Below are 144,179 nucleotides of genomic sequence, written 5' to 3'. Positions count from 1 at the left end.
AGCATTAATGTTCTTTGACATTGCATTGTGCCTCTCAGCTCTATTTTATGGAAACTCCAGTTTCTGAGCATAAAAAAACCTGATGATTATGAGATGCTTGAAGCTTTTCAAACAACAAAGGAAGCACTTTAAATAGATTCTGCATTGTGTTCTTAACACTAGTTGTGTGAGTTTGCATCAACACAGCCATCAGTGCACAATGCTCCACGTGGCTGTGGCTGCTGGCACTCAAAGAAGGCCCACAGGTTTTAAAGATTGTGCCACATGCCGCAGCCTGGTCAAAGAGTGATAAAACGTCAATAGAAAAATGAGGTTGAATCTCAAGACTGACTCAGGGCTGATACCAAGTCCATTGAGTCAATAGAAAAATTCCCATTAACTTCAGATCAGGCCTTCAGTGTCACATAGTCCTCTCCCTAGGTAAAATCCACTGCAGGAAAACTGTGTGGGGATCCCTTCACAGAGTTCATCTTCAATGGTTTCGTCAGGTGGACAGGATTTGCCCCTCTTGAAGAATAAGCCACAGAGCTGATCCCAAACTTTCCGAGTCCTCTATTTCTAGATGCAGGTAGCCATCCATTATGCAGGGTGTGGGGCTCAGACCTTTGCCCCAACCTAACTAGCTGCTGCCAACTAGGAAAACACAGGGCACTAGGCACCCAGATTCGGATTTGCTAGTGTGAATATTCTGCTTCGGTCCTGCGCAGGGCTACAAGAGTGGGAGAAGAGGCTACATGTGTGTTTCTTCCAGATACATGTACAGAGGCGAAGCCAGAATTTTCACTAGTTGCATTTTGGAAGGGGTGTAGAATCTCACAGGTCCTCAATTAAGCATTTCCCTTCATGGAAATGCTCGCTAAGGCTCCCTGTCAAAGACACACACGAGCAGATCTGAGTTGCTAAATCCAGAAGCAATTTAAAAAATATCTATAATCCCCTTTCTCTCCCAGCCCCTTGCCGTCACCACATCTGATGCTTTTAAAATTGTGTATGTTAAAGAAAATTCCTGGGGATAAATCAAGCTCTAATCAGGCCAGCTGACCTTTGTGCTCCCCTGATTCCCTGGAGTTTGGTCTCCAGCATAGTTGACAGCGGCCTTGGGACTGCTCCGGTTCCTGTGTGGTTGTAAAGGCCCATTACAGTGGCAAGGGATTGCTGGATGACCATACATGCCAGCCACGCCTCCTTCTAGGTCTGGCACGCTCCCTTGGGCAGCTTTAAGGAGCTTGGCATTGCCAGTATGGGGCTAAAAGGCTGTTGTGTGGTGTCAGAGGCTTTTTGTTGGCACTGGTAACTTCCAAAGAGGTTTCTGGTTCCAAGTGTACTTTTACAGCCCATTGGTCTAGCAAGTGGACGTTCTGTCAGTTTCTTACACAGATGATAAAGCGATGGGCAATTATAACCTGCACTCCCATTAGTAGAACGGTTCTCCATTGCCTGGGTAAAACACCCCCCAGTATGACGTGGTAGCATTTTTCACACCCACTCAGGACGACCACATAGTCAAAACCTTTGAATATTTTTCCCCCAATGCCATTGGAAGGCCCGGTAGTTTCTTGCCATCTACTTGTAAGAGAGGTTCAGGTTACTGTAACGTGTGATTGCTATTGATGTGGACACAGCGGCAAAATGAGAACAGATACATGCATGGAATTCAGCTGCAGGCCATAACTTTTATTAGCACTCCTCCCCTGGGTTAAAGTTTATCCATCCAACATCCATATTCTCCTACACCAGGCATTTAACTGGTTCTAGTGCGGGGGTTACTAGGCGCCTTAGCATAGAACCCATAACTCGGGATAGTCTCTCCTTAGCCTCCCCCACCCTCCCAGGACTCCGGTCTCTCTTTGCACCCTCCGCCCCGGCAAGGGGGACAGAGGGTGCAGCAGGGTGGGGACGTTGGCCTGCAAGGGCCGCAAGGTTTGATCTCAGCCCACAAAGGCCACAAGATCTCACCCTATCACATGAGCCCGATGCCCAACACCGAAATTCCAGGTCTTACACCTCTGGGACCTGTTCATTTTATTCTCTTAACCTCATGGGAAGCCGGCTGCAAGTTGCGATGAATAAACAGCTCCACCGCAGTACCTCAGTTTGGTAGCACGTTCCTACTTAGCCCACTGTGGCTTGAAACTGCTGGGAGGAAGGCAAAAAACTCCTTGGTCCTTAACCCATGGAAGAAAAAATTCCCTCCTGACCCGCCCAAACAGGTGATCAGCTAGACCCGCAGCTTCTGTCAGACCAGGTTCCCATTCGTAGCTCGGGTGAGTAGGGTGGGCTGCTGGAATGAAGCCAAAAGAGGCTCCACATGGCCTCTGTGCTGGGCTAAATTCTGGGAACTGGGGAATGCTGGCCAATCATCAATCCTTTCCCCTAGCTGTCCAGTGGATGACAGAGACTCCCAGGGGGAGGAGCTACCTATTGTCCCTTGGCGAGTGTCTCCCTCCTTGCTAGTGGGACTGTGCCCCATTCACCGCCCCATCAAGTTCCACCACCCGTTGATGCATATGGGTGGCATATGTAACAGAGAAATGGTCTTCACCTTTCATGTAGAATATTCTTTTTTGGGTGCTACCCAAACTACGGTTTGATGTTGTCCATCATACAATTTGTCAGGCATGCCAGAGAATAGCACGGGAAGACACAGATATTTGCCATTAAAAAAAAAAGTGTATAGTGACCTGATGTTACCATTGCAAAACAGTGGCTCATATATTACCAACAGACACAGAGGAAATAATCAGATGAAAGCTCTAAATGGCCTTTCAGAAGTGACTTTCAGGCATTGTGTATTATACAAACATTGGGTGGGGCTGCCACTTAGGACATGATTCACTTTTAAGACCTTCAAACAGTCAGCTGCTGCTGATCCACAGTGAATACAAATGAAAAACTGCTTACAAATTGTTGCATGGCACATCTGCCTGGAGAGGTATTTGCAATCTTAAAAGAGTTGAATACACTCACTGACAGTTTGTCAGCCTTATTGTCCCGCATTTTGGACCTCCTCCTGCACAGCCTCACTCAGGGTAATAGTCCCTCTGCCCCCGTTAGATTTCACCCAGAAGTAATACTCATGTGAGGAAGGTTTTAGGAGAGGGGCCCTATGTTAGAATCATGTCAATAACACAAGAAGTGCTTCGATGTGTCTTTTTGGAACATTCATTCTATAGGGTAGAACATTAGGGTAGGCCCTGACCTTGAGTTACATATGCATCTCCATATGTATTGCCCTAAGTGGAAGTAGAATTTCTATTCAGGAAGTATTTATTCCCCTTCAGTTTTGGTTTGTGGGTGTGGGGAGCTTCACAATCTTCCTTCCTCTCAGCAATGTGTATCTCATGAGAAATTAGAATCATTATCACCTATTAAAATGTAGACAGGATAATTACCAATAAAAAGTCAATGTTGTGGCATGACCTATGCTTAAAAACGTGTCTGTAGCAAGTACCACATACCAGAACACCCAGACTTTTCAGTCAGATAATAGTTGTCTTTGTTTAAATAATGGGACTAAGTCATGGAGATCTATAGTAGCTGGTTAGAAGAATATTATACCCATCTATCCTTCCTAGAGAATAGAGAAACACTGAATTATAATAACTAATAATACTTTGCACTCACTACCCCCCACTAGGTGCTCATCACCTCACAGTGTATTCTAAGGGTACGACTGCACTAGAAACGCTATGGTGGCGCACCATAGACCAGCCTTGAGACTCTCCCCATGCTGGTAGTGGATCAATATTTCAATGGCACTGTCTTTTCCATGATCCACAGTTTAAAACATGCAGCTGTATTTTCATTAGCTTAAGCCACTAATAACTGATTCATGACAAAGGCACTATGCACTGCAGTCCTTCATTTCTGTTTCAAGGTCAAATCCAGGAAATGGACGAAGTCCACATTAAAGGCCAGGTCCTGTTCCCATTGAATTGAGTAGCAAAACTTAACTTGACTTCAGTGGAAGCAGGACCAGATGCTAAGGACTAGACTCACAAAGGGACTTAGGGGTTGCAACACTCAGTGTTGCAATATGTAACGTTTAGGTGCCTCGCCACCAAACCACAAACCCTGAGTTAGGTCCCGTGCCATGCATGGGGAGAGATTGGAGACTAAGAACAGGATCCAGAAAAGCCAGCACACTGAGTGGGGCGCTTCCTAAGTTAGCCAATGGGAGATGCCAAGGAGGGTGTGGGCCCTAAAGCCACCTCTTAAAGGGAGTTGGATGCCTACGTCTGGGCTGAAGGGAGGCTCCTATCTCCACTTGGGATAGAGTTGGGAACCCTCTCCTAGAGTCAGGCACCTAAGCTGTTTCTTGCTCAGAGCACGCCTACTGCACTGGGCCCCACAGGCAAGACAGGCAGGGGCCAGCCACTACTTAGTTTGAGGATCCTGCTGGGGCTTTGGCATGACAGAGGTGCCAAGCTGCTGGGCGGGTCAGGACTGAGGCATCTGTGGCCATGCACAGGTGCTTAGGAGACAGTTATGGTGAAAATGTCAGTGCTGAGGGAGTTGTTAGGTGCCTGCCGGGTCAGGCGGCAGCTGAGCAGGGGTTCTGTGAACGTCAGTGGCACCTAAATGTTGGACTCAGGAGTATAAAGAGGCAATAAGACCCCTAAGGTCTACACTGCAATTAGACACCTGTAGCTGGCCAGTGCCAGGTGACTCAGGCTCACGGGCTTCGGGTTGTTTAATTGCAGGGTCGATGTTCAGCCTTGGGCTGCAGCCTGAACTCTGGGACCCTCCCACCGCACAGGGTCCTAGAGTCCGGGCTCCAGTGTGAGCCAGCTGGCATGGGCCAGCCGCGGGTTCTGAACTGCAGTCTAGATGTACCCTAAGTCCCTTTGGGACTCCAGTGAGCAGGGACAAACCATGACAGGCATTCTTTCTGTCCAGACAGGTATTATAGGTAGGTCACTTATCCCACACTCATCACACAGGGTCTGAATGGTATTCTGCGCCTCACATGAAGTGCCGCACATTAACTCGCGGACAGCATCTTCCATCATCCCATGAGAATCAGGGCTTTATTAGGGATTTCATCCCTCGTATCTCAGGCACATTTCAATGGATTTTACAACTCGTCTGCAATAATCAGGATGACGCCTTTGGCGCCGACACAAAGCGCACTGGCAAGCAGGAGCTAAAGCAGCCCATATAGACTGGCTTTTAAAACACCCAGGAAGCACCTTCGGTGTGAAGTAGGGATGAGTGAAACTCATGTAACTTGAATTACTGGGGAATCTCTTCAACTATCTTCAGGGTTCACAAACCTAAATGGAGCTCATAAACTCCGCTGCCTCCCCCCCCCTGCAGATTGAATTATGGCTTTTCAATGCTGACTTGCTTTAAAAACAAACATAGTGCTTCTTCCAGCTAAAGAGAAGCCCAAGGCTGTGTGCAGGTCTAGAAAAAACACCCAGAGCCCAAAAGCTAACACGAAAGGGTCCCCAGTGCATGGTGCAGGGTATACGTATTTAGGGCTAGATTGTGCCGTGCTTTGATGCGGCTAGGCAGGGAGCCAGGAAGGAGTCAGGATTACCCTCTTCCCCCTCGCTAGTCCTGCATAAGGCAAGGATGCAATGCCAACCTTTTGGCTAGGGGCAGCACATGGAATGTTCTCCCCACCTGCTCAAGGCCATCAGAGGCTTGCATCTTTTACCTGGCTGTGGGACATTGCTCCCCTGCCACTGCAAGCAGGGTGTGCTAGAAGCACTGGGCCCGCATGTGGTGCAGCGCCTCCTGCTGCTCACCGGGGATGTGTGCCTCCACTCTGTTCCGTACTATGAGCTACGTGCTAAAAGCACCGTCTACTCAGGAGTAGCCAGTTATTTTTGTCAAGGTCGACAATTCTAACTCAGGGGATAGTCAAGATCTAGACGCCAGAGAAAATAATAACCAGAATGATAAGAGTAAATAAATAGAAAGATTTCGGGGTCTGTTCCAAAGCATCTGGTGGTCTGGAATTGGCCTGTGGTCTGTCTATTGACTACCCCTGAGAGAACCTTGATTCGATAGATTCTTCCTCTTAAAATCATCTCTTGTTCACACACTTTCTCTATTGGTTTTTCAGCCTTCTTTGGCTCTGCTTTCCACTGTGTTTGTCTTGCTCTGTCCCCTTTCTCTAGTCTCCCCTAGCAGGAACACACTCCACAACCTTCAAGTTGGATTTCAACTTCCGAACCCACCACATTTGTGTGGGTTTGAAATTTGGCAAAACAAGTTTCCCCCATCCCTAGTTTAATTAGACTCACAGCCCTTACAGTATAAAGAGTGTCTTTAGATTTCAGTACCTTTTCCTTAACAACCTTTCTGCTCATCGTTTAGCTATTTCTTAGTTTCCTGTACAATTCACTGCCACATTACTATTTTTAAACATTATCTGCTGGCAGGGGTGCTGGGGCAATTTGTATAGTGGGGGTGCAGAGAGCCCTTGAACCAAACCGTAATCCTTGTATATGATGGGAAATACTTCAAGCCAGGGGGTGCAGTGGCACCCCTATTTCTAGCACCTCTGTCTGCTGGAAACCTCAAACCATGCCTTGCAATCCACATAAAGTCAATCTGAATGGAGAAAACTTTGGTAAATTGTTTGAGCATTTTTCCATATTGAAGATACTTATTAGAGTTCATAAACCTCTTTTATAACGGAGTGCATCTTCCAGAGACACAGAACACATGTAAGAGCTGAAAATGCTGACTGAATTGCAATGATAACAGCTGAATGAGGGCTTTCCCCCCCCTTTTATGATTTTTCTAGTTTGCTTGCCACCTCTATTAGCTCTGTCATTTTGTGAAATTAAACTAAGACGTATGCATAAGCAGCCTTGACAGCAATTAGCTCCTGCAAAATCTTCATGGTAATGAATTTCAATGAAGCAGTTTTTTTCCAGCCTTGAACACTTCATTAGCAGTCTAAGTATCTTACTGATGCAGCTCAGAAATCCCATTATAATAAAATACATTCTACTTCAAGGCAGCATCCAGTATGATAAATAGGAGGAATAATATCACATTCTACTCAAAATCATGTCTGTATATTAATGCTCTGGAATTTCAGTAAAGAGATCAAAATATTATTTGAGAGCTTCTGATGTGTTCTACTGTATTACTCTGTTGCTCAGGCATTTCTGAGTATTTCTTTTTAATTTATTGTTCAAAGAGCTGTTCCATCTAATTACATTTGACAATTAAATGTTTAAGTATGAATAAGTTGATATTTTAATAAGAAAAATAAACTGTGGCTTAGGAAGGTATACATTTTCAATGAAAAAAGAGAAATGGCTTATTTGTTAATCAGAAATCATGGGGAATCCTAGCTCCTTTCTATAATCCAAAAGATTTACATGGAATAATCTATTTTTTAAAGCATCATAATCTGTGGTTTTAAAAAATCTCTTTATAAGGCACAATTGAGTTCAGTTTTGTTAAGCTCTCACGCTTCCTTCTTTGGTTTTATATTTTTTTGCTTTATGAACCAAAGATCATATTATTATTATCTGTCTTACAGCAATGAAATGTTTCCACAGTGATTCTTATAAATCAAACCTCTCAAAAAGTTTGTTTTCTGATGTTTCTTCTGAACTTTTTCCTTTCTTTTAAAGGTGCTGCTATGACTTACTTGCAACACCCTTATCCCTTCCTGGCCAGGATTCTGTGGACTTGTCTCTCAGATAAGGAGCTTGGCTCATTCCCTGTTTTAGTGGGTTACTGCACTCCTAGGAGACGATATCCTTCAGAAGAAATCTCACATGGAAGTTTCTTCCCTGCGTCACCGATTACTGCCACACTGGGAAGTTAAAGATCCCATGGCAGCTCTTGAAAGGCCTCACAGATAACCTGGGTCCTAGCCAACTTCCCACTTCCAGTAGAATAGAATCTAACATCCGCCAGGCTGGTTGTGAGCGGCTGTTCAGATCACAGGGCTGCTCTGCTTGCCTACAAACTCAAGGTCTGTTTGATTTGAGCTTGGCACAGGATCCTGGGGGAAAGCCAGAGGCAGGACACTCTCTCACTCTCCAGGGCTGTCAGGGAGAGAGGGGGCTGGCTGGGTCCCCAGTGTAAGCCAAAACAGCCTCAGGCCTACTGTAAATTACCCTGGTTCTCAGGGGGGCTATTACACCAGACAGAGATCCCCACAGCACAGCAGCGCTCTGCCCATGACCTAACATACCTGGCCTTAAAGTTGAACCATAGTATTTTTTCCCATGCAGGTCTCCTGTGGGCGGGTGTCATAGGCTGAGCTCCTCTGCATGGCTGAGGAACTTGGAGAGGCATTGTGCCTAGCTGAATGCCTCCTGTGTGTCTGCTGGGTGGGGACCTGCAGCTCTGCACTGCCCCTTGCTAAATGGCCCCTCTGAGGAAAGGCCTCACGGTTGATCAAGATGGTTTCATCCCATCTTCTCAATGTTTTGCTGAAAGGTTTCAAAGGAAAATAACCCACCGCAGCATCTGGATAATCCAGTATGTGCCTTCCATGAGCATATTAGACTACTCACCTTTTATTGCTGACAGCTGTTCAGAGAGGAAAGCCCCCTGTGATGAGGGCAGGATTCTCTGAATTCCCTGTGGGTCTTCAGGAACTGCTACAGTCACAGGCCAGGCCCCCATCTTCATCCAGCCACACTGCTCTTCACTTAAGGGGTCAATTGGAAGAGAACGCCATGAATTCAAATTCGGTGTTCTGAATTCCCATGGGTTTATATGCGGGGAAGCAGCTACCATGCAGCTCCCATGTCTTAGAGTCTGTGTTCATCTTCACTCTTTTTCTGTCTCAGAAGCTCAGCAAATGATTTGCAATAATTTCCAATTACCCTACTATTCCTCAACTGCACCTGCCAGCTGTTACGTTGTCTGTCCAGTTTTTCTGGCCCTAGCTATTTCTTAGGCTTGGACTCCCATCTGCTGCATGCTGCTCGGGAAACTTACTGCTATTGAAGAGCAGTTGGTGTGGTTCCTATCTCTTTCTCCCACTTCTTATCCTCTAATATTTAGTCCATGTAAGTGACCAGTCTCAATTTCTATTTGATTCTTACTTAGCAATAACTCTTGTTGAGTTCAATGGAAGCTTTGTCTGAGTAAGGACGGCAGGGCAGAGCCTAGAACGAAGGTGATATTTCTGGCATGCTTCAAGCTTTGCATTGACATTGAAAAAAGGCCAACTTTTGCATCCAGTGGAAGATGCCTTAATAACTCTGAATTGTGTAATTACTATTCATCGTTATGGGCCAGGTTGTTCTATTGGGTATGTGAACACAACAACCACTGAAGGCAGATTTTGGTCTTAGACTAAGGAGATTTGCCCAATGTTCTAGTAGAAAGTCCACAGTATGTTATAGGTTTCATTTCCCGAATTCTTAATGGATTTTAGGAGGTCTCCGTGGCAATTAAAATAGCTGCTCCCTCAAAGTTATCCATTTTACATCAAAGTTTTACGCAAATGTATTATTTCTGTTTTTAATATAATTTATTTATGATTTTATCTGTAAGCCAATAGATTTTAGTTTGCTAATAATAAAAAAAAAAATGTAAAGGTAACATGGAAAAACTTCCTAATTGTAAGAACAGGCTGACTAGGGAGGTTTTCAAAAGGAGGCTGGATGGCCATCTGTCTCGGATGGTTTAGACGCTACAAATCCTGCATCTTGGCAGGGGATTAGACTAGATGATCCTTGACATCCCTTCTAACTCTATAATTTTATGATTCTATGTTGATATAAAGGTGAAATGTCATAGACTCTCTATACCCCCTAGTGGATCTCTGGAAACCCTATGTGCATTTCTATTTTAAGTGACTGAGTACTTAGCCCAGCAAAATACCCTATTTGTTTCTCTAGGATTTAAATCTAACAAACAAGCATTCCCCAGCCACCCCACAGATTCATAATCAAATGGATGAAGTAAAACGAATGTGGCTTTTTTTCACTTTTGGTGTGATTCGCTGTTCTCTATGGGAAAGATTCTACCACCCTAACTTATGATTTGTAATGTCTTAGAAATACACTGGGATACCTCAGTTTCCCCATCTGTAAATTGGGGGCCCTTCTTTTTAAAGCATTGTGAGATCTATGGAGGAGACACACTAAAAAGGAAAAAGTATTATTATTGTTATCAGTTATTCACCACAGTGTTCTTCACTGGCATCAGATTGGACAGGAGAATTGTTTGGGAGTTGCTATCGAAACATCCTAAAAACTAGTATCGCTTCAAAATTATAAATAAGAGACCATCTAGTTGTTTAGCAGCAAAAGCAGTGAGCTAAAATGGAAATCAAACGACTTAGATGCTAGTTTACACAGTTGGGGTTATTTTTAAAAAGAAACAGAAGGATAAGATGCCATAACATAGATGAGCTTTCTGTTTAGATATTAGGCAATTTCTTCTAGCCAATTAAAATGTTCAGACTTCCTCAGATACAGACATTGGATTACTCCTGTTTCATATCATGTGCTTTAAGTCTTCCTCAGCTTACCTCTGTCTGTAGCACTCATTCTTGTGGTATGATTGATGGAAATAATTGTAATGATAGGATGACACAAGACAGTCCCATGTTTCTCTTCTGTTGTGGGCCACTGGTAAACAGTGACTCTGAAGTTCTGTGTGTACTTTATTTTCTTTGGCATTTAAGGGCAGATTTTCAAAAGGACCTGACTCTCTTAGACGCTTTTGAAAATCCCACCCTTAAAATATATATTTAAAATATTATTGATAAATAGAAAGCAGTAGATAGATGTCGTAGATATGGCTAACCTTTACTTCTGACTTTTTGGATTTTGTGGACGGAAAAATGTTAGGGAAAGAAAATATTCAACAACTCTTTATGTGGGTGACTGTGGGCTGCTAGGTAGGGTGGACATTTCTTGGCCTTATTAAGGCAGCAGTACTTTTAGCGCCATCGCCCGGTTTCAAGAGATAAGTAACCAGGGCAGATCTTTAAGAGCAGTACAAATGTACAGGCTAATAAGTGGAGGGGTTTCATTTCAATGGCTTCCTCTAATTTGTAGACTAGATTCTCCTTTCAACCAGTGTAATCAGGGCCCATGTATAATTTTTTCAGGCCCAGTACAAACTTGTAACACAGGCCCCCTCCCACACACATACCACAACCCCTCATCCCATACATACAATCTCAGGAGCCATGAACATTTTTTTCTAATGGTAATGGGGGTTGCAGCCTGGGCCGGGCCCCCCAGGGCCTCTGGGCCCCGGTAAAGTATACCCTTCCTTCCCCCCACCACCATGTGCAGGCCCTGAGTGTAATTCTACTGACTGGAATGGAGTTACTCCTGCTTGACATCAGTGTATGTGTCAGTGCAGTCAGGCCTTACACCTCTAAATGCAGCTTTGCAATAATAATGAATTAGGCTAAAACACTATCTAACTATTCAATTATTCATACCGATGAATATGGTGTGGAAATCCACAGAGGGCCACCTTCTGATTATTCAGGTTTGGTAGTCTGCTATGCACCTACAAATCCTCCTAGACTCTTCATTATGTGTTCGTCATGGAGAGAGAAAACACTGCCTCTGTGATGTCATCTCGGAATCGTCACACAATTCCCAGGGCTGTGTGTTTGCTAGAGCATAAACACAGCAAGGGAAAGCTGAACATGTGGCCATGAAGAGCTCTTGACTGATTTTCCCTTTATGGATGTAGGTTGGAGGCTGAGTTTATAAACATAATAATTTGTGATTGTTTAAAGAAATAAAAACAGGACCTTTGATTCTCAGAGATTTCTTCTGACTTGTGAGATATCCTCTTTCTTCGGTCCTGGGACTCGCCTGAGTAGGCAGAGCTTAGTCGTGTGCAATAAGTTGAGGGGTTTGTGCCACATTGTGGGAAATATTTGTAGGATAACCTGAAGATGCCTACAGAAGCCCTTGGAGAATAATCCTTTGCTAGCAAAAGAGAGCTGAAGAAAGCCCATTAAGAGTTGGTGTGGATGGAGAATTATAAGAAAACGACAGTGTATCAAACGTACCTAAGAGGAAAAAAGTTACCGGCCACTTCTATAAAGACCGTAGGTGTATTAATATTCTTTGCAATGTTTTTAGTGGTGAAATACTCTTGCATGTCTTTATTTATAATAGTAATATGGTAGCTTGGTTGTATGTAGCTCCGAAGAGTAGCGATGAACCTAATTAGTCTGTTTTTCAAATGTAAGCAAAAGTGCAAACTAGAGTTGGGCCAAAAAAAAGCCTCAAATCCAAATTACTTCATGTCCCTGAATCCCAGGTTTTAGTTCCAGATAAGATTCAAAACCAGAATGGCTTTTTTTTCCCCTAGTGGTTTTGCAGATTCAGCCCAAATCTCAAAATACCAAAGTTTGCAGAACTCTCACAAGAATTACTGATTTGGTATGATTTCCAAGATATCAGAAATCTCACTAAATCTGGTCTTACGAATGTTCCCATCATTTTGGGCTGGAATCTCACAATGGCAGCTGAGGATATACTGGGCTGTATTTGAACTCAAACCCATATCCTAACCTAAAACATAACCCATCTCTTCAGCCCATCCCTCTGGTACAAAGCAGTCCAGAAGTATGAAAACATTGGCAGTCAAGATGGGGGTGAGATTGCTGCTTTCTGAAGCTCATCTGCCAGTGCTCCTCAAATGCTCAAACGTTACAGAGAAACATCACATTTCCTATCTTGCACCACTAAGCAGTGCCTGAGAAGCAGCTGAGCTGATTTGGAATGTAAACTTAATTCAAAAGCTAAATGGGAAGCTGTTTGAGGACTTTAAATCCAGTTCCTTATGTAGGTGGAAAAGTTTAAAATAACCTGGGGGGAAAGCTGCAAGTTTTAGCTGTCCTTGCAATTAAAGTCTTTAGTATTTTTTGTTATTAAAAAAAACCTGTCAGTTTAAAATAGGTGATTTTTCACTCTTATTCTTTTATCACTTTTTCCTTCACCTATTTAATATAAGGGGCACACAGATGTCATTTTTTCCCCTGGTGATAAGATTCTAGTTCATGTATTGTTGGAAACTGAGCCAGATCTGAGATGTCTCCAGAAGGGCTCAATTAGCCAAACCAAATATGGTTTTGGACAAGACTGTCAAAAAGTCAGGGCCAGACTTTCAAAAAAGCAGAAAGGTGTGTCCAGTTGCATGCTGAATTCACAAATGAAATCACTGCAGCTGCACATGCAGTTCATATAAGTACACACACAGGTACACTTATACATCGAAGTGATCATTTTCAAGCACAAATATCAGAGCTGTGCATGTAGTTGTGGTACCTGTGCATACAGGTTAAGCATACAGTGGTTTGCATATCTCAGGGTGCAAGTGCACATGTACATATCTGAAAGTCAGGCCCTCTTTGTCCAAATCCATAGTCTAATATGAAATGATTCACACTCTCTGTGCATTTTGCTGATCTTCTTGTTTCACTCTACAGTTGCAGGAAATAGAAAACGAGGAGGAATTGGATGGAGAACTAAGTCAGGGTGTGAACAAAGCCAAGCTACTGAAAAAACATCCTGCTTGTGATTGTGGGCAAGAAAAGAATGGGATTCTACCATGGAATAATGCAGTGGAGACAGGGAAATGGTCAAGAAAAAATGAGGTACTATGTACCATGCTTCTTATTTTAGAAGTGTGATTCCCCTCCAGTCCATCCAGCATACAGCAGTTAGGACACTATTCCTCACCCAACAATCAGACCGCATTACTCCACTGGCTTTCCTTCTATCAAGTTTAATATGCAAGGTCCTGCACAACTTTGCCCCTCTTTGGTTTTCAGCCATGTCCTCCTTACCCTTTTTGTTGCCAGCTTCAGCCTCCAATGTTGTTTCCTTCTCCCATTCCCCTTTAGTTATCTTCTTTCATGCTTTCCATATGCATGGAATGACTTCCCAATCTTAGTGAACCAATTCCAATCCTATCTTCATTCAGATCTCTTTTAAAGACATATTTCTCCCATGAGGCCCATAAACACTAGCCACATCAGTTCAATCATTCAAACACTAGCCAATCAGTTCAAAAAATCCCTGTTCAACTTCATTATCTCAGTTGCGGTGTGTGGAGTGGCTCACAGATAAAAGAGCCAAACTCAGGTCAGATTGTCAGAAACCAGAGCAAGCACCCCAGGCTGGTGGTATGTTCTATTATTAGTTTTCACCAAGCCAGCAACCAAACAAAACATTATTTTTTTTCCCATTTTCATCACAGTTTTTCATGGAAAATTCTGACTTTTTGATGAATGATAGAAAACTTAAAATACATTGGGTTTCAGACCCAAAAATGTTGTGTTTTAGGTGTTCCATTTTTTCAACGAACTATCCACACTTCCATGGAAAGCAGACACATTCCAAAAAAAAAATGTCCCCTAGTCAAATCCAGTTTTGATGGAAGTTTTTCAATCACCTCCAGACTGACAATCTCATGCTTTCTGTGACTCGTAGATTTGAACACTCCGAGCAGAGAACATGGGTTTCTGATACTCAGCCAAACCCTGACTCCCCGTAGACTCCTGGGAGAGTCATGCCAGTCTAAGGATCTGGTCTCTATCTATATCTACGATCGATGATGCATGAGGCCATACAAAGATATCTGTAGATCAGGGGTGGGCAGAATATGGCCTGTGAGTCAGATCTGGCCCATTTAACTTTTCTGTCTGGCTCGCCATGCAGGAGCGCTACACTGCAGCGTCCGACAGCTTTCAGCCAGTCCCTACCCAAACTTCCTGCTTCCAGTCATGTGGCCAGGAAGCAACCAGCCGAGAGTCACTAAGCGGCCCGATGCTCCAGTTGCCAAGGTAAATGGCATGTTGGGCAGTTCAGTTTCTTGGCCTGGTCGCGACCTGAACCTTCTGCTTCCAGTCATGTGACCGGAAGCTGGACATTGGGGTGGTGATTGGCCAAAAGCTGCCTGACGCTCCCGCTCAGGTGGCCCGCAAGACTTACCAGAATTTGTGAAGTGGCCCCTCTGCAAAAACGATTGCCCACCCCTGCTAAAGATGCTACGTACAAATGGTAGATGGTGCCAGCTGTAACTAACAAGGGTCTCACCCGTGCTTACAAACCTTTCCATTTATTGACCATACACATATTTCTTTCAGTCTGGTCAGCAAAGTTTGGAGGTGGAGCATGAAACCATTTTACCGTTTTACCGTTCAGAAGCTTCCCGCTCATTTCTGTTAATTGAAGATAGTGATGAGGACGTGGAGACTGAGCTCTCCCTTTTCAATGAACCATCAATCTCCAGTGACTTGGTTTCCTCTCCTAAATATTTACCCTATTATAGAACATACGAGGAATTTTTTATCAAGCCAGTTTCACTGGATTCATTCCTTATCCAAGCAGAAGTGGAAGAAGGCGACATAGGAAGAGAAAAAAAGAGAAGGAGGCCGTGGCTGCACAGTTAACACTATAAGAGAAGATGAGACTCTGAGCAATTTAGTTATTTCCACCGGATATTTCCCATATTATAGGTCATATGAGGAGCACTTTGGCCGTCCAGCTCTACATGATGGCTTAAGCGTGACTGCAGTGGGAAAAGAGGCTAATACAGAGAGCAATGAAAAAAAAGGAGATATCTGTGAGGTAGCTGTTGGTTGCAGTGATAAAGTAAGTTGCAAGTGAAATTGTGCTCCCATTGACTTCCATAACTCAGGAGCAGACCTGTGAGTCATGGTTGCGGTAGGAAGGGGTGCCGAGGGTATATCCTTGAATCACTGCTCGTGAGGCCAGGACAATGGCTTCAGGAGTGCCAGGGAAGACCAGCTGGGGAAGTGCCATCTCTTCACAAGGGACCACCTCTGTTTGTCTGTGTGGTGTCGTCTTATTATTAATTAGGTTTATTACGATAGTACCTATGGGCCAACAAAGAAGGGGGTCCCTTTGTGCTAGGGGCTGTACAGAGTAGTAGACAGTCCCAGAAGAATTTACAATCTATATAGAGAAGACAAAGCCAGGGTAGGGAAAGGGGCATAACATGTAAACAGAGTGAACATTGTGACTATGGCAAACGTCATGTTAGGTCCACAACTTTTCTGGGTGGGTTTACTTAGGTGTGGATAAGCTAACTGGAAAGAAAAGTGAAGGGTAGGGACATGAGGGGAACAGGGCAGAGGAGAAGATGATAAGAGGGTCAGGTGTTGGGCAAAGCTGAGGTGATTCCAGCTGGTAAGAACAAAAGGAGTCAAAGCAGGGCCTGCTGTACAGGAGAAAAAGGAGTAAAATGGGACCCAGCCAGGGTCACCCCTCACCCACCTGGGCCTAGAAATATGCAGAGAGACCACCCCCATCACAGACACAATCGCATTCTGAGGGCAGTAAGATCCCAGGGGTGCCAGAGATGGGGACATGGTCTCGCATTCCCTCTGGCGACTCTCACATAGTAATGGTGCTAGACTCAGTTTGTGTCTCCTGAGTCCAAGGACTGTTATTGTACCTGGTCCCTGCACAGTGACATGCAATGGTGGAAGGCTCCCGGTGACCTTTCCCTTATTTTCACCCTCAGTCAGATCTGAGCACAATCAAACCCAGAATATTCAGATTCATGCTTCCCTCCAAACACACAGAGACATTTTTTTAGAGACAGAACTGGTGAAAACAAGGGTTGAGTCTTCAGAAGGGGGGGCAGCGTTTAGTAGGCCGCATTCCCCACCTTTTCCTAAAGGTAGCAGGTCTCCTTCAGTGCCAGTACTTTAAAGAATGGGGCTCTGCAAGTGTGCGTGGGATGGAAAGTAGCAATCCATTAGGGGAAGATCCTGGGGATACAGCTCTTGTGAGGCATGCCCCCCCTCCAGGCAAAGAAATCCCATCCACTCCTGCTCTGTCCCTCCAGCACTCTGTGAGTTGGAAATTGCCCAGTCATGGGATGAGGACCAGTGGCAGCACAGAGTCCTGTGGAGTTCCTCCCAGTGGCTGTCTCCAGGTATGCAGAATTTCCCCACAGATCTCAGGATGTACATGCAGTTGGATGTCTCCACCCCCCGAGAGCTCCACTTTGAGCCACACGATTTCCCCCTCCTAATATCCTGGGGCTTTCTAATTTGCCAACAATAAATAATGGACCAAATTCACCCCGAGTGTAAGCAGGCACAATGCCAAGGATGAAATCATCCCAAAGCTCCCGTTCCTGTTTCATAGTTACCAACTGTAGATCTTGATCTTTCAGGGCATCCCACAAAGTTTGGAGACAGAGAAGGAAGCAATTTCTTCCATGCCCAGTGTTGAGCTTTCCGGCTCCCTTCTATTAACCAACAGCGTTGCTGAAAACTGTGGTTCTGAGATCTCTCTCCTCAATGGACTATCAATCCTGAATCAACCTTTTTCTTCCACTGGATACTTTCCATATTACAGAACATATGGAGAGCTCCTTATCAGCCCAGCCTCTACCAGCACTGAAGCTGGGGACGATGTTGGCTCTGAATCAGCAGGAAAAGGAAAAAGTAGGTGGGATTTCAGTGGTAGCTGTGCAGTGTGCTGAAAACAAAAGATAAACGTCTGCCATTGTCAGCAGCAGAAAGTGATCCAATTCAGGGCAGAAGTCCAAGCAGAAGCTCTTAAAAGCTGTGTCAAAGAAGCCAGCTCAGTGAAAATCAACATTAATACAACCCCCTCCCCCCCAAACTATAGATGAGAAACTATTATTTTTAAAGATCTGTAGAGGAGGCAGAGGGAGAGAAATTGTAACTAACCAGGCCTGCATTTTGAAAAATCAGAGGAATTTGATCAAGCACTAGGAAATATGGAGAAGGAGGAGGAGGATGAAGATTAAAGCTATGCTCTCTCTGCTGCTAATCCCAAAAAACTGAAGATCAACTCAGAACCTCAGACTGCTAAGAAGAAAGTCTTGGGTCAGTTTTGGGGCAAGCTTTGACTCTAAGAGCTATCAAGCCACCACTTAGAACAAACCTACATTGCTACCAGTATTTGAGACAGAGTTCCTGATCCTCTATTAAGCACTCAGTTCCTGAGAAGCAGAGTGGACAGTTATTTACAAAGGAAAAGTGACAATTTAGCACCAAGGGAGATGGACAACAATAGAATTTGTCAGTGGGTGCAGAACAAGCCTCCCGAGTCTCTAATTTCAAAAGTGGAAATAGAATGAATCCACCAATAGAACTTTGGTTTTCTCAAGTCAGTCAACAGCTCACTTGGAAGATACTGTTTCATCTCTCATCAACGTACTGACCCACCATGTCCCTTGTGATTTGAGCTTTATGTGTTTAGTATCCCTGTTCAAGGAGGGGCTTTCGTCCACCTGAGTTTTCTCCTTTCCAGACCTAGTGGAGATCTGGCATGTTATGGATGTGACATGCTTGTTCATTGGTCAAGATGCTTTACATCCAGCCAGTCAATTTGATGAGTGATGTTAGCAGTGGCAAAGGAGACCATGATAATAATCAATGCCAGGAGAAGAGTGATAAGATGTGGGCACACTGGAGATAGTGAAATGGAAAGAATAACCTTCTAACCCAGGATATGTGAAGGATTTAATTTGCACTAGGAATAGAAACATAATTACCAGTAATGACAGTTAAATAGACTTTCCGTGTCCACGATGGAGCCTCTCCTTGTATAAACGGCATCTGTCATGTTTTGTTCTCTTGCACATGCCAAAGAAAGCATTTCACACTAAAATCTTTGTAAATAAAACTTCATTTGAACATTATCAGTCAGTTTTGTAGCCCTGTTCACTTGATTAATCTATCACTAAATAATTCTTGATTACCTTAGTATGTGTAAGCACAGACATTTATGAGAAATTGTGTATCTGGAAGGTATAGATGTGGTTCAGGTGAAATAACTCAAACAAAGTAATAGAGACTCAGAGCAACTGAGTTCAGTGGAGATTCATTGATTTACATCAGATGAGGATCTGGAGGCATTTTCCCATTTCCCTGTAATCATGAATCTAGAAGTGTTGCAACATATATTCCTCACTGCCAAATATATCACCTCTTCTAGGCTCCTCACACAGCTGGTGAACTCTGTCTTTTTTCCATTGTTGCTATACCAGTGACTCCTCTGTTTTCAAAATAGGTTTGTGTTTGTTCCCGCAATTGACTACATCTTTTAAGCTTTTATCCTCTCAAAGATCACATCATTAATATTGAGATCCACAAATAACTCTCTTGAAATGTCTGGAGTTAAATGAACCAAACTATTAGTAGTAGTAGTAGTATTTATTATTAACATCGAGCCTAGAAACCAGCATCATAGACCAGCAACCCATTGTGCTAGGTGCTGTACTTTTATTTCCTCCTGATGATCAAAGAAAGACACATCTTCCATTTTAGGTTTTATGTATCCATATTTGCAGTAATCATGAGGTTTCCTACTGTTCTGGTGAGCATGAAACAGAATGCTGAGAGGCTGAAACCTTCTAAGTTACCTGATGGATTGGTAATATTTCCTTCTTGCACCAGTGTCAGGAGTGTTTTGGGTAAGAAATGAGTAGCCTTGGTGTTGTTCCTTTTTTTTTGCTATTATGAGGAGAAGTGTATGAGGGGTCGATTAAAGTTCAATGCAAGACAGCTGGCCATCAGGCAGGATCTTTGGCCCCTGACATGGTTACTTTGAATCACTCAGATGGCACAAATGGACTAAATATTGCCCTAAAGGCGAAGAGGGTTCCCTGCAGCATGGGTAAATTAAGTTCAGATGACTAACTTTTTGTATGAGGAACACCTACAGCACATATTATTCACCAGCCCTTCAGCAGAGTAGTTTGTTGACAACCATATATGGTTGTCAATCTGTTTTTTGTTCATTTCCATTTTATCCGAGTAGAGTAGAGGCATTTGTTTTTGGACACTGCTTAGCCATCTTGTCCAATTTTTTTCACTTTCTTTCGCACTAATAAATCAAGAAGTAGAAACCCTTTTGCTCTATAGTTGAACTGAGTCAGGCCCTCTCAGGTAACCCCCATTGCTTTAAACAATGAGCTCTGTGCGCTACGGGAGAGTTCTGTAGAAAAGATGGTCTAAATGAGATTGTCTAAATACCAGCAAAAGTGGCACAACATGGAGAGAAAGCTGGCTTGCAAACAGGCATAACATTTTAGACTTTTTTCTAAAAATATAAAGGTTAATTTTTGCATTTCAATAAATGCAGCAGATTAAATAAAGTTAGACTACATAACATCAGCTGAACAAATCCCTCTTCCCTTCTAGTAGATATGCCCAAAATTAGCTACTGCACATTCGCAGCACAGTATGATGTATGTGAACAATGAACATTAGAAATCAAGGATTTGGGAGATTAGTATATTACAGGCTTTTCCTTTCTGGATCAGAAAAATCTAATTTAAAGAAAATCACCAAATAAATCGTGTATCACATATTCCCACACGTACAATGGAGCCTATCTAAACTCATGACTTTCATATATTTCCCATACAGCTTTGCACAGAGGTAAAAGGGAAAGGATGGATGTCAGTGCTCAAAGTTTTCATCTGATTTACAATCTCTAAGACATATATTATTGTATTACTTTTTCATGGAGTTAACATCCTGTACTCAGCCAGCGAAATGACTTTCTTCAAACTGTTCCATGTATCAGATTGCTACACTGGAGTAACTTCTTATTGTAGGAAATGTCCTATTCCACTGGGAATGATAAACATTTCACTGCAGCCTAGAGTAGTGGTAGTATACTTTCATCTTTTCACTGGAAAAAATCATAATTGTTGCTCTATGCTCTCAGTATTTCAATATTACTAGTCCTTTAACGTTTGCAAAACAAGCAAATGTCATTTTCATTGATTTCATTTAAGCCTTTAATCTCAGGAATCCACAAAGTTAATTCTTAAAACAAGCCAAACAAGCCTGAACAAAATACACCCTTTAATAACAAAACTGGGGATGAACATTGTTGTGTCTTCAGGGATTTGTTGTGGTGCTGCTTCTCTCTCAATAGATCATGTTAGGCTTCATTTATAGGGAAGAAAGGCCACTCTCACAATTTTTGCCAGTCTACATACTTCTCAGAGGAACCGTCGGCCCTGATCCAATGCACATTGAAGTCAATGGAAAGGCTCCCATTAACTTCAAAAAGCACTGTTTAAGAATGGGATTCAGAAAGCTTGTCTCTAAAACAGCATTTCAGGCCATCAGGCCTGATCCAAAGTATACTGAAGTCAGTAAAAAGGTTCCCATTGAGTTCAATGGGCTTTGACTAAGGCCCCATATTTCTATGTCAGGTGAAAAAGAGAATGCTGAAATGTACATTCTGTATAAAACTGAACTCCATCTGTTTACAGCAGTAGGTTAGCTAACTAAATAGTTCTATTTAACTGGGGGGGGGGGGGTGGTGAGCAATGTCCCGGGACCATGATTAGTAAAGCTCTCTCCCCTCCCTGAAATCCTGATTACGTTGATGTCTATGACTTAATAACTTTACTTTGAACTCCGTTAGAAACTAAGATTTTGGCAAGTAGTACTTATCACTGAGGAACAGAACTCAGCATTAAATAAAGAGGCTTAAACAGGTTTCTTTTCTCCACAGTAATATGGGGGAATGGAAATGATTCATTAATATGAAATGACTTGGCTTTCATTCAGAATTTTATTTATACTGAAGTGGTACAGAAAATGTGCAGATTGACGAAGTAGCATCAAGTCCATTTCAGTAGTTCATTAGTGTTTAAATGGATTATGCAATTTGAATACTCTGCTCATATTTATGTATATCAGAATGTACACCTGGTCTGAGTAAACCTACTGATATGAGGATTTAAAAAATAACCTTCCTGCTAAGCAAGATAGTCTCATTTAATATTTTTATTCTTCAGTTTCCCTTGACTGGCAGCTTAGACCCAGATTCAGCACATGCTTCAGTGCTTTGCTGAATGGACATGGAGTTCAGGATGTGCTTGAGTATTGTGCAGAATTTGGGATTTTGATGAGGATCAGAGGGAAAAGATAAACATGAAAAATAAGGAAGCAAGACATCCAAGCTGTGGCTATCTGAACGGAAGCCTCTTCCAAACCAGGTTAAAAAAAGCAGTGGGAAACTTGGGATAGATTCGTTGTTAGTTATACTAGTGCAAGTTCAGAATCTGGCCACTTGTGTATACATTTGATTAATCCACAGTTGGTATGCAGTTCTCTGATTTTTTCACACGAAACAATCCTGAGGGAAAGACATCTGGAGTTATGCTTCCTCAAAGCAAGTATGGAAGATTGTTAGATTGGGGGTTCCAGGTCAGGCCTGTCTCTCATTTTGTCCTGGTTAGTGATATGTATGGTAATGGACAAAAAAAGAAAATATAGCCCAATGGCTAAATTAATCCTCCATAAATATATTGGTTCCTAAAATCGTGCTAATCCTTCTCTTTAACCTCCCCACTCCCTTCTAATTCCCATGTCACTGTTGGATTCATTATCATTCTTCAGGAACACAAAGTGATAAACTTTGCAATCATGGAGAAGGCATAAATTATAGCATCTGATACAAGTTCTTCTGCTCTTGTCTTGGCTTTTACAGCAACCTTATGAACTGTTCTTTAAAAGCCCACCAAGGGAAGAAAGAACAAGCCCTAAGCCATCTTTTAACCCTGCTGATGTCCTCAGGTTAGTTTCTACTATTGGCATATTTTAATAAAGGCATAATTTCCACAGGGCATCTCTGTAAATAAGATGTCTCATTTTTCCAGGAATCTTAGGGTTGCCAATTTTGGTTGGGCATATTATTGGAGGTTTGATCACATGACATAATCTTTAATTAAAGATTAATCTTTAATTTCTGTTTTGCATCCCCTGGCATGGGTGCAAGGACTCTGAGAGTTGAAAGTCTGTCTGGAAAGTGTCATTGCAGATAACACTTGATGGCTACGGGCTGATGCCACAAATATAGGACTGTGACTTGACTGCAGGATGAAGCAGAAGGAAAAGAATCTCTGCTGTGCAGGAGAAAGTTCCTATTAAGTAGTCGTACCTTCCTAGCAGAGGGATCTGGAAAATACTAACAATGGCTCTGGACCAAACCCACTAATATCAGTGGCTTTGGGACAGTCCCAAAGTAAATCTCATTTTGCATGAATATGCTTAGCCCTCCCTTTGAAGACCTCAGTTTCTTACAGCAGCCTCATTAATTGTGCTATAGTCAAGGTGACAATGTCTCATTCAAAACAGCTGCCTCGCTAGCACCTGATGTTGTATAATAATAATGACTAATGAATCTTAATCTTTTCTTTCACAGTTCCCTTTCATTAATATTTATATCTGGCAGATGTACCCCTATGGGACTCTTTCGATTGCTAAGTATTAGTATGCTGCGTACAGCTGATATTGTATGCAGCATCTTTCAGGACCCTCTGCTAACCAGCCTGCATATTATGTGCCATTGCATTTTCAAGTGAATGCTAATGTTGCCATGTGTTCTGTCATAGAAGAATATCTATTTCAGACATGATCATCTGGCAGGGTAAAAAACCCCAACAAAATATATTTTTAGAAATAAAGACTCTGATGGAGATGAAAGATTAAATGCTTTAACAAAAGGCAACTATGAGAGGTCCAGGTCAGCTATGGGTATATCATTGAGTCTAGTAATTACAGCAGGGTATAATTTAAGAGTTGATTTGAGGCTATGGATTTTACATGTGTACCATTTTCCAGTTAGGTGTATGCTTTTCACTTGATAAAAAACCTTCCACTGAGCTGTTCAGAGAATAAACATTCATTTCAATGATCTAATTGAGCCCTTATAATTGGGTTGAAGTCTAGTTATGACTAATTCATAATACTGCATCTTTAGACAAATGATTAATTGGTAATTACTCTAAGAAAACAAATTAATCATTGTGTTTTGACAACCATGATCCTCTATCTACAGTGTAACAATCCAGTTGGCTCTGGTCTGATTTTCTTAATTTATTCCCACTGAAGACTCTGAGTCCCATTTATTTAGGTTGGAGAGATCGCCTTCTATGTCAGGATAATACTTTATGAACTTCTGCAATAGGAAAACCGAAAAGCATATTCTCCTTATTTGACAAAAAGATTAAAAAACAACCTGGAAGTATGGCTATATTTTGCTCCTTTGATTTATGCTGCCAATTAAAATTGTGTTCTCAAAGCCACGCAGATGAATTGGAATGTTGCAATGACGCTGGTGTTATCTTGTAATAAAGTCAGTAGGTGATCATGGAACATACATTCTGTTGTTTGTATGTGAACTACTAATTTGTAAACACGGGAGTTATGTGGTCAGTCTTTCAACGGTAGGTCACTAAATTGCACCTGCAAAATGTGTGTATGTGTGGTGTCTGGGCAACCAGATGTGCAAATGTGTATTTGCTACTGCAGTATTTGTGCATATGTAGTGGTGGAACTATTTTTGAAAAATTGGCAAGTAATGTCCAGCTCAGGTGAGCATGATCTCGCATGGTATTTTATCTGCAAATGGGGCCTGATCCAAAGTTTGTTGTAGTGAATGGAAAGGCTGCTATTGGCTAAAGTGGGCATTGGTACAGATTCAAGCCGCTTACTACAAAAAAATAATATTAAGTCTCCAAACTAGCGTTATTTCCTTCGTTTCTGATTGTTCTAGGAATCATACAAGAGTAGGGCTGGAAGGAACCTTGAGAAGTCATCTTCTCAAGGACCAAATATATCTAGACCATCCCTGACAGGTGTTTTGTCTAACCTATTCTTAAAAATCTCCAGTGACGGGGATTCCACAACATCCCTTGGTAACCTATTACAGAGCTTAACTACCCTTGTAGTTAAAGTATAGTAACTAAAGTATCTGACTTAAATCTCTCAGATTAAGCCTATAACTTCTTCTCTTACCTTCAGTGGACATGGAGAAGGATTGGTCACTGTCCTCTTTATAACAGCACTTAACATATTTGAAGACTGTTATCAGTCTTCTTTTCTCAATATTAAACCTGCCCCGTTTTTTTAAACCTGGAAATGAAGGGGAAAGGGAGAAAGAACAGAACCTCCCGTGGGGGAGGAGAGAAAGGAAGTAGAGGACTAGGGGGACTGAGTAGCAAGACCAGTTGGAGAGCAGGCAAGGAGACACCTGAGGGGAGCTGCTTGCTGGCTGACATGCTGCATACTGGCAGTAATCCATTAGTGGCCAGGAACAGAAGAAACCTTAACTGTTAACAGTGGGGCGGAAGGAGAACTAAGGAGAGCAAAGGGCAACCTGCAGGGAGAGAAGTGCAGGTGTCTTTTCTTAAGACTAACCATGCCCCATTTTTTTACCCTTTCCTCATAAATCAGGTTTTCTAAACCTTTTATCATTTTCGTTGCTCTCCTCTGAAATCTCTCCAATTTCTCCACAACTTTCTTAAAGTGTGGTACCCCAAACTGGACACAGCTGAGGTTTCACCACTGCTGAGTACATACAACACTCCTGTTCATACACCCCTGAATGATGTTAGCCTTTTTCAAAACTGCTTCAAACCGTTGGCTCATACTCCATTTCCATTATGCTGAGCATCACAAGGCCTGAATCTCTTTGTGGAGCCCCCCCCCCCCAATCACAATTAACCTTTTTTGGTGAAAACTGAAGCAAAATAGGCATGGAACACCTCAGTCTTCTCAGTGTTGTGTGTTATTAGCTTTCCACCCCCACCAAGTAGTGGACCTACACTTTGTCTTTGTCTTTCTCTTGCTCCTAATGTATTTATAAAACTTCTTATTGCCTTTCATGTCCCTTGCTGGGTGTAACCGATCTTATGCCTTAGCTTTCCAGGTGTTGTCCCTACGTACTTCTGATATTCTCTTGTGCTCATTCTTATATATTTGTCCAATGAGCTTCCCTGCAAAGTTACTGACTGAAGGAAGGAGTGGCTAATTATTGAATCAGGCTGGGCTGGGGAAAGCTAAGGAGTTAAGTAGTATGTTAACTGCAAAAGCAGAAAAGGAGCACAGGAGGGAGAGAAAGAGAGAGATTGTAGGAGAGGCTAGCAGGGCCACAGGAAAAGGAGCTCTCTGGATGGAATGGTCTCTTCTCTCTGGCAAAAGGGGATGGTTGTATGTCCCTGTGAATGCAATTGCTGTATGGGAGTGTAAAGGGTGGTGGCTGATATAACAAATAAACCACAGGTGTTACAGCCCTTTGTGCACAGGAAGACAGGAGCAGTGAGCCTCAGAATGCCACAACTGTCTCTGAGTTACACTCTATCTGGGTGGTAAAACAGTAATATAACAGCCTCTGATGTTACAAAGGAGATTGCCAGATTAAGTGTTATCGACATTCTGGCTTCTTTCATACTATTAGTGAGGATTCAAAACAGCTTTGGTTTTCTTAACAGAAAAAGTAGGGTCACTGATGTGTTAGAAATGAAGACTCAAACCTGTTTATAAACTCTGAAACCCCAGGGAGTCTGTGTCGGTTGCCAGATCACTTCCTAAAGGACAGTGAGGCTCTCCCATCAGGCATTTTTGTACTCTTTGTATTCAGCTTTACGTACCTAATAATATTCCTGATGGGGCGCAGATGTTTTTCAAATTCTGTTATCATAGAGAATAGACAGGAAAGAAGAATGCTGGAAATTCCAAAGGAGTTTAAAACAAAAACCCAACAACAGCAATGAGCCTGAGCCCAAAGGAACTGAGTTTGGAAGAAAATAACAAAGCAGAAAATCTGACCAGCTCTTCTTGAACAATCACTGTTGTAATGTGGTGGGATAAGAAGAGCTAAGATCAAATTCCTTAAGGAGAGTCGATAGACTATAAAGGCATAGAAAACATTATTTAGGGATACCAAAAATAAATAAAATGTAAAGTGTAGAGTCTGGCTGTATGTAGTATTAGCTGCGTGCAGCCTCGGATGGGCTACAAAAGAACTGATTGCAGCTCCTTGATTCTGAGGTTGGTTCTATGCCAGCCCTAGACCTGGTATAGATAAAAGCAGCCAACTGGTTATGGCTAAGCAACCTTTTAGCCATAGCACAGTAGCACCGTAGCCATTTCCCCTCCTGATCCAACTCATATCCCTTGTCTAGCACGGTTCCTACACTGAAGCTGGGGAGATCTAGGGGTTTTTTTCCAGTCCATTTGTGCCATTAAAATGGTGCAAAGGGGCCAGATCACACTCCAGACTCTTTAGTGCCTGGGAAAGTCACTTGTAGTTGCCAGCCATCCAGTCTTCAGACAAACAAATTTAAATGCAGCTTCCAGTGTCTGCCCGAAGTTGTAAAAATATTGTCTGCTTAAACAGACAGCATATTAGTAAACAGCTTGTGTGTATCCCTAATAAAACAAGAAGCTAGCATTTCTAGTTGTCATTCCATGTAATAGACCATACAATTTTATTCCTTGATGTGAATTTTGGAAGTTGTGTCCAACATTTTCATTGACCAGGAAGCGGTGACCTGCAATGGATGGAGTGTATTGAACCATGCCTGGAGAGGATATGGGCACTGATTTTTTTTTAAGCACAAATGGTTTCATGTAGAAGAAATGTAGCTCAAAAGACAGACAAGGACGGATTTTGGAAGGTTCTCAAATTACCACTAACGAAGAACCGTCATCTAAGATGGTCTAGAAATAGGGGAGCTTTGGATTTTTCCCCAATCGCTTACATCTAGGATAATATTTCATGACCTGTTTCCCTCTGTTAGGTGACAGCTATTGCAGTGCATTTCCTCTGTCTTCGCTGAGATCTTTTCCAGTGTAACTCTCACAAATCACCTCTCAGATTGCCCTTACTGAGAAACTGGCTCTCAACAATCTTCCCTCAGCCCCGCTCCACCTCAGAGCCAATGTAAAGCACCAACTCTGAACCCCTCTGAACACTAGCAGCCCAGGGTATGATCATTCAAACAGGTGTGACGCCATGGTAGTCCACCCAGACCAGTCGGCGGTTGTGTCACCGCCTGCTCTGTAACCCTGGCTGCTTCTGTGCTGGGCAGCTTCGGCTCAGAGCCCTGTCACCAGTAGCATGTTCACAGCACTATGGCCTCACCCTGGCTGCCCAGAGCCTGGTTTCTCCTTGCAGGGGGAAGCCAACAGTCCTTCCAGAATCTCCCCAAAACTGTCTCCCCTGCCCCTCTCACTGGACCCTCAGAGAAGTTATCGAGTTTGCTGTTTGCTGCCCCCAAAGAGACAGAATGCACCCCTGCCTGCTAGCTTAGCTGAGGATTTTACCCCTCCATTTAGGAGAGAGCACTGAGATGGTCTTTTAGAAGTATAACAAGTTTATTAACAGTAAAACCTAGATGTAAGTGATGCCCAGTAGAAGGAATAGGGAGAGAAATGGTTACAAACAGCTACAAGTACAAATATGCTTCCAATCGAAAATCCAATTTAACAAAGCAGAGTCTTTTGTTCAAAGTCGTTTTCTCACCATAGTCATTCTTCCAGGATAGCTGGCCAGTCTTCAGCCAGGAGCCAATACCGAGCCCAGAGTGCTCGGTTTCTTTGGCTTCTCAGGTGAAGGATAACCCAAAGTCTTTTTTTCCAGTTTCATACATTGCCCCAAAGTTCATTGCCCTAGTATCAAGAACCAGGAAGGTGTCCTGGGAGACTCAGTCTCCTGTCTCTTCTGGGTGACCCCATCTCGATCGAAGTTTCCCCTCCCGGTGAGTTCTCATGTGATGTTTCATGCTGTAATTTTACAATGCAAAGGCAGTCTTCCCCTCTGCCTGCCAGTTGATTGCTTTGTTTACTGCTGCTGTATCCCTATTGTCCAGGGCTGGCAAGGGAGGCAGGGAATTCACAACCCTTTGTCTAAGAAAAATCCGATTATCAACTTTTCCTGACCTGCCTAGTTGAAACACGTTTTAGTCACATATTTCCAGCACATCTGTATAGCTCTTTGCATATTAACTGTACATACCTCACACAGGACTGTGAATGGTCAGTGACTTACTAGTTTTCCAGTGAGGTATTACAAGACTCCTTTTAAATAATTATCATGACAGCAGTGTGTGGGGTGCACTGAGCTGGTCAGGCAGCTGAGACTCAGTGCTACGTACCAGTAAGCCCTTTGCCTTCTGGCACTGGTGTGCTCTTAAGGTCACAAAAGGATACTCTCTTACCTGCATCCGACGAAGTGAGCTTTCTGATGAAAGCTTATGCCCAAATAAATTTAAGGTGCCACAGAACTCTCGCTGTTTTGCTAAAAACAGACTGACATGGCTACCCCTCTAGATCCCATACCTGGGGATCCCAACTAGCAGAATGGGGCACCATTGCAGAGAAAGATGGAACAAAACTGCAGACTTTTGTCTCACCCACCCAGAACTTTGGATAAATTGGAAGGCAGATCCAAATCCACCTGTCTTTGGGTCTCCGAAAACCAAAACCTGAGGAGGTTTTGCAAAACCAAACCAAGGGCTCCTTTGTTGTTTTCTCTAGCAAAGCCTATGAAAGGGAACATTCTTTTCCCCCTGACCCTTCTTCTTTGCCAACTAAAATGCCTTGATTGTGGAAACAAGAACCTTGAGTGTAGTTTTGCTGAGTGGATCCTGCACACCTTGTATGATTGTACTATTTGCACAGCGCAATTTAGGTTGAAAATCTTAAGCTTTGTCCTATCTTCCCTTCTCTCCTGCCTCAACCACACATACACAGCCCAGAGCCTCTCCTGGGGAAGCTTCTCATTGTAAAGTCTCTACTTTAACCCAACTCCTCATATAGCAGCAATAAACTGAAATTCATTCAGCTTTGGATTTACTTACCAGACATTATTCTTCCTGACAGGCATAAGCAGAAAGCCGGAGAAGTGATGATTGAAATATAACATTGGGATTTTTTTATCCTGAAAAGATAATGCATTTCTTCCTATAATATTTTCACTGTCAAAAATAGTGAGGGTTTACAGCACCTTGTGGCCATTTAAAACAAGTCCACCAGTTGCGTCTGCTAGCTGTCACCTGAATGCACATAAATTGGACATCAGATAATAGCACACATATCAAGCCAAATGCAAAGAAGCTCAGACCTCCCTGTTATTCCTAGAGGAAGCCCATGCCAGAGACACAGACTCTGTACAATATATATGCAGGATTACAGCAATCCAATAGCAACCAGGAGCAAAACCATGAAGGGATTTATAAGGAAGCAAAACATATTTTAAAATCATTGAAGAATTATGAGGAGACAGGGAGGAGTGTTTAATACTGAAATGAAATGGATTTACCACAGAAATGATCTTAGCAGCTGAGTTCTATAAAAGCTATCGTCAGTATAGGAAATCAGAGCAGAGATCAGAGAGAGGAAAAAAGGAAAATATTCACCTGCACTTGTTGTTCTCAGAAGACAGTATTTACATAGAGTTCCTGTATATGGCAGAGAATGGAATTCTCAGGAATGCAACATTTTAAAATGAATCAATTGCCTTAGCGGTGGGTGGGATATGTCTACCTAGTGGTCCCCAATGTTCCCAGCTGTGAGAACCAGATTAAAAATAACCTTCAGTAACAAGCAAAAAAACCATGTTCTCAGTCAGTCAATATCATCTGCACTGAATGAGGGGAACTAGCATAAAAAGAAGAGATCACAAAGCAGACCATGGAAGGAAAAAAATCTTGGTTTTATTTTTCATCTAGAGGAAGAAAATGCATTTTACAATGGAGAATGGATGAATAACAAAGGCCAGAATTTTATTAAAGGAGTAAAATGCCTCTTAACAGCTCATAAAACATTAAGGCCTAGAGAAGATCTGGCTCTGAGAAGGTACGCTACAGTATCAGTAGGCCAAAGCCTTAATTTTATCCTGTAGTGAGCCCAAACCAACAATAAGTTGCTTTTGTAAAGTTGAGACAGATAGGAAGGTTCACATGGCTGCCCTGCTTCCTGGAGAAGAGCACTTCATGTACCATTGCTGTGTCCCACCCTGAATGAGTGTCCATGAGTAATCCAACAACAAGGTAACAATGATGGATATAGCCAAACAGTCATTGCAATACCAATCTTCTGACTGACCTTATGTGTTGGTGTCAGATGAACAACCTACCGGTTAGATATGCCAACAGCTGAATTTGGTCCATGTCAAATTAAAACACCTTCACGAATCTAACAGCTGAAGAAGAGTTGGCCGGGATGGGTATGAGTAAATTACTGATAGATTTCAGCAGATTCACGGAGGCATTCTGCAAAACATTGAGGGCTACTTGGTTAAAACATAGAAAGGCCACTTATTTTCCATGGACTGTTATAAAGTCTGGATGAATTGCTAGAGCTTGGGTGAAACTCAGCTGAGTAGGAATCATATTAATATCCTATGGTCATCATGAATTTTTTATAAGGACCCAGGGTGCTGTAGTGTGATCTATATATCGATTATATTGATTACTGAAGAATTCCCAGTTATCACTTTGATGGTTGACAGATTCTTGTCCCAAGATCAGGCCCAGTATTATTCAAATTATTATATAGTTGGGAACCCCAATGAGCACAGTTGCAACACGCACACTATGGGAATTCTTCTATGTTTACAAATAATTTATTAATACATTTAGCACAATCACAAACACTCCAACTCAGTAAGCTAGATACTATGGAATATACATCTGAACATCCATATACTCACACCATCCCTTGCAGAATAACCTGAAAGGTTAGCCATTGTCTTCTTCACCACCATCACCTTCCTCCTCATCACTAATGGCCATCATTCTGGCACCTCCAAAAGGCTACATCTCTCTCCTACTGCCCGCAGGCTGGGATGCCACTTTTATAATATGTTACGCTGACGCTACCATGTCTAATGCGTATTCAGTAGGGATTTCTCCCCTCTTCCTTAGTTGTATTTCCTCACCTTGCTAATGTTGAGGTGTCCTCCTTCTACATTGATGATCTAAGCTTCTTAGCATGTATGTCAATTTGTTACCATGGCACTCTTGTGGTTGGATGTTCTTTCCAAAACTTTCCAAAAGCTGGTGTTAGCTCATGTTTCTGTGGTTGGCTGATGTCATTATGGACAAAATTCCCCCTCACCCTTCATTTCCAGTTCCCCAAAACTGAGGGGTTACCATTGGGCTGTTTATTTGTGCCAAAGTTCATAGGCCTCAAGCCTTCGGCTAACTTGCTGAAGCTAATATTTTACAGGATACAGGCCGGTAAGTTCCTTGCATTGCTGTTGAATATAATAATATCGATAAACTGGATATACTAAAGGCAAGGCAGTGAATATAACAAAGGCAAGCTAGCCCCATGGGCTACAGTGCTCACATTGAAAAATTCAGCATGTCATTCGGGACCCTAGTCACTAAGGGCTAGATTGGGGCTAAAGCAGACAGACTAAAACAAATCTTGAAACACGGCTGAGGGCGAAGCAGGGAGAGGTCTCTGTGCAGGAGAAGGGGGAGACAGTCTTATCAACTCTATTGATCTCATGAGCTGAGGAGTACAAGTATTCGGTGCTCTCTCCCCATGTATTCCTCCCCTTGCTTCTGCATATTTCAGTGCACGCCTTTTCATCCATTCTGTGATCCATATCCCCTCCATGCTTCCTAGGCCAAAGAACTGCCCCATCTCCTCCAGTCCTAGGGCCCCGGGTGCGCAGTCTCACACTCAGGCTACACTCACAAATCAGATTAAACTGCAGTGCCCTCTGCAGGATCAGGGAGGAGAGACATTTGAATGTGATATTTTAAACCAAATGAAAGTTGTACAGCTGTGCTTCAAATACATTATTCCCCTGGACACATGAACGGCATTTCGAGACAGAGCCCCCGATCCCTGAGGGCCCAATCTTGCTGGATTCCCACTGGACTCAATGCCAGGTCTCCCATTCAGTGATCCCCAGGGAACTCCACTTGATTCCCAGTGTCATGGGATCAAGTCCCCAGGGAAGTGATATGAACACAACACGCACCTAGGCTCTGATCCCTTAAATTGCTGAGTGCATGATGCTCAGTACCTTGCAAGATCAGGCTCTAGATGGTGCCAATGCACAGCAGCTGGTTTTAAATGTAAAGGGACAGAACTGAATGATGTTTTGCTGGGAGCTCAGCGAATACTTGCCCTTGTAAGATTCCCTTCTATCAGTGTCCCAAGCACCTGCTTGTTTCAGGCAACACAAAGCCTGCTGTTCTTTCTCACTTTAATAATTCCTTCAGCAATATTTTAACACTGTCTGTATTCATTCTATAACAGAGGCATCTTACGCAGTAAAGTTCAGATCCAGATCTGGCTCCTGACGTTATGGGGGGTTTGGATCAGGATTTAAGATTTCAGGTTAGCCAATTACAGATATATGGGCCAGCTCTGAAATTCAGATCCTGAGGCACATGTGCCCAACCTTTAAGGGGAGCAGGGTTCAGTTTGGGCCCATCTCTAAAACAGAATGGCTTTCACTAGATCAGTGTTTCCCAATTAAATTTGGCCACGGAACCCTTTTGAACTCGATAAATATTTGCGGAACTCCCCAAACTCTTAACAGTATTTTTACATATGGGGCCAAAAAAAATGTAAAAATAAGCAAATTATATACAAACAACTAGGTCAGCATTTCTCAATTAAATTACACTTACACTCCATACCCTCCGCTGAAAAATCCAGGACATCTTCCCTTTTTTGGCGGCGCGGAGAACAGCTGCTCGCAGAACCCTAACAGTGTTCCCGTGGAAACCCAGGGTTCCGCGGAACACCAATTGAGAAACACTGCACTAGGGCATGACTATTAAGTGACATGCATTACAGTACCTGCAGCTGTATGATGAGAGCCTCAAGGTAGCCAGGATTTGCCAGCTGCTTGGCTTCTGCTCCTTGGTATTCAGATTCTTTATTGCAAGCCTGGAAGCAGCTATGGGCTTGAAATGAAGGAACCCGAGGAACCAGAAATGCCTAAAACCATGGCATTTTGCTGCCAGATTAGTATTACTAAATGTAGGAGGTTGGGTTATGTCTCTTGAATTCTTTCAGCAGATCTAGTCTCTTTGATCACTCTGTTACTTTCCAAAAGTTTTCATTAAGCTGCATGCCAACTAGCTGCCGCCTATTTCAAAACAAAGAAACCCTTTCTTCTAACACCAGTTTTGTCATCACCCTTTGGCATCGAGAGCAACAAAACCCACTCTGATAATTGCACTGGCTGTGCAGTACGGCTGATTACTGGAAATGCTAAACTCCATGAGCTGTGGTGGGAGCACAGGATGGAGATGTCAGTCAGTCATGTCTGCGTGGTTGGGGGGTCTAGGACTTGGCATATCATTAGCTGTCAATTCTGTCACATGGCTGCTGCTTGACAGAATTTCCACGTGACTCCTCGTTTCAGTTGGTATTTTTAGGTGTTCATCGGTGAGGACACATATCAATTTTATGGACGTAACTCACACAATGAGAGGAAGGAGACGCTGTTGCTGATATACATGCTTTCCAGTTGCTCGGGACACTGAATTATAGATGTAGAATTATAGATATAATCGTATGATGGATCATGTCTGCAATCCATAATTAGTTTCGGCATTAACTAATGCAGAAACAACAACCCCAGAGATTGAAGCTTCTTGTGAATTGTGCACTTGATGACTGATAATGGGAGCTTTCCCTTGAGCATCAGTGGAATTAGGGTTGTAGTACTATTATGCACACGTGTCAAACAAAGGACAGTTTGAAAATAGACATATTTCCACTTGAGTCTCTTCTTTTGATGAGATGTTAAAATGAAATCCCTTCGGTCAATATCCTGAGACTATCCTAACAGGATTTCCATGGGGTTCCTAGATGGTAAAAGCAGGTGATAACCCTGGTGTCATGGCAGACAACTGCTCTTCCAACCAACAGATTCTAATGTTCAAAGCTGTGTTCAAATCGTAGCTAAGCACATAATGGGTATCAGCAGTGCTGGAACAATTTTTATAGTGGGGGTGCTGAAAGCCATTGAACTAAACTGTAAGCCCTGTATATAATGGAAACCACTTCAAGCTAGCACCCCCTAGTTTCAGCACCGATAATGGGTACTGTGTTTGTCTACACATCCACTGTAATACTCACTTTTCTGTACACCCAGAATATGAAAAAACACCATGAAAAATCCATCCCAGGTCCTACTGTATTTGACATAAATGTTAAGGGATAACTGGTGCTGTCACACGCACTGTGCCAACCTAATGGGGATGGACAGGATGTCAGGATAGAATCTAGCCCTTAGTAGTTATACTGTATTAATGTATTCAGATTGGATTTCGAAATGATGCAATTGTTCTGTGTACAAGAAGGATCTAATGTCTATGGATTCTATATTAGTTTCCTAACAGTGACATCCTTTCATATTTCCTGTTGGAATTTACATACCAGCTGTAAAAACAAATCTTTGGATGTCTACACTAGGTGAATTTATTTTTCTTTATGTACACTTTTTAATAGAGCATCTGCAATAGAAAGCAGCAGAAAACACTAGTTAATTTCTCTCAGTGTCTGTGAATCACTCCATGCCAAATTCTTTGTATAAATTACGATAATTGTTTTTACTGCCTGCATATTATTTAAATGTAATTTGGAGTTTTGATATGAGTTCGATTTAAAGCATTGGACATGAAACCACAAATCTATGCCAATAGGACTGATTCTGGTTTCATGTGCACCACTGCAATTCTAGTTACTTCAGTAGGGTTACTATTAAGCTATATCACCCTAAATAAGACCAGAATTGGGCCCAATAAGTTAAATAAATCCAAGAAAAAAAAAGTTCAAACCATGACAATAATTATTTCATAGACCAGGGAAGACACTGTTTTTTTCAATCTCTTGTTTGTCTCGAAGAAAAATGAGGGAGAAATTCTAGCTAATCAAATGTACAAGGAATAAAGTGACATTTTATACTCCTAGAGATAAGGAAAACTGTTCACTGAAAATACTAAAAGAAATGGAGTTTTCAGTATGTTGCTATTTATTATTAAAATGGCTAAAACAGTGCTGTGTGTAGATCCAGATAAATCACTGTGTGCTAAAATAAGAGGATAAATGATAAACGTTCTTTGGTTGAAGGATTAAAAAGATTAATTTCACTCCACAGGTGCATTTTTCCTTATGATTGCGTATATCAGATATAGTTGTACATCTGAGAGCTGTGTTGTATCACAAATAATGTGAGAATAAGTTAACCCTTTGCAGATTACACATTAAGTAGCCATAGCTTTTTGAGAACACCACTCTCAAGCCTTAACGTATTTCCTCTAGGTGGCAGTGTCTGCCCAAACTTTCTGAAATTATTTTAGATACCGTTTCAAATGCTGATTCGTCTACCGTGATTAACTTCAGTGAAGCACTTTATGTTACTGTAAATAAACAGCCTAATGAAAAAGACACTCAATCAGGAACGGGTGTGGGGCAAAAAGAAGAAAACACCCAAGTTATGAGAAATCACAAGATATACACAGAATGTATGTAGCCTCCAATGCCGTTATATATCACTTATGTCTTAGCTTCTGATTTTCTTCTGTCATAGGTCCTTATTATCCTAGGCAGAGGGCCTATGTGCCCACTAAACTGCTTAAAGGTGTAAGTGGGACTTAAGCAATGCATAGGTTTTGCACTGGCCCTTTCCACAAGGGTGAATTTTACATTAAAATATTAGAAAACTACCCGACAACAAATTTCTCTGTACAATGCCCATGGTCAGAGTAAAAGTCTGAGAGTATTAGGTTACCCAAACAGTACCTATGGTTCTATAAGCATGCAGGATGGGCTTTATTCCCAACCAAAATCTTTAAGTGTGTGTAACTCCCTGATCAGTATGTATTATGTTCCCCTCTGTGCCTAATCTGCAAAAAATGTGACTCTGTTACAGCCATAAGCTACAATGCCTGGGCCTCTAGTTGAAGTTGTAGAGAATTAATGCTTTTAGCTCGGGAAGTCTCTATTTCAGTCCCAGCTAGGGTGACCAGATAGCAAATGTGGAATATCGGGAATACAGGGAATGGAAGCGCCTATCTAAGACAAATCACCAAATATCAGGACTGTCTCTATAAAATTGGGACATCTGGTCACCCTAATCCCAGTGATGGCCAAGATGGTGAATTTTAAGCATCTTCCCAACATTCCTGGTGAGGACAATGCTTGTTCTTCAACATTTTACTATTTCCACAATTCAGTGAGCAAGGGGACCCAGGGAGTCAAAGTTGTTAATGTGACCCTGTCACTATACAACACTAAAAACTCAAACATAGTTCAGGATTTCGAGTACAGAGAGCTCAGCCTGCTTAGTTCCATGGCAAACAGCCACCATCAATTTTTTTAATCTTTTATTAAAGATACAGAAAAAGAAGGAAAAACAGTTAAAGCATCAGATATGTAAAGTATTAAGTAAGGCTTTTAGTTGACCAATTCCCCTATTCTCTTTCCCTTTATCTGTAGAGAGCTTTTAGAAGGAAAACAAACCTGTTTAACAATTTCTGAGATGCTATTATATATATATATATATACACACACACATATATATGCTATATATGTCCTTTTGAGGGTAGAGAGAAGAAATTAGCTGAGACGGCTGGGAGCTGTGTTGTAAAAGTCCAATCTCGTTTAGGGTGTTAGCTTAAGTTCTGAAGATCTGTCCTGTCAAAGGCGTTCCAGCTATGACTTGGAGTATTTAGAAACTGAGTCTTATCCCCCAGATTTTGTGGGACAAACTAGACTCTCTGCTCGTCCATCCACTTAATCATGAGCTCTTATTTAGGGTGGCAAAGTGGTCTTGAAAGCATAATCTTCTCTTCATCCTGTTGGTGACAATGCCGACCTTGAGGCAGAACTGTCTGTCCAAGTATTAAGGATGGGACGGATACCAGTAAGTGTATGAGGCATCTGAATGACAGTTTTTAGAATTCATATGCTGTGATTGTTTAAACAGCTGCAGTCATAATGTGAAATTCTGCGCGCTGATCCATAAAGTAGATCTCAGATCTGCTCTGGTTCTCTTGTGACATGCCGGGACTCCTGTTGGTGTTAGTGGGAGCTCTGCAGAGAAGATTAGAGGAGTCAAGATCTGTCATGCCGATCTGGGAAAATAATTTTCCCTATGCATTCAACTTTGCCAATGCATTAGGCCTTGCCCGCACTGTTACATTTCTGTGGCTAGCTTTGTGAGCAAAGTGTTAGCCTCTTTGAAGGAGTTCCTAGTCTTCTCGAATAACATAGTAATATAGTGCTAACATTGGACTGAAATTTACTTCTGAATGCGAAAATGACACAGTGTTCGCTGAGCCGTGCACTGTGCATTGTTTGCTGTAGAAATGTTTCACTGGGATTGCAGTCGCAACTTGGTGCCTAGTTAATACCTTTGAACAAACTGTTCCACTTAGACTCCTTAGTAGTATAGCCACATAATTCCTTCCGTGCCCTTCTAGCCTTCTCTGCCAAAGAAACTTCCTGCTCATTCAGGATCTTATAAATAGCTGTTATGTCTCAAATGCCGGGAGTGAGGGATTGGGGTGGAGTGGAGGGGGCAGAGGCAGGCATCACTCATTGGTGGTGGCCTTGCCTTTATATTGCAATGTTTTGGAAAGCTGTGTCTTTTCATTCACTTGCTTGTTAAAGCATTGCTTTGCACTTTGGCTCGGGCACACTTCTTCAAGGTGAACTATTGTTCATAGGTCACAGGGAGGTGTCGACTTCAGTGTGTTTGGAGTTTGCAAGAGCATTTTTGCTGGGTTCGAGATGGAATCATGGCTCCTGCTCTCTGAGGAGAACCTTAGTCCTGGGAAAGTCTTCGGCTATGGAAAAGGATCATGTCTGGGATTTTTACAGTGTTTCGACACATTTCCTGTATGGCATTCTTCAGAGCTGCTCATACCATGGAATCTGGATTGTTGGTCACTGCATGGGAATTTCTTGTGAGACACTTATGCTGACAATTGGCTCATTGGTCAGCTCCACTCTGAGTGTATAGGGTGCTGTGGACCTAATTCTGCATTCGTGTACACCCTTGAAAATCAGCATGGCACTGTGACAACTGAAGGCAGAATGTGGCTGGCTTAGTAGCTTTATCTTGGAGTGGTACAAGTTCCTTTGTTTGTTTTGAAGGGGAGGGTTACAAACATTTGTGGAAAGCTTGTTGTTCTCTGATGACACTGGATCAGACCTCGTCACTTTCATTAGAAACCTTAGAACTAGTGATTATGCTGATTCTTTGTGTCATTTGTTGATCCTCGCGCTGCTTAACAACCGGGAAAGATGCTTCGCCTCCTCCCCCACACCACATGCTCAAAACAGATGAGGCTTGTTGGGTATGAAAACTGTACTCTGTCTGCAGGAAGCCAAATCCCACCGATGTAGGACATGGCTGCAGAAAGAGAGAATGCTGGTATGATGAATGTTCTGAAGCTAATGGATGTGCCTAGGTATGCAGAGAAGTCATCTAATAATAAAGCAGTTGCAGGCATGTATCACAGATAATAATGAATAATCTTGAGCCCTTGCTGGCAATCAATTGGGAATGCAGGTGTCTTTCCCTCTGTGACCCAACGTAACCTAGATATTCTGGCCCTGATTCAATGGCTCTCTTGCCATTCTGTTGGCAGGAACAGTGCTAGGAAGGATGTGCAATCTGGGGTGATGTTAGTTCTAGTATGTGTAAAGAAGCTATACAAAGGACAACGGCTCTAGGCCAGCTTCTGCTCCCATTCAAGTCCAGGGCTACTCAGATACATTGCTGAGTTCTAAGTTAACTGTACCCACCGGGGAAAAGCCCCAGGCAATCCCTGTGGATAGCTCTGACTGCAAAACTCTGCTCAGTGTGCAGCAGTTTAAAAAGCAAACCAATTGTTAGGTCGCATCAGGAATGGGGTAGAATACTGTATGGAAAATACTACAATGCCATTGTGTAAATCAATGGGACGCCCTCATCTGGAATACTGTCTTCAATTCTGGGAACTTTAGCTCAAAAAGACATAGAGTGGGATTTTCAAAAGCTGCCTGAGTGATTTAGGCACACACTGCCCATTAAAGGTCAATGGGACTTGTGTCTCTAAATACCTTAGGCACTTTTGTAGATCTCTCACATAGAAATTGATGGGTGACAAAAATGATTAGAGTCAGGGGGAAAAATGTATATAAAGAGAAATTGGAAGGACTGTAATTCTTTAGCTATCAGAAGCAACAAATGAAAGGGTCCCCAGTATGATATGCAATGTGATAAGTGGCGTAGTTAAGGTAAATCTTGCACTCCTGTGTGCCCTCTCTCATAAAGCAAGAACCAGGAGGCATTCAATGAAATTGAAAAGCAGCAAACTGCAAACTGACGACACAGTGGGATCCATTTCTCAAGACATTATTGAGGCGAAGAACTCAGCGGGAATTTAAAAAGAGTTGGCATGTATGTGGGGAATGAGTCATGTTTGATAGGATGAACTGAATTATAAAGTGTATGAAGCCTCCTAGGGTAGAAATCAACGTATGATTGAGAGGGCAGGAAGAACCCCTGCATTCTCCCACCATCGGCAGGTATGTTGGATGGGCTCCTAGTAGAAAGTGACAATACCATGACCTCAAGGGAGACCTGTAAGAGGTGGGGAAAGTGAGAGACAGAAAACAGCTTTGCAAACTGTGATGCTGTCTGGATAAGGGGTGATCATTTATAATATTATTTAATACCCATATGATAAAATTGCAATGATTCTTGCAAGATATGCCATGTCAGGTACCATTGGAAAAGTTATAATTGCTAAGTATGATAATATTGTTCATGTGTATGTGTCATCTTTGCACTGTAAGTTACGGATATATGTGATGCATGCCTGAATCCAAACATTTGTGCTGTGCTACTGGGTTACTGATGACTCATCGAGGCCACCACCTATACAATGAACTCAGTGAGAGAAACCAGGAAGGCACCTATGAGTCATCAGGACATGTAGGGACATGCCTGTTGTCAAGGGGACTGCAAGTGCCTTTCCCTGTCCATGTGATGTGAGCTTGTGTTTGAAAAAAGCCACATGGCAGACCAGAGACTATAAAATGCAGCTGCACCATTTCCATCTTGTCTTCGTTCCTGCTTCCTACCTCTGGATCAACTCATCTACAACTGAAGCTGTGAAACAAAGGACTAAGACCCATCCACATACTGGATGTACACCAGAGAAACTGTAGAAGCCTGCAAATTCCACAATTCTGCTAAATACCTGATATACGTGGACTTTGAAGTCATTTGTGTGTATCTGATTGCTTTAATCATTTAACATCTCTCTTCTTCTTTGTTTCTTTCCTTTATAATAAACCTTTAGTTTAGTGACTGGCTGGCAACATGGTATTTTGGGTAAGATCCAAACTTACATTGGTCTAGTAATGTGGCTGACCCTTTGGGGATCAGGAGAACATTTGTGGTAAAGGGAATAGAATCTTCATACAATCTGGATTTATCTAGTAGTCTCTGCATATGATGCTGTCTTATTTACTTCACTTACACATTGATAAAATTCATTTTTAGTCATTTCGGGTCTTAAAACATTTTTTTTAATGTTCTGTCCTGGGTCAATTGTTTAGGTCCCAGTCATGCAAAGAGATGCAATGCTGTAGACTCTGGGAAGGCTGAAGGCTTTGCACCAGTGTACAATTTATAGAAGCATAACTGCAGATCCAATACTGCAAAGAGGTTAATGTACAAAGAGGAGTTAATCCTGGGCCAGCATGTCTGAAACGTAATGGATCATGATAAAGAAATATTTTACTCTTGTCCAGTCAGTGTTTAACCTGTACTGTCAGCCTGGGAACCCATGCTGCACTTGTTGATGTGCCGCCATCGTGATGAAAACAGGAATGAAGTATCTAGTCTGCTTGGGCACATACAGCACAGAGCTGACCTCCGTAGAAAACACATGGATCCTCGCAGGGCTGGAAGGAGACTTCTTCAGATCCCATAAATCCCACAAATCTCCTAGTCATATAAATGAGAGATCTTCCAAGTTCTCATGACTATTCCCAGTGAATCCCCTCCTAACCTTTTGGAGATAGATAGCTATCAGCAGAATAAGCAAAGGTAATTGAATAACCTGATCTAACTGGTACTGAAAACAAAAAGAGTTGATATCATGGCTGATAGCCCAATAAATTACCTGGAAAAAAGGCAAGCCTAGGGATGAATGTTCTCTCTCCTTAGTGTTCTTCACCATGGCCATGTCATGAAAGGGTTGGTGGTAGGAAAACGGGAAACATGACAAGAAAGGAGAACTGTCAGAAAAAAATGGAGGCGATAGATGCCATGATCAGCAACAGTTCGCTGATGACATCCTATCAGTTACTTCTCTGTGCAAGAAGAAGAGGTTTTTTTCTGGTACTTCTAACGTACTGTGTCCACCTACCCATTGGACTCCCCATTTTTCTTCTTTAGCCTCTGTCAAGCAAAGCTGATTCCATCCAGGAGAGGTCAGAGGTGCACATACATCCTACTCAGCTCATGATAATATTTTCTGAGCATGCAGGAAATCACTCACAAGGAAGTCTAAGCAGAATGCCAAGACAGAAAAGCACAATCATCCGATGAAATAGTTTCCTAGTCATAAATTAGATTTCTTCTTAACGGATCCCAATCCCAATCCACTTTAATGACATGAGCATGCGGCAAAATGTATTGTAGATGGATCAACAGTGGCACAAGTATACTTGTGCATATCTGTCTCATAGATGTTGCAGCCTATATAGTAGTAGCTAGCATTCCAGCAGCAACACCTAAAGGTGGGTATGTATGTGTGTGAGAACAAAAATCTCCACTGGCGTTGATTATAACAGTACTCTCCCATAAGTCTCCCTGCTTGAAATAAATCATCACATTAGTCACCATGTGTTGCAATTTTTAAAATTCTTGCTAGCTCTCAAGGGTTTTAACAGTTCACCGTGCGGAGAAGAAAAAGGAGGGACAGTGAATCTTTGGTGATGTTGAAATGTAGCAGCATTTTTTTTTTCATTTGGGCAGCCAGTGGGCACAGTGGTATTCTTTCTAGATATCACGTCTGTATCAATGTATCTAAACCACTCCAGCTGCTGCTACTCTCCAAGCTGTTGCTAGTCTGAAGGAATGCACAATGGAAAAACACCTTCTGACACACACAGGAGGGCAATGAATTAAATAAGTCTTTACAATTAGCTTCTAGGCAGGTATCTCAGCCCTTTCCCAGGGCTGGTTTGAAATAGTAATCTGAAGTAACTGATTCATTGCTGGGGACTGGTACTGTAAACTGTTGGTTCCACGTACTGTAAACTGCCTACTCTCGCTGCAAATAGATTGGCACCCACTGTGTTCAGAGATATATTTCCAGACGTTCCGCTCATCTTCAGTTTCAGTTCTCACTTCCCAACTCCTTCTGAATTATATCCAAATTATTTACAGTACAGTCTGAATAACAGCTGGTTGCAATTTTGTTTTACAGTAACAAGAAAATTATTTAAAATATTTCACATTTAATGGGACAATATTCAAAATTTGGTGGGGAAATTTAACTCTGTGATTCCTTTACATTAAATAGAAGACGTGGTTAATTCATCATGCAGCTTTCTGAATAGTTATTCCATTTGGCCAGAGTTTTCCATGGTCTTCATGAAAATAACACACTATAGCATGTCCATGTGTATCCATTTGTATATTATTATTATTAGAGCTGGTTGAAAAACACGTTTTTTTTTTGTTTTTTTTTTTTACTTTTCGGTGAAAATTCAAATGTAGAAAAAATTTTAACTGAAAGCCAAAATATTTTGGTTTTTGGGCATTCTGTTTTAATTAATTTAGTCAAAAAACCAATTTTCTGTCAAAACAGTTTTGATGGAAAATTTCCAGTCAACCCTCGTCCCAATGGAAATTTAGCCCATTATGGTTTAAAATATTTTATTGTGTAAAACCCTTTTGATGTTGGGGGAGGGATAATCCTTTGGGAAATTCCCTTGTTTCTCACTTTCCTCCCCCTCCCCACCAAGGGTGTTGCAGACCCACCAGACCATCTGACTGGCTGATGGTGTGCTTTTCTGAGAAAGCATCAAGAGACTTAATAGCTATACAAGAAGGGCCACTTTGTTCTTGTCGTTTTTGTCATCTCTTTAGATCTCACTTGTTGAGAGTCAAGCAAAACGATGAGAAAAACACTTTATAACTCAGCACACCTAATTTTTTAACTTCACAGTTATAGATTCAACTGTTTTAATCAGACCTATGCACCTAAATTCTAACCAAGTAGTTCCTGGCTTTTCATTTACTAAAGTAACATTTCCTGGCTATTAATTGACTGAAGAGAAGTAAGTTCCATTTTTCCTGTTCTTCAATACCAACAAGCTTAGGTTTAAGTAGGGCCCTATCCTACAAACCCTTACTCACATAGGTATTCCTTATGTAAGGACAATAAGGACTGATCTATACAGGGACATCCAGGAAAATTAATCCAAATGAACTAAAAATGTGAATTTGAAGTGGATTAGTTAAACTGCATTAAACCCCAGTGTGAGAATTAAGGCCACTTTAATTTAGATTAATGATGTCCACTTAGGGATTTAATGAAGTGTAACTAATCTACTTCAAATTCCCATCTTTAGTTATTTTAGATTAATTTTCCTGGATGATTACATCAGTTGGTTTTCTGGACCACAGACACTTTCCTTAGCTTCAAGGACCACGTTATGAACCCCATACTCATATTGTGATAGCATATGTTGTTATATATCAAATGAGAGGCAGTGTGGCCTAGTGAGTGGCACTGAGACTGAGGAGACTTGAGTTCAGTTCCTAGCTCTGCTGCTAGTTTGTTGAGTGACCTGGCCAAGTCTCGGTGCCTCAGTTTCCCCATCTGTAAAATGGGAATAATGATACTGCCTTTCCTTTGAGATCTACTGATGAAAACAGTATATAAGAGCTAGGTATTATTGTTGTCATTATATTGTAACTTGAGTGAGTATCTGCTCACCAACTTACATAGTTCATACTATGGTCCTAAATTCATGCATGCCATACCTGAAATTTCATATTAATTAATTTTTTAAAAATAATAGGACTACAGAAAAAGCTACCTTTTCAGATGCAATTATCATCAACATTCATCATTGCCAGTAACATAAAATCCCTTTTACTGATGCTTCCTTCAAAAGGAACAATTAGAACACAAAATAATTTGACCTGGAATAAATGCCTGATTTGTACTTAGCCAGTAACCTTCCCCGTTTGTCCCTAAAAAAAAAAATGTTTTTTCTTTAAAAATGGGGAAATTTCTATACTGTCGTTGTACTGTGCCTTTAAGGTTTGGGGGAATGATGTCACAGTGAGCTTTGGAGGCACTTTGAGACAGGCTGTGTGAGAAGTTAGAGTCAGAGCTGATGCAGTTTTAAGAGTACTGAAACATGTAAAAGAAACAAGCTCTTACTTCAATCACTTTGGGACACACGGTGGTGTTGGATTCACTTTTCTATGTAACAGAGTTAAAGAGAGGCATTCAAGCAGTCTTCAACAGCACATGCAGAAGAAATTGAATGCCAATTGCAAACTTGCAGGAAAAGATTTGAATGGGAATTGCCCAGGAGTTTTAAAACATGGGCAGTCTTCAATTAGAAGATTTTGTAGCTGGTTGGATAGGAGGTAGGTAACGCTGGTGGGTATTTTGGGACAGCAACAATGGGATGATATAAAAATAGGTGAGTGTATGGGCATTTTTAGAAATTAAGTATGATATTGATGGATGCATATGTCAAGTTGTGTGCCTTTATTTGTGTTTGTGTTTGTATGTGTAGTTTATCACATTTGTACAGAGAGGATAGTTTCAATTAAGCAATAATAGAACATCACACAGTTTTATCTGTTTGTTCTAAGATAACCAAAATGCAATGAGATGTGGAAGGCGGTGTTATGACATTACGGTGTCATCTATACATTACACATTCCTGAAGTGAGTGCATGACCTACAAGGCAGAATGTCTCTAGCTGAGAAATATGTAAAATGATATTGTAACCCAACACATAAGTTTATGGCTTTATAAAGGCGTTCTAGTGTTTGCCTATTGAGTTCAGATCCATGTGCATACAGCCTCATATTTAAACAGCTGGGAATTCTCATGAACCAATCAGATGGCTCCATTAATCCACACCCTTTCATGAAAGGCAAAAATCTGTTTGAGTGGATAGTCCTGATAAGGATATAAGATTATTATCAGGACAACGGTCACTATCAGACTAGAATTATTGATCAGGCCATTTCCGAAAGTGTTTATTCTGGCCTTCTTTAAAAGAGGTGCCATCTGTATTAGAAAGTAAGGAAGAAGTCCTGCAGATATATTTTACACTTATAGAGAGGTCCTTTTATCTAGAAAGATCCCAAAGTGCACCACTAAAATGCAGCCACCTTTGGGTTGGAAGACAGCTGGCAGGTAGACAAGACAACAGGGTAGAGAAGGGAATTCTGGCTAACAGGAGCCAACAATGTCTGCTCTGACCGCTAGGCTAGACCGTTCTTGTCCCAGTCAGCTGATGCCCCTGAATGACAGAGAAACTCACACGCAGCCTCAAACCCATATGCACAGGTTAAGAGAAAATAGGTTTTGAATGAGGAACAGTGCAGAGGTTGAGGATACAAAATCCATTCTCTAAGTTGCAAGCAGTACATGGGACAGCTAGGCAGATTCTCCACATATGCTCTTCCAGCCCCTGGTCTGCAATATCGTCCATAAATCAAGCACATTGCCCTTCATGTCAAGTGGTCTCACTGCCACCACCTCTCTGGGTTGGCCTTTATCTGGTGCATAGATTTTGCAGGTTACAAAGGAAATGTAGATTCTCCCTGTGCATCTGCTCTGCATTGGCGCAAGATGTACCCTCAGTTCGCATGGTTCTACTGATGAGTGAATTTTCATCAACTAGGTAATGATCAGAATGGTGGAGTGTGCTCTCAGTGACTGAGGGGAGTACACATGCAACAGGGCATGGATTTGAGTTTCATTAGGTAAATGTTACAGAAGTCTTTCCTTTTAGTTGACTCAGCCAAATGTGTTTTGTCTAATTACCTTATTTTAATCCCTAGGAGCAGCAAGTGTAATTGTGGGCCATCCTCTGGACACAGTAAAGGTAAAATATTTAAGCCACACTTTCACTTACACATAGGGAAAGCTTCTTGCACCATCTCCCAAGCCCCTGCAAACCTGTGCAGGGACCTGAGCAACATGTGGCTACATGATGGCACATTTGGTTATACTTTCCTGCTATTTTCAAAGCCAGCTAAGAGATTTGGTTGCCAAATTATAATTCAAACGAATGGGAATAGGGTTATGAAAATCTCAGTTTATATCCTTGTGCTCTTGCTCCAGGATAGCTGACCCTGTTTATTAAGAAGTTAGATACCATCAGACTGAGGCATTACTGGAGGTACTTGGGTTTTTTTATAGCGGGCAGCCGGGAAGCATAGTGCTGACTACTGAAAAGTGTCACTGACTGCAGAAGCAGTGCCAGTGCCTTAACAAATGACACTAGGGAGTCAATGTTCAGAGCTGAGTATGCAGAGCAGGATTTGTGCATTGGCTGTATGGTCTATGAATTCTTCTGGAAAGACTGTTCGCTTACATAGCAATAGATGGCTTTGATGTCATCATTGTGTGTGGGCGATAGAAACGGACAATGGATGTTGTTGGGAGCATTTGAGTTATGTTTGCTCAGGAACTGCTAAGTAACAAATAGTGCATCTTTCAGTCCTTATAAAGACAACTGTCACGCTGACACCTCTGTTACATTTGGTTCGGGATGTCATTTGGGAATACCAAGTAGGCTGCTTTGTACTTTTCCAGATTGGAGGGGGAAAGAATCTAACCAACATTGAGCTAGAAAGTGAGCATCTGAACAGTGTTTACCAATGAACATAGCATCCAGTGGAATAAGGACTAAAGGTTTCCTCTGTATGGGAGATGAGAAATACTAGGGTTATTTCATGTATACTAAGTTACCAGCATGGCAATTCTCAACTACTTGGTTCAGCAGTTCCTTTCCCTTCCCTATCCCCTAAAGTCCAGGCAAGGTTTTTCCCTTGCCTTATGAGGTCATATCTATAAAAGATCCTTAGCTTCATTCACCCTTTCATTCTAGATTTTTCATTTTACCCTTTATAAGCCAGAGCCTTCCTGGCGTAGTATTTAGGCACTGTTGCTGTTCTCAGCTTTTGCACATGAGTCCAGATTTTGGGTCTTCTCCAAGACAAAAGACAATTTCACCAATGAAACTAGCCTCAGAGAATAAACTAGAAAGCGGCTCCTATGCTCACATTAGGAGAGGACTCCACATGCAGCTTCAAATCACCCATTGTCCCTTTTGGTCTGTTGATTTTGTTTATTCTAAACAATGGCTTCACATCTTTCTCCATGCTGGTAGGAGTAGCTTGCATGCGCTATCTCCTTATGGTTGTCCTAAGTCAGGATGTTGTGGTTACCAACACTACAACCCAAAGAAAGGACCATTCTAAGATTCTATTAAAGAGAAAACCTTCTCTAGTAATTTGCTGGGACATTCCCTCTCACTTGTGTTGCCTATGTTGGACCGCTAGCTGCTTTTCCTTCCCTCTGCTTATTTTCAGTGACCATAGCTTTTGTCATTTTTAGGTGGCTTTCATTTCTAATAAATCACTATATGCACCATAGCAGAACACGCTCATCCAGCTTCTTAAAGGGTATGACACCAGTGTCATTTTGAACTGTAGTCAGTTTCAACTCAGAATAAAGTTTAACTTCTATGGCTGCAGTGTTTTCACAGCTCACTCCTGTGGCGGGAAGCACACTGAATGTTGTATTCCCATGCCATTGCACTTACCCAACTCAGACTAACTACCAGTTTTTGAGGAATGCTTTAAATAACAAATTGGTTTATTCATAGACAATAGTTTGCATTTTTCTTTCTTATATACCATGAGTCAGTTCCATACTCTGGCCAGTCAGGTAAGAGTCCTCCAAATGATTCCTTGCATTCATGCACCATAACAAAGCATTAGCATGTATAAAAATACTTCTGTATTTTAAGTATACAATGATGATGGCCCTGATCCTCAACTCTGACTGATGTGCACTCAAGTGCAGCTCCTACGTGGATGTGGGACAGTGGGATCTTTATACCAAATTTGTGCTCCCAGAGTCAGTCAGAGCAGCCTCAGTGTAACAAAATGCTTTGCTGAATACTTTAAACCCTCATTATTTCTAGAAGCAAATCTTATTATGCTGCTAGATGTTTCAAATTCTACCAGTCCTGCAGATTTCCTGCACTGCAGAGTGACTGCTGTGGAAAGACACTGAGTTCCTATAAGGAACAACAGGGTGGAATTTTAAGGCTCCAGGATAGGCGATACAACACTGTAAACCTGGAATACAGAAACCCAAAAGATATAGTTAGGATAGCAAAACTACTCTAGCCTGAGATCCTTGTTGTGCCATAAATTAAAATGTAACATGGAGGAATAAGTTCCAAAGGAAAATAGTGTAATACATTTAAGACCAAATTCTCCACTGGTGTAAACCATTGACTACAATAAAATTACATCAACAGAGAATTCAGCCCTCACTGTTAGCGCACAAAGGATAGTTTAGTTAAAAACTACTCTCTGGGATGAGAAGTGGCATGGGTGACACTAGATAATCTTTTATTAGTCCAAAATGTATTAAGTTTAACCTTTAAGAACCTGGTTAGTGTGTAAAAGAAAAGAAAACAAGCCTGAGATGACGCAAATCAGTACAAGAAAGAATTCAAAGTCACAGTAAGCAGTAATCATGATTGCAAGTGGAAGGCTTAACCTGGAGATGCAAATAGCCACTCAGGCCCAGACCTCTCCATTTGTGCATGAAAATACCTGATTGCCTCATGTCATAATGGTAACTGGATGCACTAATCAGATATGCAACTACAAGCAAATAATTGCAATTGCAATTCTGTGTCTGACTTTTTGAAATCAAGACCTAATCTCTGCTTATGTGAACAGCAATTGCCACCTGCCTATAGAATTGCAGGTGTTTAAAAGAGCTAGTGAAAATATTTCTCCTTCATTGCACATTTTTTAAATTATGGACCATTCCTCCATGGTCTCATTTTGTTACACAAGGAGTTACGTGCATCATGTCCCATACATCAAAACGATAGCATACGGCACTTCCCTCAACATTATAGGCAAACCTGCAAAGCTTGGATTTAGTCTCCAGCTCTTCCCAGGCTAGGATCCCATTAATGATTCCTACAGTAGCTTATTCATTGCACTCAATGTGAGAACTCCTCTCCAGGGTTAGCCTGTGGCATGTCCTTCAATCAGTTCTCAAGGTACTGAGCAAAAGCAACTCACCTTACATCTTAAATAGTCATCTTAAATATATAACATTGATAGATATAGATATAGCCAGAGTAAAATACCTGGGAACTTTTGCTTGCTAAGACAGTTGTCCCATTCATTCTTGGAGGGGGAAGTGGCTACTGCCAGCCATGCTGATTCTGGAGCAACTGGAGCAATGTAGAGATGTTGAAGAGGGATATGGTTGTGTATACTTACTCCATAAGCAACTTTTCTATTGATCTGGAGACAACAGCTTGAGTTGCTTTCTCAGCCATTAGTGAGGTGCCAGAGTCTGATGATGATCAGAGGAAGAGAGAGCGGGGAGATGAAGCAATAGGTAATGAGGGAGGAGGATTTGCATTGGAGGGAAAAGGATAATAGGCTGCAAAAGAAGAAAGGGGCTTTGCCAACTGTGGGGTTCCTGTATATGAAGAAAATATAATCAAATAATGGCAGTCGAAGACTGGGGTGAGAGAAGTCACTCTTTGCAACAGCGAGTTCAGTGATCATTAGTGATGGTTAAATCCTAATCCTACTGAGGCCGATAGCAAAATTCCTTATGTTTCATGTAAACCTTTGTTTCCTGTTTGAAACCTCTTTCCTACTGAAGAAAGTTCCAGTGTCACACATTCCAATTTTCTGTACGTTGTAAATAATAACGGGGCCAGATCTTTAACTGGGGTAAAATGGCATTGCTCCATTGAGACCCATTATATGTCGCTGGCTGTTTCTTTCTGAAATACAGTTGGGAAACTGTCCAGATTCAGTCATTCAGCGATCTCCTACCAAGGCACCTACTGTTGTGTCCGTTCTAAAGACAGTTACACTGGAACTCAGGCTGACGGTAAGATGTGGTGATGCAAATAACTAGAGATAGGTGAGGCTGTGCAGAGGGCTCGTGACAAGGGGGAAATGTCATTGCAAACTTAAGGGATAGATGCAGACACTACCAGGCCATGTAGGCCATCGTTCTGTGCAGTCACTGACTGATGGGCAGTAGGGGACAATGCTCTTGATATTAGGATATAAAACCGGGACTGAATTTCTGCTGAAATAAACCTGCAAGCTAAGAAAATTTGTCAGTTGATTGCAATGATTTTTTCTATTAAAAACATGTAAGCGGCTTGACAGATAAGCTATATATGTGAGAGGTGAAATATCTGGGAAACAATACAGGGTTTTTCATGGCGAATGTGCTGGGGTTTATTCCAGCTGTAGGTCCTTTTAGAAAAACGTATACATATTTCTTTCCAGAAACAAATCCTCTTGGCTTGGAGCAATGTATAAACCATCTTTTTTGCATTAGAAGTGAAATATTTCTGAGGTTTGGAATGATTGCCTTGGCTCCATTTAATGTTGAGACATCTAGCGTGAAATTCACCGAGCATTATAAGAGCCGCGGAAGGCACTGGATACAGCAGAACTGCTGCCGATCTGCTCTGCAGGGATGGGTAGCTAAGAAGCGGGTAAGCAGGGTACTTTGCATGCCCTGCACGAAGTTCAGCTGAGCTCTGCACCAGATCCTCCAGCAATGAGAGAATGTTGCAGATGGGGCATGGCCATTGCTCTCATTTTCTTCTCCTGCCATTTACTTGGGCTTTGGGGGAGAAGGTAAATTTTTCCCACTACTAAAGGTGTCTTTCAGGTATATCAACTAACTTAAAGGGGAACACCAGGTAAATGAATGAAATACCTACTACGCTCCCCAAAGTCTGATAACAAAGGGTTCAAAATCACAGTCAAGTTTCTATTTACAATAGATGAATAGAATTTAAGGCCAGAAGGGACCATTAAGGTCTAGTCTGTCCGTCTGCATAACACAGGCCATAGAATTTTCGCCAAGGATTTCTGCATAAAACCTATAACTTCTGGCTGATGTAGAGTATAGCTTGTTAAAAGCTATCCAATGTTGCTTTAAATACTTCACGTAAGGGAGAATCCTCTGCATTCCTAGGTAGCTAAAAGTCTCATTTGCAAATGATATTATTCTGCATAACACACATGCTAATGACTCTGTGCAGGGTTAGGAGGCCTTGCCTTCCCATATTTCAAACCAGCTTGACAATCATGGATACTGGATGAAGCAAAGGTTCTGTTTGGATCTGCACTGGCCCAGTGCAAACTGGTTTGCTGCAGGTTTATTTTCCTTTATTATCCCATTTGCCCTATGAGCAAAGCCATAATTTACTGTCAAATCAAAAAGTGCATTGTTTGCATAGCATGAGCTTCCACTGAGTTGAAAACGCATTGTTTCAATGATATTTCATAATTTCATTTTGCAGACTCGCTTACAAGCTGGACAAGGATATGGAAGTACACTTAATTGTATCCTTACCGTGTACAGAAATGAAAGTGTAAGTACTTTGCTTTGTCTATATCATGCCAGAGTAGAAAAGGAAGAAGATAGTCAAAGTGATTACAAAACAGCATGCTTTAAGTGCAATAGCATTCAAAGCCCTTATGTGGGGAACTGCAAGTTTCTGTGCTTCTCCTCTGCCCCAGCTAACCTATGGGAGAGAGTCACCTCCTCAAGGGAGTGCCTAAGGAGGTAATGCACACCAGAGGGGCATGAATTCTAATGTGCACCAACATGTTGCACACTCACTGGCCCACGTAGACCCGTCGGGCATGCACTAAAAGTTCCCTCATGCACATTTCAAACAGTACTACGTTTAATGCACAGTAGGGAACTTTTAGTGCACGTCAGAGGGGTCTATATGGGCCAGTGAGAGTGCAATACATTGGTGTGCATTAGAATTTTCACCAACTGGTGCGCATTACTGCTCCTGGTAGACAAGCGCTGAGATATATTGCTCTCTGTTTCAGATTCTGCATTGTTAGAACAGCCAGCCAGGCCTGGTGAAGGTAATTTTGGGCCAAGTATCTGTGTTGCCACAACATGGAAGTGAATGGAATCGTGTGGGTATAAATCAGTACAGAAACTGGCTCATAAGCATGACACAGATGTAAATCTTATGACATTGATGGTCAGATCCTGCATTCCTTACTCAGACAAAACTCCCATGAAACAAAAAGCCAGATGATTATTAAAAACAAGGTTATCCTGTGTGTTACACTGCTGTACCTTAGTGTGCTCTCTAAACCACTTTAATAGGAGTTTTGCCTTAAGTGAGGCCCAAATAGTGTGGCAAGAGATGGCGTAGGTAAAATGGGCAAGTTTTCCACCTGTATAATTTATGACAATAAATGTATGGCCCCTACCCAACCTACTGAAAGATTAACAATGCTAAACTGATGGTCTATCACCATCTGCTTTCTACGTACGGCATAGTTAACATGTCATTATTCATGGCTGTCTCTTTTCTGGTGTGCATAGTTCAGTTTCTCCTGTTCACCATTTTGCAATTTGCGGTACCTCTCCCTTGGAATTTTACATGCACAAGTCTCTGCTGGTGTCAATGAATTGACTCCAATGGGTGGTGAGAAAATTTGGCCCTAAATATTTATAGTACTTTCCTATGTCTCCAGTTTTTGCTATATTAAAAATATTCCCTTATCCGGCATAATCTGTGAAAAACACTGAAAGTAATTTCTCTGTGTCCTAAATTTGCTTCCATTTTCTAAGTGTATCATTTCAGCTACAGTATATAACTGCTCGCTCTAAGAAACATCTGCTAATTCAGTTTTTTGCATTTTTGGCCTGACATCCATCTTGGGTTTTATGTAACTATCATTGCTCTTTGTTTATTTATTTATTTTGCTAGCCTGACATGACATTAGTTAAAGAATTGTTGAGAGCTTAATTGAGGCATTACATTTCACATCCAGTTAGCTCTATGAAAGGATCAAAGAAAACACAGGTTAAAAAGTGACAAGAGAAGTATTCAGTGATCAACTTCCCACACTGTACAAAAGCAGATTTGTAATTCTGGGGGAATTGAATTGAAATGTATAGCAGGGACTGTGGAATTAGGGTTTACTGCAAAGTGTGACCAACTAGGAGAAATAATCAGATTGATACGTCTCCTTTAACTCTTGCTTTATTTCATTGTTAGGTTGTCGGATTCTTTAAAGGAATGTCTTTCCCATTGGCCAGCATTGCTATCTACAGCTCAGTGACATTTGGTGTCTTCAGCAATACACAAAGATTAATTAGCCAGCATCGCTATGGAGATTCTAACCACGCCCCGGCATTCTCGGACTTGACTGTTGCCAGCATGGTAGCAGGGGTTGTCTCAGTAGGAATTGGTAGTCCTGTGGACCTGATAAAGATAAGACTACAGATGCAGACCCAGCCATTTATTGACGGTAAAATGGCAATGTTTGTTGGGGTTTTTTTTTCAGTCTTCTCTGCTTATTCAGATTAATTGAATCCAATTCAGGGCTGGATTCTCCACCGTCTTGCATATGTTGTGGTTACTGACACTTATGTAAAAATACTACCAATTAGAATTCTCCAGTTCCCCGAGCCTGATCAAAAGGCCATTGAAACTAATCAAAAGACTCTCACTGAGTTTAATGGGCTTTGGATCAGGCCCTGACACTGATGGGCATGTTCTACACCCACTTGGCACCAGTGTAAATGACTATGCGAGGTGCAAGGCAACAGAGAATCAGGTCCATGGTCCCTAAACTAAATTTTATACTCATGAACTGCAGTGAATACAGAAAGCTTTTAATTTGCAGCAGTAGCACCAGTCAGGGCCTTGAAAGAGAGGCGATCAACCAGGGGAGGAGACAGTGCACTAAAGGCACAGTCACCTAACAAACAGGGTAACCTTTGTTTTCAGTAATAGTCTGAGGTTTCTGTTCGTGGAGCAAATGACCCAACAGGAGGATGACAATGTGGGCCAATCCTCCAGTCTTTACTCCTGTTTCGACTGAAGTTTTGCCTGAATAAGTACTGACGATGGACTGCAGTATTTGGCTCATGCATCCTTCCACCAGTTATCAATAAGATCCGCACTGTTGATAATGATTATATGTTTTCCCTAAATTCGCGAGACAAGAATGCATTGTATAATGCAACTGAGGCTGCAAGATGGAGTCTCGTTTATGGGCATTTTCTTCCCTTGATCCATAGCAGTTTTAGGGGCAGAAAGCAAGAGAATACTCAATCCCTTAGTATTCGTATAGCTCCCATTAATGTTAAAAAGAGCAACTATGCTTATCAAGTGGATTAAAAAACCTCTAAATTTTCAAGCATATTATTTAGAATCTAGGTCACAGGTAAACAGAAAAGTCATGATAAAAGAATTCTCTAATTCAGTTCTGTCACTAGTTAAGTGCTGTATGCTAGGTCAATACAAAGTATCTCCAGAGCGTCCCACCCACTCAACTCTTCAGTCCTCATTTAATGCAGTTGTAAGTGGGATTTTTGAAGTTGCTCTTCGTGGGCCTAACTCTGCTTCCATTGAAGTCACTGATAAATTGACGTCTCTAGAAGCAGAGTCGGGCCAACGCTGAGCGCTCATAAAGATGACACACTTAGTCTGTAAAGGAGACAAATACATAAAATGGGGAGGCATTGCATTTGACTGTTAAAAATAAAGTCCTGGTGACTCATCGCCACAGAAACCCCGTTAGCCTTAAAAGTTTGGACAACTTAACGAAAACAAACTTTGCATTTTAAAAAAATGTAGTTTGGTCCTCTCTCAGGAAAGCTTACCCCTGCCTGGGACAGTAGCAACGCAGCTTTCCTGGAGACCAAATAGATTCATGGTTTAAGGTTTAACAGCTCTGTTCAATTCCAGAGGCCTGAATTTCCTGTCTGTTGGTCCCAAAGAGTGTTACACCTACCCTGCAATGGGAAGACTGAGCCTCAGAGCGTCCCCCATCTGCAGCAAATGGTGCTATTGTCGTGCCACTGAGCATCAAGGCCTTTAAAACCAGGACAACACACTTCCAATCAAATCAGTCAGGAACTATTTTCTTGTGTCAGATTCCTGCAGAAGTTATGTACGAGCCCTCACAAATGCCAACAAGATTTTTGAGAGACAAGGAGGGTGAGGTATTAGCTTTGATTAGACTTTTATTGGCAAGAGAAACAAAAAATATTACCTCACCCACCTCAACTTTCTGATATCCTGGGACCAACACCGATACAACAAAGTTTTTGCAATTTCTTGATTTTGCATACTTTTTTTTGAAGTGGGTCTGGTTTTTATCCAATGGAATATTTTTAACCACCACTGAATGTAATGATATTCCATTTTTCTGTGCATGTCAGACAACTTCTCAGACAGAAGCCTAAATATGCCAATGTGGAATCAAAACCAAATGAACTCGTATTTGCTGAATCCTGCAGCTTGCCAAGAATATCAGTGACACAGTTTTTCCTGTGTGAGGGAGGTGGTGAGACTAAGATTTCCCTGCTGCCCTAAGAGACTGATGAACCAGCCTCTTTGCTTCTTTAGATTGTAGTTGTTAGCAATTCTATCACTATTCCCACTCCTTCGGCGTTACCCTTTTTTATTCCAAGGCAGGACACTTTTTGAACCTTGGACTCACTTGATGCCTCTGCACATAGACTATTAACTCGGTCCCAGGCCAGTCATGGCATTCTACAAAATATAACATTACACAAAGTTTTCAAAAGCAAAACCTTGAGCCAAATGGTCATGAACATAAAATATTGATGCTGCGCTTATCTGGAAACAGACTTCTCTACCTGGGAAAAAACATATTCTCCCATTTGTCATAGAATCATAGAAGATAAGGGTTGGTAGGGACCTCAAGAGGTCACCTAGTCCAATCCCGTGCTCAAAGCAATGGAATTGCATTGTCCGTCAATGGAATACAGTCACGCTGTACATTTTTGCCTGGCATCCCTCCCCAACATGGGACAAAGTCCCAAACCCTCCCCTTAGCTCTTTATATAAAGAAACCTTTTGCAATTGGTTCTCAAAGCCAAAGGCAGTGATGATGATGCATCTGGCCCTGAAAAGCTGCCATGTGCAACCTGCAACAGGCCTAAGCATTATCTGGTTATAGATGATTCACAAATATGATTCCGACCGCTTTTCATTCCTTCAACAGTCAGAACCTTTCCATCATCGCAGGCTGTTGCAGATAAAACTGAATGAAGACTTTTAGGTTAAAGGGGAATGTCCTGGTGATGTTTTTTATGAGCAATAAAATCACTGTAGAAATACACTGCTTCAGCGCCTGATCTGAAGTCCAGTGGAGGCTTCCCATTGATTTCAGTGGGCATTGGATCAGGCCCTAGCTATTGTATTGCCAAGATTCCTGAATTATTTAATTTTGAAAAGCAGCTATCTACTTCACATAATGCAGTGTTCTACACTAAGATAGTGTGATTGCTACTGTTAGTGTTCCATTCTCACTGTAGAAATTGTAATTAATAGCTCTATTAATGATGCCTTGGGTTCTTAGGAATCATTGTGCCAATGACTGTGCAACTCCCATTGGATGGGTGTGTTTGGCTCTATCATTGTATTATTTTCACATTACTGTTCTGAAAAAGCAAGTGAAATGTAATGCAAAAAGCTCTGCCATAATATCATATAGGGCCTGGTTCTCACATAGATCCCTTCTTCATACTTCCTGAATGGTGTAAGGGATTTAGTGTAAATAATAAAGCAGAGCAAATTACCAATATTTCAATTTAGTGTCCAAACCCGCCCCAAAAAATTCAATTTGGATCGACCTGGAAATGTCTCCAAATTTCATTAAACAAACATGTTGAGAAAAGTTTTATTTTTATTTCTGAGGTTTTTAAAGGTTTTTTAAAAAATAAAATTGAGGGAAATTCCAAAATGAAAGCTCTTTCTGAAAGGAAAAGTTGAAATGTTTTGACAGTGCTGATTATTTTCCCCCCAAAACTGAGACAATTCACCAAAATTGACCCAAATTTATGAATAGTTTCAGTCGATCTGACTCTACATTTTTTGTCAAAAAAAAAGTTTTGTATGAAAAATGTTGCCCAAATCTAGACAATGAGAATCAGGCCCTTTGACTCTAACAAAGTAAGGAAAAGTAGCATTAAAATGTCCCAGCCATCATCCACACACTCCGGTATTTAAAATAGGAGAGGTGAAATTACCCATTGCTTAGGTCCTAAGTAGGGACTGACACTCAAAAACAAACAAACAAAAACACCTGGAGGCTGGAATGCATAGTTTTTACTCCAGCCTCGCCAGGGGTTATTGTGTTGGCTGCTGTACAAACACATAGTAAGATACAGTCCCTACCCTGAAGTGTTCAGTCTAATAACAAACAGCGGAGGAGTCAGAGGAGGGACTAGGGTAGTGGTGATGGTGAGACACATGGTTACACAGTGTATTTGTGTGCATAATCAGCTGGCTTCACGTCAGTTTCTTTTAAGTTATCAGTTCAGCTAATTGCACCATCTCATCTGATTTTCCCTTTTACCTGGAAAATTTTGGGACATGATGACCATTTCCAAAATGTATCCTCACTTCGTTATGTCACCAAGTAGTCATGATACATAATAAAATGGTACATGTTGCAATAGAATCCCTGCAATACAACTTTTTCATCCGTATCCTTTGTTGTTTATACAATGAAACAAGACAGACAGTGCATTCCTGAATGTAACTCCAGAACCAAGTCTGATTTTGAGCACACAGTTCCCATTGTCTCTTTGCAAAGTTCTGGTGCTGAGCACATTTAATATAAAGCTACCATTTCAAGCAAGCTGTATTCCAAACCCTTATGCATCACAGAGTGGGAAGGCATTAGGGTGACCAGATGTCCTGATTTTAAAAAGACAGTCCTGATATTCAGGGCTTTGTCTTATGTAGGTGCATATTACCCCATACCTCCTGTCCTGATTTTTCACACTAGCTATCTGGTCACCTTAGAAGGCATGCTGTAAGAATGGTGAGGCTATCTGTCAAATCCAGCTAATACCTTAGAGCACAGAGGTGCTGAGTTCTGTCACTGCTGTGGTATTACAAAGATATCAGCAAAAGATGAAACAACAGATTACGGGCATGAAAGCCATGAGAACTTTGCTCATTTCTAAAAATTTTGGACCAGATTCTATCTATTTCCAGGATGGTTCCAGTTGGCACGTGAGCCATAGCAAATACAGGATTGCTGAGAATTGGGAAGCTAAATATAAAGGACACTGGGACATCTGGGGGTATTTTCTAGGAATATTTTCTGGAATTGTTTCTAATTATGCTGGAGAGAGCAGGCAAAATTGTGATAGAAACTGGGGAACTTAATTATACAGATTGTCCACACACAGAGAGAAGCAGTGACTGAGTCTCTTTGAAGACTTAATTCCCTATTTAGAGGGTAGCTGGTGTTGGAAGGAGAGCAGAACCGTGGGTTTTGTTAGATCATAGTTTTTAGCGTGTTCCAGCAGTGTATAGAACAGGCAACCAGGAGCAAAACATTTGCTGTGCTGTGTGTTCCCAGATAAAGGAGCTAAGTGGTTCCTAACAAGATACACGTTTAACTGGGGCTAACATGGTTTAAAAGATGCTCAAACCCCAAGTTGTGTGAGTGGCAGGAGAGGAATGAAGAGACGAGGAAGGGAGAAATATATTTTAAAAAACCAATCATTTTGTTCTATTTTTATTTTCTTGTTTTATCAGCCCAAGTAAATACAGGTTTTAAAGCTTGGTAAAAAAAAAAAAGGTGGTTTTACAGTAACCACCCCCACTTTACCAAACCTCAGGAATGGGCCAGAGAGGAATCTGTGACTGAAGAGTAGAGAAAATGCCTTTAACCTGGGAATAACTAGCGCAAGATATCATGTGGGGTACTTTGCATCTGACACACGTGTGATATGAAAGGAAACCTATTATTATGTCCAGGAGACTGGCATGTTAGGGATGTGGTGTTTTGTCAGCAGTGTGGGCAAACCTGCAAAGTTACCAGGCCCAACTAGTGTAGATCTAGTTTAAGCTAGAGTAAGCCCACCTAGTTCAATTAGTGAGCATCAGAAATAAGCTCTGTGAGGCAGGGAGTGCCATGTTGTTTTGTACTTGTTCAGCACATGGCACAACGGGGTTCTGGGCCATGACGGGGGCTCCTCCACGCTACCAAAAACAATGATGATCATATTAATAAAAACAAAAAGGAGAAAAAGAGCGAGGTGCTGTTGAAAACTCAGTATTTTTAATGTACTTTCATGAGTCCAGCAATGACTATGGCCATCTGTGGTATTTAAAATATTTACATATAACTATTAATTAACATCAAGGTCCCAATCTTGTAATTTTGCTAATTATATTATATTTTGCTATAAATGACAGTAGAGTGGCAAATTCCCCTGGGTATATTGTTGATGCATGTGAAGCTTAGACAGGTAGCCTGATGTTTTTTCCTGGTAAGGTCAACTATTTGGAAATTTTGGGTTTCAGGCCCACGTTTGTTTTTGAGCTTAGGTTTGTCGTCTTTCAAAGATAGGGTGGAACTGTACAGTACTAGAATATGTTTGCTCAGGCAAGCGTCTGAGGCAAATGGCCAATGGCTTATCTTAGTGAACTAGATGTTCGAAAGGGCAAGTTTGAATTTGCATTAGGAATCTGATTTCAAGCTTCAGGTTCGCATATGAAGCTAAAACGGCTGGACGAAATGGCTTTATGCCTTTAGAGATATGGAATCACTGAAGCATTGTTTTAATTGTCAGACCAGAACTCTCTTTAAGCAGCTTCCTGAAGTTAAATTTGGGTAGAGCGGAATTCAGTCTCTGGAAGTCCAAGTTTCAGCCAAAAGGAGCCCTCCTCTCTCTGGATCTGGAACAATGGCAACTGGACACTTGAGCAGATCCCTGCTGGTGTAAATCGGTGTATCTCTATTGCATTACATTCTGGGCATCGCAGCGTGATTTTGACAAGCAAGGAGCAGTTCAGAGAATTGTTGCTTAAATAAGGAGGGATCTGATATGCCTATAAATGTCTAAGGATGTAAACACAGGGCAGTGCTTAGAGTAGCACTTGAGCCCATTACTAGTCTTAATGAGATGAAATTAAGAAGGAGAGAGGTTGAACTGATATCAAGCAAAGCATCGTGACAGCAAAATGTGCTAGGTGGTGGAATTGTGTCCCATAGGAAACAATAGTGGGGATGAGACTTAAATAACTTTTTCTGGAACAAGTGCTGCTATAGCTTCAATCACTTCAACAGGAGATGGTTAAAGACCATGCATTTGGGACATTTAATACTAACTTGGGCAAAATACTACTGTAAAATGTGCTTTATGGCATACTGCTGACTAGCAGGAGGTGGGCTGGGTGAGCCAGCAGGTCTTTTCTGTCTCGTATTCCTGTGACTGTCTGTTTTCACCTTGGCGCAGATGTTTAATTGTGTCACTTCAGTCAGCTCCCTGGTTGTCTGAGGTTCTCTTTCAGCACTAACAAATTATGTTCTTCAGAAGGTGGGCTTCTTCTATGTAGTTCCCCAGTGTGGCTGGATTAATTAGCAGCAACATGACACTCCAAAATCTTCAACTGATTTTCTAGAACCTGCGGTACTTATAGGAACAGCACCCAAAACATTAGCTTTTAATTCACTCTGTTGTGATCTTTCTGTCTTTCAACTTGTTGAATTCTCACTTGAATTTTGCTCCAGACCAGAGGCCACTGGCAATGGGCTGAGAGGCAGACCATGACTGACATACAGTATAAAATGCAAGAAAAAGATCCCAAACAGACATGTGAAGAATAGGAAATAGTTTTGCCTTCTTGCTGAGCCTATAGAAATTCATGAAAAAATCCCACAACCAGCAACATACTGCCTCCTGACTAATTACCTGGACATAACTTTTCTTTGCAAATGTTCAAGTTCAGATATACTAGAAGACTGATGCAGCTAATCTTTCATATTTAATGGTCCAGAGTCTGATCTCTCTGACACTCGTGTATATCTGGAATAATTACAATGACATCATTACCTCAATTACGCTTTTGCTCAATTACACCAGTGTATCAGAGATCAGAATTTGGCCTAATATATTTATTGTAATGAAGAGATATTTGGAATCATAATTTTCATCATTAATGCTGACTACTGAGACTGAAAATAAAAGTGTAGCTCGAGGTCCTGAAAAGCTGTGGAGTCTGACAATGATTTTGATTATGATAAATAGTGAGCTCTGAACTCAAAGGCCAAATATTAGTGTCCTACTAAAATTCTTATCATTAGCTGCTGGTCCTCCTTTAATATAAATTCTTCGCAGTCTGTCTCTTTGATATGTATATATATTGCATTTGGATATGTGTGTGTCTGTATATCTATATATCTCAGTGAAATACATGTGTATACCCAAGAGAGAGATTATGAAAAGCTTAGGGGAGGAATGATAAGCATTCTAATAGAATACCAATATTTGACATATATGTGGTTGATTGATTGATAGATAGATGTACATATAACTTTATACCACGGTCTATAGAGTTGATTTCTAGTGTTTATCCACAAAAGGGTTGCAGAGAAGAGAGATCTGGTACCCTGACAATCTCTATTCATTACATAAGAGTGGAATGAATGGTGACTTTAAAAATATGTTTGAAAAAGAGTTGCCCATGCAGCTGTAGCAATAAACTTCAAACTGAATATATTTTTCTATCAGGTGGAAATGACACCCAAGGCAAGGCATCCACAGGCAGGCACAAGTTAGCTTAGGCCAGCATAATAATGAGCCCATTTCTTTGGGCAGAGACTCAATGAGATTTATATTTGCTGATCTCCAATACAGAACAGATTTCTGATTTTGGTGGGGAAAAGTACTCTATGAAAAACACACACAAGAATGAGGGCAAAACACTCCTCATTTTAGGATTTCCTGACTTTTGTCAGCTTCTTTGATAACCATTATTTGTTATTAAGATATTAAGGAGGTTTTTGGTATTTAATTAGCAATACTACATGAAATACAATAAGTTTTCATATTCGCTTTAATAAAAGATATTGGGTAAAATTTTCAAAAGCACCTAAGTCACTTTGGCATCTAGGTCCCATTTTCAAAATTGCCTAAGATTTAGGTGCCTAAAGATGTCAGTAGGTGCAAAGTGGGGGTTGAAATCAATGGTATGTAGGTATTTAACCTCCTTAGGTGTTTTTGAAAATCTTACTAGATGCCTGTCTGCATCTTTAAGTGTCTAAATACATTTGAAATATGGCCCTGAGTACCTAAGTCTTTTTTAACACAGGTCTTAGGTTCCTCAGTTACTTAGGCACTTTTGAAAATTCCCCCCCTTTTTGTTTTCACACTTCACCTAAATTATAAAGCGGAAAAGACTTCAAGGGTTTAATTTATAAAGGAGCAACTATATAAGGGAAGTGAAACAAACTAAAATGTGAGAACATCCAAAGCATGCATAGTTGTTAAAATGATTTGTATCTGTTTTTGCAGCAAACATAAGCTTGAAACACAGGGCAACTGGGTTGCCCGCGTACAGAGGCCCAATTCACTGTGTTAGTTCAATCCTACGGCAGGAGGGCTTAGCAGGAATATATCGAGGTGCTGGAGCAATGCTTCTGAGGGATGTTCCTGGGTATTGCCTATACTTCATCCCGTATACATTTCTCTGTGGATGGATTACCCCCGAAGGAGGCATATCCCCTAGTCCCTCTTCTGTGTGGATGGCAGGAGGCATAGCAGGTATGGACATTTCTGTTTCACCAGGTTGGGAAACAAATTAACATGAAGCTTAGTCTAAACTTCAGAAACTTTACCGAAGTTGTACTAGTATTAATCACATCCTAGCAATACCCAAAACCAGTGAAAAGCAGAACAGTAATTTTACTGGCAGGGTAAGAGTCCTTTATTGTGTTTAGTCTTTGTATATTAGGCACAATATATATGTATATATGTTGGATAATCTTCTGCAGAAATCAATATGAATCATAAAACATCAGTGTTTTAAGGGTTTTATTTTCTCTCACTTATATTGACATAAATAAGGCCTAGTGTTGTTGGAGTCCATGAAATTACCCTGGTGATTCAGGCCTTTGATGTTTTACTTTTGATGCAGTGACTTATGAACTAAGGATGAAATCCTGGCTCCTTTCTAGTCAATTGGAATTTTGCCATTGACTTTAATGGGGCCAGGATTCCATGTCAGACCACAGTCTGTGTACAGTGGGACTGCTCATTTGAGTAAAGTTAAGCACATGTAAGACTACTTGTAAGATTGGGGTCTTGGGGTTTTTATTTTCTTCTCAATAGGGGCCTGATCCATGGCCCATTGAAATCATTGGAAAGACTCCCACGGACTTCAGTGGGCTTTGCGGCAGGCCCTAAGCTTGTAATTAGCATCAGCTCCAGCGGACTGCAATTCACTCTTGCATTTCGGCTTTTTGAATGACCCATAAGCCTCCAAGTCAGTACATTACCCTGCATGCACCTCGTAAGGATAAACATGCATCTGCAGCAGGAGAAGCCGCAAAACCAAGAGAGTCATCATGAATCTTGTCTCAGTGCTGGAGGCTGAAGCCTGCTTTCTCTGTTTACACTGGCCAGTAAGACATGTATATATACATTTAGATACACAAACTTGCCCTTAAACTAGCTAATGGTTTATTTACAATTTCTAAATCTCTGGATCCTAAATGAAGACAGTTACTTATTAGCCTGGGTAATGATTACAACACACTGGCTCTTTTTCTCTTGCAAACAAACAGAGCACTGGTTGATTTTGAACAGATTCTCTAGTATGTCAGAACACTGGCACAGGTCTTGGCATGCTCCTTCAGTCCATCTCCCCCATATAACCCAATCACACACAGTCACCGGCATGAAAGACCACAGGTTTAATTATAATTAATAATTCAGAATCAATATGCATGAGACTTTCTCAAACCATTAAATCTCTCAGCATGGAAACATTAAATTCCAGAGGCAAAAGGGAGCAAATATAGGACTAAGTTTTCTATATGCGAACAACATCCTGAATAACTGGAAGACTTCAGTCATAAGCGACGTAAGCCCCACTGACCTTTGCATCTAGGAAAAACATCCCATCCAATTGCAAAGCAATCAATCAGATTCAGATTCAGTTTATCCCCATGTGATTAAAACAGTACCTCATCCACATACCTTCTTAGCCCAATACCCTCTTTCTCAATATACCCCCGGGATTTGTTATTTTTAAATTGCTCCTATTAGCAACATACTAGATATTGGGTATATTTTTGTAGATTGTGGAGCCTGGGAATTTCGGGGGGAAGAGCCTTTTTTCACAGACTTGTACTAAGTGATACTTTCTCAAGTCTTAGTCATGGGCATTGAAGCAGTATCGCCATACACAGGAGCCTTTTCTGATCTGCCTGTGCTTGCTTACCTGTCTTGCTCCTTACCTATGTCACACTGACAACCAGTTCCACAAATAATTTGTCCAGAAATGTCATGCATTATCCCCAGAAAGGCCATGTTGACTCCAGAAATGTGAGTTTTACACTATCATTCCAGTGTATTCATCCTTTTTGGAAGTACCACCAACTGGATGTGATAGGTGAGTGATGAATTAGTGGGTGTAGCAGGCTGGGGATAAGGAAGGGTGTGACTAGGCATGCACTAGCAGAGTATATTATTACCTACATATTTCCAGTCATAATCAGCACCATGTCAGTATGAGGAAAGAATTCTCTTTTCCTTATTTCTAGGAGCAATTTCCTGGGGGACTGCTACTCCGATGGACGTTGTGAAAAGTCGACTTCAAGCCGATGGGGTTTATTTAAACAAATACAAAGGAGTCATCGATTGTATCTCTCAGAGCTACCACGATGAGGGCTTAAAAGTAAGTGGTATTGCAAGAAAAAAATTGCTACGAGACATTAATCTTCAGTGAAAAATATAATGGCTGTTATTATCCAAACGACACGTAGACGATAGAAAATTAAAGCCAGTGCAATTAATTATAAGTCTGAATAATGATGACAGTAAGATGTCCTAAAGACACAAAGATTTACATGATTTACAAGGTCAGATTCTGCTACCTTTTTGAGTACCACTTCACTCCATGGGACATCCCATTGAAATAAATGGGTTTAATTGAGACTAAAGTGCTACTCATCATTGAGTTGCAAAATCTGGCCCTTAAGGTCTGTTTTCTATAAAATATAGAAGGTTAAAGACAATGGGAGCATTACCGTTGACTTTACTAGGACTACGATTTCATCCAGAATTGTTATGTATTTAGTTATTGTTGGGTAAGGTTTGATGGGTCTGTTTCTCTAGTGCCCTTTAGCACCTACCGTCATTTCACACAAAGGCCAGGTGGGTGTAAAACGCTGTTAAATCAGAGTGGCAGAGAATCAAGCCCAAAGGGTTTATTGTATTATGAACTGATGATGACTGAACATTGTGTCATTGTCTCTGAGAGCTGAATGCAGTGTGTATCTTAAGCCTCCACCAAAACATTATGTGGCTCTTACCTAGAGGGTGCTAAATTCCAAGTTCTGAGAGAAAAGTCACAAATAATAAAAAGAAAAATAACTGGCAAATTTGCAAGAATATTTAGCATTTTTTTTGCAACACGCCTGTAGATCATACCAACAGCCACAGAAGCTCATAGTCTGATCCTTTTCTCAAATGAGGGTTGTTGCCACCTTTTATTCACCCTGCTATGAGACAGGGGAGTGTGGAACATGGAGAAATATACAGCAAGTAACCATATAAAGCAACCTTTGGATATTCACAGGAATAAGGCCTGCAGGAGGCCAGCATTTTTGTCCCTACAATCTTACCCTGACTACCCCCGATGGCCAAATATCAATGTACAGAGTCTGCAGCCAGCCATGATTATGCTGCTGTCGCTACTGGTGGTGGGAAAGGGAATCTGCAGGTCCGCCATAGAGCAGAATACAAGGACAGTTTCATAAAGAAAATCTATTTATGCCAGTGTCCCATTGGGAGAAAACAAAGTAATGGACCATTGCTGAGAGATGTTGAACCCTTGTTTGGATATTTATCTTAGGGGAGATATAAATAGTGTTGTTAATTCCCCAAGTAACCTGGGAGTGAACAAAAAAGAAGTGTGGCCCCTTAGCCCTACTCAGTATTTTGTGTCTTCATTCTGAATGTAAGATCAAGTCCTAAGGCCTTTCTCTGTAACGCTCAGTTGATTTTTATCTTTGTTTTTGAATATGTGACTTTTTAAAAATGCTGACAAGAGTTACACCTTTGTCATCAAAATTCCAGCCTCGCTAAAAACAAAATACGCAGCTCCCCACCCCATAATACAAACTCCAGCATGTTTAGATGCGCTATCATTCATTTCAACAGCCTTATAAGGGACTGGGTATAGGCAGTCTGGCCTAGTGGTCACAGCTAGGCTGCGGTCTGCCCACCAGGGACAGTAGTCGCAGAATTATAGGGTTAGAAGAGACCGCAAAGATGATCTGGTCTCACCCCCTGCCAAGATGCAGGATTTGTTGCTGGGCAGGAACTGGAGGAATTGCAAGAGCCAGGTTCTATAGACAAGAGTCAAGCCAGGGTTGGAGAACAAGGATCAGAGGCAGGCCCAGGCTAGAATCTGAGAAGCAGGAATCAGGCTGGAATCAAAGACCAGAAATCAGGAAATCAAGCAAAGTCTGGCGTGGCAGTGGGCCAAAGTCTGTATGGTTGCCCAGACAACTTCCTGGGGCAATCCCTGAAGTTAAACAGGGCGCTTGGCCATTCAGAGGGCTCCAGGGAACAATCACTCTGAGTGTCTTGGACAGCATGTCATGTGGTGCCCTGGCTGTCCCTTTGCATTGCCCCCTTGGTGGCATTGGAGGAGTAGTACTTATCCCAGGCTCTGTAAACCTGGGTTCTAATCCCTGGGTACTTCCAAGCATGAATTATGCTTAATTATTTGATTATCAAAGTTCTGGATTTCAAAGAAAATTCTGGCTAGTTATTTTAAATGATAGACCTCCTAGTTCAATCAGGCAAAATTCCTTTTTTCTTTGTAAGTTTTGCCTTTGTAAAGACTGATGAATTTTTAAGGCATTTATTTTGGTCCCCAGTTCTATTATGAAATTCAGTAATCTAAATGTAGATATTAATGATAATTTTTATCGGTGTATGTATTTAATAATCTGATTCTATTAGTAGCTGTTAGTTACTAAACATTCTGGAAATAATTAAATGGGATGTTCCTAGAATCAAGTTGGTATCGGTCTCTTGGACAGTGAGTGTTATGCAATAGTGTTATGGCAGAATTTTAAAACCGGATACAAGTTAGCACTAGAAGTGAAGTGTGTTACTAGGACAATGACACCTTTTCCACTTTCCATAAAGCACTTTACTATTCAAGCACTCAAAAGGGCCGCTTCTTTCGTTCTCAGAAACACATCATCAGTTCCAAACAGGATGACCAAAATCATCAAACCTGATCACCTAAATAAGAGATGCTTAAATATGGACTTAGGCACCTGACTTTAGGAAATTATGTTTGAAAGTATTGGCCTATATCACCTTTTGCTGTTGAGTTTGTTCTAGAGTCATGTGACCTACTTCTCAATAAGGCACAGAACAGTCCTACATTTTCCCTTAGATTGGAAATTGTTTTGTGAAAGCAGAAGAGAGAACTGCAAACTATTCTGCTTGCACTGAGATGGAACGCTTAGCAAATGAAAGGGGGATATAGGTCTTGATCCAGCAAAGCACCTACGCATGTGCTTAACTTTAAGCCCACGAGTGATCCCACAGAAGTCAATGGGCCTATTCATGTGCTTATATTTTAAGCATGTGCTAAAGTGCTTTGTTGGATCCGGGCCTTAAAGCTGCCATAGAGGAGAAGCTGGGAATTGCCCTGTCGTAAGTGATTGCATTCAGGGTCAAGAGGATCCATGTTCATAGAGCCAGTGTAGTTGGTTCTATGCCACCTGCTCCATTATGTGGATGGTGTGTTCTTGTGGCTCAAATTGTAACACCTCCTCTTCTCCCTCCCCAAGTCCCAGGTGTCTCAAGCAGCACCCTGGTGCAACTGAAGATCTAGCCCGTAAAACAGGAGCACTTCATTTGCAAAAGCAAGAGGCTGCTCCCTGTAATCTTGACTTTCATTTCTCAGCCTGTTCAATACAGTTTTCAATGCATGTGCGAGAGAGGAAGAGAGAGACAGATAAGAGAGGGGAGATTAAGAAGAAGATTTAGATTTCCTGTTTTCTGGTCACAAAGATTTAAACACATATTAGTTAGCCCACTTTTTACCAACTGCAGGAAAAGAAACTTGTGAGAGGCTCATTCTGCTTCTCACTGCTGCTGATATATCTGCTTGGAGGGCAGTCTATGAAAACCAGAAGAGTATGTATGCAACCCCATCAACCTAGCAACTTGCTGTTGTTTTTTGACACTTTGGTGCTCAGACAGAAAGTGCTCAGCTGTATGAGCATGGGAGCTAAGGTAATAACTTGCAGTGAAAATTTTACTGCCCTCCAGCTCACAGAATGTCTATGAGCAGATCACAATGTAAAATGTTTTGTTATTCACATTTCCACTATGACTTAGCTCGGCGTTTTCTTCTTCATCAAATATCTGATCTATTCCTTTGCCGTTCTCTTTTTCCGTCCTTCACAGGTCTTTTTTAGAGGAATCACGGTCAATGCAGTGCGAGGATTCCCGATGAGTGCAGCCATGTTTCTTGGATATGAACTTTCACGCAAAGCACTAAGAGGAGACCAAGCTGAGACCAATTCTTGACATCCAGCTCAGCTTCACAAAGATCTTTATTAGTTCCAGATTTACCAACACATTAAAAATAGAGACCTCATCACTGAAATCGGTGGCAGTTGTGGTTGCCCAGAACTTCTGAAAACTCTCTGTCTAAGGTATTTATGTGGCCCCATCACGGTAGTATCTGAGCACCTCATTGTATGTGTATATTCTCAAAACACCCCTGTGAGGTAGGGAAGGGCTATTACAGAGAGGGAATTGATGTGTAGAGAAGAGAAGTGATATGCCCCGGGGTCACAAAGCAGCAGGTTGGGCTAGCCTGAGTACAAATCCTCCTGGAATCCCTGAGCTTCTGCCCATGCTAACCCTGGTTCTACTGCTGTATTTAGCGAGAGCTAACAAGTGTCTGTCTACCCATGCTGGGAAGGACCCTCCCAACTGCAGTGTGGACTTACCCTAAAAGGTTTAAATATGGTTTTAGGTGCCTACTTTAGCCACCTTCCATTGAAAACCTTGGCCTAAGTGACTTCTTCTAGGTGACAAAGCTCCCTGTTTGCTCTAAAACATAGCTTAGCTTTAGGCATAGTGCGAGTTGCTGGAATCCTGTTTAAATCAGTGGAGCAGAACCTGTTCATAGCAGATCTTAGTCTGGTCTGTTGGGTCCCTTGACCCTTTAGCCTACTCTCCAGATCTTGTGTCACCATAACTGCCCCGGCTTACACTTTTAAAAAATCGTCATGCCTTCTTTCCTAAGGGGCAGGTGTCTGGTGCATGCTGTTGCAGCATAGCAAGTGGAGGCAGATGCAAGGTTTCTGGTGACAGGTGGGAGTAAATAGAAGACACCCTGGTCCTGTAGCCATAGGCAGAAGGAGGGAAGGCTCTGGGGCCAGAAGCACAGGGGCAGAAGGATAGAGCATTATGTGAGCAGAGGCGGGGATCTCAGATGCATGGTGCCCTCCCTCAACTTACTTCATCAGTTTGGGGAGTGGGGGGGGGGGAAATAACAACACCAATTATACCTAGAAATTCCCCCTCCATATGACCCATGAGAACAAGCTGAGAAGGGAATGGAGTAGCAGCCTGAAGGGTGCTCCCATTCCCCTCCGTGGAGCCAGAAGAAGGAAACAGAGTTGCAGGCCTCCCTTTCTTCAATATCAGAAGAACAGTGACTAGGTGCAGGGCCAAAATGTCCTACCCCCTACACCAAGAAAAATGCTGCTAAGCATGTGGGCTCTAGGAGGCTTTCCCTCCACCCTGAGTCTGGATCGGATCCTTCCCCTTGGGCCCAAGGAAAAATGGAAGTGGGGCTGGGAAGGTCCCTCTACCACAAGGCCTCAGGAGCAGCAGATGCCAGGCCAAAGTCTCACCTCACCTGAGGACCAGCCGGACTGGGAGGTGGCTAGCTGGGCTGGGACGCTCATGTGCTGCTGGCTCTTGGGCCTAGCATTTGCTACTGCTGAGAATAACAAGAGTAGAAAAAAGAAAAACAAAATATATCCAATGCACACACCCTCTGAGCAAAAGTCCTTACATCACAGATTACATCCAAAGAGTCATTCCCCCCTTATTATCTACTTTTAAGCACATCTTTCTCATCTAACTATGCAATATTGCAGGAGCCCATTGGGATGATGGTTGGGAATATGTTTTCCTTTTCAATGGAAACTAAATTACATGTCATTTATTTGCCTATTGTATGTAAAATGGAACATAAATGAATTAAAATGGAAAGTCATGGGAAGATTTGCTATGAACTGTGTATTTGAATTGTTCTGCCTGGATGGCATCTCTGCCTTGAACAACCAGACTTTGGTTTTACTTGCGAAAATTTTGGAAAGAGAAGAATAGGCCAATACACTCCCCTTCCCTTTGCAGCATAGAGCAAAGGCGCAGAGAAGACTTAGAAATTAGACCCATGTGTTGTAAGTCACCAGGATCCTGTACCAAGAAGTCAGTGGGGGCTTTAGTATTGGCTTCAGTGAGCATTGGATCAAATCCCAGCAGAGGAAAGGGGGATGAACCAGCAGCACATACTGCCTGCTGTCTCTGAGCGTGCCTGCCCATCTCTACCAGAGGAAGAATGTCTCCACCATCAGTCTAGTCAAGGATCCATGGGGCTAGGGCCACTCTTACTCACGAATCTCAATAAAACCTTCATGTTTGTTTGCCCTGCAAGATTCTCCTATTGTCTCCTTCATTTCACCCTCCAAGGCTCAGTAACTGGCCATCCCTGTAGTGTCATTTCAGCCCAGGAGGGCTGGACAGGGTTGCTCCCATGCCCAACATTCTTCCAGTGCTGCTCCAGGATTGGACACAGAAGACCAGCCCCTGCTGGAGAAACCCTGGCCTAAATATTAACCCAAAGCTGGAAGCTGCAGCAGGGCAACAAAGATTGTACTTTCCAGCAGTTTACACATTAACATGGGATTAGCGCTGACACTGTTAATACACAAGGCATTGCAGAGAGCAAAGGATGAAGGAGATCTTTCTTTAACTCTTTATTCCTTGGGACATGTTTTTTTGTGGAAAAATGAAAACAGAGATCAAAATAAACAGAGCAAAAATGAACAACTATTCCCCAGTTATATCAAGAATTGACACCATATGAAACAACTGGTAAACCGTTCCAAATGTACCTAGATATTTCATTTCATCCTGTAGAGTAGATGTGTATCCATTGATTATTTTTTGTGTAAAAATGTGAATAGCTGTGTTAGAAATGACAGGGGTGCTGCTGTAAAGATACAGTGCATTATCGAACATAATTTCCTGGGATAAGACATACAAGGAGAGCAAGCCTGCATGACAGCTGCAATGTTACTACATCTATTCACTGCCTGGGGTTTCTTTTAATGCATAGTATCAGTTAAAGACCTGATTCTGCCACCTTTCTGCATGCTAAGTAGGTGAGTAATCACACTGAAGTTAGTGGAACTACATGTTTGACTAAGTGCATGAGCGGGCAGAAATAGGTCATACATGTTTATAAAAGGTAGGCTGCTGCAGCCAGCTGTGCTCCTGGAAAACAGTGAATGAGGCGGACCTTTTAATGCATGATGGGAAATCTCCTATACAGGACAGATGGGATGTTAAGGCTTTAGGCCTTTTAGTGTGTAATTTTTAAAAACCCAAACTCAGGTACTTTGGGCTAGGACACAGGTCTACTGAGATTGCTTAGCATTTTTAATGTTGGGAATATTGTAGGGTAAGGACTCAAAACATTTAAAACAAAATTAAGCAAATGTTTAGGTGCTTTGCTGGATTGGAGAGCGTGAGGGATTTGGGAACAGAATTTCACTATAGAATTTCCTCGTATTACAACAGTTTAAAAAGTGCTAAGCAATGTGTATTAGAAATTCTATGTTCTTGTGCTTTATTCTTTCCAGTGCTCCTTGCATATACAACATTGGGAGCAGCATGGGTTTCTCATAGTTATTTTGATTGTTTTCTGTTTGAAGCAATACAAGCCAGTCTGAGATCGGTCCTGCAGTGCTTACTCAGGCAAACTCACATTAAATAGAAGCCTGCAGAAATGGGCCTCAAAGACAGTAGCATCGTACCTTAGTGTCACAGAAGGAGGGGGAGAGAAAGTTGAATGAGAAAACAGAAAAGAGAAGGGAAAGGGAGGGAAGGGGGGAGTAAAATATGAAACGGGTGAAAGCATTGACCACATGATGGCGCCATAACCTGTGTAAGCAAATTACAAAACATGATGGTATCAGTTGTTTGAGAACACCTGTTCCAGCTTTCTACACTCAGAACTCTGCCTGGCATCGTGCAAAATGCTGACCAGGCTTGCAGATAACAGTCTGATCAAAACGTGACTCAGCTTGGCAGAGCAGTTTGCAGGCATTGGACAAATCTTTTGATGAGCTTTAGCCTCAGTTTAAGCTTTGTAACAAAACCACAAACGAGGCAAAACACCGCAGGGTTGCTTCGTGACACTTGCACACGGATTTGCAGCTTAGACTTTTAGCAGCATTGGTGGTTCAGTGACAGAATTCTTGCCTGGCATGAAGGAGGACTGGTTTTGACTCTCAGCCAATGCATCGGTTCTGTGATGGGCTTGATTCAGAAATTAGGGAGTGAAGTTCTATGGCCTAGTTATGGAGATCAGACAAGATAATCATAATGGTACCAACTGGCCTTCAAGTCTATGGAGACTGGCTGAGAATGTTTGAACCCTGCCTTCAAAGTTATAAAGAATGAAGGGCTGAAAACGTGTCATGAGTTGATTTTTTAAATGGTTAAGATATTACTAGTGCTATTATCGTTGTTTGATGCTGAGAAAAAAAATACGATGAAAATTTTCTCATTTTTTAATTGGGTCAAGCTACAGTATGTGACATTAGGACTAGAAATTTCTCAGGACGATAACATCTCCCAGGCACTTGTTTTTCTGTCCGTGTCAGGCTTTTCCGGCTGCAAGTCATGCTGTGGGCTCAGCGTTGGGTTGTTATAACACTGTACTTGCAGATAAGCATTCACACTAAGATCTTTTTGAAATCCTTGTGCGGTGGCTTCGAGGTGCTTATTTCATAGGCTGCTGTTTTTTCCCACTGTTTAAAAGAAGAAAAAATCCTTTGCTTTAGTGTGTTTTTGAGCCAAAGGCCTGATCTCCCACAGATGCTAGTAGCAGGGCCAAATTGCTTTCTAATGACCTGGAAATTTAATTTAAAGACTCAGTCTTTTAAAATGTTACTGGAGGCTGGGACAAATTATGCCTTAAGGAGTTCGTTGGCATGCATGGGGAACAGGGCCCAGCTGTTGAGCAGGGGTGCAACAGCATGAGGAGGTTCATGAACTCCCAGCCCCTCCTTGCTCTCCCATGAGGTAACTAGACTTGATTCCTTTTCCAGTGAAGTCACTGATACTATTCCCTGATATGACATTGACCGAAGTGGAGACTAGGCCCCAAAGTTTACCTCTGGTCATCACTCAGGACTTGGAGTAAAAAATCGGTCTAAGGAATAGACTTGAACTTTTGTTAAACCAAAGTCCTCTGAGACAGTCTCATAAAGTAATCCATGCCTGATGAGTTGTTGGGGTCCTGGACTGTCCTGTTTGTCAGCCAATAGGACATCTTGTCCACTGTGCCTACATCTCTTTCTGTTACCAAGTGCATCACATGACCAGTAAAGCAGTACTCCAGACTGGCCTGAGGACAGTGTTTTTGGGATAACTACTGCTGCAGAGCCAATAGGGAAAGCCCAAGCCCTGGGCCAATTCCAAGGGGAGTTTAGACACAATCTAATGTAGTGTAACTTGCATTTTCTTAGAGTCATCCTGTATATGTCAGCTCAGACTCTTTGAGATTCCCTTACTAAAATTCACTTTGACTCACTTATGGAAATTCACTTTGACTCCTACCCATTTACCAATGTGTAACTTACTCCCTTCTTACATATCACCTTTGAATTTGTCTCCTAGTGGTTTTTATAGATCCTGTTAAAATCAGAGCTATGATGGCTCTGCACCAGCCAAAGATTCTTCCATATATGAAGAATCCCCATCTGTTCATGTAGGTCAGCTTGATGGCCCTTTTGTTCCAAGAGAACAGTATAAAAACACAACAGTATAGACCAAAATCTGGCCCATTGGCTTCAAATTATATAATAAAAATGAAACACATCTTCAGCAATGGACAATATAATATGGGCCCCTTTACATTCTTATCTCTAGCATCTTCAGAGCCACCACATAAACCAATATTGTTCAACAAAGCATCATTGAATTCCCAGTGATGAAATGTATTTACCATGGCTCTCATATTTTATCTTCTTTCCCACTACATCATGTTTAGATTATAATCAGTGGTTTAAAAGCAATCTGTCGGAAATGAATATGTAAGTGAAATGTTATCTCCCCAATTTCTTTGAATATCCAGGCATGTTGCTTCATAGTAAACAGCACTCTGTTTTGCTAGAGATTTATCACCTCTAAGATATCACTGATCTGAGCTAAGAACATCAAATTACTTTCTGTGAACAAAAAGGAAAAATAAAAGCACATTGCAGGAAGAAATAGTGAACTCCAGAGTAAGAAGTGGGAAGAAAATGTAATTGTTAACATTATACAGGATGACACACACACATGCACACACCCGCCCTCCTCTCCCTCCTTCACCCTTAGAATACACACTAAATAAATGTGTCATATGTACACTTTGAGTCAATGGGAGTTTTGCCATTGGATGCTGGATCCAAGCTGCCTTAGAGAAAAATTTATCAATTATTGCAATTTCAAAATAAGTCTTCATAAACAAAGCTCTAGAATCAGAAGTTAGAGAAGCAAAAGACCTATTAAGATCCACATATTCTACAGCATTGTTAATAGGAACTCAATGGTTTTTACATGTAATTTACTCTTTAAGCCAAAAAACAAAACAAAATGTTGCAGTATAGGTGGGGTATTAAGGGTCTAGTGCAGCTCATCAAGTTCCTAGAGATAATATACATAGGCTTTGGAGTTATAGAGAAAAAGGCCATGCATGGACATCTAGCTGGACCATAACTTCCTGATTTTGGAGATTTCCAATGACAGGGGCCTAGTTTAATGTAAGAGATGGGGCAGATGAATATGATTTCCTAGATGAAAGCTGTTTACTCCTGTTTAATCACTAGCGTGATCTGGGCTCTAAGTTCAGACATGAAAACAGCAGGTTCCACCACCACAGGACTCCTTCCTGTGACAGAGGATGCTGGCAGTGAAAGTGATATAAGAAAAACCTTAAAAGATAAGAAAAATGTGAGGTTTGGTGACCCCTGCTTTCCTCTGCTTCTGGAGGCTATTGGGAGTGAGATACTCTTGCAACAAAACACTCAGCACAGGTGGCTGATTGCTCCAAGGGCTTCATACTTTGAAATGCCTCAAGTGTTATTGGACCTGTGACTGCTGTATGGGCAGAATGGAACACCTGCAATCTTGCTAGACCAGAGAGTCTCTGTCATTTCACTAGCCTCCACTGTCTTGTTAAGTGAGACTTGGATGACATAGATCTGAATGTATTTTTGGAATTTCCTGCATAGGGAACTGGAAATGCCATGGTATCCTCATCAGTTTGTTCCCAAAGAAAACAATTTGCTTCTCTTCCTCCTCCCTCCCACCCCTCCAAATATAGGGATTCCCTAAGGGACTCATCCCTGCTGTTGCTCCCAGGATGATGTCTTCGCTATAGCGCAGGGTGACCAGATGTCCTGACTTTATAGAGATAGTCCTAATATTCAGAGTTTTTTCTTATATAGGCGCCTATTGCCCCCCACTCCCGTCCCGATTTTTTACACTTGCTATCTGGTCACCCTACAAAGAGAAGTTCTGCACAGAAATTAAGACTGAGTATTGACTTGTACGTGGATTCTCTGTGCAGTTGGTGGAGAATGATGCATACTCACCCATAGGCCACTTCCTCCCAATGCATGGATCCCTGACCCAGTGAAGAGGCTTCTGCAGAGGAAGGGGAAATGATGCCGTGAGGTGGCACTGTTCCTTTCTGTGCCTCCCAGCAAGGCATCCATGGTGTTTTTTACCCATGTGCCCCAGGGAGAGACAGAACAGGAATTGTGCTGTGAAGGACTGGTTAAAAAAAAAATTCCATAGGAGCTTTTTGGGTGGAAAATTGGGTTTTTGACTAAATGACATTTTTCAGAGAAAATATCTGTTTTCCTTGAAAATTTTTTAGTTTTGTCAGATCCCAGACGTTTGGGGAAGGTTAGTTTTTCAATGAGAAGGCAAAAGTTTCCCCTGGAAACTTCTATGAAAACTATTTTTTTCATTTTTGTCAAAATTTTCTGCAGAAAAACACACACCCTTTTTTCTGACCAATTCGGTACTATGGTTATTTATTTAGTCATAATATCTAAAGATTTGAAGCTCAAGCCTATAGTAATTGGCTTCTGGGGCTCCAAACCCACAGAGACTATTTCAATTCTAAGACCCTCTCTAGTGACCATGACATGATTGATTAGAACTGGAGAGCTGGAAGATGGTCTTCATAGTTAACTATCACTTCATTGTCTAGCAATACAGGCAGAGTGGGAATTTCACTTGGACTCATCATGCTTTTGTCCTTTTGTGTCACAGCCAATCTCAGCATTAGTTCTGTATGACTCACATTTTGGTGAAGAAATCATTGTGTAGCTCTTTGCCTTTATTCCTACAGCAGCAGCGAAGTGGTGGCACATGGGTTGGCGTCAGTTAAATGAAAAAAAGTTCAAAGCAGCTTTATCTGCGGAAAAAGTAAAGTATTCAACACTATCATGTCCCATTTGTGGTTAGCAAAGTGCATGCTCTCTGCAACATCTTGATAAGCGTATATCGTAAACTTTCTTGATACTTAAAATAAGGCAGTATGTCATTTTGGTGGTTTCCATCTGTAGGGAATATTTCTACTGTATAGGGAAAGAATTCTAAGAATATTCTTAGAAGCCTGGTGATGGGTGATCTCCAACGATAAGCACTCAAAAATTCAGAGGCTTATCTACAGTCCAAAGCCTAAAAGACTGATTTGGGAAGCTCACTTCCTATGATATGTGGGGCATACAATTCTCATTAATATTAATGGTGGTGCACGTTCATATATTATTGTGCATAGTCATAATTAGGGTTGATATATAAAGCCAGACCATCAAAGAAATTTCAGTTGGAATTTTCAAAGATGCCGAAGGGAGTTAGGTGCCCAGGTCCCACTGAATTTCAATAGGATTTGCATGCCTAACTCCCTTGGGTTCTTTTGAAAAATCCCAGTCTCATGCTCTAAATTGAATCTGGGTCTGTAACCTGTCCATCACTGAATGATTGCATGCTGTGAGCTAATGATGGATTTTGCCAGAAATGGCATTGTCTAAACAAAAGTAACAAAATGTTGCTGCTACTTCTGTATTTTGGAGTATCCTGGAAACAGTGGTGCAATGTGACAGGTAGATGGCCGAATGAGCACAGCAGCCTTTGATGCTGACTTTACCTTGAATTCATTTTCCTATTTTGGGTTGAAGTCCAAAAATTTGCAATACCTCATTATATTTTGGCATGTTTAATTTAAAGAAAGGCCAAGGGAATGAAATAGATGAAGAGATGGTATCCAAAAGGGCTAATACTACATTACTTCTAACCTATTTGATTCACTAATCTCCCTACTTTTTTATTTTTGGATGAATATGAAAGCTAAGGATTTCCAAGCATTACAGGAAGATATTCCAAGCATGACTTCAAAGGTTTAGCCTTTTGCTGTGACAGAAAAAGAACCTGGGAACAACGGAGAAAATAATTATATGGGAGTTTTATTCTAAACACATTAGAACTGAGTCTGATATTTTTTCACATCAGTATAAATGTGGAATAACTCCATTAATTTAACAAGGCTGAAAGAAAGATCAGCATCATTGGTTTTTAAGGGGATAAGAATCAAACCGAGTGTATGTACGATAACACTTCAGCGCAATTCTCCTATGCAGTGAAGTTACCATTACATAGTGCAAGCACGGTCAGAATCAGTCCAAGTTTAAGAAGTTCATTGAAAAGAATATATTCTGTGAATCATTTACTTAGATGTGATTTATTCTAACGAGAGAGGCATAAGGATTTTCTAATAAAATGGATAAGAATATTTAATAACAGATTGTAAGCTCTTTGGAGCAGAGACTGTCTTTTTGTTCTGGGTCTGTACAGCACCTAGCACAGTGCGGTCCTGATCCATGACTAGGGCTCCTAGGCACTACAATACTACTAGTAATAATAATAATAATGAGTAAGGGATTGTCTACACAGTGCCTTAGTCTGCACCAGGGGAGTGTAAATTCCAGTACACACCAGCTTCTCATGCACTAAGTAGCCAATGTGGAACCTGCAGGCATGCACTAAAAGTTCCCTAATGCAAGTTAACGTAGTACTGTTTGAAATGGGACTATGGTAACGTACACTGGGGGAACTTCTAGTTCATGCCAGCGGGGTCCTCATGGGCCAGTTAATGTTTGATATGCTAGCGCATATTAGAATTTACACTTCGACTGGTGCGGACTAAGGAACAGTGTAAACAAGCCCTAATAAATTAGGGCCTGATCCAAAGACTGATTGACGTCTACGGGAAGACTTCCATTGACTTCAGTCTGTTGGTTCAACCAAAGTTCAAATCCTGAAATCAAAGAGATGAAATATAACCAGAGCTGCTACTTGTGCCAGTGCCTTAAGCATTCAGTACACTGTTGCTCAGTTATTTTAACAACAAACAGAATGTCTCATCTGTGCCAACTTGATTGGTGGTGGATATAAGCAACCTGATTCAGCTGTAAATTAATCGTAGTTGCTCCAGATTTATCTGAGAATCAGACATGGAAAGGATCTCATGAAGTAACAGAAGGGGGGGAAAGAGCCAAAAGATGTAGCAATAGCCCTAGCATTGCCAACAAGTGCAGTTTCAAGGTGAGGTGTATTTTTCTTTCTCTCTCACCCCCAATGCTCATTCTCCATACTTCTCTCCCATTCTCATAGGAGGACAAAGAAAATGCAAACCAGAAATATTGTCTGAAATATTGGAGACTTTCCAAAATGCTCTTTTATCTTTCTCTTTTTACTCAGCCCTAGTCTCATTACAGAGCCACTCCTTCTGACCCCCAGAGGGTTGGACGCTACGAATAAAATCTAATCTAAGTAATAACTTTATGAATATTTTTAAACCATCTTTCCCAGCACACCGTATATTTCTAAAGCTTTCCTCCTGATTAACCCTCATCCTTCCACCTCTGGCTGTCATAGTGACTGAATGCTACAGAGCACGTGGATAAAGTTGCTCTTGAAAAGAGAAAGTATCTTTTATCCTCTATGCATTCCTCCAGTGTGATGCAGTTTCCGAAGTGATGACTACATTGTCACTTATGCAAATAAATGGAGAAATTCTCAAAACGCACTGGGCAAAACAGGCGATTTTCCCCACCCCACAGCTTTTTACAAAGCACTGAACTTGGTTGGTTTCACATTGGCTGTGCACCCAGAGACACCCGTTGACCTCATTGTGAGCAAAACATTTCAGAACATTTTACTGCTGGAGTATCCCTGAACAACAATGTTGAGGGTCATTTCCTTTCATTCTCACTTATGATTCAGGTTTTGCTTTGGACTCCACAACAGAGGTGCAGAATGTGTCCTTTCGTTAGGGTTTGCCAAATGTTCTGGGACTAAAGTTTGGCCAATACACCCAGCACCGATACAGATTCAGCCCTGGTCCCTGTGGTGAAGGGGGCAGAAGGTGGAAGCAGTCGCGGATGCCATGATCTTAGAACAGTTTATGTGGAGCCTCTGGGGTAACACTAAGGTCTGGTGAGGAGACATCAACCAGATGTTAGAGGCAGGGCCATGTTATCCATTAGGCACAATAGGCACAGTGCCTACGGCCTACGAAACTTTCAGGGCCTACAAAAAAAAATTTTATATATAATTTTTTATTTTTCTTTAAAAATCTATTTATCAATAGCTTAAAATCAAATTAGTTATTTTGGTCGGGGGGCCTATGAAGGCAAGTGTGCCTAGGGCCTACGAAGGTCTTAAAGCGGCCCTGGCTAGAGGCAGCCATAAAATTGGCCAAGGAGTGGATAGAGGCTGATTTTCCAAAGAAAGCAGTTCATTCAACCTGAGCAGACAAAGGGGGGAAAAAAGCCAGGTCCCAAATGCAGTAAGACTCGTGAGTGCAAAACAGGAATTTAAGAAGACCACTTCAACCAGCCAGGTTATAACCTGCTACCACTGTGGGGGGGAGGCCATATTAAGTGGGACTGCCCATACATGGAATGTGGATTGGGGGAATATCGCAGCTGGATTGAGTGATGGGATTCTCAAAGAGAGTAAAAACAATTCCTATTAGGGTGCACTGAAGAACAGAGAAAGGGGTAATTGATTCAGCATCCGCCTGCTCGCTCCTGCCCAGCAGGTTGGTTAAACAGCAGTAGTTATGGGCAGGAGAAACTCTCGGCATCGAGTGCATACATGGGAAGAAAAAAACTTAGTCTCATTAGTGGCACATTGGAGGTTCAGGTGAAAAAGTGTTGGAGTTGTGAAAACTTTGCCTTATCCCATGCTTTTAGGGACTGGTTGGAACCCATTCCCTTTAAGTAGGTGAAGGGAGGCTATGTGGAAGAAACCTCAATCGATGGCAGGAGAAAGGGGGGCTAGGGACAAAAGGACCAAAAGCTGAGGTACAAGTAAACAGCTGACAGATGCTAACAGGCCAAGAAAGTGGGGCCCAGGTAGGAAATGCCAGAGGAGAGGAAAAGCTGGAGAGAGAGTAAACCTTAGACAGATACTAACAGGCTGATAGAGCAGAGCCCAGATGGAGACTACCAGGGTGGAGGAGACTCTGGAGAAGGGAATGAAGGAGCAAGGGTCATCTTGTACAAGGACAACCTGGAGAAAGAGTGGAATGCAAGCCCACTGTACCCGAGTTAGAGGCCCAGAGAAGTGAGAGCTACCTGAGGGCTTAGCATCTAAGGAAGAACAGAGACCATTCAGAATGGAAGCCCCTCACAGATGATCCACAATCATCATATGAAAGTGATGAGGGCTTGCCACCCCCATAAGGAAGCCAGAACATGGCCAGTGAGAAAACTGAGCCCCAGTGGAAAGGGGGCCCTTAGAAAATGCATGAAGGGGGGGGGAAACTGTGAGTAGGTGCTGTTAGCAGCTATAAATAGAGCCGCTTTTGGGAGCCAGTACCCTGGGTTCTTAGAAGAGGCCAATGGGTAGTTAGAGTAGGAGAAAGTCAGGTAGTCTGATTGGACTTGAAAGATTAGTGGAGAACACTTGCACCTGTAGTGAGTCTAATGAGGTAATTAGGTCAGAGGAGAAAACAAGCAGTATAAAAGGCTGAGCCAGGGTGCAGGTGGAAGGAAGCACTTTCCATTGGTTGCTATGTTGTAGCTAGAGCTTAAGGCAAGACAGAATAATAAAGATACTTGGTGTGGGTGCTCTGGTAGAGTGTGTGTGTGCATGTGCTGTTTAATCGACAGGAGGGTTTACCAGCCAGGACTGGAGGTGGGAACCCATTGACAGTCCCATTGACCGAGAGTAAATATTGAGGTTTTTAACAGATTTGTTTGTGACTTTGTGCCATTCAGGCATGGATGTAATTACAGAATTCCATGGACAGAAAGATCCTGCTTCTATTTCCTGGGTACACATTTGGTTTATATGCTCTGTTCTGTGACGATGAATTTTTAGGTAGCTGGGGCAAAATTAATTATAGCACTATGCTAGATCTCATAGAAGGGTATTGGCAGACTCCCATTGACCTGGAGAGAAGGCTTTCTCCACCTGGGAGTAGTTCCTCTTCTAAACAATGCTGGTTGGCTTACAGGGAGCACCCAAATTTCCCCTGCTGCTGGATTGAATCCTTCAGCCTCAATCAATATATGCTACATACCTTGATGACATTGAGATCTAACATTATGACTTGAATACTCATCTACAGAAGATAGCAGCCATATTGCAATCCCTAAAAGAGAGAGAGCCAAACCCTGCTAAATTGTCCATCAGAAAGGATAAAACCCATTACTTACTGCCAGTAAGCAAAAATTAAAATCCAAACTTTAATGGATATGCCTTCCCCAACATAGAAAAGCAGCTGTTACTAGAGGTTCATGCCAGGATTTGTCAACATAGCAATTCCCCTCTGAATCTTATCCAGACTAAAGCCCCCAGACAACTTTATTGCTTGAAAACCTGTGAAAAACCTTTTCATCTCTAAGAAATGTAATAGTCTGCCAGTGTTACACAGCACCAATATTATTAAGAAATTATACTTCAGGCCAACAACAACTTTGCCTTGGGGAAGTACTGTCCTAAAAAACAGAGAGGCACACCCACTGCTTTTCCTACCATGAAAGCTGTTTCCTCAAGAGACAGTCTCCATTGTAATCAAGAAGTATAGCTGTCAAGTGGGAAGCTGATGATTTCTTTTCAAGACAATCTTCAGAAAGTTTCCACTCAGAGTACACCCAGACTGACCAGTGGAGGATTCAAGATCTTGTTGCATAACAGAAGGGGGGAAAACTTCAAAAATTTCGATAAACCTATGCAGGAAAAGCGAAGTGGGCTAACTCACGCAGTGCCAATAAGTGCAGTTTGAAGAAAGAAGGGTCTTTATGCCACAGGAGCCTTGACCATGTTAGATTCAGCCTGATTCACAACTTCTGTGATTGTTCTAGATTTGCAGACTGATATCTGTTTGGTCACTTTGTTTGTATCTAACCTTTCCTACTTACTCAGGTGAAGGGTGGAAAAGGGACTGTAATGTCAAAATTCTGCACACCCATTCAACTGAAGTCAGCTTCTAGTGCCCGAAGGAGGCACTCACAAGCTTTGTAGCTGTAGTTCACCGTGGATGCAACTCTACCTGTGGAATCTGTTGGAAGGACTTGGGCATTTTTACTGCATGTTGTTCTGCAGCCTTTTTGCCTCTTACAGAAAGGTCTCTCTTTGACTGAGAGGAAAAGCCACACAGTCTGTGTGCCTCTGAACTGTCTCCTCAGACACTTTGCAATGGGGAATGTGGTTGTATATTTGCTTTCATGGTACACAGTTTGAACTACCATGAGAGGCAAAATCCATATCTGAAGGAAAAAATGCTTTCGTGGAAGATTTTTTTCGACCTTTGTTTCCTGCTGTGGTCTGACACAACAATGCATCAAAAATTAATCACTTCAGAGGAGCATTCACGAATTTCCCCAGAATGAAGGAAAAGCCACTTCATTAGGTGACTCAATTACATATTTGATTCTTCCAAAATACAGTCCAAACTTAGAGGGAAAAATAGTGGGCACTTGGTATCAGTTTTGTATCAGGGTTTTTCCCCATTAGAGAGGGAATTTTGTGCAAGACTCAATTTAAACGAGCATTTGCCTGCTCTCCTGTCAACCATCAGACTACATTGCACTTGAACACCAGAATGCTGTCATACATAGTCTTCTGTTGTGGGCTGCTGTATGTGCAAGCACAAAGGAATTGCAGTGTCAATGAGATTATTAGGAATACGCATAAACTACTTGTAAGTGATGCGATTACTTAGCATTTTGTGTAAAAATGGTTGTTTGCAAATTATAAAATCATAGTAATAATTAATCTTATGCTCATTATCATTTTAGGAAGTTAATTTTGAAACCTGTGACTGTAGTCATACTAATGTAAGTGGCTCAACTCTCCCTTGGAAATCTATTACAAAATTAAATGACTATTTATATGCAAAATATTTACTCTGCTGGTAACACTGAATTTTAATGATTACTTTTTTTCATTTTCAGTCATGTTTATGTCTTCCCACTTCATCGGTAAGTAAATATTCCACATTTCTCTTTAAAAACTGCAGCTGCATAAAGTGTTCAGTGTGCACATTTTGAATCCTTTTCTTTTAATTTTTAAAAGTTTGTGGAGAAGTTTCTTAATATATGAGCAACAGTGAAACATATAAGGCTTGATCTTGCCTTCACTGAAATAAATGGGAAAAAAAGCTCTTTTAATGTCAGTGGAGCAGGACCAGGTGCATAATCAGTTAAAAGTTCTTTATGGGCCAGATTTACAAAGACCTTAAGATGTAGACAGGCATGTATCTGCAATTTCAATGGGAATTAAGTGCCTACTCTGCTTAGATGCTTTTGAAAATCCCACCAGGTGCTTATCTGAATGTTTGGATGCCTAAATATCTTTGTAAATCTGGCCAGAGAGTCAAAATGATTAGAGCTCAAGACTTCTGGTGTGGGGGTTAAACTGCGATGCCGCGTCTTTGAAATTGCCACAGATATGCTGAAAATTAATTTTATCCTGGATTATGTTTTCAGTGCATATATCTTAAATTTGCAAGTATTCAAGTCATATGTGAAAGATGGCACTTTTTTCTTATTAAAGATAGGATGCTTTGCTGTTTTAAAAACTAGTGAAAGTTCTTCAGTCAGTGTGCAATATAATGCATCCTTAATCACTTCAGTTGTGACATTCGGCTGTGTTTATGAATTAGCACTTCTCCTTTCTGGCGATGAGCACATCTTAAAGTAAATGTAATCTAGCCTGCATTAGGTTTTCTATAATATATTCTTCATTTACCAGAATGGTTGTGAATTGTCTTGCTTTGTGGATGGATTTCAAAGAATGAAAGAAACACTGAAAGTTGACAACAGAGTGAAGAGGAGGATCATTCACATTCATCAATCGCTTCAGATGCTGCAGAACATACAATGCACAAACGTAAATTTTTCTTTTATCATTTTCTCTCTTTTGCATAAGACATTTTTAACCTAAATAATTTATAGTTATGTGTCTGACTCAATTCTTTGTGCCAGGCGGTAGCAAACCCTTTGCATAGATGCTCACCTTAAAGACCAACTGGGGGAAAGAAGTGTGAAAATTAGCAGTCACTATTTGGGCTCCTCTTAGAACCACAGAAAGGCTTTTTATGCAATCCTTCCTTGACAGTTCTAGAGTGATACCTACATGTGACGATCCACATATCACAGCATATGTCTTCTGACTCAACAATGACCTCTATGCATGCCCTTATATAGACTTTTTCAGGCTCCTAAAAAGACAAATCTTTGTGGTTCTGGGGATACCCTGGTGCTGCTGCCTGCCAGAATTTGGGCATATATTTCAATGCTGATTTGGCCATTTGATGTTTAAATCCTCTTTTAAAGTCTTGATGTGTAAAAAAAACAAAAACTTGCTGTGCTTTTGATTTGCACTTAGACAGCTGAAGTGACCAACTCCTGGATGATCAGGAGTAGTATTACTAGAGCTCTGAAAAGAGTTCAGTGCAGCTTTCCTGGCCAGGCTTTGGAGCCCAAGCTCCAGCCTGAGCCTGAATTTCTACTCAGATATTTTTAGCGTCATAGTGCGAGCCCGAGTCTGTCAATCTGGGCTCTGAGGCCCATTGCCACGAGCTGTGTAGATGCACCCAATGAGGTCTGTGCATTTTTAAAACTAGATGAAGGGTATACAAAGGGGAAAATAAGGGCTAACCCCAATTCTCCTTTTTTGGGGACTCAGGATTCATGAACCAACTACTGGCTGGAAGGCCTCTGTCTGCAATGGGCTCTCCAATATGAAGTTTAGGACAGGTGGTAACAATATGCAGTGTTGTTGTAGCCTTGTCAATTTCAGGATATTAGAGCGACAAAGTAGGTGAGGTAATATCTTTTATTAGACCAACTTCTGCTGGTGAGAGAGACCAGCTTTTGAACTTACACGGAATCTTCTTCAGGCAGTCCTCATCCTCCAAAGAAACCTTCAAAACCCTTTCAAAAGACGAGCCTGGGAGTTTAAATTCATAACTTTGCTAGACACTGAAAATCATGGACTGAATTGAGACACTAGATTTATGGCTTATTGCAACAATCTGTAACCCACTAACAACACTCCCAGCTGTCTCCCCCCCACCTCCTTTTTCTATGACTGGAGGGGTGTTAATGGGCCACTTCACCTTGAATAGTCCTTTGAAATACGTGTTAACTGCTTATGCTAAGCAGTCGGTTCCACCTTGTATTTAGCTGTGACACTCTGTGTACAGTTCCCAGACTTGAAAAAGAGCTCTCCTCAGCTTATCTCTCTCACCAACAGAAGTTGGTCCAATAAAAGATATTATCGAACCCATTTTGTCTCGCAGGTGCCAGCAATGGCAGTTTAGCCAAAAGCAATGTGCAGCATTAAAAAGGGATATTGGAAACTGCTGGATGAAATCAATAGTCCCAACAGTTCTAACATGAAAATAATTAAACTTCTAATAGCTTTTCCTGGATGTCCAGGAGAAAGAATCGTTGTCATAGGGTATTGACTGAGGGAAAGAAATGATTTCAAGATTTAAGCTTGATTTGTGGTCATGAGCCAGATGCTGGTCTGAGGCACACAGCAAATATAGCTGCATAAATACAATTTTTAAAACTTAAAAAACTTTTTTAACATTTTTAAAACTCCAGATATCCGTAGGACAGAAAGAGTGGCTAGAACATATCAGTTAAGGAAGTGGTCAAATAACTGAAACTGCCAGCAGAAATAGGGCTTGTTTACATGTACAGTGCTACAACAGCACAGCTACTATTTCACCACTGCAGCGATTTAGTGAAGATGCTACTACACCGTAATTAATCCACCTCCTCAAGAGGCAGTAGCTGTGTTGACGGGAGAAGCTCTCCCTTTGACATAGCACTGTCTACCGGGGGATTAGCTCAGCATAGATTTTTCACATCCCTGAGTGATGTAGTTATACCCATATAGATCTGTAGTGTAGACCTGGCCTGTGGGAGATGGGGAAAGAATTAAAATGATACATTGTGATAGAACCCATCTGCAACTTCACCCCACCCCTCATTATCACAAAGATCTTAATTCAGAGTCTAAGCACCTAAACCACAATGCTGAGGTTGGCGCATTTTTTTTTCTTTTCATTTTTAGTTGTTTGTTTAATTGACTTTTTTTTTTCTACCACAGCTCCTGTCCTGTAGCGAACCCTGTCACCCAAATTCCACAGGGAATATTAAGGAATTTTTAACAGTTGTCGAAACAACCTTTCAGCAAGTGATAAAGCAGAAAGGAGGAAAAAAATGACAAAGGAGAAAATAACATTATTTATTGTATTTATTGTCTAAATAAAACATGAATGACAGCAATTTGCTGAAAACAATAAAACTATTATATACATGAACACCAATAACTTTCAAGCATCCTTTTTTTTTACAGTCGACTTTTTTATTTTCCAGTTGTACAAGAGAATTGATGTTTGATTAAATCAATAGAAGCTAGGAGCCTAAATAGTTTAGTGGATCTGGGCTCTGATCCTCAGCTAAACCAAGCTAATGTTCAGCACAGCTAAGGTGGTGGTGAGAGGGAGGGCAAAGGGAGTTCTAAATCAATTGTCCACCTTCTCCAGTCCCAAGGCTGAACCATCCCCTAGCATGAGTCAGAGCAGCCAATGGCTCTAAATAGACTGTATAAAGTTAATTAGATAATATAAGGGTAAGTTTATTACAACAGCGATGTCTGAAACTGCAGACTGCCTGAAACAATAGTTCAGAAAGATGTGAACTTCCCCTATGCAACTAAGTCAGAATTAACTCTGAAGACTAACAATGCCTTAAATATCAACATTGTCACTATTTAAGAAGGCTCTCGAAAAAGAAAGGGGATGATCATATTATGAAGATTTAAAAAATCACTTTCAGCATCTTAAGTGAGTGGAGTTATTTGCAATTATAAGTTTTGGAGTGTATGTACCATTAGTTTTTTTTCCACTTCGATGCTGGCATGGACTTTGAATTCTCATTTTAAATGAAAAATTGAAGTTTTCACCTGCATTGTCCTACTCTTTGATGATATTATCTGTGCAAAATTAAGACATTGGCAGATTCCTTTATGCCCTGTTGCAGATTTTCACTTAAATGTCCACTTGAATTGTTTTCTGAATTTTCAGTGTAAAGGTCATAAAAATATTTACATACAAAAACAGGAACCTGATGCAAATCTTGGCACACAGGGTTTCTGGTTCCTTTAAGTGAAATGGATCCAGATTGCCTGTACCAGCCCCAGGTTACCCTGATTAAGACAGCAGATCTCTGGGGCAAATAAATGAGAAGACAGCTGTGATTTGGGGTGAAGACCTCTGGAGAGAATTATGTGTTCCTGGAAAAGGCTGAGGCTAGAAAGGCAATAGGGGTTAGTCTACCAATCTTCCTGAGCGAGTGAGTCAGGACCTGGAGGCTGAAGAGGGCTACAGGTGAGAATAGCAGAAGGGCTAGTCCCCTGACCTTTCCTAGGCAGAGGCTTGTAAATCAGGAAAAAGCCTGGGAAGGACTCCCTCTGGAAGGTATAGGCCAGGATGGCTTCTTTTGGTAAAAGAACAGGTAGGAACCAAAGAAGATCCTGAGTGTGGCAGAAGATGCAGAAGCAGGTGTATGAAGCGTGGTTTTGGGCTGTGTTCTGGGATTTTTACAAACTACATGTGGTTGTGTGTGGGATAAATTTACTGTGTTGGGCTTTCAAGAACTACTTGCACTATGTGGGATAATAAACTGATCCTGGGCAGAGATAATATCAGACACAAGAGAACTTATGGTGGAGTTCTTAAGCAGCCTGAGAGGAGAAACTGAGATAGTAACCCTGAGTTATTGCACCCAGGTGCAGGGGAAAGAGAGGGGGTGTTGTGACAATAGCCAAGGAAACAAGGGAAAAACCACTGTTACCTGTGGTAAAGCTGTTCTGTTTATAGTGATCTCGTTTTGTTCTGATACTGTTTGTATTAGAGAACACTTCTTTGAAGAAGTTGTTAAATAAATGCTTGACTAACTAACCTCACTCCTCAAAGCACTTATGAATAGAAAACAAAAATGACTTTTCCACAGTGATGTATAATGGCATGCTGTATAGAAGGCAGGCGTGTGAATAGCGGGCAGATCAGAACACTTGTGGATGGGACTCCTGGGAAATATGTCTAGCACGGCTATTCACCCACCATTTAACTTTGGGTGAGGAATTTAATCTCTGTGTGTTGGTTGCCCATTCGTAACAGGGGGATAGTAATAATTACTTCAGCTGGGTTCTGAAATGTAATTATAGAACGCTATTTGAAAAACAGTTTGAGATCCTTGGCAGGAAAGTGCCATACTAAGAAAGTGATATGAATATGGGTCTGCACACACTAAGCTCTTTGGAGAATTAGATTCTAAAATAGCTATTGTATATGCACTTTAGGTGTTTTTAATTAAGTCTCTCTGCATGCAAGGGGTTTCCAGGGATTCAAGGCATCTGTGGGACACTGCTAATGGTCTTCTCCTGGCTCCATGGTAGCAGGACTCTGTGGATTTCCCCCCAAGATTGCCAAGCATGGTTGACTCCTCAGAAAAAATAAAAGAAGTTAGGTGAGGTGATATCTCATACTGGATCAACTTCTGTTGGTGAAAGAGATCTTTTGAGCTTACACAGAGCTCTTCTTCAGGTCTGGGAAAGGTACTCTGTGTCACCGCTAACTATAAGGTGGAACAGCTTGTTTAGCAAAGCTAGTTAGCACATTCTAATGGACCATTGAAAGCGAAGTGGGCAGTCTGCAGTAGCAGGACAAAGGACTAAAGGCTAGTAGGTTATAGACTGTTGTACTGAGCCATAAATTGAGTGTCTTTATTGATTCCTTGATTTTTACTGTCAAACAAAGGTACGACTATAAGCTCAATAATGACAGCACATTTCCTGTAACTTTATTTGGTTGACATTTGTGACATCCAGTTTAGTTTCAGTAACTCTGAAGAAAAATAATGAAGCTTTAATTATCTGTACTTACTCTTTTATTTTTTACCTTTATTCGTTCATTATTAACATACATGAATTTTCAATACAAGTATTAACCAATATGAGTTATGAATAAGGTTTGTTATCTTTTAAAAAGCTCCATATGTGTCTGGTCAACCTCTTCTTTTGTTCCAAAAAAGTAACCATACATTATAAAATTGACTTGATACTGACATAAAGCTGTCTGGTGGTGGTGGTTGAAAAGCCTTCATATACTTTATTTCTCCATTACACGAATGTTGGAGGAATCTGTACATTTTCAAAAACGAGCTATTGCACATAGGCCTCTAGTAGTAATTGTGTAATGAGGGGGCATGTCTACACTGCGATTAGACACCCTTGGCTTGCCTGTGGCTACTGACTTGGTCTCATGGGACTCAGGCTAAAGGGCTATTTAATTACAGTGTAGTCATTTGGGCTGGGCTGAAGCCTGCCCAGTGCAATTAAACAGCCCCTTAGCCTGAGTCCAGTGACTTCAAGTCAGCTGACACGGGCCAGCCATGGGTTAAGCCAGTGATCTTCACTATTTTTCAAGCAGGGCCACTTTGGCAAAAAAACCTTCAAAGTGAGAGCTGCATCAACTCCTAAATTCACACACTGCTTGCTACTCCTTAATGATGTCATGTTACAGGGTGACTCGTGTAACTAATTTCCACAGGTACGTTCTTATCTGCTTTTTTTCTGTTTCACTTTTTGATTTCTCTTCAACGGAATTAAGAATCTATCCATTTTTTCCAGTAACTCACAGGGGCCAAAAAATAATATACGACACAAACGGTTGACTACTCTGAGTGCTACATTGGTTGCTATGGTAATATTATAGTTTTTATACAACGGATAGACTTGAATGTACTTATTGGTGCACATCGTACCATGTGGTCAATGTGACGTATAAAGAAGGTGGACATTGATAGGCTCAGTACATATTCTAATGTTAGAAATAAAATAAATTGGAATATAAACAATTAGTCAGGGAGCTGCATTTAGGGTTGATGGGAGCCGCCACTGGCTCCCGGGCCTTGCAATCAAGAACCCTGGGTTAAGCAGTGTAGACATACCCAGTGAATCCTTCTGTGACAGGAGTGTACCTACCCCACACCAGTTCAGCAGGAGTTAACCACACCCTGTAGACCAAGGAAGTCACGCTCCCTCACCCCTGTTGAGCATGCTCTAACTGGGACCGGAGTCTAAAAGGGAGTAGCTCAGCTCAGTCTGTGCTGGCCACAGATGAAGGCTTCTGCTGGGAGATTGCCAAAGCTCCAGGACACAGAAGCCAGCTGGGTTGAGACTCCAGCTGTCCCCCAGTTGACTGCTGAGGCCTATGGACAAAAGACAGTGGAGGCTGTGAGGCTACAAACCCTGGGAGGAAGGTAGGAAGTGGCCTAGGGAATGGAACTTTAGTCTTAGGTGACCGAGGTGGATTGTAGAAATGCTGATTCCTTAGGGCACTAAACCAGAACCCAGTGGAGAAGAACAGGCCTGGTTCTCTCTACCCTGGCTTTCCTGCAGGGCAGCTGATGCCTGGAGGGGTGAACTTGTCCCTTACATGGACTTGGGCCACTAGGCCATGCTGCCCTGATGTGCAGGAAAGCCCCACTGACTCTGGCCATTGGGCCATACTGCCCTGAGCTGCAGGGCCACCACCTATGTCCAGGACACTTGGGTCACCAAATGGCCATTTTGATAACCCCCCAATCTGCCAGCCCATGACGGTGTGTACCTATCCTGTCAAGTGAATAACCTCCTTTGGACTGTAACCTGATGGAACCACTATTGGATCTGTTGGTAGCTTAACTTTAGTCACCTTAAACTCTGTTTTCCTCAAATGCTATTATCTTAGGGCATTCCCACTATAGATGAAGGAAAGTCCATTTCCTCCACATCCTTTAAGCATTTGACTCCCTCTTTTACATGTCCAATCCTGTCTAAATCTTGTTAAGCTCTTAAGGCCAGATTTTAAAAAGCATACCAGCATCTGAAGATGCAGATAGATGTGGATTTTCAAAATCCACTAGGTGCCTATCTGCATCTTTAGGTGTTTAAATACCTTTACAAATCTGGCCCTTCACATCAGTGCTATCTTTTGGCAGTGAACTCCTTATGCTAACAGTGTGCTATGTTTTATTTATTTAAAACAGAGGGAGTTATCAGTAAGAGACAAAAAAGTAGCAATTAACACAACTCACGCTCGGGATCCAATGCCCACTGAAGTCAACGGAGGGACTCCCTTTGAGTTCATTGGACTTTGAACCAGGTCCTAGTGCGCAAGTTAGAAGAACTGCACTGGTTTGAAATGGCCTTCTCTGTTCTTACATCCAAGAGCCCTACCCTTCCTCCTCAGGATATAACTCCCACTGACTTTCTTGGGAGTTATTCTTATCCTGCATGGGTCGAAGGAGAACTAGGGACAGTTTCTTTGCTGCATAAAGCTTCCGCTCAATTCCGCAAAGACTGTGTGTAGACCTCACCAGCCCCAACATACTTTTTCATCAGGGACAGGAGGGAAGAAGACATAGGAACCAGCTATGCCATCCTACTGCCAGCCACTGGGGAATCCCAAGCAGGAGAGAGAGAGGGTCAGATTTAATCCCTTTGTGTATTCAAAGTGGAGCAAAAGGGTGGAGCAGAGCTGCAAATCTGATCCAGGGCCTCAAGAGTTTCAAGAAGCCTGGAAAAGTCTCCTGGAGCTGGAGGTTAGTTCTTCACCATTGCCGCTGGAGCCTGACAGAGGCTTTACCAGTCCTAGACTTCCAGACATAGATGTAGTTCCTTTTTTTTTTTCTTTCAGAATAAAGCCTCCTGCTAGTTGGATTGGGCATATCTTTGGGAACCCTGTGCAGCATGGTGGCAGGAATGAGTTATGGTCTTATTAAGTTTCTGATTGGTACGGAAATAATACCAATCATAACTAAACAGGCCTGGAATTACAGATAGAAAAAACACTTGATACAAATATATAGTAGTAGCTAAATTTATATTGCCTTTTATGGGATACACTTTAGACCAAGTACACTTCTTGATAAAATGTGTGTGCTGGGTATTTTTGCCTTTGGGTTTCAGGCAAGATCAAGAGTCTCAAAATACCACAAAGAGACTTTTCTTTTTTCTGTGGTATTCCCATTACAGCTGGAATGAAGAAGTAAAAAATCTTCATTATGTGTTCTACAAATTTAGATGGAAGAGCTTTGGCTAAATCCAGCTAAGCATCCACAGTTTTGGGTTCTAGTCCGAATTAACCACTTTCAGATTCATCCATCATTTTCTATTAAGGCTCAAGCCCTCAAGCAAGATACTTAGACATGCCACTGACTTTAAATACAGAAGTAGTCCCACGGCTGTCAGATACCATGTTGAATCAGGCCTCCAGTCTAGTATCCTCCCCCTCCCCCGCCCCTTAGCAGAACTCTGTGTATTGCTCATCCAGCTGCTAATACAGGGATTCCTGGGATGTATCTCCAGTTGCATATCTAAATTGCTTTACCACTTTCATCACCCTCTATTTGTGGCACTTTGTGTGCATGTTCTATAATCCAAATGTAAAACCAAACAATCTTGCACTTTTATAGGCAACTGGGTCACAAGATTGCAGCTATGCTATTTAAACTTTAATAAGAAGGGGGGAGGAAATCCTAACTCTGATACTTCTGCTCCCGCAAACCTTTTGATTAGAACTAAGACATAGATACAGTAATTGTGAAATCACATCAGAAGCTACAGCTACTAAGTTTAGTTTTGCCCACCAGATGTCTGCAATAGATGAATGTAGTCTGCATCCAAATAAGTTACCTTTGTAACACAATGGGAAACTCCCTTGAATGAGAGTTAAAAAGGGTGGGGAGGAAGAGAAGGAATACTTAGCAAATTTGCAAAATATACCTGTTTGCAAAATGTCCATGACTTTGTCTCAACTTGCAATGTTTTACATTCCTACACCATGGATTCTGACAGGAAGGATGATCTTGTGCCTAAGCATTTGGTGAGGAAAAATGAGACCTAGGTTAAATTCCTAACTATGCCACAGACTTCTTCTGTGACACTGGGCAGGTCACTTGATCACTCTGCACGTGACTTTCCCTATTTGTTAAATGGGGATAATACTTCCTTTTCCCCATTGTCTGTCTGTGTTGAGTTATTTTGACTCTCTTGCTTTGTGTTTATATAATGCATCTGTTGATAAAATTTCCACAAACACCTAAGTGACTTTCAAAGAAACTCCGTCTCCTAAGCACCTATGACACTTTGGAAAATGGGACTTAGGCTCCTAAGTCATTTAAGCACTTCTGAAAATTTTACCCATGATCTTATTTGGGTTCTAGATACCGTGGTAGGAACAATTTCACGAGAGGTGGTATTAGCACGTTTATATTTGCAGTAAGCTAATCCTTGCTGGATCCTTGTGGTATTTCTCCTTGAAATGGAACTCCTGAAAGCTGAGAAATTACTCCACTGAGCTAGGTAAACTCAAATGTCAGGCTCTTCAAATGCTGTGATTCTGGTCCCTGCTCTGGCCCCTATACACCACTCTGTGTACAGGTGCCACGAAGGGGCCCCAAAAAACAGTACAGGAACGGTATAGGACTGAGGTAAGTAGCCTCAGGCACTGGTACAGGAGGAATTCCAAGGGTAGGGCCAGAAGTGACACAGGAAGCTCAAGGGTGCATATGTGTAGTGCTGAGTGCTACCAGGATTCCATAGGTAGCTATGGGGAGCCTCCCTGCTGTACGTTATACTGGGGCAGTTTCAGCTCCCTTAGCAACCCAGATTCCATGCAGCAGGTGGTGTCAAGTCACCTTTGTTTCTGCTCTTCCTGGGCTGTGCCTTCTGTGTTGCCTCACCTGAGGGATGCAGCCCAAAATCTAGTCCTGTGTCCTCACGCTACTTCTTCCCCAGTGGCAGAATTGCACCTTCCCAGCAGACCATAACACTCTGTGGGATACTTTGCAAGGCTGGAGAAAACCTTGTTGGGAAGGCTGGCTCTCCTTTAAGCCTCCATGTACAGAAGTGTATTCCCCTTCCACTTCACAGCTACGGTTTCTCCTATCTGCCCCTCTTATGCAGATCTGAGAAACTGCTACTTTCTCTGTGGTACTTCCCTCCTTCAAATTTGCCACTCCCCACCCCACCACATAGCTGCCAAAAGAAAACAAGACTTGCAATACAATAATCCATTTCTTACTGTAACAGTTACATTTTCTGTTATCTCAAATATCTTCATCTAGTAATCTCACTAAAACCATCTGTCATGTTTACATTCTCTGCTTGAAAGGAAGTCGAATGGGGTACAGTAGGCTAAATATTTGTCATACAAATTGCTTGTCTATATAGACCAGCACCATCCTGCAATAGACTCCACAATGGATAACCAACAATACTGCCCCATATTCATTTCAAGCAAGCAGAACAAATGTAAGAAAGTGTGAAGTGAGCCTGTGTGGGGACGGGAAGATTCTGTAACGCACCTGAGTGAAAACAACTTCTGTTCCAAATCTGTTAGTACGTTACTCAAGGCTCCCTTCTGAGACACTCCAGAGCATCTTGGAGTTCATCCATTTGCAAGACTTTTTTGCACTTCAACATGCTAGAAAATATGTTTTGTTCATTAAGATAACCCAGATAAAAGGTGGATGCACTGAAGTCCCTTTTATCTTTTGGGCAGGGTGAGGTTAGGATAGTTCTTTGAGGGAGGTGGGCTTAACAGCTGTGCCCAAACAGCTGTCTCCCAACTGGGAAACTGAGGCACAGGCAGAGTCTGGCCCAGGGTTTGGGAAGACCCAGTTACATTCAGTATATGTCTGGTACACTTGGCCTAAGATCTACAGGTCAGGAGAAAGGGAATTCTGAATACTGTATTTCATTTCCATTTTCATGTGCTTCCCTCTGGCCCTCAATGTTGTAAAAACTCTGGGTAGCTGGGGTGGGATGGCTGTTCTCCACAAAATTACCTCTTGTCCTCTCAAACTCGAGATCTCCTATGGAAGATAATGCTTAACCTCTAGGCACTACAGTCCACAATGCCCTGATCCATCACATATTGAAACCTCTTTGGAGGAGTGTATTGAGGACGGCAGTCAATGGGGAACCAACTGAAGTGATCCATGCAGCTGTGCAAGGAGGCTAGCGGGCCTCCATGCAAATATCCTATTTAGCATTTAAATTGGGCTTTACATATTTGTAAAGCACTATAGACATTAACTAACTAATCCTCACAACACCCCAGTCTGGGCAGTTGGGAAACATCATTCATCACAGTTTTAGTTTGTCCACACTTGCCGACAAATGTGGCAGCAGTTGACAGGAGATTCGCAAGCTACGTAGAGGTGATATTTCATATTTTGAGGCTCTCTTCTGCAGTCACAAGTATTGGGGCCAATGATATTGCCCCACTTGCTCATCACCTCTCTAGACCAGCCAACTCCCTTGCAGAGTCAATCAAGGCAAAGTCTTATAGTCCAATGCTGATCTGCACCAGTGATAAGTAGGAGCCAGAGCACACAGGATACAAGGTTGTTTTCTATTCTTGTTTGCTGTAGTGAGACAGAGTGGCTTCCCTCTGAGCTTGACAGGGAAGATCCACTACAGTCCCGCTGGTGAGCAGAGCCAAGCCAGCTCCCTTCCCCTCCTTCCCCCCCGAATGCCAGACACAGAGGGGCAGGACAGGAAGTACAAGAGGTGTGCTGTTCAACTCAGTTGGGAGGGAACCAGTGAAGAAGGCAAACATCTCTAGCCCACTGCAGGACTCCAGCCCCACTACTGACCTGTGTAGCACCCTGTCCCAAAAAGAGATCGAGTGTGGAGAGGAGCTGCTGGACTGCTGTCTGCTGTTTAACCAGAGACTGAGGACTCTCAGACAACGGAACCATGCCAATGGACTGTGAGAGGGAGTACCCCAAGGAAACCAGACATTAGTCTGGTTGTGCTCTCACACTACAAATCACCATATTGCTATAGGATCCCTGCTGACCTAGTGGCGGGAGCTTGGCTGGGACCTGGTGGAATAGGGTGGGCCCAGGTCCCCCGTTGCAAACCCCTACCTGGGATGGCAGCTTTCCTGCCCTAGGCTGGAAGGCCTGTGCCCGACCGTGTTTGCTGTCTGTCCTAGTCAGAAGACTGGACTAAAGACTGCTTATTGGTCTACCCCGCACAGAGAGTCAGAGCCTGGACTGTGTAAATTACTATCTGCCCCACCAGGAGGCTTGAGTTATAGATTGAGTGGTGCTGGGCCCCACCCAGGGGGCCAGACCCCTAGCCTAATAACTGACTATCTGCTGTGTGATGAAGTGAGGCAGAGTGGCCTCCCTCCAAGCTTGACTAGGAAGGATGACCACAAGCCACTATATTGCCCATAACTGAACCCTTGTCTGTTTGGCTGGCAATGCTGGCGGTTTAATGGTGGCAAGAAAACTTTGCTGTGACTTCAGCCAATTCAGCATTGGTGTTAAATCATATACGAGATGTCTCGGATCTATGCACTGCCTTGTGTGCTCTACTCTACCAGTAACCTCTTGGCATAAACCAGGAGGAGCAATACCTGTGAGGATGTAGAGGCTGTTGACCTGAGCAGGCTTAAGACATCCTGTAATATAGCAGCAGGTGGTGTTAAGTACAGGAGCTAACTTTTTTGCAAGAGGGGGTCATGCTCACATTACACAGACATATTCAGCAGAGAAGCAGCAAAATATCAGTGCTGTTGATTGAAGAATGGACAGGTTTGCACCCTGCTTGCCTTCATCAGGTGGTCCCTGTCAGCCTTAAAGGTTGCAAATCCTGATTAACACCTTGTACTATCACTTTCCCAGTTTGATCTTTGTCATCAGAGTTCATTTTTTTTCCTGACATATACACAGTGTTAAAAACTGAACACCACAGACCCACATTTGCAAATATTCTCAGTATCTGTATCATTTCTGGTGTCTTAAATTTGGTACTGTAGCAAGAAATAAAATAATACTAAGCTCCTATGAGACTGCAATCTAGAAAAAGTGGTATCCTCAGAGTAAATAAACTACCAAAAGTCTAGCATATCTACAATGCAAAGTATTTTACTGTGAAAGATTCAAAGGCAAGCGGAGGAACACCAGCAGAAACAGGTTCCACAGAAAAACCACTGTGCTAGATTTGTTTACTGAGTCAATAATTGTTTTTTTTTTTTTTTTTTTTTTTTTCATTTGTAATCTTTCATATCAATATTCATTTCCAGGTATTATGTCAACAAAAAACCCAGGAGTGATGGGAGTTTCCACTGCCTCCCCAATACAATGGAATTATAATAGAGTGAAACATTAAGGGAAATCATGACTTTATGAGGTACAGATAATAATCAGTCTACTTCTGACTTTAAAGCACCCTGTGGGAGAGTAGATAGGTTGTATTTGACTTTGACTTCAGGAAGGATATAAATCAGTCATCTGGCTATACAGATGTTCCACGGTGTCAGAAAAAGTATTTCCCTCCAAACTGATTTTGCTTGCAAGCTTCCTAAGACTTATCTGCATAGTAATAAGGGAGGAGAATGCAACAGGGAAAAAAGTAACCTAGCAGAAACTATGAAGATTGCAACATTCATGGAATTTGTCAGAATAGCAATACAATTGCAACTAACAAAGGTTATTTCTCAAGGGAAAGACAAGTGCAGATGGTCCTTTTAATTTTTATTACCTAGTTAGTCTGTCACAGTATGGCCCAATCCCTTTCACACAAATCAAACTGCCTTCAAGAAAACAAGCATATAGGAGCCAATGCTTCTTGCTTCAAATGCACAGAGTCCACAGAAGCCAGTGGAACTGGTTAGGGGACATAGAAAGGGAATGCAAGGCCTTTGCAGCATAGCCTCTCTGCTTCTCCCAGATTTTCTGAAAACTCACAACAGATGAAGCTGATATTCAATGAACTTGGGCTGGGGAGACAGGGAGCAGTAACTGCAGTAACTCCTATTCTACTCTTACAATGGTGACAATAACTCTTACCTACCTACATGTGGCCAAGAACATCTCCAATCTTGTATATTTTCCAAAAGTGCTGTCTGTGCCTCCTCCACCCCTCACCCCATACACAATCTTTGGCTGGCTCAGCTTTTAGGCCAGTCTCTCAATACAAATTAGAAAAGCCTAAACACTACTGTAAACTTTCCTTGCTGCTAATGGTCCCCATTAGAGACTGCTCCAGCAACTAGAAGACACCAGGACATAGGGACAACCTATGCACACCCGCTTTTTCCGTGGTGCAAAACAGTCTTTAAATTGCCCTAAGTGGTAAACTGAGAATTCCTCCTGCACAGGGGCAACTTCCAGTGGTGTAGAGCAATGTGGGGTGTACATCAGGGTTGGGAATGGGGGTAGAGGGAAAGGATACACACTCCAGCAATCCCCAGCTACCAGAATAGCCCCATGCATGCAAAGTGGAAGTAAAACACTACCGCCAGTGTAACTGAGTAGAGAATTTTTATTTTATAGCATTTTATGCCTATTTTACATTCATTTGGCATGAGGAAGAAGCGAAAGGGAGGGAATGAGGAAAGTAAGGAGCCACCAGGGAATGCTGTAAGTCTCTACTGGGGTATGTATAATCTTTTGTATATAAGGTGCAGTTACAAGCAGAGGGAACACTCTGACAATAAAAGATGGGTCTAGGTGGGGTTACAAAAGTAACTGTGAATTTATCGGAGAACAGACTCTCGAGCTGGTGGAACTTCAAAGATTTCTCCAGGGTGGGTAGTAGGAGATGTTTGCCAGTGCTGGATTAAATAACGCTTAAATGTTCTTCCAGAGTGAAAGTGGAGCAGACTCCACGAAAAGAACAATTGCTTAGGGCAAGTCAACCATACAGACAAGACAAAGAGAGAGACCCAGCACAGGGAGTATTTTTACAAGTGAGAGAGGGGAAATTTGATATTAAAAAGGACAAAAGAAGAATAAGGAGAAAAAAGAGGATAAGGAAAGAGACATCTGTAGAAGGTCAGAGAATGAGTGAATAAACAAGAGGAGGATGAAGAGTCCCCTTAGGAAAGAAGTGAAATGATGATTCAGAAAAGAATTCTATGCACATACAAGTATACCCAAACCTTTGTTACCAAAATTAGGTATTATAGGTAGGGCTGGTAGCACCTCCTATAATTAATAATGGCCCATTATAAGACCCTGTGTTCAATTGCTTAAAACTTTAAGCATTTGGGCTGAAATTTTCTGTCAGATGTCTGCCTCGAGCTGATTATTTATTGGAAAATTTCACCCAAAATGGTTCAGCCACAACCAAGAATGAGGCTAGGGAATAAAACATTTTTTGCCCATATTAAAAAATACCATGACCTTTCCCTCGAACAGATGTAGTGCCCTCATGCCTTGGACGAAGGATTTCAAATTTGGCCGTTGTGTCTGAGATGTGCCTTTGGTTGTTTCCATGAAAATCTGCTCAAATTCAGCCAAGTTATAAGCCTTTGAAAACTGGGTGGCGAGAACCGGGACTAGCTGCGCAAGACACTGGGAATGGACATGGGGAGGGAGAGAAACTGGGCGTAATGGTGGGGATTGGGACTCAGACAGCAGGCCTGGAGTGGGAGTCTGGGACTGGATGGGCAAGAAGAGTGGGACTTGGACAAGGAGCCAGAGATAAGGAAAAGACAGGACTGGGCTGGGGACAGGTTGGAGGGAACTGGGCAAAAGGGATCAAGATTGGGAGGAAAAGGCAGAAGAGTCTGGGCCCATTAGGGCACACTTCTTCCAGAGCCTGGAATGGAACCCAAGATTTCCTACTGTTACCATTCCTCTGCTGCCAGGAAAAAGCAGTATGTGATCATGTAGTCAGAGACTGTACCATAAAGCATATGCACAAGGGGGCTGCACGAAGGTTGCACATGCATCCTTAATTCTGGCATTTCCTAACTTGGGCAAGCTTGACTTTGAACTTTAATAATGTCCTTTTAATGTAGTTTTGTGTAATAATATTGTAGGTCTTATGTGGCTGTTAAAAGCTGCAGCACAGTGATCAGAGGATAAAGCCCTTGGTGGTGTGTAGCTTAACAGGGTGATAATTGGCACTGGGTAAAAACACAAGTAAGCACAGAGGGGGGATATGTGGAGGGAAAAACGCAGCTGTTAAGCACTGAAACATATAAAGAAGTCAAGGTGAACTTAAAATTTTTGCTACATTAGATAGGATTGCTATGATGCATCTATGAGAGAATACGGAGTATTGACATGTAAATGAATGTCAAGATTTTCATAATTCCCGAGGTCCAGTACTGTCATGTAAAGTGTCTTTACATATTGAAACCGTGTTTACTCAAGCAGCTGTTAAGATTCATTACTAATGTAGGGCAACCTGCCCTGGAAGTCTCTCTTTAGAGGCCCTGTCTAACACTGCAAGCACAACTGTGTTTTACAATCAATTGTGACTAGTTAGTTGAATTACTTCATTCCAAACGTATTTTTGACAAAGTTTTTTTCATCAAAATGAAAATTTCTGCAGGAAATGTTCGTTTCGACTAAATTTTCATGTTTTCATCAAACCCCGAAATTAAAAAAAAAAAATTGGTTTTCAGGAGCTGAAAAATAAATTCTCAAGTTTCAGGTTTTTCACTGAAAACTAAAACTTTTTTGTTTTCATCCAAATTTTTCTTGGAAACAGAGCAGAGTTATGTGCATGTATGTTGTGTTTTGTTTTAAAAACAACATGATCATATGATAACTGTGTGAATCCACACCTAGCAAGCTTCCTAATCATGTTTATATCAATGTATGCTGCAAAAATCTGGGTCAGCTAGCTCCCATTGCCTCATCAGAGGAAAGTCACTGGACAACAGGCACATGGAATAACATCAGCAGCTTGTGGGACAACATACTCTGGAGTGTCCTACCACATATCCAAAAAGGACCAGCCAGGCCACTAAGACTGTGGGTCCTAGCTACACTGCAAAAAATCAGTAAGCTAAACTTTTTTACAAGAAGAGACCCACTCACTAGACTAGGCCACCAGCAAGGGATGTTTTAGGCATGTTGTCGGAGGAAACAAATCAAAGTTTAGGGTTGACCAAGACTCAAAATTGTTTCAAACTCAATTAAAAGTTACAAGATTGACAGAATCTTAATCTGCAGGCCTTTTCTGATTGTGTCTGTTCACATTTCCAGGTTGCTGTACCATGCTGATGAGTCCTAACAGCATGAGACATGTTTATGACTGCACATCTGGCTTGGGGACCAACTTCATTATATTTAGTGTTCCTGGAAAAAGCCGACTTTTAAGCCTTTCAGAATTCGAGACGCTTTTAAAATAGATTGTGCAAACAAATTTGTTTCAGTCTTGTCACATAAATTTAAACAGGGAGTTAAGGAAATGGCAGCAGGTATGGTGCAAGAATATTCAGTTATTAATTAGATGTGCAGATTGTAGTTAATGATTGGTTTTGTGTAACTTTCTTCTCTTTGGGATATTCCTAAAGTCCCCAGAGCCAGAACACAGTGAGCGAATTCTGTTCCCTCTTTATGGGGGAAAAAAGGAACAAACCAGCTGGGGACACCTTCATTTATATGAGTTATAATGTTGCTTACCAATAACTACACGTACTGAGTTTTGTTTCTTTACTTGGATTTTGTATTTATTGTATAAATAATAATTATTATTACTATTCTGACGAAAGGCCATAGGAATTGTGTCCTGGAGTAAGTGGGTTAACATGACTTTCCAGGTAGTGGACACCGGTTTGGTAACAAAACTCAAGCTTACTATAGAAGGCTCTCTAACCCTGTCTACACTTTCCTCCGGGATTCGGTGGCAGTTGACGGGAGTTATGCAAGCTACGCAAAAAACTTGCGTAACTCCCGTCGACTTCTGGGCTCCTCTTCTGCGCGCCGTCTTCACTGCACTGTGCCGATAGGAACTGCATTCCCGTCGATGCAGCGCTACGCCACTTGCGAAAGTGGTCTTAGTAGGTCGATTTCTGGATCGACTGAGCAGGTCTTCACTGACTGCTCAGTAAATCCAGAAAAAATTGATCTGACGGCGGCGACTTCGCCGTCGTCAGTGTAGCCGTGGGCTTAGAGTCTAGGGGGTCTATCCCAAGAACCAGAGACTCAAAAGGTCCTGTTTTGCTCTGGATTCCCCAGCTGGAGAGTCTGTGTCTGATATGGAGTAAATCTGCAGGGGTGGACATGTAGTAGCAGGTATACAGAAAGAAATGCACAGTAAAGTCTGACTGGGTCAGCAGCAGTGCCTTGGTGACTATGCAATGACCCAACAGATTGTGGCAGTGCTTGACTAGGCAGCCGCAGTGGAGTGGGATCTGGCAGAGTGGTTGTTTCTGAACTGGAGTAATATGGCAGAGGCAAACTATCCCTTAACTACTACTGAGTCTAACTGGACGAGAGGGAGAGGGTGTGTTCCAGTGTTCTCATATGTCATTTTACTGTTTTTCCCTGTTTCCTCAGATGAAAGATACTTCTGCTTCCATATCCCCAAGAATTCTGAGTTCTCACAAGTGGGGAAGAACCACCTGCAAAGGTAACCAGGGAAGCTGTATTTCAATTTCTCAGAGATAAAAGTAGGAGTAGAGCTCTGGGTACAGGCTTGAGCCATAGTTTTATTTATTTTATAAAAAAGTCCTCTTAACAGGGTAAACTGGCCAACAGTGCTGTCACTAGCACCTGGCAGAAGGATGCCCCTCATTTATGTTTGATTCTCTCCTTTTAATGCATACAATTAATAGTGATAAAATAGAATTAGTGATACAACAGAATATTAGGAATTCTGGACAATATTCATGGCATAGCTAAGGTGAATTTAGCAGAGGATCCATAGTGGGGAGTGAAAAGTGAGCCTTGGCTTAATTGGGGGCTGAAGGAAAGGGCTGCTCTACATTATGTTGGCTTGAACAGTCCTTTAGATACTCCTCTGCTGGATAGGAATTGTTGGATTGCAGTTACAATCTGAATCTGTGCCCTCATATATTTTTATCTCTAATGGGGTAGATTTGCAGATGTGATGAGTGGGAAGAGAATCAACCCATAGAGATCAACCCATGCAGATCCATAGGGAAAACAGAATTATTATGGGTCCTGGCCCTACCTTTTCCTCTGTTTTCTAGGGTTACTGTCCCTTGTGGCTGTGATCAATAGTAGGGGAAGCATGGAAGGGAGTTAATGCTGCTTAATTTTAAATTCCTAAATTAGAAGATGAAACACCCAGCATTTAATTGATACACTAAGTTTGGTAAGTGGTGGTAGGGTTTTTCCATGAAAGAATCGGGTATTGGCTACTGCCAGAGGCAGGATATTGGACCAACGGTCTGACGCAGTAGGCATACAATTTGTAATTACCATATTTTTTTAGTATAAATGTATGTCACAGACTGTCTTATATGTCTGAAATGAAGTAAAATGTCCATTTTTCAATTATCTTTTCACATTGGTTTTACTGGACACATTATATATAATACATACATATGTTATGCTATATTTTCTTGCTTCACTATATTGCACGCCATGGTTCTAATCCCACTAAATGATATAGACTAGTGATCTGCACTCCCTCTTGTGACCGAGTGGTGTTATTGCAATTCAACACCAAAACGATAGGATTTCTGTGGCAATAATCAGTTCTTTGGTGAGCAAAGAAACCACATTCCAAAAAAAATAGGAAGTCAGTTAGTTCTTCACTAGCTAGGCTTCTAGATATAAACTAGACTTAATGGGGCAATCGGGCTTAACTGCTCTAAATATTTAGAGAATTGTAGGCACTAGACATGGCACAGAAAAATGAGTGAGAAAGAATAAGGGCCTCCCTTTAAAAGAGGTCATAAATCTGAGCCAGTGAGGAAAAGGTACCATGGAATATCCTAGACAATTCAAGATTATCAAAACTAAACAGGTTCTTTTGTTCTTGCATCAATTCAGGGCAATGTGGACAAATCCAAAGCAGGGAAAAACTGCTAAAAACACTTCTGTGTTATCTCCATCCCATGCTCCCCTTGTAGGAGAGAGACTACCAGTCTCATGGCTACAGCAGGGGCTATAACTGTTAAATACTGCAGAGCACAAATGTTGCCACCCTTCCTCCTTCAAGAGTTGTGCTGCACTTGGGTGAGCAGATTTGATTACGTGGAAAAAACAGGATGCTTGTCAGGGAGCAGGAGGAGAGGACATTGGCATGAAGGGGATATTTATGGTAGACACCAAGGAGACGTGCATGGGTGGTTAACAAGAACAAGATGCCTACTCCTCAGCCAAGCAAACCTCCTTCTTCAGTGCCACTCTAAAGGGCAAGATATCAACATGTAACAAGCCTACTGGCGAGGTCCCTCAGATGCATATAGTCTCAGCTGGCCTGACTGTCATCAATGTCACTGACCCAGCTAGCAGGCAGTCTGTATGCAGAGGTTACAAAAACCAATGCAAAACTGTCCTTTGTCAAACTGACAGGGACAGAAGGACAAGCCCTGACAACAGAAGCCTTCTTTGTTTTTTCATAGACAGCTGATCACTGTATTTTGCCTTCTTTCCTACTCTCCCTTTTGTGACAGAAAAGGAATTTCTATTGTTTGTAATAATATACATGACCTGGAAAATCTGCAACTAGAAGATATAACTAAAGGGTGTTCCTTATATATCCAGTACAAGACTAAATATTACAGAATATTTAATCATTTTAATTGGGGCCCACATAGTTTTACTAGGGAGGGGGGGGAGATTTTAAAGATGCCAGAAGCTGATCTAATTGTGTCTCTTACCAACAAGTAACAGAAAGTTCTCAGGGTCCACATTTATCAGGCTAAGATATCAGGAGTATTTAGTCCAAAGTAAAGACATAGAATTTAGTTGATTCATATGCACTTTTATCAAAATCATTGCAAGAACATTGCCATATGGTATATAAAGATGTGATACCACTTATACTGATAAAATAATTATTTTTCCACATTGCTTATATTGATTGAAAGACTATTGATGTTGTTCTGAATGTATAGTGCTAGAATTCAGATGCATTTTAAATTGCAACAAATATGCTACAACTCCAAGAACCTGATTGTCCTTATGGCCTTGCACCCTGTGTACTTCTTTACACGTACATTTGAGGGTGTTCTCCAAAAAAAATTGTCTGAGTGATAAAGATTTATAGAATATACAACTTTTCATTTCCTATTCCCTGCTGCAACTTTACACAAGACAACATGCATATTACACAATTTTTTGGGTTACATTCAATCCTTCTGCTGGCACTGGACTTGCACAAGGAATGAAACTGGCCTCCACTACATTTTGCTTTTTCACTAAAAAAAAAATGGATAAGATTAATTTTCTTGAACTTTAGTTACAGATTTTCATCTTGTATAGTTATAAATTCTCCAATTGTATGTGATTTTTGGCGTGTGTGAGTCTATGCAAAATCAGACAAAGTTTCAATTGTGAAGGCAATACGCCAGTCTTTCTCTAGATTGACAGTGGTTATGATAGTGTTCTTTTACTAACTTGTTTTTTGTTGTTACTGTGACTCGCTCAGTAAAAGTCAGATTGTTTTATTATACTATTCTCCTTCCTCTTATCCTCCCCCCACTAAGAGAATAGGAAGATGCATTGTGAAAAGTTCAGAGCTGCTCAAAAACATTTGCATCTGAAAATATCCAACAGAACCAAATGATTTGGGTCATTTATCTATTAACCTATCAGTTTTGGCAGGTTTAATGTTTGTAGCCACCAAGAAAGAACATCATAAATGTATGCAACAAGATAGCAAGAAGGACACATTGATCTTGGATCTGAGCAACAAGAAGTTGGTCAGATACTGAGAACAGAGAAATAAAGGGGCAGGTATAGTACCAATAAAAAGACAAATGAGAACAGGAGAAGGTAATATTAAAAAAACAAGTCTGAAGACAGTTCAGAACACTGCAAAAGTTATTCTGCTTTCAGGTTCCTCTGCAAAATTTGAAGATAAAGTTTTGGTTTGCAAACATCACTGTAAACTATCTGCTCCTAAAAAGGTAAGCCTTCCTAAAATATGGCTCTCTTCCTGCAAGATTTGAAGGATAGATTCCAACAAAAAGTTTTTTTTCCAAACTACAAGACATCTAGTATAGGCTCCTGAAGCTTCACTAGAAAAGATCTGGATTCATGGTGGTAAACTGATGCCACAACATTATGGTGATTTGCTGATAAATTGTAAAACCTAGCAGACTCAATTGTAGCTTCCCAGATTTTGGCATCTCCTATTTCTCAAATTGTCTGAGATTATGGCTCCTCAATTTTTCTCATTGTATGACTTTACAGATATCCAAAAAGGAGTTATTGTGCTGGACAAATTGCTTTGGTGAAGGATTCATCAAAACAGTTTGAGGCAGGTTTGTAGTTTTTCCCCATGGACTAAAGTCCTTGGCCAGAGTGAGTGAAATGCAGCACACATTTTTGAGAAGATTCTCCATAATCCTGATAACCTTTAGCAAATATTAGTAAAGCAGGAAACTAATGAAAACACTCTTTCAAAGCCCTTCTTCTGAGGGATTGATCGTTGGGTCTGGCCAAGCTGTGTGCCATCTTTATACCATTCAGTCTCTGGGGCTGCTAAGCGTGAGAGTTCAATCTCCAGCATGAATTAGAGCAGCCTATATTACTCTAGGCTTCAGTAACTCACAAGGAGCTGTTCCTATTCAAGTACAATCCTCAACTGGCCACTTAGGCCATCTTTAAATCTTTGTATGATGGAATTGTGCAAAGCAGAGTTAACAGAGGCTAAGATCTGGCCTCATGAGTTTCTTCTCTGCACAGGATTAATCCTCGCAGGGGAAGATTTTGCCATGAATGCCCTGCTGTTTTGTGTTTTCTTGGCTGTGGCAATAACACCCATCTGTTAAAGATGCTAATCATAGTTGTAAATATATTAAGGATGACACAAGAGCTAAATATATTATATGCTCCGTCTATCTAAAGGTGTTAATCAGAATTCAGGTATGTATAACCCATCTGTGTGTAACTTGTCACTTCTAAGTCATTCATGACATGTGCATGTGATAAATATTCTGAGTTAGAAAATAAATTATTTTCCAGAAGTGACAACTATATATGTGACAATTTTTTTCCCCACCAGAAAACAACTTCAAAACTTGCTGGCAATTTTGCTGATCATTAGAATATATGTAGATGTAACAGCATGTAGTCCACACCTTGTGTATAATCAATGGGCAGAGTAACCTGTCAAAAGCTGGTAATGAAAAATTAACGTGCAGAGAGATTAACCAGAGTTTTTAAGAAGGATGGCTACTGCCTTCTTCTTAAAGATTAAAATACACTGCTTTTAGGAGTTTTAATACCTGGCATACAGAGTAACAGAGAAATAGAAAAACTAGACTATATTCCACATCTAATTTTCTTTAATATTTGTTTCACTTTTGAATTTACAGACAAGCATTCTTGCAAAATGATGATTTCATAACCTTTTATACTCAAGTAATCCCATCAATTTTTAACTTACATTTAACCTTGTGTTGCCATGTGTTAGTGATTTAGCATTTTTACTGTTCATCATTTGTTAAGCACTAAGGGTATGATGGTGCAATATAGAAAAATAAACTTTCTGTTTCAAGAGCTTTATGTACATTAGGGTTCAGTGTTGCCACTAAAGTATCATGACTTGTCAGAGGAATATTCAGTATTCTTTAGTAGAGGAAGAAACAATGGTGTTACTTTGGAAAAATCAGACTTGCATGTTTTCTGAAAAACTAAAAGCTGCTGAAATGTTTCTTTTAGCTGCTTCTTTAACAGAGAAAGCTGCAGCAAGTGTTTTCATTGATTAGTCTTTTCTTTTGCAAGTCAGTGAATGCTACTGACCTGCACCTATTATCAGATTTATCTGAAAGGTATGCTATCAATGTACTGCACAATAAATACATTAATTTGAAATATACCATCTATTAAACTCCTAGACCAAATAAGGAGAAAAGAACAATTTGCATGGTTGTACCACAGTTCAGATGACTTGCTTTAGTAAATCATGCTTAGCGTTTATTTATGGAGTAAGTAATTTTAGAAAATGTTAATACATCTTTACAAGCCTAATTATAGCACTTAAAAATATGAACATATCAAATCACTTCCCTGCTCTCTTAGGTATTATAAAGGAAGGCATTTTAAAAAAGAGTAAATTGTCATTTAAAATACATTTGAAAATTCAGTAAATATTTTTGTTGTTTTTAAAAAACAAAACAAAAAAAAAAACAAATATAAATCAGGAAACTTACAGGTTTACTAAAGCAGGTTTCTTATCCTCACATACCCTTGAAAACAGCTGTTGTCTAGTGCAGTTGCTAGCAAGCCACCACCAAACATGACATACTAACCTACTTCCAGGGTATTATTGTTTGTCATTTGCTATTTCAGTCTCCTTGGTAATTCAAAGCCATTAGAGCTGCATTGTCTAATCATATAATTCAGTATTTTGCTTTAAAGAAAAGAACAGAAAATTGGTCATTGCATTTATAATAGTTTTTGTGAATTACTTCCAATATTAGCTCTTCATAACAGGGACTTACTATATCTTTGTCCAGTACCTAACACAATGGGGCTGTAATCCTGACTGGAGCCTCTGGTCACTGACATAATATAAATGTTTGATGATAATAATTAAAAGCTACATCTATTGACAAACTATGCACTGTTAAAGCTCATTGGTATTAGAATTCAGCAGGACATTGTTAAGATTGCGTGTTTAGTGTGCTTCAGATCTACATTTTTATGAAAATAAATTACAGGCAGAAAGCAAAATTCACCCAGGGTCTCAGATTCTGTTGGTGCAGACCATGCTGGAGACTTTGGTGGAAGAGTGTGCATCAGGGATCATTCTCATGCTAGGTACCCACAACTTTTCATCTAACAGGAGTCGCCAAGCAGCAGGGACACATTTGTTCAACACTTCTTCCTTGCAGCCTCTATCAAGGGTTCCTATGGATCCCCTAATGGAGACTGAGCTGAAATTTTCAAAAATACTTAGAGGATTTAGACATGCAATTTCCATTGTAATTAATGGGAACTGTATATTTAAATTGTATATTTAAAATAGCCTAGGTGACTTTGAAAATCTGACTAAAGTTGGTTGCAGACAAAAGATATCGCAAGGAAAGACTGGAAGTGCTAATCCCAGCTGCATGTCCCTGGGCAGAACATGTAAGGCTGGTGAGGGGAGGGATGTACAAGGTGTGAGTAGGCAGCACCATCCTTTAGGCTTTGGTGAATTATCTGAACAAAACACAATAAATCATATGGAATTCTAAATCATAAATTAAATATGTTTGGTTGGGTCAATACTTTTGGAATGCATAAATATGACTGAGCAGACAGTGAAATCACTTGACAGGGGGTTGCATATTCTTAGCCACATCTTCATCAGTCAAATCAAAAAGAGTCAAGGACACCCTGTAGAATACGTAGGTTAGCTGTTATTTTATAACGTGCTAAGAAGCCAATAAGCAAAGACCTTTGGAAGAGAAACAGCTCTAATTCTAAAGAATTTCAAAATTCTGCCAAAGTGGATTATAAAATACACAAGGGAGAGAAGAAATAGAGTGTGTGATCAGAAACAACTTGATGAAAGGAAGGAAGAACCACTGAATTGTTGTATTATTTGCTGCCCTATTTGTTAATGGTTTCTAAAAGAATATTTTGAAAGTATCATTTCAGCAAAACTTAGTTATACAATAAATAGTGCTAGTCAGTGAATATCTGGTATGCAGAACTGTGCTGCTTCTGATAACGTCAAACTGAATTCCAAACTTGTGAAAGAAATACTGAAGACCTTGAAAATATGCCAGAAAATCAGTGCAATGCAGGCAGTAGCACCCACCCAGACTCAGAGGCTTCTATTGAAAGCAAAATCCTGCCAACCCAAGGCAAGATATCACATGTCAAGCTGGTTCAATGGGTGCCAATTACAGTTGCTGTTTTCATAATCAAAGTGCTTAGTATGAAATAAATTCTCTTGTGATTATCATGGTTGTTACCAAAAGTGCTTGCCATATTTTGGAATAATATCATAAAAATCTGCTTAGTTTTTTCCATTTTGTACCAATATAAGCGCTGTTAAAAAATTTTTTTTAAAGTAGCCAATGCAAATCAAGGTACAGAATTGAACAACATAGTCTTTGTTTCAGAAGATGTTATTGCCAAATCACTTCTCTCTTTCCGAATGATTCCTTTAGGTCTGGGTGGAGATCTGGCAGCTGAGCTTAGACTCAGTAGGAAAAGTTCTATACTGTAATTAAATTCTTCAATTTTCTCTGGAGGAAAATAAATCAATATGAAGCTATCTCACTACTCACCAGAAAAAGAGAACAGAAGTAGAGATTTCCATCTCTTCTTCCATTCTTCCCTCTCTCCTTTCATCTTTCTATTTTATTACCTCAGATTACCCCCCCTCCCCTCCCAAAAAAAAATTAATTAACCCAAGCACCCAAAATGAATTAACACCTTAAAAATGTAGGCCTAGGTCTTTAGGCTTTTACAGTTGCAAAAATAATCTTCATAAAATTAAACCAAATGAAAACTAATGTATTGGTGCCTGCAAGAGTCTGCAGTGCAGAGATCATGAAGCAATTGCTATGAAAGGTGTGAACTGTTCCCGTTAATGTTGGTGGATATTTATTCTGAAGCCTAATGATAATGGTGTGAATGTCAAAACTGTTAACTATTATATTGCTGATCAAAGTATATAAAGAAGGGGATAATTCTGCTATGAACATCTACATGATTTATTGTGAATGACATTTAGCATCAAGAGTTGGTGGAACTTGAACTGTGGAAAGAGTCCTATCCCTTCTCCCACCCTCATATATGACCTTTGTTATTCTCCTATATACAGCATTTTACAAAACACATTCCAATCCTGCAAACACAATTTAGCCTAACTTCAAAGACAATAGGATTCCTCTCAGTGTATAAAGTTAAGCACGTATGTAAGTTGTTGCAAAATCAATAGACCAAACTATGTATTTGCTTCTCTACAAAGGTAGCATAACAAAGACAGGACAATTTTGAATATCAGTTAAGTGCAATCAGACCTATGCAGTGCATCAAAGATAAGCATGTGACTAATAGATTTGAATGCCACAGTTATAAATCTACATTATTCTCTGTATTCTTGTCTGCAGAGAGTAATGTAATGACAACAGGTTTTTTTTTTTTTTTTTTTTTTTTTTTTTAAACAGTTTAATAAAAAGAAATTGTATGCATGTGTGTAATTAATTAATTTTTGGTACAACAAAGAATAGATACTGAACCTACCTGTGATTTTGTTTTCTCTCTCTTTCTTTTGCTTATAATGCAGGCAAGAACTTTATAGGTAAGAATATATTTTGTGGTTTTCTGTGATAAACTGATTTTTTTTAATGTTACTATATTTTGTTATGATATAATAACTTGAGGATGAAAATAGTAGCATGAATATTTACTTCAGATTTTTCTTGTTGGCTCTTTACTATGTTTTCTTAGTTCACAGCTGTAGTTCAAGAAGTTAGATTCTGACCAAACAAGAATTTCCTATAGGAAAAAAAAGTGCCACTTTTGAAAATGATGCAACATAGCCCATTCTTACACTTACATCAATCCTGAAATAATACCTTTACAGGCCAAAACAAGAGTAAAAGCCATTAGATACACTGAAAAAAATAAATCTGGCAAAATGTAATAAACTTACATAAAGCAAATTATCTTGCATATAAAGATTTTGTATATGTTTACAACTATTTATTTATAATAAAATTAAGATACTGTACAATTTTGTAGTCAGCTAATTACTGTCATATGCAAATGCATGCATAGATTTCCTGGAAAGTGGGAGTGTATGATTGCAGTTGGTAATGAATATAAATTGTTCATGAATAAATAACAACATGGAGAAACTTGTTTTTCACATGCAAGAACAGACCAGAAGTTCACAGATTAAATCTATGTAGGATGTCCATCAAAAAATTTTCTTAGTGAATAAAACTGCTATTTGGGCACTAACACATTCCTGTATTTGCATTGTTATTTGTGTATTAATACAGAATCCACTTAGACCATCAAGACTCTAAAAGCCTTCCTATATGGTAGTATATTTTAAAACTGGTCTGGTAAGTAGAACTAAATTTTTGCCATGTAATTTGTAAAACTCAGGCTGATTAACCTCTGTTTCATTTAAAGTACCAAATAAAAACAGTGCAGGAGAGTAACTGAATAGAAAACATGTAATATTAGATAATAAAAGGAAATGGTCATTTCAATTAGGATTGAAAATGTATTTTTCCTCAGTATTCTCTCAATGTTCTTTTGCATTCAAGGACAGGTCTACTTAAAAAGATTCTGCAACCTGTCTGGGCCCTGAAGAAAGGTGCCAGCTGCCACAGTTATAGAAATCTTGCTTTCAAAGAACAGGCAACTAGAGAAGGGAAAATGTGTGGTATTATTAGATATATGGCTTTGGCCACTAAAGGCTGAAATCCTTTATATACATATCCAGTAACTCTATGCCACTAACCTGTCAAAGCCTTCCATGAAAAGGAGGTGGCGAGAGTACTTTTGTGCTCTGCCCATTTCTGGATGTTAAAACTGTCACAGAGTTTAGGGTGACAGGCAGCTCGGTGTGAACTGGAGCACTCATGAGGGTGCTCTAAGTTACATCAGAAACCAGCCTGGTCCATTGGTAGTCCTAAGTGGAGGGGGCATAAGGTAGCTTAAAGCCTAGTTTACAACCCCTGCCTCTGTTCTTGCATCAAACTCGGGGAGGCGGGGGACAAAGGCAATTGATTCCTTCCATTGTTTGTGTGATGGTAGCACTGTTGGGCTGCTATGCCTGGTGCTGGGAAGGAAAGGGCATAGGGTGTGGATCCTCAGCAGGGGGGATGGACAGCACCTATGCTTGCCACTGAGTGGGTGGGGAGTGGATGCTCCCTGAAAGTAGTGTGCTGGGCTCCTGGGGGTGGAGAAGAGGCGGGAATGGGTCTCAGCATGCGGGGATCCTGGGCCTGGCACTGAGGAGGAGAGGGCAGAGGTGGTAGATTCTCCCTCTGCAGCACTGTGAGTATGTGTGAGGACAACTGTGCTGAGCTTCTGGGCCTGGCACCAGGTGGAGAGGCTGGGGCGTGGCATGGGGAGAGGAGGTAGCAGGTGTGGGTACACTGCTGGGCCTGCCAGATAGGGAGGGGGCAGGTCTATGGGTACTGTGCTGGACTTGGCACAGGGGGGACAAAAGGACGTAGTCCGGGGTGCTGTACTAGGCCTGGCAGGGCAGGGAGCAGCAGGCTGGTTTGGAGGCGCTATGCTGGGCTTGGCACAGCGTGACGAGGAGATGGGGGTGGGGGCGCTGTACTGGGCCGGGCAGAGCCTGGTGAGGAGGGGGCGGCTCTGAGGGCGCTGCCCTGGGCCTGGCACTGGTGGAAAGGGCAGAGCGGCGGCTCTGAGAGCGCTGTGGCTGGCAGTGGGAACACAGGTTCCCATCTCCCTCAGTCGTCTCCCTCCGCCCCCCCACTATACTGAGCTCCTCTGCCCGCCCCCGAGTGTGGGCTGCCTCTGCCTGGCCCTGGGGAGCGGGGAAGGACAGCCCACCCCCGGTTACCCACTTGCCTCACCGCCCCCCGCATCCGCCTTTTAAACAACGAGGCCCCGATCCTCTCAGCTCGCCGACGCTGCGGCTTGTGCGTCACGTGCTCAGGCAGCCAGACCGGAAGCTGCCGCCGTTCCATCTCGTTGGGGCCTGCGCGCGCGCGGGAGACGCTCCGACCCAAAGACGGACTTTCCCCGCCACCTAGTGGCGGGACAACAGAAACCTGCAGACGACGCATGCGTCAGGTGACCGTGAGAGGCCCGCGCATGCGTAGCAGGGAGCGCGCTTGGCGGGGGAGGCTGGTGAAGGCGCTTCTCCCCCCCTCCCAGTCAGGCTCGGTCGGGTCTCCGTTGGCCTAGAGGTTTTGATCCGCCGTCTCCAATCCCCTCGAGCTAGGCAGCCGGCGGGGGCGTCGCGGCCGCAGCGGTGAGTGTGAGGGGCCGGGATGCCGGGAGAGTGAGCTGCGCAATAAGGCCCTGCTGCCAGGCTCCGTGAGAACGGGCTGAGCGGCGGGGCTGAGGAGAAGGTGGGGGGCACTGGGGATGCTCTGAGAACGGGGGGGGGGAGGAACTGTTGCCGTGCGTCGGCCTGCGTAGGGGTAAGGAGCGGGGCGGTGACTGGGGGGCAGCCGCAGCCGGCGGGGGTCGGGGTGCCCGAGGGAGCGGTGGGGCGGTGTTTGGGCCGAGAAGGGGTCAGTGAGGGTAAGAGGCGGGGCGGGTCATGGAGCGAATGGGGAGAGTGGTGGGGAGGGGCGGGGCGATGCAGGCTGTATACAGGGGAGCCGTGGGGGATGGGGAGTGATTGACAGAGCCCTAACCTGCAAAGTCAGAAACGGCCGCAGTAAAGGGTAATTCGCCTTTAGATCTTAATTCACTCTGAGCCCCAAAGCTGCTTCTGCCCCTGACGTCTGTCCTGCTCCCGTGCCTGTCTTCTCTTGTCCTTTATAAACAGTGGCCCAGTTGCTGGGGTTATTATAGGCTCCACCTCCCCCGTTCCGGTTGGTCTTTTTCAGACTGGAGCCTTCTGAATGAGAGGAGACCCACAATGAAAAACATTCTTGATATCTCCACGTGTATTAAGAAAAATCTTCCCTCATCAGACACTAAACTTAGTGTGTAATAGTGGGCATCTCTTCTCAGGTGAGAGGCTTGGCAGATCCTGGTATCTAGTAGGAGAGAGGTAATGTTGACATCTTGGCGAAAGGAGAAAGCGTTTCAATAATACTCTGTTAGGCATGGCTGGTTGATGTCATCTTTCAGTTTCTAGATGGAGTTGAACTGAGGGGTCACTCAAAAGACTTCTCATAGTTGTTGTTCTCTGCACATTTTTAAAAAAGAGGGTGTCAGGTTAAAAAGGTTGGATTTTCTAATGTGGAGTGTGCAGAATACTTCTTAAAACTGGGGTGAAATGCTGCAGGAAACACTAGAGAGAGTCTTGATTTCTATTATTCCATAAAGAATAGGTAAACTAAAAGCTTCTTTACAGTATTTTTACCTATAAAATGTTACATTGGAGCATTGAGTAAATTATGTAAAAAGGGGTTTTAAAAAAAAAAAGGGGGTTAACATAAAACCAAAAAAGAGAGGATTGATTTTCAAACAGGAGTTTAGCAAGATTTCTGAGTAACTGCTGTTTACTACTTGGAAAAAAAAAAGATTAAAGTCAGGGATAAAGATTTATAATTCCTTGGCTGGCTTAATTTTTTAATATTCTTTAGGCTAGTGAGTGAGAAATTTTTTAAATGTCTGATACCCACCTTCATATTTAAAGTGGCTGTATCATCATCACAGACATCTGAAATGGTACATACATTAAAGGAGGGAGGAATCACAAGCCAGTTTTTATAAAGAGAACTTATCTTATTACATTTAAATGGTGTTCTGAAGCAAGTGTATTCTAGTTGTCAGTTGTATTTATAGGGCAGAGTTGCACAAAATGAAATATCCATTACTTGACCAGGGTTGTGTTTCTCTTAAAAAATGTAAAGCTGTGTCTCTCCTCTGAAATAACAGTAGTCCCAGTTTAACTGGTAATTGAGTATAATCAGTCTCCTATTACTGACTTCACTCTTTTTATTTCTTGAAGCTTTGAATATCCCTTTATTTAGGATGTGATGTTGCTCTCATTGAAACCAATGGGAGTAGATACTAGGCCCTAATCTCCTTTAAGAGCCTAGAGTCTGTTCTCATTGGCTTCAGCACGTGACAGAAATAGGAGACCTGGGTTTTGTTTAATGCTGCCACAGACTTTCTGTGATCTTGGACAAATCAATTAAATTCCTGTATCTAGTTTATACCTGGGGAAAAAGGTTAGCTTTGAAAGTGCTCTGAGAGCCTTACGTTAAAGGTGTTATGTTAAGTACAGAGTATCATAATGACTTGAAATTATAGTTTTATTTATAATAGTATATCCCAAAGAAAGCGGTATTTACTTTGAATACTATCTTGGCTAAAAAGGATCCGAGGGGAGGGGAAGGTATTTTTTCTTACAAGTAACATTTTAGGTTCCTGTAAATGAGAGCATTTTTAAAATCTAAGTTTCACCTGTTATTCAGTCTTTCCATTTTTTCTGTGCTAAAAGCTAGACTTATTAGTCTTGCTTGTTTTAGTGTCTCATTACTTAGCTCTGATTTTCGTTCACTAGCACAAAACAGCAATATTTGCATTGGAAACACTGCAGGGTAATGTTTTTGTTTTTAAATTAACTTTCTACTGGAATCCTTAGCGTGTGGAGATTGTGAGAGACATAACACACATTAAGTAGATTTAATTAACCAACTGCCTTCTACCAAGTTTCTCATAGTTCTCTAGATTCTAGCTAAAGTACAAATTGCAGAGTTATTTGAAATTTGTTTCATTTGTTTTAAATTCTATTTTGCCTAATAAGAATTACAAAAAGCCAAATTAAAACGATTAGTGTTTACAGTGTTAATGACATCAACATAGGATGTTAATAATATGGGATGTTACAACTTGTCAGGAGATAAATGCTATAAATTAATTCAAGGTCTATCACACTCTTGTTACGAAGGGAAACTATCTTAATACTTTACTATTCCAGACAGGTAATTTTGGTACCAGCATTGAACCATTCTTAAATACAGAACTTTGTCAATGTGATAGTTAAATTATGGACTGCCTGTGGCAGTTCAATCAAACTCTAAAGTTAGAATTTTAGAAATTTAAACCAGATATCTAATTACTAAGAATGTCAGCTTGACTCAGTTACCTTGCCAAGGTAATATTTGTAGCTAAGCTCTTCCAGTTTTTTACACACATCACTCTAAAACTCAAAATACAATATGCAAATAATGATTTGAAAACTTTTCTGTTTTCTATATGGCTTCTAAATCTTAATCAATACCCTTTATCTCTTATCTACAAACACAAAGAATTATAAGATAAAATGTAATTGCTTGATTTACTGTAATCTGTACTGTGAATTTATATTCTTTCAATAAAAGGAAAAGATAAATCTACTCTATTAAAATTTACAGTTTGTGATTAGCTTAAGTCTCTAACTGTTGCATAGTTACCCAGTCTAATTCTTTGTGAAACACAGAAGCATCTGTTTGATTTACTGTATAAATCTGTATTGGGAACTTCTAAGCATATTCAGTATAAGAAAAATGAGAGGAATTTTTTTAACCCTGAATTGTAAATTATGATGAGCTTAAGCAACTAGTTGTTGTAGTTACCCTAACTTAAATCTTCATGAAACACAGAAGAATATCCTGCTTTTTGGTGTGTTGAGATTCATAAGCATGCTATTGGTCAAACTTGTAATAAGTAAACCACCAAAAATGATACTGGAAATCTTTTCAATATGCAAAAAATAAGTGGCAGTTGAGATAATTAAGTAGAAGGTGGCTGCAAATAGTGTTCTTGCATTAGCCTATACTATAGTTTCTCAAATTGAACAATGGTGGGAGGAATACCAAAATGCTGAGAATAGGACAGATGGGATGAGTTAGGGTTTTTGTTAGTATTTTTCAGAAATACAAAAAGTATTGAAGTAACATATTAATATCTACTCTGTGCTATTGCAAAAATAACCTTACTGACCTGATTATAGGACAGAGATTCTTATTGCTGTTTTAAAACAGATGAAATTGATCTGGAAAACTCCTTGTAGAGAAGCAGAATGAGATAAAGGAAAAAAATCCTTGACACAGGAAAAATAGGGAAAAGCCTATGTGATTGCTCTCTAATATACTCTGTGTTTTCTGTGACTTTAGATTACATTAATAGTTAATTCAGGTAGTGATTTATTTTTTAAGTTCACTACTCATGGGAACAAATGACTAGTAGCACTGGATGAGTTGAGCAGTTGTTTAAGCTCCTTCATACAATTTGGCCAGTAAACTTACTCCCTAGCCTGTAAGACTCATCTTGAGCTGAGACTACCAATTCTATTTGTGGTATTTGCAATATGAAAAAAACATCCATATGACATTGGACTGACACAACAATTTTTTGTTTTGCTATGCTAAGGGATCTCTGTATAAATGTCAGTAGGGAAGGCAAAGACAAAGGAGGTGACCAAAGTTCCTTATTAACTCCCTATTTCTTGTACTGGATGGAATCTCAGCATTAATTTGTAAACATAACTTAAAAGCTTTTTGTGGCATTTTTATATAGACAAGCAGTGAAAGCAGACAGATGCTGGTGAATGCCCCATGGCTGCGGCTACTACAGTTCATTCATCAAGTACCCACCATAACTTGGAAGCTTTCTTTAGGTAAGAAAACTGTTTCAGAATGTCCTATGCAACTTACAAATTGGGCTTTTATATTTAATTATGTTGGTTCTATAATTTTATAGTTTTAAAATATCTGTGCATATTCTGTCACAGTTGATTTTTCAGTTGTGTTCTTATGCATAGTATATTTGTTTAAGTACTAATTATAAATTATTTACTGTGTCAATTTTTTCTTGTATACTGTAGCAATTTATAATCTTGCAGGAAGGTAGTGCATGTGCAGAACAACTAAAAGCGATCAAAAGGATAATTAACAAAAAAAAATTTCTGTTAGGAACACCGTGTAACAGTAGGATGTACTGTAACTGAAAGACATTGAATTTAAAAAAAAAATTCTATGGATGCTATCCACACAGATTCTCTCCTGTATTTTGCCTGCAGTTAGATGAGCACAGCTCCCCAGCTCTTAGTTGTGTGAACTAAGCAACACCTTTTTTCCTGCATGTGGTTGGAAAACTTCTGTATCCCTTTACAGTCTTGCTTGGTTAAGGGGAATGCTATACTTGTGGTGGTGATTTGATAATACGGTAGTTACTTTGTAACTTTAATCTCTCTATGATTGTACACCTAATGCAAACTGGGCGCCTTCTGTAGGACTGAAGTGGCACAAGATGAGAGCTATGCACCTTGAAGATCCCTGTTCTGTTACAGAATTGTTTGCTGGGCAAACATGTTGACTAGCTTCTTCAGTGTAGTGCTCTTGGGTTAATTAAAACACTTTATTAGAATTAAAGAATTCTTAAAGTCCCTCATGGGTTTCCCAAACTTTGCAGGTCAGTTTCTTTGGTCAATGACTTCACAGGTCAGTTCATCTTCTGGGACCCCACCCTGCCTTCTGGTTAAGGAATCCTTTCCACACATACAGGATGACTCAGCAATGGGATGGATGTTCAAATACCTGAAAGGTGATGATGTTAGACAGGAACTTCCACATTCTTTGGAGGTATGTGTGCATGTGCACCTCTGATTCAAGACTACCTTGATTATATCACCTGGAAAGTAGATGATAGTTAACTTCAGTTGTAGAAAAGATTGTAAACTATTTTTAAGAAATAGCTGTGTACACGACATACCTTTCTTATTTTAGACTTTAGGTAATTCCAGAAGATTCAATGAATAGTTATGTATAAAAGGAAAATAAAACAAATGAGATCTGCAGTTGTAATGATTCATGATCTATAAGCAGAAAACTTTTTCAGTTTGTGGTTCTAAATTTGGCATCGCACAATAATGTGATGCAACCTTGCAAGGGTTTTAAGATATTACATTAAGTATGTAGAACACCAAAACTATCACTCAAAATATCTAAACTAAAATAATATAATAGTTAATGTAATAATTACCCATACTTTGTTCTGACTGCTGACAACCTGCAGTCTACATTTCATGTACCATATATATTTGGCATTTTACAAGATACTTATTTCACATCTTGGCCCTACCCTAGCATATGGAGGTGTGGTCAGAGTCCTTGCATTCTGATGATTCCCAACTGCCCAAACAATCCTTCAGCTGCAGTTTAGAACAAACCTCTGCATATTACTTCTTATCTATACTGGGTGCCAAATGTCTGCTGTGGAGCAACTGGCCGTTTATGTTTAGAGAAGAGGCATGCACAGTTTTCATAGTTGCATTATGTAGATGATGCAGAGTCACAACAATAGAATTAAAATTTTAGCAATGTATAATAGTGTGTGAAATTTTGAAGTGAATAATATATTGCATGCAAAAAGATGCACTAAAACATTATTAATGTTGCAAAGATAAGTAGTCAAAGTTTGGTAGTTCTAGGATTAAGGTTGCCAGTTTAGTAAGGTTGCCTTAATTCGACCTCCTTATGCGATCATTGTAGTGCATATACACAACACTTTTTCCATATGTGCTGATGGCAGAAGAATGGTGAGACTCTAGAGGGGAGTGTGTTCTTCTGGGCAGAGACTTTTGTCCATTTCCCCCCAACTGTGACCCCTTCTTCTCCAGGCACCTTGCCCAGCCAGTCCTCATCTCCCCAGCGCTTTCTCAGAATTTGGTCTTCCCATCCATTGGCGCTCAGCCAGTCACCGTTTTCCTCCCTAATTTGGGGTCCCTCTGCATTCAAATTGAGATCTCCTCCACCATCCTGCTTGGGCCCAGCAATGGTGTCACTGAGAGCACAGGAGACCACCTCTCAGTTCTCGTGTCCAGCCTGGTCTGTGGCAGCCTAGTGCTGCAATTTGGGGCATGCAATCAAAATCTTTAGGGAATTTAGCTGTGAAGCTCTGCAAGTGTCTGCTGAGCTTGTGTGAGCTGCAGTTTGTCACACACTTATAACTTGGCCAAATTTGTGCAGATTTTCACAAAATAGCAAAAGGCACATCCTTAACACAAAAGCTTCCACCAGCCAAATTAAGTCCCTTGTGCAAAGTATATGGTTGCTTATCAAAGAAGAAGATGGCAGAAATTAACATGGGAAAGCATTTTTTCCTTATACCTTATTCTCAGAAATAGGTGAGCTATTTTGGCTGTCTGAATTTTTGGCCGACTGAATCTGCCTGAGGCAGATACCTGGCATGGATAATTTCATCACAGGCAGTTTAAAGTTTGCAAAGTTACAAGCAACCGAAAACAGGATCTAATAGGAAGCTACCATCCCTGCCTATTATATCAGAATGCTCACTTTAATGTTGTACTGCAGATCCATTTAGTAATTCTCTGAACAGTGGTTAATTTGGTTTGATAGATGACTGTCTGATAAAAATGGTCTGAATAATGAAGCAACATATTGTGTGTATTAACATGAACTAGTGTGCTGCTCTTAAATTCTTTAAATTAGTAAAAATCAAATTCTTGACTAGATTTGAAACACTTTCCTTTTTAGAGCACAGCAACTTAAAATGTAGTCAGTTACAAAGACAAAATTTCAGTTGTTACAGCTTGCAATTTATTGTGACTTTAGCCACAATTTTTTTAACATGGTTTTCCTCTTCCTATTGCTCTGTGAAAGACTACACAACAGGAAACTTAAGTACAACAGAACTGATTATACAAAGAACAGCATATTTTTCTCATCTTTCACTTATAGTCATCTAGGTGGTGAAACAATAGTAGATAGTCACATACTATTTTTTGTATTCTTGGATCTGATTACCTTTCAAACTTGTAGCACGAACTGTGTGTAGGAAAAATACTTTTGAATTAGTTATTTAATTTAAATAATTAATCATTTAAAGTGTCTGAGGAATTTCTTAACTTTCTGCATATTGTCTAGCGTTCTTTTGCTTTTTATCATATGAATATAATCATACTTTACCATGTTCTTTAAAGTGGATTTACTGCTTCTGAAAGTTGCTGGAATAATTTTCCTGGTGACTGAAGTCCTCTATCTACAAAACAGACAGCAGTGATGCTGTTCATAGAGAGGTATCTCTTTAAAGAACTAGCTAGAATGTTGTCTTTCCTACTGGCATCCCCCTGCATTGAACATATTTACTTCCTGTTCTTCAAAGTGATGTGAACCTTCAATCTTGTTCAGCTTCTTACTAACCCTGGAAAATCAAGCAGCATCAATAGTGGAAAATGTCAACATTCAGCTTTCTAGGATGTTTTGTCATTTCCTCTCAGAATATGAATAACTGCAGCCAGATTCTTAGTTTTTATATTCTAGATTCCTGAAACTAGTTCTGACACTAAATGTGAGGCAGGCACACCACATTGGAGAGAATACAGCTATCCATCTCCTCAGTGGACTAGGATACCATAAACACATCATTTCTGTGTCATGGCCTTTACATTGGCTCCCAGTCTGCTTCTGTTGCCAGTTTCAAGTCGTTTTCTTAATTTTCAGAGGCCCCAGTGTAGCAGGAACTGGCTATAATATTGACCATATGTCCAACTAAGATCCTTCCTTTTTGATAAAGCTTCCTCAAACCTTAAGTCTTCATGCTTATTCTGTCTTTGACCGCTGCTGAAGTTGCCAACAAGGATGCAAGTTTTGATGTGGGCCTGTGATCTTCTAAGGTTTAGACCCAGACTGCCAATTCATTTAGGGCCAGACTGTTATTCCATTTTCCTGAGGGATTGAGGGTGCCCATAAACTTCACTCCCTTCCCCTTGTTTGGCTACATAAAGACTTACAGTAGCAGTCCCTGTGCCCTTTGGTGCACAGGAGCTAGTGCTTCTGCTCATAGGGAGCATGTCTGAAAGGGAACAGGGAAAAAGATTGTACCGGGAAGCAATCTGATGGCTATTGTAACTTGGTGCAAAGTGTACATACCCCTTACATCCATAGAACAGCATCTGAAGAGATTGTGCTTGGTGAGGCACATGGCAGGACATGTTTTGGAGCTTACTCATAAGCATAAACAAATTAACTTGATTTGAGGTTCTTTCACCTCTCATTTATGCTTGAAGAGATCTGCAGGAATAAATCAGACCTCGATTTGGAACTGATGGAACCAGTGTTGTTTTCTTATAATCAGCCTAAGCCTTGGAACCACCAGAAGACTGTAGAAGGAAGTAAAAGTGACTTAATAGAATCTGTAGTATCTGCTGAAGAGGCATGGCATGAAAGCAATCTTGGAAGACTCAAAGTTAAACGTCTTGAAAGATATTGTAGGTGTTTGTGTCGAAAATTGGATAAGGTCATATCCTATAGTCAACTCTTTGAATGCAGATGTTGTGGAATTTTGGCTATTCACAGAACTATTTAAGTCTGTGGGGAGAGAGGTTAAAACACATTCATGAATGGTGAAAACCTCAGCCCCTCATAAGATGGAATGGCCCGCAAGGGAATTAAAGCAGCCTTAAGGCAGCAGTTGAGGATTCTGCTAGCATAGCATAGGGCTGAAGTAAAGCATCCTATGCCAATTGTTTCTGAACTCCCTAGCATGGGGGCAGGCTCAAATATGATGCACTCTGGTAATCCTGGCCAATGGGCATCACCTTGGGATCATCTGTCCTTTGGCATAAATTAGATCAGGTGCTCAGCTCCTTTAGGTTGCTCTAGCTTATCTAGAGCCCAGTTTCACCCCTGACTTCTCCCTGGATCAGGAGGCTTGAAGTTGATTGAAAAGCTGCAGCTCTAGTGCAGCTGGGAATTTGGGATGAGCCAATGGGAGCTGGAAGCTGAACTACCATTTGTGCCTTTTGAAAATCTTCCTCTTGGTCTCTAAACTGTAGGGATATTAGAGGAATATAAACCAATAGTATAAGGATTCTGGAAGTTGCTGAGAAGGTGAAAGTACATTTAATATTTCATAAAGTGGTTAGCTGTTTGGGAAAAATTCTGGCTTTAATGCTGACACTCCCTTAATATGTAGAAGGTGCTCATTGGGTTAAGAGTTACCTTCCATATTTTAACTGGAGAAAAAACTTACTGTAAAGTTCCTGAACTGAAAGGACAAGGAAAGGGTTTGTTGTACCCATGTTGGTTCCAGGATATTAGACAGACCTAGGTGAATGAGGTAATATCTTCTATTGGACCATTTTATGTTGTCCAATAAAAGCTTGAAAGCTTGTCTTTCTCCATCAGAAGATATTATCTCATCCACCTTGTTGCTCTGAGAAAAGGGTTTAGTTTTTTCAGACCTACAGACAAGCAAAAAGGTATTCTTTTCATCATTAAAATTAGTTGTCTCAGGTTTCTATTATTCCCTGTAAACTACAAAATATTGGGTGAAAATTGTTTAGTTTTCATGGACTTTGACTTGGTAGAGAAGTAATAGTTGACATTCAGTCAGAATTCTTTATCTGTGGCATACTGCTAAATCCTGTAGACTTTTTGGATTAGCGTGCTTTGATTTGTGCTCTGTTTAATTTACACACTCTTACATCTTAAGTTGTAATATATACTGAAGTCTGGTCCTAAGAGTTCAACATAATGTTGAATAACTCCATTTTCATGAGAAATGGAGAATTGGACTTCCTCTAGTCCCAAAGATGCATCTAGGCTAATAGTTTTCCTTTCTTGACTCCTGTGTAGTCAGATTCAGTTATTTAGCCAGTTTGCTGGAATTGTGGGTGCTTTATCTGTTAAATGTCTAGAACTAGAAGATTTAATTTTAGAAACTGATAAAAAGCCATAATACTCTTAAAGAATTGGTTAGCACGTGGAAAAAAAATCCAGAAAGTGGGAAGGTCCCTTTAAAGGAACTTGTAATGGGACTTAGTCTGTGCATGACACTTTTTTTTTTCATGTTCATGTTGTTCCTATTTGGTTCTAGATCAGCGGTTCTCAACCTTGGGGAAAAAAGGAAGGGGGCTTTCGGCGGCGGCGGGTTACGTGGGGGGAACAATGCCCTCCGCCGAAACCCTTCCGCTGTTTGCCCCTTTTCGGCGGCAGGGTTTCACGAGAGTGGGTGGGTGGGGACTTTCAGCAGCGAATTCGGCGGCACGGTATAGCTCACGTACCACCCAGCCTTCATCGAAGTATCACCGGTTGAGAACCGCTGTTCTAGATTATACCTAGCCACAATATGGTATGTGGCTTTCCCACAGTTACGTACTGTGGGAATGCAAACAAATCACAATTAAATAGGTCTTTTAGACTGACTTCATTGCTTTTTTGTGGTTAATTTTTTGACTTATTTACAAAAGGGTTGTATAGGCTTCTGAATATGGCACGCTTCACAGGATTTCCAATAGAATTATGCAGTTTTACAATTTGTCAAAGTGCAAGATCAGACAGTACAAAACTATGAAGACAGCATAGTAGAGTGGATGTTACAGTGGAAAAATAGCAGACCTATTTTATTGCTAATAAAACTAATTTCTATTTGGATCACATACTGTAGCAATTTAGATTAAACCCATACACAGGCACAAATGTCTTGTTGCCTTATTTATGCTGCTCTGTGCTTGTGGCATTCTTATCCAGTAAGCCTCTAATGTAACTTAAATCCTTTCTGAAAGCTCACTACCCATAACTAATCAGTCAATAGTATCTTCCTTTTTATATATATTTAAAAAAACAACTCTGAAACCACACCAGGGGTTCTTTGTGCCCTCCATTCTAGGGTCCTTCATCCCAGTCCATGCGATCTCTGCCTCCCCATGCCTCCCTCCCCTTGTGCTGGGGCTCTCTGTTCCCACCATTATTTATCATCTTTTTATCCAAAATATAGGAGATTCCGTATATTGACATAAAATTATATTGGGAGGATGAGAAGAGATGAAACAAGCGGTGGTATTATGCTGGAAGCTATTAGTGGTGACACAACCAGTTCTTTATTCTACAGACAGTTATATAGTGGGGCTTAAAGCTGTGGCTTTTATGTACAAATGGCATTGTTTCCCATTTTCTTCTTTTTGATTTTCCCCTAATTAAGAGGATTGTGACCTGATACCTGGAAAATTCCTGGAAATTCTGGAGTTGATCTGATATGCCACTTAAATTATCACATTAAAGATATGGAAATGCCATTAAGTTTTATGTAAAGCTTCACAAGCTTGGCCAATAATAAACTAGTTTCTTTGCAACGTTACAGCATGCTAAAGTAGGATCCTCACACTGTGCGGGCAAGTGTGACATAAATGTCTGTAGCCTAGATTAGCATTGCAAAGGTGTAAAATAAAAACATAAAATATTTAGTTTTCACCTTTCATCTATTATCTATTATACCGTGTCAACTATACAGGATGAATTCACTTAAAAAGAAAAGTTAAGTATTTCAGAAGCATTGACATTCTAGGTTGTTGATTAAAAAACTATCCTGTGGGTTCATCCACTTTGCTTGTTCAGTGAGTCTTGCCTTGCTTTTATGTACAGTAATATTTGTGCTTTTTGTTTTAAAAAAACAAACAAACAAACAAAAAAAACACATGGGTGAAAGTATGTGTTCAGATATTCAGGATGTTCATTGAATTAGATTTACCTGGACAAGTTGTTAGGCAGTGTGGGGATAATCTTTTTCAGATTTCACAATCCAGTGGCACTTAATTTTCCTGTATAGAAAAGCCTTCATCCAGATTAAAGTATATTTAAAATGGATTGATTAATCTACATTAACTGGACACATTTACTCAGAGTTAAAGTGACCTTTACTCGGTTTAGCTTAATTCACCAAATTAGTAACACTTAACACTGTGTGGACACTCTTACTCAATGTGGTTGGGTAGCTCAAATGGATTTAGGGAACTTGATTTCATTAATTGCGTTGTAGAGCATACCATATGTATGGAAATCAGACCCTTACTACTGTATGTACATTGTATCTAATGTAGAGACATGTTGTATGGTAGTCAGATATATCTAGGCTTTGCTGACATGTCTGTTTTTGTTTTTCTGATCATCTTTACTTTTTTAGAGATCTACTGTACTTGAAAACATACAGAAAGCTTTGTAGCTTCATTACATCACACCACTCTAGTACCTGAAATTGTTTGCTCTGAGAATGAAGAGAATCAGGCAGACTGTTAAAACTGAAAACTCAGTTCTCCAAGTACCACAAAGAACAAAAAAGCAGAAAACTTGTTTCTATGGATCAGCATTTGGCAAGTCTCACCTGCAAACCTTGATGGACTGGGGAACCCTGCCGCACCATGTAGTTTTACATATTTTTCAGTTCCTGCCTTTAGTAGATCGAGCACGGGCATCTTCCGTTTGCCGAAGATGGAATGAAGTTTTTCACATCCCTGACCTGTGGAGGAAATTTGAATTTGAGCTTAACCAACCAGCTACTTCTTACTTAAAGTCTACTCATCCTGATCTCATTCAGCAAATTATCAAGAGACATGCTGATCATCTGCAGTATGTCAGCTTCAAGGTAAAGATAGGAGTGGAAGCTTGTTTTGTCACTTCGCAGGACAGTCAATCCAAATGCTATTTTTTAAAGAATGAATTGGTCTGAATTCTTTATTAAATGCATGGAAAGTTATATTCAAAGATACTTGATGCATCAATTTTTTTTCAGAAGGAAGCAGTTGCTAAAACTGTGTACTTCCTATACATGCACAGTATCTACTTCACATGATTTTCATAGCTTGTTGTATTTCATTTAGTGTATGGTCTCCAAAGAAACATTACTTTTGCACAACATTGTCATAATTTTGAGTTCATTAAATAGTAGCTGTTATTACCTTTTATATTTAAAAATTACAAGACCAATATTGTCAGTGGAAGTATACTGAAAGACTAAGATTGACACCCTATCCACAGAGTTTTTGTTATAGTGGCACTAAGTGTTCTACAGACTAATTCTCAGTTTTTGGGAGGGAAGGAAGGTAGTACTATTTTCTGCCTCTTAAAGATGTAGAAACTAAAGCAGAGAGGTAAAGGTCCCATTGGCATTCGTCACCCAGTTGCAAAGAAAGGGTAATTAGAATAGTATATATGACTGCATATATTGAAGGACATCAAAACTTTTTATATGCTGCACATATATATTGAGGTGATTGAGAAATATTAATATCCAAGAAACTGCACAGTAACGTTTACACACGCACATATTAAAAGTTCATATTCAGAGTACCACCTTAATGTAGTCCTCCCTTTATTCAAGTGTTGGACCATTCAGATGATAACATTAATGTAGCTTGTCCTTGCAGATATGCCAGAAAGGGGATAGCATTAAGTGGATAGAATCTATACTCGAAGACAGTCTTAATTACATTTGGGGACTATCGTGTTGTAGCCAGGTCCCCTTATTTGATGAGTTTATAGTGTAAAATAATCCTAAATTTGTGAACACCACAGAGGGGGAGTTGATATCAAAGTCAGGATTAAACTCAGAAGTTCCTTTCTCCTAACAGTGTCATTAATAAATTTCCTTTCTTAGTTGCCTTCAGAGTTCTTGTGATGCAGTTCTGTAGCAGTCCATGGTTAACATTTTAATCAGTTATTTTAAGTATATGTAGCTATTTCACTTAATACAACTGATTTGCCTCTTAAAATGTCATCTGAATAGTGATCCAGATAACAATATGCAGCTCATATATAGCATTTTTCATAGATCTTACAGCACTTACAGAGGAGGTAGGTATCATCCCCATTTTACAGATGTGGAAACTGAGGTACCGCTGTAAAGAGGCTTGCCCAAAATCATCCAGCAGGTCAGTGGCAGAGCCATGAATAGAACCCAGATCTCCAGAGTCAGTCTCACTAGGCTAGAGTGTGAAAAGTAACCCAGCAAAGTGGTCCACATTATTGTTTATCCTGTTTTTAGACCAAAATAAATCCCCAAAAGTCTGACAGTTGATAATTATGAAGGAAGAGGTATCAGCTGTGGAATTATGATATACCTGCAGTTCAATACTAATTATGCATGGAAATTGGGATGTTGATAAAGAAATGCAAAGATGAGGCAAATCAAAGATAGCCTTAAAATGTCTAGTGTTTTCTGGACTCTCAGAACAGGGTTTATCTGATATTCCCACAGTGTAATAAGTACTGTAGGCAAGTACTTTTCATGACTTTTTGCTGCCTTCAAATTAACTGCTTAAAAATTTCACATTTCTTTATTTTAGCAAATAAAAGTTGGTATAGTGCTATCTACTGTTAAAAACACTGATGTTACTCTACTTTGGATATTGTCTGTCTTATCACGCTTTTGACTTTGTAGGCAGCAATACGAAATGATTTCAGGGTTTTAAAATTGTCTTTTAGGTTGATAGTAGTACTGAATCTGCAGAAGCTGCCTGTGACATCCTTTCTCAACTGGTGAATTGTTCTATCAAGACATTAGGTCTGATTTCAACAGCAAAACCAAGTTTTATGAACGTCTCCAAGGTAACATCTTATGAGTTCGCAAATTTTTACCTTGCTAGATATTAAATTATTTGTTAAGCATGTTCAACTATTCAGATGATACTAAATTAAAAAGAAAAGTAATTTTTACAAATCCAACCCTTTAATTTTGAAGTACACAAATGCACAAAGTTCTATTTCTTGCCGTATATTTCTTTAGCACGTAATTTTCACATTTGTTTTTTCAAATGTAACACACATTTGACAACACCCCATTCTTCGATAACTTTTGCCCAGCTGATACTGACCTTTATAAAACTAGTATCTGTTTATCTACATCTCTGGGTCATGTGACCTCTTGATTATGGCCCCAGCTGGGAAAGTATCTAAGCATTTGCTTATGTCTTATTGACTTGAATGAGTCTTAAGCCTGTGCTGAAGCATGGTGCTGAATTGAGACTTGGAGCATCTGGGAAGCAAATGCATGGCTCAAGACTTCAAATTGTACTGGTATGTGTCACACCTCCAGAAGTGAGGTGCCATGGTACATAATTTTACATATCCTTCCTTTTTTTCCTCTCAGGGAGCTAGGGCTCAGTTTTCACTTGACAAGTCCCAAATTCAGTTTCTTGCTGGAAAACAAAATATTTCTTAATTTGGTATTTTTACTTACTGGTATTCTCTAGCCCCTCAAGCTCTTCGTTGTATGCATTTCCTTCTTTTTCTTCTTTCTTTTTTGCGGGGAGAGAGGGAGGAGGGCAGAACTGCTTGTGTTTACTGTAAGCATTAAAATAGCCCCTAGCTTGAGAGTAAGCACTTAATTCTTTATTACATAGTTTAGGAGATTGATTAAATAAGAATTTATTATTATATTTTGGCCCGTGTAATGCAAAACGAATGGTTCTGCCTTGAGGCAAAAGTTCAATTACCTATGCTATGGATATAATAACATTAAATGTCCACTGAAAGATAATTTCCCCCCTCTCTCTCCATTTCTCTGAACAGGCTCATTTTGCATCAGCACTGACAGTAGTTTTTGTAAACTCCAAGTCATTATCATCCATCAAAATTGAAGACACACCAGTTGATGATCCATCTTTGAAGGTTCTTGTGGCTAACAATAGTGATACTTTAAAACTGCTAAAAATGAGTAGCTGTCCTCATGTGTCACCTGCTGGTGAGTAGTAAATCTATTAAAAAAGAAAGTAGTAATGCAGTAGTTACTGTTGAGGATGCATTTATGTTAACCTGTTTTCAGGTATTTGACATTTGGAATAAATTATTCTTCCACTTAAAATCTTTCGTGCAACTTCTCAGCTCAAAGGTGGTACTTTAACCTTCCACTTGAATTCTGAGTTGTCTAGAGCATGGGAAAATGTCTTCTTTAATGTCAAGCATTTCTGGAGTAATCGGAGTGGAAGGAAAGCATCAGAATAGTATTGATAGACCTTTCATATGACTTTAAATTTTTCTGGATTCTTCCATGCTGTTTCAGTCATTCCAATGTTTTGTTTTCTTTCTGTAAAGAATCAAATTTTAGATTTAAAAAAAAAAGTCTTAAACCTTTCGTGCAGTTAATCCAACATGAGGGCAAGTACTTGTTTAAATATTGTCCTGTCTCTTTCTGTAACATAAGTATAAAGGATGTGACTCTTGCTGTGTGAAGAAATTTTGCTTGAAATAATAAAGTTGTGCTTAAAATTCATGAACTGTTCATACCATACACAGTATTTTCTAAACTTAGTCAACTTGTGTTCCATAATATACTTAAGGTAACATGAGCATGTTAACACTAAAATAAGCAGATATGAATGCACAAAAGAAGCAGAACTGGAGTAAGAAGATTCCATATTTAGCCACTTTTCACAGAAGAACTTCACTTCATATTTTATACTAACTTTTGTAATGAAGAGATTTGTTTGAAACCATTTAGGGGTGCTATCAACTACGAACTATTGTAAAACTGACAGCTTTGGACCTTATCACAAACTACAAAAACAACCCTTTCTATTATTGTTGCTTTTCTGGAAATAGTAGACATTATTCTGGGATATGAATTTGCTAAAAAGTTTAGTGGTTTGAGTAAAAAAATTTTAATGAGAACTAAATATACAAATATCTATTGTATTTTATAAAAAAATAAATATATTTTATTTATGTATTTCAAATTTGTTTTTGTCTTAGGAATTCTCTGTGTTGCTGACCAGTGTCATGGCCTTAGGGAACTGGCTTTGAATTATTACATACTAAGCGATGAACTGCTGCTGGCTCTTTCAAGTGAGAAACATGTTAACCTTGAACATCTTCGCATAGATGTTGTGAGTGAAAATCCTGGACAAACTGAATTTCATACTATTAAAAAGCAAAGTTGGGATGCCCTTGTTAAGCACTCCCCCAAAGTCAATATTGTGATGTACTTCTTTTTATATGAAGAGGAATTTGATGCGTTTTTCAGAGAAGAAACTCCTGTTACACACCTTTACTTTGGTCGTGCAGTAAGCAAAGCCATGCTAGGTCGTATTGGAATGAACTGCCCCAGGTTGATTGAATTGGTGGTATGTGCTAATGGACTTCAGCCCTTGGATGATGAGCTCATTTGCATTGCTGAACGCTGTAAGAACCTAACAGCCATGGGCCTTGGTGAATGTGAGGTTACCTGCAGAGGTTTTATTGAGTTTGTAAAGATGTGTGGAGGGAGGCTCACTCAGCTTTCTATTATGGAGGAAGTATTAATTCCAGATAATGATTACAACCTGGATCAAATTCATTCGGAAGTCTCCAAACACCTTGGAAGAATGTGGTTCCCTGATATGATGCCTACCTGGTAAACTAGCTACAGAAACAATTAATATAGTCAAAACTGATTAGATCAGGGTCTTGCATATTATGCAAATAAGGAATTTATAAAATGAATCATCAGAACAACTAAAATTTCAGTTTCTCAAATTTAATGAACTGCATTGAGGCAAAAGTAAAACGCTGGAGTGGCAATGCTAGATTAAATTAGAAAATGGAATCATCATACTTAAAAATAGACAAATAGAAAGGATGTCTCTCGGTTAGAGGTGTTTCTTCCTCCAATTAAATTAAGCACATTCTGTTTGTTTAAATTGTTCTGTTAAACACAGTTACAAGATTTTTCATGTGTTGTAAACTGTTTGTCTTTCTTCTGTGGTTGAAGGGAGTCTGAAGCTTGTCTGCTTGATGGGGAGTTAAATGGCTCCTGGAACTTTATCCGCTTGTTCACTAATAATTTTTGTTGAACATGTAGAATAAATACTTTGTATCATCATAGCAATCTGAAATAGTGTAGCTAATTAAATCTATTTTAATGTGCTTGCATACATGTTTAAATATTGTGGCAAGTTAAGGACTTACGCCCGCAATAAGGAAAAAGCTTTTGATTTTAACTTGCACTCTATAATCCATTTTCACTTTATTAGTAAGTTATACCATAAAGGCAGTGTTGTATAGTTTCTCTTCCTATGTACTGATTTAACTGTACAGAGAAAATATAAAACCTTGTTAAAATTGATGTACCTAATAGTTCATGGTGTTTCAGTTCTTGGCTAAGCAGTGAAGCACTTTGGTAACTGTATATAGGAAACAGTAGCTCTTTCATTTAAGAAAGTGTAATGCTTTTTATCTTTAAGACCATTTTTTATCCTAAACACTGAACTGTCAGGATTCTGGCCTATACTTCCTTCACAAAAGGTCTATTAAGATGTCCCAAAATGGTCGCTGGGGTATTCTTGTGTCTGTTGTGGGGATGGTTATGACATCTCTGTGACTCCAGCATGGAAGTATGCTGGTAAGAAGGTGTGATGAGGGTGAACCAGTTACTTCCCCACCTGGCATAAAATTAAAAGCTTAGAGCAACCCAAGGCTTTCCTGATGCTATGGGCCATACTGGCCCCATTAAGCTCAAGGAATGGTGGGAGCCTCAGTAGAGTCTCTCAGAACTCTGCCCTGACCACTAAATCCTCCTATAGTGAGTGTCGGGGGCTGATCCTGTTTTCATTAAGTAGGACTTGCAATTTAAATGGGTGTCCTGCCTAAGGACTGTAGGATTGACTTGTTGCATGTCAGCACCAAAGAATTCTTGTGGAGAAGGCCATCTTTCATTTACTTGGGATGGGGTAAAGGTTGTTAGTACTAAGTAGAATATGTGTGGTTTTTATGTGATCCACATTTGTACACTGATATAAATTGTAGTGCATTTGCAACTCATTTCATACCATAGTTGGTCTGTCAACCTGCTTTTAGCACCAAATCAGAGATGTGTGCAGTTGGTTGATCTATGTTAGGCTTGTCACATCAAAGTAAAAGCCAAGTAGGGCCACTTTCTTAGTTAACCTAACTGCTCTGCTGTACAAATAACTTTGCATTAAGTGTTGGATAACTCTTCCATTCCCTCAAACAGAATGGTTTGAAGAGTTATACACAACATAAAATAGGAGATAATTAGGTTAGAACACACTGAATATTTGAATTGATCAATAGTGAGTTTTTACAAACTACAGAAGAAAAATGTTGTAGAAGAGATTGTGTAATATCACTTGTTAGCCAAGCTATTAATAAGTGGTATATGTATATAATCTGAATTAATTCCAAATATTATTTGGATAAAGATTTTTGTAATTTTGTTTAAACTGTAAATTTAATAAACTGATCTAACCTGTCTAGTGATTTTGAAAACTTTTTATATTGGTTTTAATGAAAGTAGTTAAAGGGCAAAATTTTAGAATAAGTACAGCTGAATGTAAAACATACATAGGTGTACAAATAGAAGGGAATCGGTTTCTTTTTTATTGGGGGGAAGTTAATTGTAGGGGAAGACTGTGTTTTTTTTTTTAACATCTTAGTTAATAGTAACTGTATTGTTAGTTGAAATATCAGCCTGGGTACAATCTCATCCTTAAAATTGACAACCTTTTTTAATTTTCCTCATCTGTCGTTTGGGGACTGGAAAAAGTTGATTCTCTGTCACTGTGGGATTTTAGTCATCCTGTGTTTCCTCCTTTACTCTAGGCTATGTGTACACTGCAGCGCTAATTTGAATTAGCTTAATTTGACTTTCAGCAGCCTATTTATATAAATCGCAGCAGACTGTACACGCTACTCTGTTTGCACTGGTCTCTTGTGTTCACACTGGCCAGCCTTAAGTCGAATTAGAAAGCAGTGCAATGTGGGTAGCTATCCCACAGTCCAACTAGCCATGGTGGCTGTTGTGACGAGTGTCATCGTCCCAGGATGCTGCGCTGCTTCCCCCCCGCCCCCTCCAAAACAAACAGGAAAAGGATTTTTGCACCCTTTTTTTAATCCCTGCGATCGCCATTGCTGCAGAGACATGGAGCCAGCTCAGCTCTGCACTCTAATTGTGAGCGTGACAAATACATCGCGGTTTATCATGGAGTACTTTAGAAATAGAGCAAGAAGGCGAAGCAGATACTATGTCTATGCCACCGAGGCTGCCCTGCTACAAGACATCCAGTAGAACAATTCCTAATTGCTGCAGGCTATAACTTGTCACCTGCATTCCGTGGAACACAGGTTCTGGTGCAGGGAAACGAGCACAGACTGGTGGGACCGCATCGTTATGCAGCTGTGGGATGATCAGTGGCTGCAAAACTTTTGGATGCGAAAGGCAACTTTCCTCGAACTGTGCTCTGAGCTGGCCCTATCCCTGAAGCACGTGAACACTCGCTTGAGACAAGCTATGACGGTGGAGAAGAGAGTGGCCATTGCTCCGTGGAAGCTGGCAACCCCTGACTGTTACTGCTCGGTTGGGAATCAATTTGGAGTCGGTAAATCCACAGGGGCATAGTCGTGCACCAAGTGTGCAGTGCCATAAATAGATTTCTGCTACGAAGGCTAATGACTTTGGGAAATGTGCAGGACATAGTGGATGGGTTTCCCAAACTGCACGGGGGAGGGAGGGGGCGGGGCGCATTGATGGGACGCACATCCCCATCTTAGCGCCTGCACACCTGGCGACTGAGTACATAAACCACAAGGGGTACTTTTCAATGGTCCTGCAGGGGCTTGTGGATCACGGGTTGTTTCACAGACATCAGTGTGGGGTGGTCTGTGAAGGTGCATCACGCTTGTGTATTTCATAACTCGGGGCTGTTCTGTAAGATGCAGGCGGGAACTTTCTTCCCCGACCAAAAAATTCAGATTGGGGGTGTGGAAATGCCCATAGTGATCCTGGGGGATCCGGCTTACCCTTTGCTACTTTGGCTAATGAAGCTGTACACCAGTCATCTTGACAGTGACAAGGAGTGTTTTAATAAGAGGTCAAGCAGTTGCAGAATGGCTATAGAATGTGCCTTTGGGCGTTTAAAGGGTAGATGGAGGAGTCTCCTCACTAAACTGGAGTGAGAAGTACCCCCCTTCAATGATATCTGCTTGCTGTGTTCTTCATAATGTGTGTGAAGCGCAGGGGGAAAGGTTCCCCCAGGGTTGGGCTGTGGAGGCAGAAAGACTGGCCACCAATTATGAGCAGCCAGGTGCCAGCACTACTGTGAGAGCTAACCGCGGAGCGCTTTGCATTAGGGAAGCTTTGAAAACCAGGTTCTACAATGAGATGCAGGAGTGATTTCTGTTCCTGTATGTTGTTTGCCTTTGATGACACCCACACTCCCCACCGCCCTTCGATATCTGTGCCCGACAAATCCCTCATGAACAAGATACGATTTAATAAACATTTTGGAAAGATGCAAAAATGTATTTTTTAACATTCAATCTTGGGTGAAGGGGAGGGGGCAGAGGGTTCATTCACTGTCTCCAAGGGTAGGGTGGTAGCTTGGTGGCCAGCAGTCAGCGTGGCCACCGCAGCTTTCTGTTCCCCTCCACCGGCGTGGAGGAGACCAAGTACTGCATCCTGGCCAGTCTCCTCTGAGACCTATTGGGGGAGGGGGAAGGAGAGGGCGGCATAGCACTCTGTCGAGGAGCATTATGGAGGGCCTGCAGCGGGACTCTGTCCACAATAGGCCAGAGCAAGTCTGCCTGGTCCCGCAGTAGTCGCAGCATCTCCTGTGTGGTGCTGCGATCATATTCCTGCATTTGTCCCATGTTCTGGGACAAGGTCAGCCTCCATGCTCTTTACTCTGTCTCTGCGGCTGCAGAGGCGTTCATGAGTTCCGAAAAGATGTCATCTCTGCTTTTTTTCTTTCCTTTTCCTAATCTGAGACAGTCTGTCCGCATCACTGCTTAATGGTTTGCCCATTGACGAGGTGTCTACAGAATGAAAGAAAAATAACAAGATAGCCACAGTTAGCATAGTGAAGAACAAGATACATATGTAACAATTTCAGAAATGATGCCCTGATAAATGTAGCTAATGATTTTCTCTCTGTGCTTGTATTTAAAACCCTTACGGAGAGCAACTGCGGACGGTAGTGGGAGGGAGAGAGGGAAATCTCTGCTTGTAGTTCAAACCCTTACAGAGAGAGACTGCAGATGGGAGGGGGGAGGAGTGGGGGACAATGCTTAAAACACATGAAGCCATGATGCTGGCTACCTTGATTGCAGAGAAGAATCCTACCATGGAGGGAGGAACAAGGCAGCCCTCTTCTGAAAAGTTTTGCCAGGCGAGGGAGGGGTAACTGATTTACATACATTAAATTTTCCATGTGATATCAAATGATGATAAACGTAGCGTTTCTCAACACAAAAAACCTGAGCCCTGGGTTACTACCCAGTACAGCCAACGAAACGCCTGAGATCCCCCTCGTGCACCCCACACCCATTGTACAGGGACAGAAATGCTAATAAGAAAGAAAACTCACCAGATGTGCCTTCCATGGGATCATTTGTGCTGTCCTGTGTGCTAGTGGACTGCTTGGGGGTCAGGAATAAGTCTTGAATTTGTGGGAGAACGGACACCCTGCTCTCCACAGCTTCGTCCTCCTCCTCTTCATCCACGGAGTCTTCCACATTGATCGTGGAGGTATCGATGCTGTGGAGAGGCACCATGGTGGGATCACCACCTAGAATTGCATGCACCTCATCATAGAAGCGGCATGTTTTGGACGAGGAGCCAGAACGGCTGTTAGCTTCCCTGTCTTTCTGATATGACTGGCACAGCTCCTTGACCTTCACTCGGCACTGCTGAGCGTCCCTCTGGTGTCCCTTCTCCAGCATGCCCGGAGCTATCTTCCCATAAATGTTCAGATTCCTTTTGCTGGCTCTGAGCTGAGCCAGAACGGACTCCTCATCCCACAGCCCGATGAGGTCTAAGACCTCTGGTCGACTGCGTTTGGGCTTTACAGTAGCCATGCTGAGAACTGTGGCAAATCTCTCTCCATGCTGGCAGCAAGCAGAGAAAATGAGAATTTGAATCTTCTGGGGGCTTGAGGGGAGAGGACTTTTCCTGCTAGTGTGACCACAGAGCAGCACAGCGCGACTGTCCAGAGCAGTCAAAATGGGGCATTGTGGGATACATTCTGGAGGTCAATTAATTCGAGTTAAGTCCCATTGCGTCTACACTGACACAAATTCGATTAATCAAGTTTGAATTAGGCGCTGCACCACTTGCAGAGGTGGTCTTATTAAGTCGATTTTACAGGAACATTAATTTGAATTAACAGTGGTTCCAGTGTAGATGCGTGTGTAATTAATTCAAATTAAGGGACTTTAAATGGACCTAAGATGCCAGTGTAGACCAGGCCTTACTCACAGTGCAGCAGCTGGGTGTGCCTCAAATCCTGAAACTGAAAAAATGTATATTAAAATGGAGGTTGCTCATACTTGAACCTTTGGTAAACAGTGTTATTTTATGCAGCATAAAGGCACTTGTGATAGCAGTAAAAATTAATGCAAGTTACTTGTATATTTTTAGGGGTAGGCTATGAAAATACTTAAAAGTAACTGATATACATCAAGACTTTGCTTTTCCCTAAAACTCAGCCTGAAACCTTGTTTCAACTGTAGGCTGCTCTAATAAAGGGTTTGTAATTACTGCTATTTTGAACTCTGATTTCAAGGGTGTGTAATGTGACTGCTTTTAGCCCCTGTTAACCTCAACCTGGTGGTTTAGTTTTAACTAAACATTAACAAAACTGGTTAAACAGTTCTCAGATATGGCTGATATCTCTGCCCCCAGTCCAGCTCTTGTCTAGTCCCAGCTCCTCATCCCCAGTTGCTCCCCCTGTAGCTGACAGAAAATTAAAATGTTCTGTGTTTATGTAATATACAAGGAGCTCAAAAAATTCTCCAGCTGTATGAAAGAAAGCTAACGGAATGGCAATCTAATCCCACGGAATGGCATAACTTGACTTCATTGGCAATGAAGTACAAAATATGATCTGCAATATTTCATCTTCAAGACAACCAATAGATTTCAATGGGAGTTAGGTGCCTAAATACATTTGAGGATCTCTCATAGGTGTGCACAGCATGCTGCATTAGGGTGCGCACACATTACCTAGGAGATTTTACCTGCGTCTCACCCACCACAAGAAAACCGTCCTTATGTTTGGTGGCAGCTCACATCGCGCGCCAGGTCCTTCCCTGCCACCAAAAAAACTGCCGGCCTACTTCTTTTCGGTGGCAGCTGACGTCACCGGTCATATCATTCCCCGCCGCCAGAAAAACTGCCGGCGTACTTATTTTTGGCAGGTATCTCGAGCCCTGCATTAGGGTGTGCTTGGGCACACCTGGCACACCCTGTGCGCACACCTATGGGATCTAGCCCATGGTGCAATGAAGGCAAATATAATTGCCCAGTTCGTATGCACTTGAATAAAAAGAGGCACATGGAAGGAGTGTGGTTACAGATTCCGAATGCTGTGCTCAGCTTTCCAATGCCTTACTGAGTTAGGATCAGAAATTTCATTTTCAAAAGTGATTTATGCGCTTAGGAGCCAAAATCCCATGGACAGTCTATTGGGATTCTCATGAAAATGGGTAATGTGAAATCTGCTACTACCTTGTGTAGTTATTCAGTAGGAACCTAATTGTTTAGTGAGTGATTGTATAGAAGGGCATGCATCCCCTTTGCACAGAGCGCATAATGTAGTTTTCAGTTCTCTATCTGAAAAGTGTGTTGGCTAACTGCAGAACACATAACTAGGGCTCAGCGTGAACTTGTCTGACCACTAGAATGAGTCTGTTATTTCTGTTTAATATATTAAGATTTACTAGAATGATAAAATACATCTTGTTTATTTTTAATTTGTCATTATTTCTCTTACTGTATTTTAACTGCAATACCGTACTTTAATAAGCTTTGTGTGAAAAGCTGGTATAGTTTTACTAACAATTTCTTGTATTGTAGTCTCACTACAAACCAGCAGGTTGTGCTAGCTGGTCATCAGTCTTCCAGCTACTATGCAAGTCACTCCTGGCAGCTCTATAGCATGCAAAGTATTTGGTTGTATAGTAACCTCACTGTAACCACACATGGATAAGCAGTTTCCCAATACTGATTTAAAATGGCTTCACTTGGAATTTTGTTTAGCCCTTTAGATTACACTTGCAGGGACTGAGCTCCGCTTGGTGTAGTTGGTGGTGGTGGGGAGGGTGAAATAGACTTTCTGCCACCCCTCTTTCAATAGAGGCTAGTTCAACACTCCAGAAGCCCTTTTATGCTTGGAGGAATATGGGGCGGGAACAGATGTCATTGAGCTGGCAGCGCCAAGGAGATTTTCTAACTGGCTGTCTAAGCCAGCGTCCTGTGTCCTCTGTGCTTTCAGAGTTCTGCAAAGGGCCAAGGATCTAGACTGTTTTGTGTTTTGCATCAGCAGCCTGCTAGATACTATATAGTTAGGTGAAAAGACAAATCCCTGCTCCAAAGAACTTGCATTTTAACAGAAAACATGCAAAGGAGTAGTGGGTCAGGAAAGGGAGCACTGAAAAACTATGCCATTGAATCGCAATGTTGAACACAAGTCAAGGTAGCTATGGTAAATGTAACTGTTTCATTGACCATGTATTAACCCATAACTTTAACAGTAACAAAGGCTGCATGTTCTGAGTCTACAAACACCATAATAAAGTGACTTAAAAAACAAACAAACAAAAAATTGTGGGGCTCCATATATTTTGACTTCAATATTAAATTTGTTCAGTTGTGAAAGATGTTTCTTATCCCCAGATCACAGTTGTAGTTTGCATAGCTGGAAATCAACCTGTATTCTTAGATCTCATCACCAGTTAAATCTGCAGTACAAATTCTTCCCTTAGAAACAACCATACAATTCGTTGTCTCCAGATGATACCTCAGTAATACTTGTCCATATTCATTGTCTTCAGTGGGTTTTTTTAGACGGTAAGAGTGAATGAAACTCCGTAAAAACTGTTCTATTGGTATATAAATAGGCTAGAATTCAGTTCACTGCCTTATAAGTGTCTGGTATTCTAGGGCTAACAAGTCTAAAAAGCAGGAGGAGAAAAAATAATCGCTAAAATAAGCGGGTAGAAAGAAGCAAAAGCAGCAGAACTGTGGTGAAAAAAGACTCCATATATACTTTGCCACTTTTCAAGGTATAGGATGCCGTTTTATATTTAGCACTAAATTCTGTAATGAGATTTGTTGAACAGCGTTTAGGGATGTCTTCAAATATTGTTAACTATTGTCCAGTTGACAACTTTGACCCTTATTGTGACGTCCCAAAACAGCCCTTCATTCTCTGAAGCCTGTGGCCTGAAGCATGACAGTGTAGGAAGCATATTATTTATTGACATCTAAGGGTGAACAGGGAGAAGAACAGATCAGAGCTGCTTGAGAACTCCAGGCAGACAGAGGGCTCCCTAGGGGAGGAAGTTCTTGACTGGCATCGAATTTCATAAGATCTAGATATCAAAGCATTGTAGAACTTGAAATATGTTTTGTCTTGCTAGAGGGAGAGGGGTTTGTTTCTTTTGGGGGGGGTGGGGTGGGGGGGTTGTTTGTTTTGGTTTTTTTGCTGGAAACATAATCCTTAAACCCGTGAGTGCTTCACAAACCCTTATATGACTCTGGTTTCTCCAAGCCCTACTTTTCACATAGGCGCCATCTATGCTAGACTTTTCTTTATATTTCCCACAGTTGCTACCACTAGTGGTAGGAATAGCAGAACAGATAGTGTAGACCCAGCCTCTGGTGCTTTTTCCATCCTCTTATCCAACTCACCCAGAATGGATTTAAAGGAGGGCTGTTGATAGTATCTGTTGCCTGATCTAAACTACCACTCCCTCTTTTTTCTACCTCCGTTGGTGTTGCTGCAGTAGCATCAGCGCTAAGAAATCTTAAGAAGAAGAAAAAAACTAGTGCAGACAAGGTCAGAGACTCTGGGCCTGATTCTGATCTCATTCTGATTGTAATGTCTGAAACTACATTGGCGTATGGGAGGTCAGAATTCTGTCATCTCTCTCCAAACTTTGAAGGTAAGTTGTTCAATAGGACTCTTTAATGCAGTAGCTACTGTGTTACAAAGTAAATGGTAAATTCCTCTAGAAATCAAGCAATTTTAAACCTAGTAACAATAATTTAAAACCACCTTATCTTTGCAGTTCTCATGGCATTTCTTTAAGTAGATAGTGTGTTATAGTAGACACTTCAAATTACTGATAAAATAGATGCTTTCTATTTTATCAGTTAATAGATCTTTTTAAAATATTGTATTTTACATTAACTCTTCGTAAACAAAATACTCCAGATGGATTTTGCTGCAAGAATATTTAGCTGATATACAAGCTTCTACTAAAAATCTATTTGTAAAAGCCTCAAAAAAAAAACAACATGAAATAGTAATCTTAATTTACCAATGGAAACCTAGCCAAAACACTGACAGTTTGTGTGTGAACATTTTGCAGCTGTTTTGCCAAAATCCTCTCATAAAATCAATGTTGTTATGTACAGAGTCTCTGATATTTGTGTACTAGAAAGGTTTAATCTGTCTGCCTACACCACTCACACGTGAGTAGAGCTTCGAAACAGTGAAGTGAAACGTGAAGTATTCTCAAAGTAAGAAAATGGGATGTTAAGAGAAAATACAACCATTGATATATCCAGTTGCATAATATAACATAAAAACAGATGGGAAATGAAACAACAGCCTGAAAAACTGCACAGGTCTTGAGCAGCTGCAATTGCGACATTCTCCCAGCTACAACGGATGAGAGAGGTGCAGAAAAGGGACGGGTACCAAGAATATAGTGCCTAGGCTCGGAGCATCCATGAGAAGTAGAGCAGATGAGCTGAACCCAGAGAAACGTCTTGGGTCCTTTATGCACAACCAATATGTATTTCTT

The 144,179-nt window shown here is 41.1% G+C and overlaps 3 protein-coding genes and 2 long non-coding RNA genes across 13 annotated transcripts; 4 read left to right on the top strand and 1 right to left on the bottom strand.

Annotated features, from left to right (window-relative positions):
* Window positions 1-45,165: 45,165 nt before the first annotated feature.
* SLC25A48 (solute carrier family 25 member 48) lies at window positions 45,166-71,795 on the top strand. Its single transcript, XM_067566378.1, has 7 exons — window positions 45,166-45,413; window positions 46,849-46,892; window positions 52,398-52,469; window positions 54,132-54,384; window positions 63,431-63,679; window positions 65,683-65,816; window positions 69,581-71,795. Exons 1-7 carry the CDS (start codon window positions 45,368-45,370, stop codon window positions 69,701-69,703), a joined length of 921 nt encoding a protein of 306 aa, XP_067422479.1. The 5' UTR covers window positions 45,166-45,367; the 3' UTR covers window positions 69,704-71,795.
* A 10,780-nt stretch (window positions 71,796-82,575) lies between these two features.
* Window positions 82,576-88,342, top strand: IL9 (interleukin 9). 3 transcript variants are annotated; one of them, XR_010923311.1, is made up of 5 exons: window positions 82,576-82,723; window positions 84,799-84,837; window positions 84,955-84,981; window positions 85,754-85,891; window positions 88,127-88,342. XR_010923311.1 is itself a non-coding variant. In XM_067566474.1 (5 exons), the coding sequence occupies exons 1-5, from the start codon at window positions 82,646-82,648 to the stop codon at window positions 88,241-88,243; spliced, it is 366 nt and encodes a 121-aa protein (XP_067422575.1). In that variant the 5' UTR covers window positions 82,631-82,645; the 3' UTR covers window positions 88,244-88,342. The 3 variants fall into 3 exon arrangements, 2 of the variants coding, with proteins under 2 accessions (XP_067422575.1, XP_067422574.1); XM_067566474.1 differs by having other exon boundaries at window positions 82,631-82,690; XM_067566473.1 differs by lacking the exon at window positions 82,576-82,723 and adding an exon at window positions 84,460-84,701.
* Window positions 88,343-89,259: 917 nt separating this feature from the next.
* LOC137165278 (uncharacterized) lies at window positions 89,260-107,820 on the top strand. Of its 2 annotated transcripts, XR_010923313.1 has the most exons (5): window positions 89,260-89,408; window positions 99,171-99,277; window positions 100,423-100,525; window positions 104,389-104,461; window positions 105,853-107,820. It is a non-coding gene; the product is annotated as an uncharacterized lncRNA (long non-coding RNA). The 2 variants fall into 2 exon arrangements; XR_010923312.1 differs by lacking the exons at window positions 99,171-99,277; window positions 100,423-100,525.
* A 1,220-nt stretch (window positions 107,821-109,040) lies between these two features.
* On the bottom strand, window positions 109,041-114,615 carry LOC137165279 (uncharacterized). Its single transcript, XR_010923314.1, has 3 exons — window positions 114,455-114,615; window positions 113,388-113,475; window positions 109,041-110,386 (listed from the first exon to the last, which is right to left on the bottom strand). It is a non-coding gene; the product is annotated as an uncharacterized lncRNA (long non-coding RNA).
* A 1,126-nt stretch (window positions 114,616-115,741) lies between these two features.
* On the top strand, window positions 115,742-135,622 carry LOC137165313 (F-box/LRR-repeat protein 21-like). Of its 6 annotated transcripts, none has more exons than XM_067566536.1 (8): window positions 115,742-115,945; window positions 116,532-116,658; window positions 120,160-120,259; window positions 121,146-121,223; window positions 128,563-129,021; window positions 130,860-130,982; window positions 131,946-132,117; window positions 133,125-135,622. In XM_067566536.1, the coding sequence occupies exons 5-8, from the start codon at window positions 128,650-128,652 to the stop codon at window positions 133,766-133,768; spliced, it is 1,311 nt and encodes a 436-aa protein (XP_067422637.1). In that variant the 5' UTR covers window positions 115,742-115,945; window positions 116,532-116,658; window positions 120,160-120,259; window positions 121,146-121,223; window positions 128,563-128,649; the 3' UTR covers window positions 133,769-135,622. The 6 variants fall into 6 exon arrangements, with proteins under 6 accessions (XP_067422637.1, XP_067422636.1, XP_067422631.1 ...); XM_067566535.1 differs by having other exon boundaries at window positions 121,083-121,223; XM_067566530.1 differs by having other exon boundaries at window positions 121,054-121,223.
* The last annotated feature ends 8,557 nt before the right edge of the window (window positions 135,623-144,179 follow it).

The sequence above is a fragment of the Emydura macquarii genome, unplaced genomic scaffold (genome assembly GCF_026122565.2).
Source record: "Emydura macquarii macquarii isolate MOO-44397 ecotype Brisbane River unplaced genomic scaffold, CSIRO-AGI_Emac_v2 contig_2768, whole genome shotgun sequence".
Taxonomy (NCBI): Eukaryota; Metazoa; Chordata; order Testudines; family Chelidae; genus Emydura; species Emydura macquarii.
The sequence above is the reverse complement of the archived record's forward strand: the minus strand, read 5'-3'. Positions and strand labels throughout refer to the sequence as shown.

Coding starts and splice junctions, on each gene's coding strand:
- SLC25A48 (XM_067566378.1), top strand. CDS start 45,368: ATGGGCAGTCTTCAATTAGAAGATTTTGTAGCTGGTTGGATAGGAG. Junction 52,470..54,131: donor CCGTGTACAGAAATGAAAGT/GTAAGTACTTTG, acceptor TTTCATTGTTAG/GTTGTCGGATTCTTTAAAGG. Junction 65,817..69,580: donor ACCACGATGAGGGCTTAAAA/GTAAGTGGTATT, acceptor CGTCCTTCACAG/GTCTTTTTTAGAGGAATCAC.
- IL9 (XM_067566473.1), top strand. CDS start 84,603: ATGCTGTCATACATAGTCTTCTGTTGTGGGCTGCTGTATGTGCAAGCA. Junction 84,838..84,954: donor GTGACTGTAGTCATACTAAT/GTAAGTGGCTCA, acceptor TTTCATTTTCAG/TCATGTTTATGTCTTCCCAC. Junction 85,892..88,126: donor AGAACATACAATGCACAAAC/GTAAATTTTTCT, acceptor TTTCTACCACAG/CTCCTGTCCTGTAGCGAACC.
- LOC137165313 (XM_067566532.1), top strand. CDS start 128,650: ATGAAGAGAATCAGGCAGACTGTTAAAACTGAAAACTCAGTTCTCCAA. Junction 129,022..130,859: donor TGCAGTATGTCAGCTTCAAG/GTAAAGATAGGA, acceptor ATTGTCTTTTAG/GTTGATAGTAGTACTGAATC. Junction 130,983..131,945: donor GTTTTATGAACGTCTCCAAG/GTAACATCTTAT, acceptor TTCTCTGAACAG/GCTCATTTTGCATCAGCACT.